This window comes from Cherax quadricarinatus, chromosome 75, assembly GCF_038502225.1.
Source record: "Cherax quadricarinatus isolate ZL_2023a chromosome 75, ASM3850222v1, whole genome shotgun sequence".
NCBI classification, from domain to species: domain Eukaryota; kingdom Metazoa; phylum Arthropoda; class Malacostraca; order Decapoda; family Parastacidae; genus Cherax; species Cherax quadricarinatus.
The window spans coordinates 472,373-591,750 of NC_091366.1; the positions used below are offsets into that span (position 1 = coordinate 472,373).

Genomic DNA, 119,378 nt, shown 5'->3' on the forward strand with positions numbered 1-119,378 from the left:
GTGCTGTGGTACTGTGGCAGTGCTGTGGTAGTGCTGTAGTGAGTACTGTGGCAGTGCTGTAGTGAGTGCTGTAGTGCTGTGAGTGCTGTGGTGGTGCTGTGGCCAGTGTAGTGAGTGCTGTAGTGAGTGCTGTAGCAGTGCTGTGGCAGTGCTGTGGTGAGTACTGTGTTAATTGCTGCTTCAGTGCTGTGGCAGTGCTGTGGCAGTGCTGTGGTAGTGCTGTGGGTGCTGTGGCAGTGCTGTATTGGTGCTGTGTGCTGTGCAGTACTGTAGTGAGGGTACTCCTTGTTAGTGCGCAGCAGTGCTGTCGTAATTGCTACCAGCAATTGCTGTGGCAGTGCTGTGGTAGTGCTGTGGCAGTGCTGTGGCAGTGCTGTGGCAGTGCTGTGTGGTACTGTAGTAGTACTGTGGTAGTGCTGTGGCTTGATTCTTGTAGTGGTGCTGTGGTAGTGCTGTGCGGTGCTGTGGTAGTGCTGTGGCAGTACTGGTAGTGCTGGCAGTGCTGTGAGTAATTACTGTAGTGGGCTGTGGCAGTGCTGTAGTGGTGCTGTCAGTGTGCTGTAGCAGTGCTGTGAGTAGTGCTGCAGCCAGTGCCTGTGGCAGTGCTGTGGCAGTGCTGTGGTGGTGCTGTGGTAGTGGTGTAGTGCTGTGGTGCTGTGGCAGTGCTGGCCAGTGCTGTGGCAGTGCTGTGGTAGTACTGTAGCGGTGCTGTGGTGCTGTGGCAGAGTGCTGTGGTGAGTGCTGTGGCGGTACTGTGTTGGTACTATGCTTGGTGCTGTGGTGATGCTGTAGCGGTGCTGTGGTGCTGTGGTGGTGCTGTGGCAGTGCTGTGGTGCTGTGGTGGTGCTGTGGCAGTGCTGTGTGGTGCTGTGGTGGTGCTGTGGCAGTGCTGTGCGGTGCTGTGGCGGTGCTGTGGCAGTGCTGTGGCAGTCACTGTGGCAGTGCTTGGCCGGTAGTGCTAATGACAGTGCTGTGAGAGTAGTGCTAATGGTGCTGTAATTGCTGTGGCAGTGCTGTGGTGGTACTGTGGTGCTGTGGTGGTGCTGTAGTGGTGCTGTAAGGTAATTGCTGTGGTACTGTGAGTAATTGCTGTGGCAGTGCTGTAGTGGTACTGTGGTGGTGCTGGCGGCGGTGCTGTGGCGGTGCTGTAGCGGTGCTGGTAGTGCTTTGGTGCTGTGGCGTGCTGTGGCAGTGCTGTGGTAGTGCTGTGGTGGTGCTGTGGCAGTGCTGTGAGTGGTGCCTGTGGTGCTACATTCAACGGTACTGTGGTGGTGCTGTAGTGGTACTGTGGTAATTGCTGTGGCAATTGCTGTGGTAGTGCTGTGGTGTGCTGTGGTGGTGCCTGTGGTGCTGTGGCAGTGCTGTGTGTGGTAGTGCTGTGGTACTGTGAGTAGTGCGCAGCAGTGCTTGTGGTGGTGCTGTGGTGGTGCTGTGGCGGTGCTGTGGCAGTGCTGTGGTGGTGCTGTGGCAGTGCTGTGGTGGTGCTGTGGCAGTGCTGTAGTAATTGCTGTTTGGTGCACCAATAGTAGTGCTGTGGCAACTGTAGTAGTGCTGTAGCAACAATAGTAGTACTGTAGCAATACTGTAGTAGTACTACTGTATATTTACCCTTAAATTCTATTCATAAGAGTTTTGAATTAGCATCAGCAATTCAGGTGGCTTCACACAGTATCTTGTGTACTGCACAGTGCACCTGCAGCCATGATGAAAGTAAGACTCTGTGACCTGTGCACATATAATGTTGAACACATTATGAAATTGAAATGAAGGTTTTTTACTCAGATATTATTTCAATCAAAACTAAGTGCTAAACCCACAAGGGTCATACAGTACCGCAGGGTAGGATGTGTTAGAAACATAATATGCAGGGTCAGAGACCAGCGAGGGTGAAAAGGACGCTGGAGGCAGAGTTAGTCAGGGCGGTGAGCAGCGCTAAGGGAAAGTGTAGTCAAAGTCGGATACCCAGACAGTAATGTGTGGGTTAATTGCTGCCACTAACACCATCCCTTAGAAATCTGGCAGTTTCAGTATATCCAAATTCTTGGAGATGGCTGCCACACAATACAGGTACTATCTGACTTATGACTGAGTTTGGTTATGGCATATGTCGAGCAAGTCGTAAGTTGGATAGTAGGTGTACCCACCTAGGAACATAGTACAGAGGAGCACTGCAGCCAGATTAAGGTTTTGTAAACCCCTGGGCTACAGGTACTGTGAAGCCCCTGGGCTACAGGTACTGTGAGGTCCCCGAGCTACAGGTACTGTGAGGCCCCTGGGCTTCAGGTACTGTGAGGCCCATGGGCTACAGGTACTGTGAGGCCCCTGGACTACAGGTACTGTGAGGCCCCTGGGCTACAGGTACTGTGAGGCCCCTGGACTACAGGTACTGTGAGGCCCCTGGGCTTCAGGTACTGTGAGGCCCATGGGCTACAGATACTGTGAGGCCCCTGGACTACAGGTACTGTGAGGCCCCTGGACTACAGGTACTGTGAGGCCCCTGGACTACAGGTACTGTGAGGCCCCTGGGATTCAGGTACTGTGAGGCCCCTGGACTACAGGTACTGTGAGGCCCCTGGACTACAGGTACTGTGAGGCCCCTGGGCTACAGATACTGTGAGGCCCCTGGGCTACAGGTACTGTGAGGCCCCTGGACTACAGGTACTGTGAGGCCCCTGGGCTACAGGTACTGTGAGGCCCCTGGGATTCAGGTACTGTGAGGCCCCTGGACTACAGGTACTGTGAGGCCCCTGGGCTACAGGTACTGAGAGGCTCCTGGGCTACAGGTACTGTGAGGCCCCTGGGCTACAGGTACTGTGAGGCTCCTGGGCTACAGGTACTGTGAGGCCCCTGGGCTACAGGTACTGTGAGGCTCCTGGACTACAGGTACTGTGAGGCCCCTGGACTACAGGTACTGTGAGGCTCCTGGACTACAGGTACTGTGAGGCCCCTGGACTACAGGTAGTGTGAGGCCCCTGGGCTACAGGTACTGTGAGGCCCCTGGGCTACAGGTACTGTGAGGCCCCTGGACTACAGGTACTGTGAGGCCCCTGGACTACAGGTACTGTGAGGCCCCTGGACTACAGGTACTGTGAGGCCCCTGGACTACAGGTACTGTGAGGCCCCTGGACTACAGGTACTGTGAGGCCCCTGGGCTACAGATACTGTGAGGCCCCTGGGCTACAGGTACTGTGAGGCCCCTGGACTACAGGTACTGTGAGGCCCCTGGGCTACAGGTACTGTGAGGCCCCTGGGATTCAGGTACTGTGAGGCCCCTGGACTACAGGTACTGTGAGGCCCCTGGGCTACAGGTACTGAGAGGCTCCTGGGCTACAGGTACTGTGAGGCCCCTGGGCTACAGGTACTGTGAGGCTCCTGGGCTACAGGTACTGTGAGGCCCCTGGGCTACAGGTACTGTGAGGCTCCTGGACTACAGGTACTGTGAGGCCCCTGGACTACAGGTACTGTGAGGCTCCTGGACTACAGGTACTGTGAGGCCCCTGGACTACAGGTAGTGTGAGGCCCCTGGGCTACAGGTACTGTGAGGCCCCTGGGCTACAGGTACTGTGAGGCCCCTGGACTACAGGTACTGTGAGGCCCCTGGACTACAGGTACTGTGAGGCTCCTGGGCTACAGGTACTGTGAGGCCCCTGGGCTACAGGTACTGTGAGGCTCCTGGGCTACAGGTACTGTGAGGCCCTCCTCTGATATTTAAAAAAAAAAAAAAAAAAAAATTAATCACAGCAGTCAACAGTTCATCATGTGAGTGATGTAATAACATCATATTTATGAAGGGATTCAGAGAAACTGGTTAGGTGGGCATAAGTGGTGGAGGTGGGTAGTATAGTGGCTGCACTCTAAAAGACGGGTGGGTATGTTGAACTCTTCTGGTAAGATAGTGAGTGACTGAGTGTTTTCTCTTCTGTTGAATCACCCAGCCTAGGTGGGAGACGGCTGGTGTGTTTCATAATAATGATACAATCCAAGGATGTATTATATAATAAAATAAGGCATTTAAACAAATTGTATATTGATACAATATACAGTACCAAGAAAAAAGTCATAGTGTCGTATAATTCAATCTCAATAATCATTTCTATATTTTAACAATGAAATCTTCAATGTTTAATAACTGTTATGTACAATAAGTGAAACAGAGTAATAGAATCTACAATAATTTATATTGCTAAAATATATTTTAGAAATATAATGAAACTTTTAAATATGAAAATTGAATGCATAATGAAATATAACATTCCTATCAATCATTTTGAATACTAATGCAAAACTATGGTAAATATATGGTTCTTTAAAGAAATGTTTTAATTGGTATTCCTATGTGATAACTATTAACAGTTGTATAAACTAAAGATTTCCTAAACTTATTTCTTTATATTCAAGCGCACACACAATCACAATACTACGAATTTCTACCAGACTGTACAACACTAGGGTCTTTCTGGCTACACAACACTAAGGTCTTTCTGGCTACACAACACTAAGGTCTTTCTGGCTACACAACACTAAGGTCTTTCTGGCTACACAACACTAAGGTCTTTCTGGCTACACAACACTAAGGTCTTTCTGGCTACACAACACTAAGGTCTTTCTGGCTACACAACACTAAGGTCTTTCTGGCTACACAACACTAAGGTCTTTCTGGCTACACAACACTAAGGTCTTTCTGGCTACACAACACTAAGGTCTTTCTGGCTACACAACACTAAGGTTAAATACCACTCCACAATGAAGTCACACACAATGTTTAAAGAAAATTCAAATGCTAAATGTAGCCACATATGTGTGTGTGTGTCAAAGTCTGTATACACACACATCAAATAATCACAACACATTTTTAATTATTAGCCTACATGAGCCTGTTTTCTTGAAAAACACTAGGAGAGGGAAAACCAGTTTCAGTCTAGCTAAAAGTTAAAGCCTTAATTTTAAATTTTAACCTCAAATATACTTATATTTTCCCTGATACTTTCCAGAACTCTCAGTAGTTAAAAGTGAGCAGCCAGAAAGATCTGCTAGCTAACTTAAGTAGAGTTAGCTCTGGTACTACTAAGAATTTTTCCATCAGTTATTTGGAGTTTAACATTATCCAGAGGTCTTGCTTAATCAGGCACCTTAACAGTTAATTAGCAATGTGCTAAAAAAAAAAAAAAAAATCCAAGGAGGTTGAAATCAGGCATTCCATTCCCTGAGGGTGCCGGAAAACTGACAATCTAATGTATTGCTTTTTATTCCTGTTAACTTGATGTTCTTAATTCTGAGTTATCTGAACGTATTGTAAAATTTATTACCCCCTACACTATTAAGATTTTCCATTTGATAATACATATTTTTTTTTCAACATGCTAGCCGTCTCCCACCGAAGCAAGGTGATCCAAAAAAGACGCACTTTCACCATCATTCACACACTATCTTTGCAGAGGTGCTCAGACATGACAGTTCAGATGTCACTCCAAATAGCCAATATCCCAAACCCCTCCTTTAAAGTGCAGGCATTGTACTTCCCACTTTCAGGATTCAAGTCCGGTTAACTGGTTTCCCTGAATTCCTTCACAAAATATTATCCTACTCACACTCCAACAGTTCGTCAGGTCCCAAAAACCATTTGTCTCCATTCACTCCTATCTAACATGTTCACACATACGTATATCAATTATTACAATCCTAACCAAGCACTAAACCCACTAGGGTCATAATATATGAATACTATGATGAAACAACTAGTAACCCCTTCTGTATAATTTTTTTTTTTTTAAGGTCACCCTCTGCCTCAGTGGGAGAAGACCTGTGATTTGAAAATATATGGTTCTTTAAAGAAATGTTTTAATTGGTATTCCTATGTAATAAGTATTTAACAGTTGTATAAACTAAAGATTTCCTATGATGAAATGACTGTATACAATCATTCCACTGTGTATATCACTTTTATAAAATACAGCATCGTATTATGTACCACTTACAGGAAAACTGCATTATCTTCTGATATAATTAGTAACTGGCAGCAGTTTTGCTCGCTAACAGTGGCATGTAACAACTTCTTCATCCAATATTATATATTCTTTATAAAAGGTACACTAAATTAGAGTGGCTATTATATAGAGTTGTGCCCACCTTACGAGTCGTGTTCCAGGCGTTCCCACCAACAATGAATGTTTAACAAAAAATAACTATTTTCCCATTTAAACCAAAAGTATATGAAGAGGAATATGTTTGACACATTTGTAAATGCTGACAGGTATTTGTAAAACTGAAATGGTACCTGAAAGTCCTATTTGTAAGTGTTAAGTTTGTAAGTCTGGTACTTCCAGTGCTTCACAAGGTCGCTGATAACACTGAATAAAGAAGTACAGGTGCTCCTCGACTTGTGATATTTTGAATATGATGGAAAAGCAATTACTTTGGAGATAAAACTTGAGATTACTCAACATAAAGGCAAGTAAGTACATAGCTTGTATACATTTATTTACCTTTCAATAATGGTATTTAGTTACAGTAGTTATTTAGTTAGTTATTTAGTGACAATTATTTATTTAGCATTATCACATTTGAAGCATATACATGCACACCCCTCTGGGGTTTCTTATATTTTCTTACTAGTTCTTGTTCTTGTTTATTTCTGCTTATTTCCATGGGGAAGAACAGAATTCTTCCTCCGTAAGCCATGTGTGTCGTAAGAGGTGACTACATTGCCAGGAGCAAGGGGCTAGCAACCCCTTCTGTATATATTACTAAATTTAATAGGGGTAACTTTGTTTTTTTTTTTTTGGGGGGGGGGGGCACCCCACCTCGGTGGTATATGGCCAGTGCGTTGAAAGAAGAATATCACATTTGACTTAGGATATTTTTGACTTACAGTGGGTTCATTGGAACGTAACCCATCGTAAGTCAAGGAGCACCTGTACTTATTCAAGACTGAAAGAGCTGCTGTGGTTGTCACACAACAGCTGTGACAGGCCAGCTAGCTTGCCACAATATATACAAATAAATAATGGCACTTCTAGAAAATGTACAAATGAGATAGTTAAAAATTTAAGAACAAGAAATGTGAAAAAAAAAAAAATTGTGCATTTATCAAAAATATTAGTATGCCAAATTTAAGATAAAATACAAGGAGGAAAAATAAAAATAATTCTAACATTAATAAGCATAGACACTGATGGAAATAAGTCAGTGGATATGCAGTTAGTACTGTGCTCTTGACTTTGGTGGTGGTGGTATTTTACTTGTCAGGTGTAGCATGAAAACCTCTCCTGATGCAGGTCCCCTGAGTCACATGATGATCCATTCACAGCTTTTGGTCATTTGGTGAAGCTTTATGTTAGCTTCAAAGCCCACTTCTTCAAACTTAAAATTTTTTTTATGAAATACACATACACAGCTAAAATAAGGGGACATGGTTCGTTGGAGATTAAACATACATTAACAAGTCATAGGGACATTAGGAAGTACTTTATTTCTTCTATGCAAAAGCAGTTAATAGGTGAACCATAGATTTGATGAGGGAAAAAAGGTGGATGGTGCACCGAGGTATCTGTGGATGGGTTTTAAACATTGCAGCAAGGAGGAGGTCAGAGGCAGAGATGTCATGTCTGAGGACAGTTTGGTGTGAACCTTATGCAGAGAATTTATAGTTTAGAAATTAGGAGGAGGTACAGGGCTACTAAACATATTACAGAGGGGGCTTTCGAGGGGTTCTTGAGGTGGTTTGGACATTCAGAGAGGATGAAATAAAATAGGATGGCTTGGAGGGTGTATAAATCTGTAGTGGAGGGAAGGAAGGGTAGGAGTCATCCTAGAAAAGGTGGAGGGAAGGATTTGTGTGCAAACAGCTTGGATATCCAACAGATATTAGATAGGAGTGAAGGCAAGTGGGATTTTTAATGATGTACTGTTGGAGCATGAGCAAGGAAAAATTTATGAAGGGATTCTGGGAAACTGGTTAGCCAGACTTGAGTCCTGGAAGTGAAAAAGGAAGTGCCTGCACCCTGAAGGAGGGGTGGGGATGTTGCAGTCAGAGGGGTAATTGGATTCCAATGTTGGCACACTTCTGGAAAGATGGCAATTGAGTGACTGTTAAATTGGGGGTGGTGGGGGGGTTCACCTTGCTTTGGAAGAGACATCTGAGGAGTTAAAAAGAAAAATACATGAAAGAATATGTCAGATCAGCCACAAAATATTTTTTTAACAAAAATAATAGATGAAAGTGACACCGATGAATAAATGCAATGAAGAGTAAAAATGAAGATGAACACTATCCTGAAGAAGTAATCTTAGCAGAGTTTAAAACTATTTTCAATAATACAGCAGAAAGCCAGTACAGAGAAATAATCTAAAACTTACAAAACCCAAATGTACATTCATAGGAACATTTTAACAAAAACCTAGTACAGGGTACATATAAATTTCCTGAGTGAAGGATCTACAAAAGTTTCATAAGCACTGGAAGGAGGGAGTAAAGGGGTTTTAAATGACAAAAACTTGAGCATCCAGCAGCCAAGTGTGAGTGTCTTAGTAGAGTTGCATTGTTTTAGGGCTTTGACATGCTGCTGGAGTGTGAGCAAGTTAACATTTATGAAAAAATTTGGGGAAACCAGTTAGCTAGAGTCTTGAAGTGAGAAATACTTTACATGCACTCTGAAGGATGGATGGGAATGTTGTAGTATGATGATTATCTGTAAAGTACATACTCTGGCAAGACAACTATTAGATGAGTGATGGCAAAAGTGTTTCCTTCTATAGGTCACCTTATCTTGGTGTGACAGTGAAGTAATTAAAAAAGTACAAATTAAAAAATAAAAGGTCAACTTTTAAAGAACAAAAAGGCACAATACTGTGACTGGAACAATACACTTTGGAAAAATTTAAATACTTTGCAAATTCATTTATACTGTAGCCTGTCTGTATCCACGAAGAATGGTCATGTCATGGATGCAAAAAAATGTAGTTGGTTCATGAGGCTGGTTTGTGTAAAGCAAAATATCATACGAGTTACAGATCCAGAACCCAGCCACAGAAAATAGGCCTAAAGGCATATTTTACACACAGCTTGTGGTTAAAGAATTCATGCATGATTACCAGAGACATGACAGGCAAAATCAACAATTATTGATAATCATAAATTTGGCTAAGGATCTACAATATTGAGAAAATTAAGTCTTACAGTATACAGTACTATCCCAAGTTTCAAACTTTCTTCGTTCCAGAAGGCTGTTCGAGTGCCGTTACCGAACAAATTTGTTCCCATAAGGAAAAATGTAAATTAGATTAGTCCATTTCAGACCCCCAAAAATACACTTACAAAACCACTTACAATAATACACTTACATATTTGGTCGAGTTGGGAGCAGTTCGAAACTCGGAGTACCACAGTATATTAAAATAATAATAACTAAATTGTCTGTTTTATGGGTGCTCCTTGACTTACGATGGTTCAACTTACGATATTTCAACTTTACGATGGTGCGAAAGCAATTACTTTGAGATAATTACCCAGCATGAAGTCGGAAAGTCCGTAACTTGTGTTCATTTATTTACGTTTCAATTTATATTTACTTTTCAAACATTGTTTATTTGCTTATTCAGTGAGAGCAGTTATTTATTTACTTATTTATTTAGCATATATTCACATTCCCTAGGTAGTAGGTTGATAGACAGCAACCGCCCAGGGACGTACTACCTTCCTGCCAAGTGAGTGTAAAACGGAAGACTGTAATTGTTTTACATGATGGTAGGATTCCTGGTGTCTTTTTTCCGTCTCATAAAAATGCAAGATTTCAGATACGTCTTGCCACATCTACTTACAAACCATACCACGGATGGGGTTTGAACCCACGGTCAGAGTCTCAAAACTCCAGGCAGTCGCAGTAGCCACTAGGCCAGCTAGCTTCAATAAGATTCATCCAGCTAGGTGTATTTCTACACCATAGGAGGGTTAGCATAGGCACCACTAGGTCACACTACACATGCATGTACAAGCATACATAGTATACACACCCTTCTGGGTTTTCTATTTTCTTACTAGTTCTTGTTTATTTCCACTTATCTCCATGGGGAAGTGGAACAGAATTCTTCCTCTGTAAGCCATGCGTGTCATAAGAGGCAACTAAAATGCCAGGAGCAAGAAGCTAGTAGCCCCTTCTCCTGTATATATACATATTACTAAATGTAAAAGGAGAAACTTTCATTTTTCCTTTTGGGCCACCCCGCCTCGGTGGGCCACCCCGCCTCGGTGGGCCACCCCGTCTTGGTGGGCCACCCTGCCTCGGTGGGATATGGCTGGTTTGTTAAAAGAAGAAGATATTCATATTAAACTTACAATATTTTTCACGTACAATAGGTTTGTTGGAACATGACTCCATTGTAAGTCGAGGAGCACCTGTATTGTACCGTGTAATCTGAACAGTAAACATTACTGGCTTGCAAATTCTTTTCTACTGATAAAACTAATTACTTACATTTGTCTTTACCAATAAATACCATACAAAAAAAAATGTTTTAAACAGGTCAAAATTATTTTCAGAAAAATTCTATGGGTAAATTATTGTACACTTGAAATATGAAATGACAATAAGGCAAAAGATAAATAGCTGAACCCCAAAATTCACAGCATTTAATTGTCCTTTTTTTTTTATTGATGGGAAGCTCATGAACACATTCAGTTATCAGGAAGTTGTTGCATGGAACCCATTCTTTTCTGATTTGGTGAATGAGCCTAAATTAAAAATGCTTTGAGATGTTTCTTAAAATACTCACTGGCTTTCTTATGTACAAATCTATTTTGTTAGTGGCCATTTAATTCTAGTGAATGTCACTATTAACCAGGTTACATCAATATTTTAAGATATGGCTTCTGAAACAAAAAATGGGTCTAAATATGAAACAATATATATTATTTGAACTTATTTTTTGGATCATGTGCAGATTCTGTATCCACAGAACCTTTAGGAATGGAACTCCTGCAAATCTGGGGGTTCAACTATATGTATAACAGGTGCAGTTGATCTCTTACAAAACCACGTAAAAGTAATTCTTACTTTTCATTATCTATACTCTTCATAAAACCTGTTAAAGTAACTGTTAAAACTAATCAACAACTCATGGGCTTTCCTTAAATATAAATCTCCCAAATACCTTAAGCTTACAATATTTCGAAGACAATATTAAGATTCTGTAAATGGACAGAAATAAAATCACAGATTGGAAGATGAGAGTTATGATGGAGATGGCTTTGGTTCACTATGCAGAGGAGAGATTACTAGCAATACTTGGATAACTTGTCTGGACTAAACTGCACTGTGTGTGTGTATACAGTACTAATATTCTGAAGCAGAGGAATGGAGCTGCAGTCATTGTATCTTCACTGTGTAACACAAACTTTTCTATGTCAAAACAATGACAAAATTACTGTTAAAAATATAATTTATTAACAACTTTCACTAAATTAGGTAATTATGATACTTGAGGATAATTGTGGCCTTTTTCTACACACAAAATAAATATTAAGGTTTCATTTTACTTTGTCAACTTTTTGTGTTTGTTACATAGCAAGAAACATTTTATCCATGTTATCTACATGCTGACAAATTTTGTTTTTTTTTTTTAGTATTTTATATGTAAACTTAAGTTGGAGATCATCATTTGTTTAGTTAAAAGTTTTCCACCTCTAGTATCTTAACTAGACTACTAGACTTAAATAGTGAAAGCTTTGGCAAAAGTTCTGACCACCCATAGTGGGTATCGGAGAAGCCTGAGTAAACTGCCATGCTACTGGGGTATTTACATGTCTGTTTTCCTCGTGCAAAAATGAGGAAGTTATTGACAAAATTTCTGCTTAACCTGTCTAGTAATAATCTAAGATATAACTTATACTTCCCCCACACAAAAAGTTATTCAAAGCTGATAGTGCAGTACATACTTATTAGTTATATTTTGCCACAAACTGTCATGTCACTATCTTTTGCAGTTGCCCTATATTGGTCACTCCATTCACTCACATACTTGACCAAAGTTTATGTTAATGCCCTATATTGTCTTGCACATTTAAATGTCTCTCTTACTTGTAATATTCAAAGTTGCTCATCATCTCATCTTCCCTGCACCTCCACTCACACCTTTCATTAACACACCAGCACTAACATCCTGGTCTACTCAACCTAGGTGTGTGCTTTACTTTATGTACCCACCATCAACAACTTACTCATATGTGCTTAAGCAAGTACTGATGGACGGAGACATATTTCGTCTAGGTAAGTAACGAATTTGTACAGCTGCTAAAGATGTTTCCCTCCAGTTGGCACACACTTTAGCAATGGACACTCAGTTTCAGCACACAAATGAGTGGTATGGTATATGCTCAATGGGCCATATTTAATATTAATAGCATTCAAAGGGTTGCATATAGAATTATCTTAGTGCCAAGCCTCAGCTATGAGCAACAGAATTGGACTGTTCAAATTATTAGATACCAACCAAACTAGGCCCAAACTGAATACCATACACCATCCATGTATCAAATTTATCAGAATAACAAACCTGATCAAGCACTTATTTAAAAAACTATGCATATTAAAACCAAAACACACATTAACAATATACAACAACTTGCATAAGACAAAAAATATACTGCTCGTAAGAACAATCTTGAAATACAACTGTAATAAAATATATAAAGTGTAGAGAGAATTAAAACTAATGGTATGTAACGTACCCTCGTGTGAAGTTCTTCGGAGTAGTGTACTCAAGACCTTCACAGTAACAATATCACAGTCAACCTGTTTATCTCTATTTAAGCAAAGTTTAGCAAAGAAGCACAGACTGTTTTCAGAAGATTCACATGAACAACTCCAGTGAAAAAGAACCATTAATATACCATAATCTTCAGCATCATAATTACTTATGGTATTCAGTATTACAATATGACTTTTGTGAGACTAGTGAGAATATATTGGCAGTGGATGAGCCTCACTATTGAATACCCATTTGTCAATACTGAATGTACTCTGGTCTTCCATAAATAACAGATAAAGATATTTAAGCGTTTCCCCAAGAAAAAATGACTCCATCTTGTCTTTGGGTTTAGTATCCACAGTGCTTCTGACGTTGCCTATAGATGTGTAACCATTCTCTACTCTGCAGTAAGTTTCTATACCCTGAAAAGAAAAACAAAACAAAATCAAGAAAGTGATTAAGTGAACTTTTAAGAACTATATTTTAATAATTGTCCATGGGGAATTGGAACAGAACTCTTCCCCCATAAGCCTTACATGTTATAAGAGGTACTAAAATGCTGGGAGAAAATTACTAAATTTAAAAAGAAAAACTTTCCTTTTCTTTTTAGGTCACCCTGCCTTGGTGGGATATGGCCAGTTAGTTAAAAAAAATAATATTTAAGATACAGGAGGCTCTCCACATTCGCAAGGGTTAGGGAATCAATAACCTCATGAATCTTGAAAATTCGGGAATGTTTGGTGCATAAATATGATGTAGGGAAATATAATAGTACGTACAAGAATGGTATACAATACCGACAAGATGAAATTGAGACACCTGTGCTACATCTGGGTATCTTTATTGTAGACGTTTCGCCATCCAGTGGCTTTATCAATACAAATTCCAGGGCATAACTTGAAGACAGGAGAACTATGTACAGAAGATGAGGTAATCAGTCCCTCAACCTAGCAGTAGGTGCGAAGAGCACCATAGTCGTGGAGATTCTGAAGCAGAAGCAAGGCGCCTGACGCTTATACAGTGGACCCCCGCATAACGATGGCATCACATAGCGATTTTTCCGCATACCGCTTACTTTTATCGCAAAGTTTTTGCCGCGCATACCGATTAAAAACCCGCTCACCGATTTTCGTCCGAGACGCGTCCAATGTGCCCTCACATGTGCCGCCCGTCCCATTGTTTACCAGCCAGCCTCCGCGGTAACATCCAAGCATACACTCGGAATATTTCGTATTATTACAGTGTTTTCGGTGCTGTTTCTGGAAAATAAGTGACCATGGGCCCCAAGAAAGCTTCTAGTGCCAACCCTGTGGTAAAAAGGGTGAGAATTAGTATGGAAATTAAGAAAGATTTTGAAGGGTTTGGGGCTAACCCTGAGAAGCCTATGCCAGTTGTGGAATCCATTGTGCCTACTTCAAAGATTAAGGAAATGTGTGCACAGTGGGTTGAACTGCAAACCTTTATAGATGAAAATCACCCTGACACAGCTGTTGCAAGCCGTGCTGGTGACTATTTCAATGACAATGTTGTGGCCCATTTTAGACAAATCGTAAAGGAACGGGAGGTACAGAGCTCTATGGACAGATTTGTTGTGCGACAGAGGTCCAGTGACTCTCAAGCTGGTCCTAGTGGCATTAAAAGAAGAAGGGAAGTAACCCCGGAAAAGGACTTGCTACCTCAAGTCGTAATGGAAGGGGATTCCCCTTCTAAACAGTAAGAAGATAATGCTCTCCCCTCCTCCCATCCCATCAATCATCACCAGATCTTCAATAAAAGTAAGTGTCATGTAATTGTGCATGCCTTTTTCAGTTTGTGTGTATTAAAATTAACATTTCATGTGGTAAAAAAAATTTTTTTTCATACTTTTGGGCGTCTTGCACGGATTAATTTTATTTCCATTATTTCTTATGGGGAAAATTCATTCGCATAACGATTATTTCGCATAACAATTATCCCTCTTGCACGGATTAAAATCGTTAACCGGGGGTCCACTGTATAGTAACGTCAGGTGGAAATGGGACGAGTAGCAGACGAGGGCATAGTCACTGGTAGGCCAGTGACTATGCCCTCGTCTGCTACCCGTCCCATTTCCACCTGACGTTACTATATAAGCGTCAGGCGCCTTGCTTCTGCTTCAGAATCTCCACGACTATGGTGCTCTTCGCACCTACTGCTAGGTTGAGGGACTGATTACCTCATCTTCTGTACATAGTTCTCCTGTCTTCAAGTTATGCCCTGGAATTTGTATTGATAAAGCCACTGGATGGCGAAACGTCTACAATAAAGATACCCAGATGTAGCACAGGTGTCTCAATTTCATAATAGTACGTACTGTACTGTAGCGTTCGCGAATGTTTTGATGCGCAAGGTTAGGCAGACAAACTCTGACGACTTGTGATGATGATGATGATGATAGTTAGCCATGCAGTTACTGATGACAGTTGAATGGAGGTGATTACATGGAGTGTAACTGCATGGCATGATGAGTCTAGTGTGTGGTTTCTAACTTTTACTGCCATTATCACTGCCAAAACTGCTAGAGTCAGAGTTAGCAACGGAGTCAGATTCTGCTACGGGTTGAGGTTCATGTGAGGCGGTAGGGGTAGCAGCAGGGGTATTGGCAGGCTTCCTTGTAAAGAACATTGTGATGGGCAACTGAGACCGTTCCCTCTTCATATCTATACAGGTTTTTGTAGGGAATTATGCTTCTATCAATGTCGCTCATCACCTTCAAAGCCGTCAACATCAATGGGTCTATGTTGTAATAAATTTGTTTGAGCTGTGCTGTCATTCTCATCGCTTGCCCTAGTTATTCAAGGGTGAGGGTTTGATGTCGATTGGCCTCAGCAACACTCTCCTCTTCTTCATCCTCACTCTCTGCCTGCAAAATCATACATTCCTTCCAGTGATGGTGGGTGACCTGGAGCATTATCAAGAAGCAGGAGGATTTTGTTTGGGAGGCCCTTCTCTTGTAGGTACGCCCGTACCTCCATCAGGAAGCAATGGTGAAACTGGTCCATACAGATGATGTTGGTGGTCCATGCTTTCAGATTGTGCATCCAGAATACCGGAAGGAGATTCTTGGGAGGGTAGTAGGGACACAGTGGGAAGTGTTTTCCCGTACATTTTTCCTGCATTTGTTTGGTAAATATGATTGGGCGGCTGGGTATTGCGAATGTTCGAAGCTTGCGAAAGTGGAACTCGCAACAGTGGAGGGCTAGCTGTATTTAGGACAGGAGTGACTGGCAATGAATAGTTTTTGGGACTTGACAAGTTGTTGGAGTGTGAGAAGGGTAACATTTTGCAAAGGGATTCAGGGAAACTGGATAGAAGAACACGAGTCCTGGAGGTGGGGAGTACAATGCTTCGACTTTAAATGAGGGGTTTGGGATATTGGCTGTTTGGAGAGACATCCGAACTGTCATATCTGGGTGCCTCTATAAAGACAGTGATTACATGTAAATGATGGAGAAAGTTTATTTGGGTCACCATGCTTCAGTGGCTATAAAATCACAAGATCTGCTGCAATTTGTAATTATCAGAACAAAAACTACGTAAATTAAAAAAAAAGTTACAGTGGCAACATTTCTGCAAGCAGCAGGACTCCATGTTGCTGTCACGTGAGCATCCACTGCCAACTTGGCCACCTTATATCTTAAGTGTCCTAACTTTTTTTTTTTTTTTTGTCTTATTACCTATAGAAAATTACCCTTTTCTTTTAAATTTTTTTTCCTTTCAAAATATTAGGAGTGCTAGTGGAGACGTGAAGATCAACGCCATGACAGTTACAGGATTAATATATTTTCAGCCTTATAAGGAATGGTGAATATAATTATTGTAGGAAGTCTGAATAAATGAAGAATGGGTATAACTGAGAAGCGCTACATTAGCGAAACGCTGTAAAGCGGGGCCCGCCTGTATTCATCTGAACTTTAATGTCAGCACACTTCCATAATACAGTTATTAAATGAGTGATGGTGAATGAGTTTTTGGGGTTACCCTATCTCTGTGGGAGACAGCTGGTGTGTTAATAAAAAAATAAATCTTATACTTTTGTCTAATAAATAATTTTTTGTTTAATTTATGTAAAGAGAGAGTCCATTAAATAAATCAATTTCATTGGCATTTCAAGCCTAAACTGGCACAAATCCTAGGTAAAAAGTGTGTCAATCCACACACAAAATATCTGAAACTTTGTATACTGTTTTTAAATCACAGTCTGTTTTCCACAAAGATAATGTGACAAAAGCAAGAAACCTTTCACCATAGCTCAACTACTGTCTTGCCAGAAGTTTATGGCCATCACATTTCAAATGAGAATGTATATCAGAAGGGAGGCATAACACTAGCCCCAGATTTGCAACTGGACCTTTCAAGTTCCTATGTAGCCGGCAAAATCTGTGATGACTGTAAACAAATCATATGTAAAACAGTATATATTACCTGAAACATCTGCCAGCCCCAATCCTGATAGGTTTTATTTCCTGTTAGATGGTACATATACCATAACGACTCAATTGTTTCTGGTCGCAGCAGATAATGAGCATCATTATTCTTCACAAAGAAGTCTTCATTGGTGCCTGTGGGCTGCAAAGGAAGAAGATATTTATATTTTAGGATTTATATACAAAAATGTTTATATACAATTACATTATCAGATTTACAAAAACTAGCTGAGCCTGTGTGGGGTTAAGTGAATGTTTTGGAAATTTGAAGAAGGCTAATGAGAATTTCTGCCACTCTCAGTAAAAATAATAACTAGAAAATGTAATTAAACGGTACCTGTGTATTAAAGTAAGTGATTTCTGGAGCAAGGTTGGTAGGTTGTCGGAGCCAGGTGAGGGTACATGTGTACATCAGTTGCTCTGCTAATGTCATGTGATGTTTAGGCATTCCATAATGAACGCCAAGTGCAAGAGTTCCCGGGAGATAACATGTCAGTTCATCCATCTTGTTAACAAAATTTTTGCTACCACCATGAAGCTCTCCAAAGAAGAGAAGATTGCTGGGTTCAGTTCTTGCTGCTAAAAGATGCTCCATTCCAGAAACACTTTCATTGAAGTCATCTCTAAGACTGGAAATAAACAATAATGACTCACAAAATCGTAATGACACGATTGCAAACAAACCATACCCCGGCCGGGATTGAACCCGCGGTCAGAGAGTCTCAAAACTCCAGCCCGTCGTGTTAGCCACTAGACCAGCTAGCCACAATAAGATTCGTCCAACTAGGTATATTTCTACACCACAGGAAGGTTAGCACAGGCACCACTGTGACCACAAATGCAAGTTTTCACAGACGTATCTCTAGTTCGTCACGGCCACGCTAGCTGGAGATTCGACTGTGAAAACTTGCATTTGTGGTCACAGTGGTGCCTGTGCTAACCTTCCTATGGTGTAGAAATATACCTAGTTGGACGAATCTTATTGTGGCTAGCTGGTCTAGTGGCTAACGCGACGGGCTGGAGTTTTGAGACTCTCTGACCGCGGGTTCAATCCCGGCCGGGGTATGGTTAATAAACAATAATAATTAGAGCAGGAGGAATTTCTCTGAAGAATGGGTGGAGATGTTGCAGTTTTGAGGGTAATTGGAATTTTGTCAATGCAAGCCTCTACCTCAGAAAACCTAACAATCATTCCTGAGACATCCCAACACTTTCATCTGCCCCAGGTTTATATGCCCACTTGCATCATTCCCTCTAAATGACCAAGCCCTCTCAGCAACTACATTTCTTCAACCTAAATTATACCTGTCATACCACCACATATTTTTTTATATTTCAGTTACTCCTCATTCTCAGCATAATATTCATGCTCTAGACTGCCTCCAGCCTCATCATAACATTCAAATACCACACCTCATACAGTCACAAGTATTGACAGACTTATACTCTTGACACATCTCCTTTTTATATTTACTGATAAGCTTTTTGTTCCACAGAATCTCAGTGCTCCACTTTGTTAGTATGGCTAATAGAACAAAAACTAACATCTGAGTACAGAAAAACAGGGAGACATGATAAACAAAAATACCTAAAGGAGTTGATAGGGTGGATAGAGAGAGGCTGACTGAGAGGCCAGAAAGACACACTTAGGGGCACAGCTTGAAGCTAGATACCATTTCTGGTCAGGAAGTGGAATGATCTTGATGAAGTGGAGGGAGGCCCCATACTTAGTTTGAAGAGCACTGAAGGTATGATATGGCCTACAAAGAAGCAATTCTGACAAGTGGCAAGATGAGAGGCAGGGCCAGGAGCTGACATATGACCTGCAACCACAAGTAGGTGAGTAAAGAGGTGAGTATGCTTTTGTATGTACTATAACACCAATAAAATTCACAACAGTATGTTTGTCTCTCTCCCTTTCAATATTTGCCTAAAAACTGAAGATGAATACATTTTGTTTATTCAGACTATTAGAGCCTGTTCCATCATATATCAACCAAATAATTTTCAGAATTCTGCAGATCATTTCTTTAACTGGCACATTGTTTAACCCTTTGAGGGTCGCCAGGCCCTCTCAGAGACTTGCTCTCAGGGTTGCCAAAATTTAAAAAAAAATTATTTTTTCTTATGAAAAGATATAGAATCTTTTCCCGATCATAATGACACCAAAAGTATGAAATTTGATGGAAAACTTACGGAATTATGCTCTCGCGAAGTTAGCGGTCTCAACAATGTTTATGCATCGGCAATTTTGCCCACTTTGAGCCCTATTTTCGGCCAATTCCAATGTACTAGTCGACAAAAATCATAGCTATTTCGCTGGAACTCCATTTTTTCTATCGAATGAGTACAAGAAACCACCCATTTACCGATTTCAACTATCCAATAAAGTGGTCAGAATTTAGCAATTTTGCCAATTTCACACAAATTTCAAATGATGCCAATTTCCAAATAGGGTCCAGAATAAACAAGAAAGACATTCCTGGCACTAAAATAACAAGTTCTCTGTTCGTTAATCATGTCCCCAGGCCCCTCTTATATTTCTTTGGCTTTCCACTTTGAATTTTTATTCTTACAAAAAATAGAAGATTTACTGTTATGTAGACTATTGCATTAGTGTAGAAATGGTATAAATAATATCAGCGCACTTGTGAAAGAATATTAGACTCACCAGTTGACGTGTATTGGACGCTTGGCATGATTTGTTTACTTTTGAACTTTGGTAAAAATCGAACATTTCTGCTACTTTGAGTTCAATTTCAAACTACTTTTCATTGTAAAACCAGTCAAAATCATCTCTATTTCTGTAAAATGTCTTCCATTCTATAAAATGAGACCAAGAAAACTAGAATACAACAATAAATACCATACAAAATACAGTGCAAAGTTGCTGTTTTAATCCAAAAACACGGTCAAAGTTTTTTTTTTCTCATTATGCACTGTGTGCTGCAGGATTTTTTTTATACTGCACACACTGACCACAGACACATTCTTTCATATGTAGGCCTACCAGCTTTCTCTCACTAGATTTGAGGGTGCTAGAATTTAGGCGTACTAGTACATCAAAAACCCTGGGGCGTAAGCTGTACTAGTACGGCCGAAACCCCCAAAGGGTTAAGTGATAAACTTAGTTTATATATCCTTATAACTCCACTACTAAACCCGTAGCCTTGTGAAAATAGAAGAATCAACACAAAACCAATTCCAAAAACCCTTTTTATTGTAGCTGGAGAAGATGGGGAGAGAGCCTTCTGCTATACTTTCCTGATCTTAAGTATCTGGAGAGAATGAGAGGTACTGTAGACAGTATGTAGTAACTCCTTTACAGAATATCACCCTGAAGTGAACCATGGGGTCTCCTGCCTTTCCTATTTATATTTAATGGTACTTATTCATTTACATTTCAATAAACAAAATCAAACTTTTAATTTTATATTACAATACTTGAAAATCAACTAGAAGTCCATTATTTCCAGCAATTTGGTAAACACTCACCTGCGAACCGTTTCTTTGTATACACAACCCAAACACAGGAGAAACTTAAGACGTTTCAGTCTGACTTGTGTGACCAGTCCTCTGTCCAAGTGGGACCCAAATATTGTCATAAGTTACTCTCTCGTATGTGCAGGTTATTTGTGTATTGTTCCAGTCACAGAACTGTGACTTTTTTGTTCTTCTGTTTCTTTTCATACAAAATTGTGTTTTAATTTTATTAGCATTCAGTTATCAATAGTATTATAATCCGGGGGAAAGCACTTAACACATAGGAGGTCACACAGTGTCTACAGAATGGGAGATAATGGCAAAAAATGACAATATAGATTTCATCACTTACTAATCTTTGGTGCGGCCAGTTTGGATCCACTGCTTGAGCAGGTATTCATAGTATGAATCACCACGTGCCCCTAGAGTGATAGTGGAATGGGATCTCCACTGTCCTGTCTGAGCATTGATGAAAATTGGAACCAGACCCTCAGTCTTGGGTAATTTGTGGATGTGTTCACTGACAAAATTAACTTTTTCCTGTAAAAATATATTTTTGTAATACACCACATTACTTATACACTATATGTATGTTAGTCTAAGGGAGCAAGGGACTAGTTAGTCTAAGGGAGCAAGGGGCTAGTTAGTCTAAGGGAGCAAGGGGCTAGTTAGTCTAAGGGAGCAAGGGGCTAGTTAGTCTAAGGGAGCAAGGGGCTAGTTAGTCTAAGGGAGCAAGGGGCTAGTTAGTCTAAGGGAGCAAGGGACTAGTCTAAGGGAGCAAGGGGCTAGTTAGTCTAAGGGAGCAAGGGGCTAGTTAGTCTAAGGGAGCAAGGGACTAGTTAGTCTAAGGGAGCAAGGGGCTAGTTAGTCTAAGGGAGCAAGGGGCTAGTTAGTCTAAGGGAGCAAGGGGCTAGTTAGTCTAAGGGAGCAAGGGGCTAGTTAGTCTAAGGGAGCAAGGGGCTAGTTAGTCTAAGGGAGCAAGGGGCTAGTTAGTCTAAGGGAGCAAGGGACTAGTTAGTCTAAGGGAGCAAGGGGCTAGTTAGTCTAAGGGAGCAAGGGGCTAGTTAGTCTAAGGGAGCAAGGGACTAGTTAGTCTAAGGGAGCAAGGGGCTAGTTAGTCTAAGGCTAGTTAGTCAAGGGAGGGGACTAGTTAGTCTAAGGGAGCAAGCAAGGGGCTAGTTAGTCTAAGGGAGCAAGGGACTAGTTAGTCTAAGGGAGCAAGGGGCTAGTTAGTCTAAGGGGCTAGTTAGCAAGGGGCTAGTTAGTCTAAGGGAGCAAGGGGCTAGTTAGTCTAAGGGAGCAAGGGGCTAGTTAGTCTAAGGGAGCAAGGGGCTAGTTAGTCTAAGGGAGCAAGGGGCTAGTTAGTCTAAGGGAGCAAGGGTCTAGTTAGTCTAAGGGAGCAAGGGGTTAGTTAGTCTAAGGGAGCAAGGGGCTAGTTAGTCTAAGGGAGCAAGGGTCTAGTTAGTCTAAGGGAGCAAGGGGCTAGTTAGTCTAAGGGAGCAAGGGGCTAGTTAGTCTAAGGGAGCAAGGGGCTAGTTAGTCTAAGGGAGCAAGGGGCTAGTTAGTCTAAGGGAGCAAGGGGCTAGTTAGTCTAAGGGAGCAAGGGCTAGTTAGTCTAAGGGAGCAAGGGTCTAGTTAGTCTAAGGGAGCAAGGGCCTAGTTAGTCTAAGGGAGCAAGGGGCTAGTTAGTCTAAGGGAGCAAGGGGCTAGTTAGTCTAAGGGAGCAAGGGGCTAGTTAGTCTAAGGGAGCAAGGGGCTAGTTAGTCTAAGGGAGCAAGGGGCTAGTTAGTCTAAGGGAGCAAGGGCCTAGTTAGTCTAAGGGAGCAAGGGGCTAGTTAGTCTAAGGGAGCAAGGGGCTAGTTAGTCTAAGGGAGCAAGGGGCTAGTTAGTCTAAGGGAGCAAGGGCCTAGTTAGTCTAAGGAGGCAAGGGGCTTGTTAGTCTAAGGGAGCAAGGGGCTAGTTAGTCTAAGGGAGCAAGGGCCTAGTTAGTCTAAGGAGGCAAGGGGCTTGTTAGTCTAAGGGAGCAAGGGCCTAGTTAGTCTAAGGGAGCAAGGGGCTAGTTAGTCTAAGGGAGCAAAGGGCTAGTTAGTCTAAGGGAGCAAGGGGCTAGTTAGTCTAAGGGAGCAAGGGGCTAGTTAGTCTAAGGGAGCAAGGGCCTAGTTAGTCTAAGGAGGCAAGGGGCTTGTTAGTCTAAGGGAGCAAGGGGCTAGTTAGTCTAAGGGAGCAAGGGGCTAGTTAGTCTAAGGGAGCAAGGGGCTTGTTAGTCTAAGGGAGCAAGGGGCTAGTTAGTCTAAGGGAGCAAGGGGCTAGTTAGTCTAAGGGAGCAAGGGGCTAGTTAGTCTAAGGGAGCAAGGGGCTAGTTAGTCTAAGGGAGCAAGGGGCTTGTTAGTCTAAGGGAGCAAGGGGCTAGTTAGTCTAAGGGAGCCAGGGGCTTGTTAGTCTAAGGGAGCAAGGGGCTAGTTAGTCTAAGGGAGCAAGGGGCTAGTTAGTCTAAGGGAGCAAGGGACTAGTTAGTCTAAGGGAGCAAGGGGCTAGTTAGTCTAAGGGAGCAAGGGGCTAGTTAGTCTAAGGGAGCCAGGGGCTTGTTAGTCTAAGGGAGCAAGGGGCTAGTTAGTCTAAGGGAGCAAGGGGCTAGTTAGTCTAAGGGAGCAAGGGGCTAGTTAGTCTAAGGGAGCAAGGGGCTAGTTAGTCTAAGGGAGCAAGGGGCTAGTTAGTCTAAGGGAGCAAGGGCCTAGTTAGTCTAAGGAGGCAAGGGGCTTGTTAGTCTAAGGGAGCAAGGGGCTAGTTAGTCTAAGGGAGCAAGGGGCTAGTTAGTCTAAGGGAGCAAGGGGCTAGTTAGTCTAAGGGAGCAAGGGGCTAGTTAGTCTAAGGGAGCAAGGGGCTAGTTAGTCTAAGGGAGCAAGGGGCTAATTAGTCTAAGGGAGCAAGGGCCTAGTTAGTCTAAGGAGGCAAGGGGCTTGTTAGTCTAAGGGAGCAAGGGGCTAGTTAGTCTAAGGGAGCAAGGGGCTAGTTAGTCTAAGGGAGCAAGGGGCTAGTTAGTCTAAGGGAGCAAGGGGCTAGTTAGTCTAAGGGAGCAACGGGCTAGTTAGTCTAAGGGAGCAAGGGCCTAGTTAGTCTAAGGAGGCAAGGGGCTTGTTAGTCTAAGGGAGCAAGGGCCTAGTTAGTCTAAGGGAGCAAGGGGCTAGTTAGTCTAAGGGAGCAAAGGGCTAGTTAGTCTAAGGGAGCAAGGGGCTAGTTAGTCTAAGGGAGCAAGGGCCTAGTTAGTCTAAGGGAGCAAGGGGCTAGTTAGTCTAAGGGAGCAAGGGGCTAGTTAGTCTAAGGGAGCAAGGGCCTAGTTAGTCTGAGGCAAGGGGCTTGTTAGTCTAAGGGAGCAAGGGGCTAGTTAGTCTAAGGGAGCAAGGGGCTAGTTAGTCTAAGGGAGCAAGGGGCTTGTTAGTCTAAGGGAGCAAGGGGCTAGTTAGTCTAAGGGAGCAAGGGGCTAGTTAGTCTAAGGGAGCAAGGGGCTAGTTAGTCTAAGGGAGCAAGGGGCTAGTTAGTCTAAGGGAGCAAGGGGCTTGTTAGTCTAAGGGAGCAAGGGGCTAGTTAGTCTAAGGGAGCCAGGGGCTTGTTAGTCTAAGGGAGCAAGGGGCTAGTTAGTCTAAGGGAGCAAGGGGCTAGTTAGTCTAAGGGAGCAAGGGACTAGTTAGTCTAAGGGAGCAAGGGGCTAGTTAGTCTAAGGGAGCAAGGGGCTAGTTAGTCTAAGGGAGCCAGGGGCTTGTTAGTCTAAGGGAGCAAGGGACTAGTTAGTCTAAGGGAGCAAGGGGCTAGTTAGTCTAAGGGAGCAAGGGGCTAGTTAGTCTAAGGGAGCAAGGGACTAGTAACTATATATTAGTCTAGGGGAGCAAGGAGCTAGTAACTATATATTAGTCTAAGGAAGCAAGGGGCTAGTTAGTCTAAGGAAGCAAGGGGCTAGTTAGTCTAAGGAAGCAAGGGACTAGTTAGTCTAAGGAAGCAAGGGGCTAGTTAGTCTAAGTGAGCAAGGGGCTAGTTAGTCTAAGGAAGCAAGGGGCTAGTTAGTCTAAGGAAGCAAGGGGCTAGTTAGTCTAAGGAAGCAAGGGGCTAGTAACTCTTTCTCTTCTATAAATTACTAAATGTATAAAGAAGAAAAACTTTATGAAAGCTTTTCTTCTGTTTTGGGGTCACCTGCCTCAGTGGGACACGACCAGTGTGTTATAAAAAATAGCCTAAATCCTATCTGTCATGTAACATAAATTTTTTTCCAGTATTTCAATAAAGTAGGTCATTCAATTGGAATTAAATGTAAACTTTTTACTACATATACTTTCTGACCATATCAGAAACATGGACACATAGTTGACAGAGTTGAGGGAAGAATGTATGGGGGAATTACAATGTGGTCTGAGTTACTTTTTCCTGGGAAAAGGGAAAAATGAATTCAGGAATGGAACCCCAGATAATTTTCCTCAGTACAAGTAATGTCAGAGTAAATGTTACTGAGCAGGATGCTGACCTATCGTCGTTTACAGTCATCAATTTTTTTTTTCAGCATACCGGCTGTCTTCCACCAAGGCAGGGTCACCCCCCTCCCCAAAAAAAAAGAAAACTACAACATTTTTTTTCCAACAAACCAGCAGTATCCCACCAAGGCAGAGTAACCTAAAAAGAAAAATGAAAGTTTTTCTTTTTAAATTTAGTAATTTATACAGGAGATGGGGTTACAGTAATAACACCAGGAGGTAGCTCTGATGAGAACTCACACACACACGAGCTTTTAAATCTCTGCACAAAATTCAATTTAAACCAGCAAATAATAGAGCCTACTAGACTGGAGAATACACTAGACCTCATCTTCACTAACAATGATGAGCTGATAAGAAATGTCACCATATCAAAAACAATATACTTAGATCACAACATAATTGAGGTTCAGACATGTATGCGCGGAGCCCCAGACCGACATAATGAGATTAGTCACGAGGGAGCATTCACCAAATTCAACTTCAATAACAAAAACAAAGTGGGACCAAGTAAACCAAGTCCTAACCGATATAAGCTGGGAAGATATACTAAGCAACACAGACCCCAACTTATGCCTAGAACAGATTAACTCGGTGGCACTCGATGTATGCACAAGGCTTATTCCTCTAAGAAAAAGGAGTAGATGTAAAATAGAAAGAGACAGGTGCTCCCTTTACAGGTGACGGAAAAGAATAACAGAGCGGCTAAAAGAGGTCAACATATCTGAAATGCGTAGGGAGACACTGGTCAGAGAAATAGCAAGCATCGAACTTAAGCTAAAGGAATCTTACAGGAGTCAGGAATCGCGGGAAAAACTAAAAGCTATAAATGAAATCGAAAGAAACCCAAAGTATTTCTTCTCCTATGCCAAATCAAAGTTGAGAACAACGTCCAGTATTGGGCCCCTACTTAAACAAGATGGGTCCTACACAGATGACAGTAAAGAAATGAGTGAGCTACTCAAGTCCCAATATGACTCAGTTTTTAGCAAGCCGCTAACCAGACTGAGAGTCAAAGATCAAAATGAATTTTTTATGAGAGAGCCACAGAATTTGGTTAACCCCTTGATTGTCGCAACCCCCAATCCTGAGGCCTCATGTCTCCTGGTGTCGCAAAATTTAAAAAAAAAAATTATTTTTTCTTATGAAATGATAAGAGAATCTTTTCCCAATTGTAATGACACCAAAAAAAACGAAATTTGATGGAAAACTGATGGAATTATGCTCTCGTGAAGTTAGCGACCTCGGCGATATTTACAAATCGGCGATTTCACCCACTTTGAGCCCTATTTTCGGCTAATTCCGTTGTTCCAGTCGACCAAACTCGTAGCTATTTCTTTAGAACTCCATTTTTTCTATCGATTGAGTACAAGAAACTGCCCATTTACTGATTTCAACTACCCAATAATGTAGTCAGAAATTTGCAATTTGGCCAATTTCACAAAAATTAAAAAATATGACAATTTCAAAATAAGGCCCAGAATGAATAATGCAGACATTCCTGGCTCTAAAATAACATTTTCTTTGTTCATCAGTCATGTCTCCAGGCCCCTCTGATATTACTCTTGCTTTCTATTTTGAATTTTTATTCAAACAAAAAATAGAAGACTTACTATTATGCAGACTACTGCAATACTGTAATAATTGTATAAATAACATCAACCCATTCATGACTGCATATTAGAATGGCTAGTTGGACATTTATTGGACAATGACAACATTTGTTTACTTTTGAACATCGGCAAAAATCAAACATTTCCACTTCTTTGAGCTCCATTTCCAGGTTCCTTTTATAGTAAAATCAATCAAAATCACCTATATTTCTATAATATGTTTTCCATTCTATCAAATGAGACCAAGAAAACGAGAATACAACCATAAATACTATATGAAAATAGACCACAAAGTCGGCATTTTAATTTAAAAAAAAAAAAAACGGTCGGAGTTTTTTTTCTCATTATGCACTGCGTGCTCCAGGACTTTTTTTATATGGTGCACACTGACCACACAGACCCATTCTCTCACATGTGGGCCTACCAGCTTTCTCCTGCTTGATTTGAAGCCGCTAGAATTTATGAGTATATATACGTCAAACACGGTACCTCGTAAGACTTATATACTATACGGCCGCGACAGTCAAAGGGTTAACACAAGCCTATCTGATGTTATCCTGATGCCAAATGACTTCGAACAGGCGATAAATGACATGCCCATGCACTCTGCCCCAGGGCCAGACTTATGGAACTCCGTGTTCATCAAGAACTGCAAGAAGCCCCTATCATGAACTTTTACCATCCTATGGAGAGGGAGCATGGACACGGGGGTCGTCCCACAGTTACTAAAAACAACAGACATAGCCCCACTCCACAAAGGGGGGCAGTAAAGCAATAGCAAAGAACTACAGACCGATAGCACTAACATCCCATATCATAAAAATCTTTGAAAGGGTCCTAAGAAGCAAGATCACCACCCATCTAGAAACCCATCAATTACACAACCCAGGGCAACATGGGTTTAGAACAGGTCGCTCCTGTCTGTCTCAACTATTGGATCACTACGACAAGGTCCTAGGTGCACTAGAAGACAAAAAGAATGCAGATGTAATATATACAGACTTTGCAAAAGCCTTCGACAAGTGTGACCATGGCGTAATAGCGCACAAAATGCGTGCTAAAGGAATAACAGGAAAAGTTGGTCGATGGATCTATAATCTCCTCACTAACAGAACACAGAGTAGTAGTAGTCAACAGAGTGAAGTCCGAGACAGCTACAGTGAAAAGCTCTGTTCCACAAGGCACAGTACTCGCTTCCATCTTGTTCCTCATCCTCATATCTGACATAGACAAGGATGTCAGCCACAGCACCGTGTCTTCCTTTGCAGATGACACCCGAATCTGCATGACAGTGTCTTCCATTGCAGACACTGCAAGGCTCCAGGTGGACATCAGCCAAATCTTTCAGTGGGCTGCAGAAAACAATATGAAGTTCAACGATGAGAAATTTAAATTACTCAGATATGGTAAACACAAGGAAATTAAATCTTCATCAGAGTACAAAACAAATTCTGGCCACAAAATAGAGCGAAACACCAACGTCAAAGACCTGGGACTGATCATGTCGGAGGATCTCATCTTCAAGGACTATAACTTTGTATCAATCGCATCTGCTAGAAAAATGACAGGATGAATAATGAGAACCTTCAAAACTAGGGATGCCAAGCCCATGATGACACTCTTCAGGTCACTTGTTCTATCTAGGCTGGAATATTGCTGCACACTAACAGCACCTTTCAAGGCAGGTGAAATTGCTGACCTAGAAAATGTACAGAGAACCTTCACGGCACGCATAACGGAGATAAAACACCTCAATTACTGGGAGCGCTTGAGGTTCCTGAACCTGTATTCCCTGGAAAGCAGGCGGGAGAGATTTTTTTTTTTTTTTTTTTTTTTCAACAAGTCGGCCGTCTCCCACCGAGGCAGGGTGACCCAAAAAAGAAAGAAAATCCCCAAAAAGAAAATACTTTCATCATCATTCAACACTTTCACCACACTCGCACATTATCACTGTTTTTGCAGAGGTGCTCAGAATACAACAGTCTAGAAGCATAAACATATAAAGATACACAACATATCCCTCCAAACTGCCAATATCCCAAACCCCTCCTTTAAAGTGCAGGCATTGTACTTCCCATTTCCAGGACTCAAGTCCGACTATATGAAAATAACCGGTTTCCCTGAATCCCTTCACTAAATATTACCCTGCTCACACTCCAACAGATCGTCAGGTCCCAAGTACCATTCGTCTCCATTCACTCCTATCTAACACGCTCACGCACGCTTGCTGGAAGTCCAAGCCCCTTACCCACAAAACCTCCTTTACCCCCTCTCTCCAACCCTTTCGAGGACGACCCCTACCCCGCCTTCCTTCCCCTATAGATTTATATGCTTTCCATGTCATTCTACTGTGATCCATTCTCTCTAAATGACCAAACCACCTCAACAACCCCTCTTCTGCCCTCTGACTAATACTTTTATTAACTCCACACCTTCTCCTAATTTCCACACTCCGAATTTTCTGCATAATATTTACACCACACATTGCCCTTAAACAGGACATCTCCGCTGCCTCCAACCGTCTCCTCGCTGCTGCATTTACCACCCAAGCTTCACACCCATATAAGAGTGTTGGTACTACTATACTTTCATACATTCCCTTCTTTGCCTCCATAGATAACGTTTTTTGACTCCACATATACCTCAACGCACCACTCACCTTTTTTCCCTCATCAATTCTATGATTAACCTCATCCTTCATAAATCCATCCGCCGACACGTCAACTCCCAAGTATCTGAAAACATTCACTTCTTCCATACTCCTCCTCCCCAATTTGATATCCAATTTTTCTTTATCTAAATCATTTGACACCCTCATCACCTTACTCTTTTCTATGTTCACTTTCAACTTTCTACCTTTACACACATTCCCAAACTCATCCACTAACCTTTGCAATTTTTCTTTAGAATCTCCCATAAGCACAGTATCATCAGCAAAAAGTAACTGTGTCAATTCCCATTTTGAATTTGATTCCCCATAATTTAATCCCACCCCTCTCCCAAACACCCTAGCATTTACTTCCTTTACAACCCCATCTATAAATATATTAAACAACCATGGTGACATTACACATCCCTGTCTAAGACCTACTTTTACCGGGAAGTAGTCTCCCTCTCTTCTACACACCCTAACCTGAGCCTCACTATCCTCATAAAAACTCTTTACAGCATTTAATAACTTACCACCTATTCCATATACTTGCAACATCTGCCACATTGCTCCTCTATCCACTCTATCATATGCCTTTTCTAAATCCATAAATGCAATAAAAACTTCCCTATCTTTATCTAAATACTGTTCACATATATGCTTCAATGTAAACACCTGATCTACACATCCCCTACCCACTCTAAAACCTCCTTGCTCATCCGCAATCCTACATTCTGTCTTACCTCTAATTCTTTCAATTATAACCCTACCGTACACTTTTCCTGGTATACTCAGTAAGCTTATTCCTCTATAATTTTTACAGTCTCTTTTGTCCCCTTTCCCTTTATATAAAGGGACTATACATGCTCTCTGCCAATCCCTAGGTACCTTCCCCTCTTTCATACATTTATTAAACAAAAGTACCAACCACTCCAACACTATATCCCCCCCTGCTTTTAACATTTCTGTCATGATCCCATCAGTTCCAGCTGCTTTACCCCCTTTCATTTTACGTAATGCCTCACGTACCTCCCCCACACTTACATTCTGCTCTTCTTCACTCCTAAAAGATGGTATACCTCCCTGACCAGTGCATGAAATTACTGCCTCTGTTTCTTCCTTAACATTTAAAAGTTCCTCAAAATATTCTCGCCATCTACCCAATACCTCCATCTCCCCATCTACTAACTCCCCTACTCTGTTTTTAACTGACAAATCCATATTTTCCCTAGGCTTTCTTAACTTGTTTAACTCACTCCAAAATTTTTTCTTATTTTCATTAAAATTTCTTGACAGTGCCTCTCCCACTCTATCATCTGCTCTCCTTTTGCACTCTCTCACCACTCTCTTTACCTTTCTTTTACTCTCCATATACTCTGCTCTTCTTATAACACTTCTGCTTTGTAAAAACCTCTCATAAGCTACCTTTTTCTCTTTTATCACACCCTTTACTTCATCATTCCACCAATCACTCCTCTTTCCTCCTGCCCCCACCCTCCTATAACCACAAACTTCTGCCCCACATTCTAATACTGCATTTTTAAAACTATTCCAACCCTCTTCAACCCCCCCACTACTCATCTTTGCACTAGCCCACCTTTCTGCCAATAGTCGCTTATATCTCACCCGAACTTCCTCCTCCCTTAGTTTATACACTTTCACCTCCCTCTTACTTGTTGTTGCCACCTTCCTCTTTTCCCATCTACCTCTTACTCTAACTGTAGCTACAACTAAATAATGATCCGATATATCAGTTGCCCCTCTATAAACATGTACATCCTGGAGCCTACCCATCAACCTTTTATCCACCAATACATAATCTAATAAACTACTTTCATTACGTGCTACATCATACCTTGTATATTTATTTATCCTCTTTTTCATAAAATATGTATTACTTATTACCAAATTTCTTTCTACACATAGCTCAATTAAAGGCTCCCCATTTACATTTACCCCTGGCACCCCAAATTTACCTACTACTCCCTCCATAACATTTTTACCCACTTTAGCATTAAAATCCCCAACCACCATTACTCTCACACTTGATTCAAAACTCCCCACGCATTCACTCAACATTTCCCAAAATCTCTCTCTCTCCTCTACACTTCTCTCTTCTCCAGGTGCATACACGCTTATTATAACCCACTTTTCACATCCAATCTTTATTTTACTCCACATAATCCTTGAATTAATACATTTATAGTCCCTCTTTTCCTGCCATAGCTTATCCTTCAACATTATTGCTACTCCTTCTTTAGCTCTAACTCTATTTGAAACCCCTGACCTAATCCCATTTATTCCTCTCCACTGAAACTCTCCCACCCCCTTCAGCTTTGTTTCACTTAAAGCCAGGACATCCAGCTTCTTCTCATTCATAACATCCACAATCATCTCTTTCTTATCATCTGCACAACATCCACGCACATTCAGACTTCCCACTTTGACAATTTTCTTCTTCTTATTCTTTTTAGTAATCTTTACAGGAAAAGGGGTTACTAGCCCATTGTTCCCGGCATTTTAGTTGACTTTTACAACACGCATGGCTTACGGAGGAAAGATTCTTATTCCACTTCCCCATGGATATAAAAGGAAAATTAATAAGACCAAGAACTATTAAGATAAAATCAAAGAAAACTCAGATGAGTGTGTATAAATAAATGTGTACATGTATGTGTAGTGTGACCTAAGTGTAAGTAGAAGTAGCAAGACATGCCTGTAATCTTGCATATTTATGAGACAGACAAAAGACATCAGCAATCCTACCATCATGTAAAACAATCACAGGCTTCGTTTTACACTCACTTGGCAGGACGGTAGTACCTCCCTGGGTGGTTGCTGTCTACCAACCTACTACATGATTATATACACCTGGAAAATCCTAGAGGGACTAGTACTGAACTTGCACACGAAAATCATTCACTACGAAAGCAAAAGACTTGGCAGACGATGCAACATCCCCCCAATGAAAAGCAGGGGTGTCACTAGCACGTTAAGAGACCATACAATAAGTGTCAGGGGCCCGAGACTGTTCAACTGCCTCCCAGCATACATAAGGGGGATTACCAACAGACCCATGGCAGTCTTCAAGCTGGCACTGGACAAGCACCTAAAGTCGGTACCTGACCAGCCGGGCTGTGGCTCGTACGTTGGTTTGTGTGCAGCCAGCAGTAACAGCCTGGTTGATCAGGCTCTGATCCACCAGGAGGCCTGGTCACAGACCGGGCCGCGGGGGCGTTGACCCCCAGAACTCTCTCCAGGTAAACTAGCTCCTTGCTCCTGGCATTTTAGTCACCTCTTATGACAAGCATGGTTTATGGAGGATGAATTCTTTTCTACTTCCCCAGTGATTAAATTCACTAACCCTAGGTAGAATTAAAAAAAAAAAAAAAAAAAAAAAAAAAAAAAAAAAAAAAAAAAAAAAAAAAAAAAAAAAAAAAAAAAAAAAAAAAAAAAAAAAAAAAAAAAACTGTCTCTGTCTCTCTCTCTCTCAGCATATGGGATAAAGGAGGCACTTAACAAGGGAAGCCTTAATGGATGGACCTCACTGATGTCGGAACTGCATTAAACCATAAAAACCCACATAACATACTGATAAATGACTGAAAATTACGAAACTTTATATAATTACCTGGTTTACACGATAATGTACATGCTGATAATATAATTACAACTTTTCTGTAGGAGTTATGATACACATGAGATGAGACACTAAATAAGTTAGTACAGTGGCACCTTGGCTTACAAGTTTAATCCGTTCCGTGACCTAGCTTGTATCCCGATCTGCTTGTATGCCGAGGATACGGCCGGTTTGTTGAAAGGAGAAGTAGTATTATTATAATTATTATAGTATTATTATTATATTATTGCTATACTTATTATATTATTATTTTTATAATGGGGAAGAGCTAAACTCATAGGATTATACAAAGTTTGTAGGGGGGGAGGGGATGGAAGGTATTCAGGCCTAATTTAGGGAACTGGAGCACAGATACAATTCCCTAGATCAAGAGCCCCTCACCAGCATCAAGGAACTTCCCTTGAGGGGGAAACTCACATCCTAATTTTTGCTCATATCCAGACACAAAAAATCAACCGAGCGACTGCTCGTATCCTGAAAAACTCGTATGGTGGGGCACTTATAAGCCAAGCTTCAACTGTATATGTATTCAAATGAAAGTAATAAACCTATAGGGGTCATACAGTCTGGAATATGGGATGAAATCAGGGGAATGGGAAGCAATCTGGGGAATGGGAAGTAATCAGGGAAATGGGAAGTAATCAGATTTGATCTGAGGAAGGGAGGGCAGTTCCAAGACACTTTCCTTGCCATCAAGTCACCCCAAATGAAGGCATCTAATCAGTTAAACACAAAATATTCTTACCTCATATATAGGGTTCCCAGTAATGCGTGATAAATCACGAAACTCCAGCTGAATAGTTGTAACCTCTGAGGTAGAGGAGTCTGGGCCCCACTTGGGTTTGGATGCTCTTCTTGAGTAAAGGTTTACATCAGCAAAAGGCACACCTGAACCACTGTTAAACCCAGCAATTAACCGGTCTCCTAAGTCCACCTGCAAGAGTGGTGTATGGTTATACTATCATTTATGATTAGACCTACAGTGTGAGCGTGTTAGATAGGAGTGAGTGAAGACAAATGGGTTTTGGGGCTTGAGCTGTTGGAGCATAAGAAGGGCAATATTTTGTGGAGAATTTCAGGAAAATTGCTTAGCTGGGCTTGAGTCTTGTAGGTGGGGAGTACAATGCCTGCACTTTAAAGGAGGGTTGGGAATATTTGCTGTTTAGAGAGACATCTCAACTGTCATATCTGTGCACCTCTGGGAAGACAGTGATAATAGGAATGATGGCGAAAGTGTTTCTTTTTCGAGTCACCCAGAAAAAAATAAAAAAACTTCTGCAGTACAATGTATGGAGGTAGACACAAGATTTTGTTATTTGAAAAGTTGTCAACATGTCTAAACGGTAATACATACAATGAGCAATCATGGTAACTCTTGTCAGACTTTCTGGACAACTGCCTGCTAGATTACTGATGCTTCACAGTACTTGTTCTCTCTCTGGCATGCTGATTCTTAAATATTCCACTCTTAAATCATCCACCTATCCCTACAATTAAGTTGAAATTGCATTTGAAATTTGGTCATATTATTACATACATTCAATGTTTTCACGGACTACTGCTTTGATGTGATATTATCAATGTATTTAAATTTGTTAAATAATATAGTAGTACAGCAAAAATTAAACTACATTCCAGTGTATTTAACACTGACAAGTTTATAATATTGTCAAGTACAACACTAAGGGAGTGGTGGGGATATTTGCTGTTTAGAGTGACAAGTGAGCTTGTACTTGTGCACCTCTGGCAAAACAGCGAGTGTGAATAATGATGAAACTGTTTCTTTTTTTGGGTCAACCTACCTTGGTGAGAGACAGCCAGTGTGTTACAAAAAATAATGTAAAAATAGCATAAGATAAGGATAATACATAAAGCAAATATTTAATCATTCACTTCTAGTCTGGTAACATTTGTATTGGTAAATAAAGCCTTTAAGTCTGCAAAAATATAAAACAAAATATTGATTTGTCTTACGGCTTTATCAAGGAAGACTTGTTCCTTAGTGAGGTGATAAGTGGAGAGAAGACCACCCAACACTCTGATGGTCGTCTCAAACAGATTAACATCTTGATTTAAGTTGAAGTGAAGCTGTGTCGACACCCACTCTCGAGCCTCACTGAACTCTGTTGGAATTATGGTGTTAACAAGTACAGAATAACAAAAACCACCTCTTTTTCAGAAAGTGAAGAAAAGAGCGAAAGGAGGGAGGGAGGGAGAAGAAAGTTTGTACACAGAGGTTATCATCTAACGTGACAAAGAAGTGTTGTCAGTACCAACAAGGTGAAGCAGTTCATGTTGTTTAAACCTTTCAGACAGAGAACAGCAAGATTCATCAAGGTACTAGAGAGAGCAAGAACAGAAGGAAATAAGAGCTGTCACCAGAAATATCAACAACAAGAGAAGTCTGAACCAGGTTATTTTTATGATAGTAATACTTAGTAGCAATATAACTGGTATTACTACTCTCACTGATACTTCCTATATCTACTCTATTTCCTGCTGCCTCTTAGCCCCCCCCAAGTGGGAAAACATGCTGAGACAACACATCATTACAATGCACTTAACGAGCTTACAGTTTCCAACTAATTAAGCAGCTGAGGTGTATTCCTGCTGCTAACAGACCATACCTTCCTCTTAAGTAATTTAACTTATTGACAATTACTTGCTGTATAAGTAAATTTAGGATAGGTTATATTAAATTAACGTAACGTAACCTTCAAAATCAAACAGTGAATTAATTTTGCGGGTTGGTTAGATCATACAACTATTGTTTTTTTTTTTTTTTAATGTACCAGCCGTCTCCCACCAAGGCAGGGTGACCTAAAAAGAAAAACAAAAGTTTTTCTTTTTACATTTAGTAATCTAAATGTTAAATGTAATTAATTAAAAGTAGTAACAAATAAACATCGATACATCAGTTTGTAATGGAAAAAGATTACACTGTATTTCAAATTAAGCATTCTTAAACAAAATCACCGATGATGCCCAATGTTAACTTTTCTTCTCACCTTCCTTGAGGTCCATAATCCATAGGGTATCAAGCGCATCTATAAGTGTAAGCCCGAGCCTTAACCAGTCATTTCGTGTTCTTGATATTGGCTTGAGATGATCGTGACCCCAGGCATATGTCTTGTAACCTTTCCAAGCATGTTTCATGGCTGCAACAATTGCTTCTTGTCTTGTTGTTCCTTGTAATATATTAAACATATATTGCAGTATGTATTTAGGCTTAAATTAATCATTCCTATATATATTATATTATTTTTAAGATAGTGACTTGTACATGTTTAATTTGTGATATAAATTACAGGCACCCTCATAATAAAAATAATAACTTTAATACTGTGGTTTTATTTTTTTTTAACAGGCTGGCCGTCTCCCACCGAGGCAGGGTGACCCAAAAAAGAGAAACACTTTCACTCTTCTTATTTCTAATCACCAAAAAATTTTGAACTGTTATATTGCTGCTTAATTTGATCCGTCTCGACTTCTGCTCGTCTTGTTTATATGTCAATACTGTAGCATACAGCACCAGACTTACTATGTACAACCAGGGTCGACTTTACCTATGACTGCAAGAACCTGCAAATATCTTCTTGGGCTCATAATTTTTCAGTAGCAAATTTTTGTCTAATTTTTTGTCAAGTAATTTTACTACAGGAATTGATGAAGATTTTCAGGTGAAATCTGAGGAAGCCAGAAGTATTAAGGTCGTAATCTCTAATGCTCAAGGATGACAAGAATGTTGTTACCACAAGAGCAAGACAATGATAAGATCTTGAATTAAACCTTCAAAACGAGATGCCAAATAAATGATGAAGTCACTTGTCCCCTCCAGACCTGAACATTGCTACACGCTAACACATCTTTCTAAGACAAGCAAAATTGCAGAAAATGCCAGGAACAAGGGGCTAGCAACCCTTTCTCCTATATAAATTACTAAATTAAAAAAAAAAAACTGTTCTTCTTTTAAGGTCATCCTGTCTCAGTGGGATATGGCAGGGGGGTGAAAAAAAAAAAATGCAGAACTGGAGAATGTAGAGAGAACATTCACTGCTCATGTAAACTAAGTCAAACACCTAAATTATAGGAAACACAGAAGTTGTTGAATTGTACTCCATGGAATGTATGCAAGAAAGATACATCATAATTTACACCTAGAAAATTCTAGAGGGATTGCTCCCAGATACATATACCAATATTATTCCTTATAAGAGCAAGAGGCTGTGCAGATAGATGGTATTAAATACCTCCAATGAAAAGCAGGAAAGGCACAAAAGTTGAGGGACCAAGACTTTTCAATATCCACCATTCACACAAAAGGGACACTACCAGTTGGTCCCAGCTGTCTTTAAGTGCTGTAGCACTTAAATTGGACCAATCAACCAGGCTGTAGGTGCTAGGCTGCACAAATTCCAACATATGTACTACAGCCCTGTCTTCAGATCAGGAACTGATCTGCCAGGCTGTAGTAGACTTGGTTGGACATTAGGGGGATTATTTTCCACTAAAAGTAAGCATAAGACAGGTATGTGTGATGTCATCGTAGTTGTTTAACATGTTTATAGATTAGGTGGTAAAAGAAGTGAATGCAAGTGTTTGGAGGAGTGTGGGATCAAGATAATGAATCTGATATGAAGTGGGATTTGTCACATTTGCTCTTTATTTATGATAACAGTTCTGTCAGGAGATTCTGAAGACAGGTTGCAAAGGTTGGTGGAGTTTGGGAAGGTGTGTAAAACAAGATTAAGAGAGCATAATCCTTTGTGAAACTCATTAAATTAAGCTTTTAAGCTTTGAAATTACTACTGACATTACACAAAAAACCCACATACGTAAAGGAGAAAATTTATAACGATGTTTCGGTTCAATTCGGACTGAAACCTTAAGTTTCTTTCCCCATGTGTGCAGGTTATTTATGTAATGTTCCAGTCAACAGTATTGTGCCTTTTTATTCTTCACTACCAACATATGATTCCCATATACAGTACTATGTAGTGCTGCTAAGTATCACCAGCAATAGCACATGGAACAAAGCTGAATATGCAACAAATACACCAAGAATTTAAATGAGATGCAATTGCTACTATATAATTTGACCCAACAAAGGTACATACTCTTTTGGGGAAGTCCCGGGGGAGGAACAATCTGATCTCGTCCCTCTCTCATTCCTTCATCTTTTTTGGCAAATACTTCATTTTCGACTGCTTCTTTTTCCCTGGAAGAAATTTGTTAATGTTGAGCAACACCAAGTATGTACAAATGTGATGTAATACCAAATTTCTTTCAGCTTGTGAGTCATTTTTCCCACTGAGACACTATACTGTCACCCAAGAAGAAAACTTTTATCATTACTCAATCAGTAGCTGCCATTCCCAAAGGACACAAACATAGAGTAAGTTGTATTATTTATAAAAAATGAAAGTCATTTAGTGCTGTATATAGAAAAAGATAGTAACATTATACTGTTGCTAACATCAAACTGCAGTAAATGGAACACTGTATGTACCAAGATCAACTGCAGTATTCAGAACTAAGGTGCTGCACTAACGATACACTGAACACAACCACAATATAAGAAAAGTTAAAGAAAATAACTGCAGTCAAAACTATATCCAGAATTCAGTCAAAACCAACGAATACATAATCACTGTAATCCAATGTTGATGTCATCCTCTGAAACTCACTTTCAAAAGTGAATGTATGCTGTACTGTGCTGTATTTACCAACCTCCAAAACTCAAGTTACTTTAGAGATATTACCTTGCTGGCAGTCAAGTGTTACTGTATGTGAAGTTTGGGAAAACATTCTCACACGCACACTTGTTTCAGTACGCACATATGTCTACTAAGTGTTTAAATCCATACCACTCGATATCCATTTCACACAATCCCTATTGCTAGTAATGATGGTAGAATTTCCGACAAAATGTTGGGTAAAGAGACAGATATAACTAATGTGACATTTTATTGTGGCAACATTTCACTCTCCAGGAGCTTGACAAAGCTCCTGGAAACTGAAACGTTGCCACAACGAAATATCACAGTTTCATGTGTCCTTGCCCTTTCAACTCTTCTTTGGATGTGTCCTTTTACTCCTTCCACCCACCCTACATTTATAAACCCTCTTTGCTATTTTGCTTCAGTCTTTCTACATGACCCATGCCATCACAATATTCCTTCTTTGCTCTTTGAATCTCTATACACTATCTTCTAATTTCCTCAATTTTTAATCTCGCAACGAATTTTTCCTGCTGTGTAAAGTGTTTTGCACTCATGTGAAGGAGTTCGTGCCTCTATATTATATATTTCCATCATCACTTTTTACATGTCATATACAGTAGGGCCCCACTTATACGGCGGGTTAGGTTCCAGGCTGTTGCCGGAAAGCAGACATCGCTGGAAGGCAGAACTCCATTTTTTTCCATTTATAAATGCATATAAATGCCAGACAACAAGCTTACACTAAATTATATTGTTAGTAATAGAAGTAGGCATTAAAAACACACAAAGTAAAATACAGTCACAGTAAATTCATTACTTATCTTAAAGTATTTGTAATCTTAATGTAGGGAGAGAGGTGAGTAGTACTTATTTGTAGGAAGTCAGGTGCAGGTAGCCCAGGTGTAGGTAGCACTGGCTCCCCGTCTCATACTTAATATACGATATTTAAAACATCTCAGAGAGGTAAAATGCACATACAGTACACTCATTATTTACCTTATAATATGTTTAGTCTTAATATAGGAAGAGAGGTGAGTAGTATTTATTTGTATAAAGTCAGTGAAGGTAGCCGGTAGGTGTAGCCCGCCTGGGCTACATCTACCGGCTACCTACACTGTGGCCCAGAGCCATATTATTAACATCGACATGCCTTGTTCACTGAATTTAATCATTTCTAACAACTACCTTTAGATGCCATTATAAACGAAGGTAGAAGTAATAAATAATTCATGCCGAAAATTGTAAACAAAAGCTGAGTGGGGGAGTGGCTGGGCCAACGCAGATTCATACACGTTTTCTCTGATGGCTAAACAGAGAAAACGTAATGTTGTCCCTCCACACGGCTACCACACAGCTCCACAAGTATTACTATCAGAGCATATAAAATATGCAATAAATGCCAGAGAACAAGTTTACACTAACTTATATTAAGTTAGCAATAGAAATAGGCATTAAAAACACAATAAAAGGTAAGATACACACAGAGTACACTTATTACTTACCTTAAAATATTAATATTAATGTGTGAGAGGTAAGTAGCAGGGTGTTTATTGAATAAAATCAGAATGGCACACCATCATCCTCTAACTTGGCACTTAAAGCAAGAGGCTTACGACTCCTCTTTTTATTACAGCTAACCTTAGACGCCATTGTTAACGAGAGCCAACTAGTTAACGAAAGAGTAAACGAGAGAGAGAACGAGATACAGAGTTGAGACAATGTAAGAACACAAACTGAACAGGTAGTGGACGATCACTTGGTCAGGTGAAATAAATGCGTATTAATGTGTATCTACTTTTAGTTCATTCACGTCCATTTGTAAGAGTTTGTAAAACATTTACCTCAATATTTTTTTATTTTAATAATAATTACCTCAAAATACAAATACTCTTACATTGTGTACAAGTTGTACAAGTTAGTTCAGAATAAACAAACAGCAACACATCAATTTTAGAGTGAATGAAGATAATAATATTAATAATAATAATAATAATAATATTATTATTATTACTATTAATATTAATAATAATAATAATAATTATTATTATTATTTATTATAAAAAACACTAAACCCACAAGGGTCATGAATTGCTATATATAGAGTAAAGGCATACGAAAAGAATATTTTTCTAGTTATCCCCCAGCGTTTGACTAGAGAAAACGTAATTCTTCCAACACTACCTACACAGCTGCTTTGTAAACAAATCTCATATTTACATCAATTTTTATTCTGAGTGTATATATCATGTTTATATGCTATGTAATGGGTTTCATATATAATTTTGAGGAAAATATCATAGATGGATTAATGAAAATGCCTATATTGATGTAAATAAGACATTTAGTGTGTCGAAGAGTGGTTATTATTACGTAGTATTGGCGTCATGAGTAGAGAGAGACTTAGCGATTTTAATGTGTACCTGCATACCATCACAGTGTGTAAGTATATTTAGGTACAGGTACATTTAAGTATAATTATCAGAGTACATATAAAATATGCAGTAACTTTAAAAAACTTGAAATTTTGGAAAGTTTCCTGACATAATAGATGAGGTCACGGAAAATGTAAACAAACCGGGTGGGGCGCGCCGTATTTAAAAGACCACTTGCCGTATAGCAAATTTTGGTCATAATTTGACATCGCCGTATTAGCGGACCGCCGTAAAGCGGGGCCTTACTGTACACTGTAAGAGAATCAGTATTCTTTGCAACACCATCACTGAGAATGATGCACCAACACTCCAAATACAGATGCAATGATTTTTCCTACCTTATTACCAAAGTTATTTCTAAGTTATAATTGGTTAATTTACAGAAATATAAACACTTACCTACAGTAGTGAAGCAGGTGTTAAGGAGATTAGCAGAAAGCACTACTATCAACATTACTACTACTACCACTACTAGTACTACCATTACTACTGCCACTACCACCACCACTACAACTATCACCACCACTACTACTACTACCACCACCACTACTACTACCACCCCTCTTCAATGGGGGCTCTTTGGCACGGTGAAGAGGCTCTTGGTCTGAGGAATTAGACCTTTAAGTCTCCTTCCTCAGTTTATTTGGCATTTTGTTTATAGAAAGTATGTTATAATACAACAAGAATACATAGCCCAGAACCTAACCTGCTGTATAAGTGGAGCCCTTCAGTAGCTCAGGACCTAACCTGCTGTATAAGTGGAGCCCTTCAGTAGCTCAGGACCTAACCTGCTGTATAAGTGGAGCCCTTCAGTAGCTCAGGACCTAACCTGCTGTATAAGTGGAGCCCTTCAGTAGCTCAGGACCTAATCTGCTGTATAAGTGGGGCCCTACAGTAGCCTGGTATCTAACCTGCTGTATAAGTGTGCCCCTGTGCGTATTATACAATGTGAGATTTACATGTTATAAAATACTGTTAAGCACAAAGAAAGCACAAAGAAAGACTGAGTATTTCAGCCTGACTAACACTAATATTTACACTCTACTTAATGGTGACTTTTAAGTTTGCTTATTTGACATTATCAAAGTAATTTTGAGTTTCTGACAATTCACTATGGAGATAACTGAACAGTAAATATAAATCCAGATTTCAGAAGCAAGATTAATCGATATATTTCTCAAGTCGAATGATTTGTCATAGATTTTCATTTCAGTTTCTTAAAAGGAAATGTACAGTAAAGTTGTTATCCTAGAGTTGAATCACTGCCCTATAATTATAGAAAATAAAGAGACTTTCAACTGATATGAGTCGCTGACAACATTAAATATTTTGTTAAGAGAACCAGTATTATTTGCAACACCATCACTGAGAACAATGCATGAACACACCAAATATAGACACAATGGTTTTCCTACCTTATTACCAAAGTTAAGTTATTATTGGTTAATTTACAGAAACATAAACACTTACATACTGTAGTGAAGAAAGTGGTGAGTAGAGTAGCAGAAACTACCACTATCAACATTACTACCATTACCACTATCAACATTACTACCACTACTACTACCACCATCACCACTACTATAACTACCACAGCAACTACTACCACCATTACTACTGCCATCACCACCACTACCACAACCACTACTACTACTACCACAACCACTACTACTACTACCACCACCACTACTACTACTACTACCACCCCTCTTCAAGTGGGGGCTCTTTGGTACAGTGATGAGGCTCTTGATCTGAGGTATTAGACATTTTAGTCTGCTTCCTCAGTTTATCTGGCATTTTGTTTAAAGAAAGTATATTATAATACAATAGAAATACAGGAGGGTCTCACTTTCTGATATTTTCCAGTACAGCGGTTTTCAATTATGGCTATTCTTCATTTATTCACACTTCTTACAATAAAAAATATTCACGACTCACTATAAGCTAAGGACAAAAAATATTTTAAAATAAATATTCTGTGTATTGTTGGTCAATTACTCACTTAATATATGACACTACATAGACTCTCACTACTAAACACTACATAGACTCTCACTACTAAAAACTACACACACTCTCACTACTAAACACTACATAGACTCTCACTACTAAACACTACACACACTCTCACTACTAAACACTACACACACTCTCACTACTAAACACTACATAGACTTTCACTACTAAACACTACATAGACTCATTACTAAACACTATGTTAAATTGAAATATAACTATATTAAAAAAGACAATAATCTATAAAGAAGTACTTTAGTAGAGGCAATTGAAGACTTGGTTAAACTTCCTGAAGGTGAAGAGTAATATTCTAATATAACTATATTAAAGAAGATAATAAGCTATACTGAAGTACTTTAATAGAGGCAACTGAAGACCGGTAAAACTTCGTGAGGTTGAAGAAGTCAACTTCGAGGGACAGTACCGCATCTTCACTTCTTTAAAATGGATGCTAAAAAGGTTACCTTTGTCTCCTTTGAGGAGCTGGCAGACCTAGTGATGATGAGCCCAGAGTGTACATTCCTTGGCAGCGGAGTCAGCGGATCAGTCTATCTCTTCACTGTACTCGGTGAAAAACTGTGCGTCAAAAAATCCCATGAAAAAAACTACATGAGGATATTTGGCCATGAAATGAATTTGCTTCATGAAGTTGATGGTGCTGGAGGTGCCCCTCTGGTGAGATACATGGCCTATGATTACCCAGCCATGGTTATGGAGTATCGTGGACACACAGATTTCAACGAATTTTTCTACAATTGTAAGTCTTCCTCAAAGCGCATCTTGGCTTTGATTAAGTTAGCTGAGAGCCTCCAGGAGGTTCATGATAAAGGATTTGTACACATGGACCTTAAAACTGACAATGTATTGGTTCAACATAATAGACTTCGGCCTGGCCCGGAAGGCAGGTGAGGATCATCGGGGCTTCAATTCTCAAAGTGAACACTATGCTCCAGAGACACATATTAAAGGCAAGGTATCTCCAACCATGGATGTGTATTCCTTTGGGGCTCTTATTAGTTTTGTTTCTGATTACTTAAAAAATAAGAATCAGTCTAAGAAGCTGAATGTCCTGGCACGAGAAATGATGGATCCTGAAGCAGGGAAGCGACCCAATTTGACCACTGTTCAGGAACGCTTGCATGAAATCATGAACATCACAACGAAATGTAAACGACTCAAAAAGAGAGTTGTCGAAGCAGTGGCAGCAGTGGCCGTTATGGTGCAAAAAATATTTGCTCATCGCCAATGCTGAGGTGACATCAACCAGTGATGTGAGAGATGGTCAGGAATACTTTTATAACCACAACTGTAAAAAAAAAAAAAAAAAAAAAAAAAAAAAAAAAAAAGGTGATAGTATGTGTAATGTGTAAAGGTGATAGTTTGTCTAGTGTGTAGTGGTGTTAGTTTACCTAGTGTGTAGCAGTGTTAGTTTACCTAGTGTGTAGTGGTGTTAGTTTACCTAGTGTGTAGTGGTGTTAGTTTACCTAGTGTGTAGTGGTGTTAGTTTACCTAGTGTGTAGTGGTGTTAGTTTACCTAGTGTGTAGTGGTGTTAGTTTACCTAGTGTGTAGTGGTGTTAATTTACCTAGTGTGTAGCAGTGTTAGTTTACCTAGTGTAGTGGTGTTAGTTTACCTAGTGTGTAGCGGTGTTAGTTTACCTAGTGTGTAGTGGTGTTAGTTTACCTAGTGTGTAGTGGTGTTAGTTTACCTAGTGTGTAGTGGTGTTAGTTTACCTAGTGTGTAGTGGTGTTAGTTTACCTAGTGTGTAGTGGTGTTAGTTTACCTAGTGTGTAGTGGTGTTAGTTTACCTAGTGTGTAGTGGTGTTAGTTTACCTAGTGTGTAGTGGTGTTAGTTTACCTAGTGTGTAGTGGTGTTAGTTTACCTAGTGTGTAGTGGTGTTAATTTACCTAGTGTGTAGCAGTGTTAGTTTACCTAGTGTAGTGGTGTTAGTTTACCTAGTGTGTAGCGGTGTTAGTTTACCTAGTGTGTAGTGGTGTTAGTTTACCTAGTGTGCAGCAGTGTTAGTTTACCTAGTGTGTAGTGGTGTTAGTTTACCTAGTGTGTAGCAGTGTTAGTTTACCTAGTGTAGTGGTGTTAGTTTACCTAGTGTGTAGTGGTGTTAGTTTACCTAGTGTGTAGTGGTGTTAGTTTACCTAGTGTGTAGCAGTGTTAGTTTACCTAGTGTAGTGGTGTTAGTTTACCTAGTGTGTAGCAGTGTTAGTTTACCTAGTGTGTAGTGGTGTTAGTTTACCTAGTGTGTAGTGGTGTTAGTTTACCTAGTGTGTAGTGGTGTTAGTTTACCTAGTGTGTAGTGGTGTTAGTTTACCTAGTGTAGTGGTGTTGGTTTGTTTACCAAGTAGTGGTGTTAAATAACAAAAAAGGCACAATACCGTGACTGGAACGATACACAAATAACCCGCACATGAAAGAGAGAAGCTTACGACGACGTTTCGGTCCGACTTGGACCATTGACAAAGTCACACTGTGTGACCTTGTCAATGGTCCAAGTCGGACCGAAACGTCGTCGTAAGCTTCTCTCTTTTATGTGCGGGTTATTTGTGTATAGTGGTGTTAGCTTGTTTACAGAGTAGTGATGTTAACTTGTTTACAGAGTAGTGATGTTAACTTGTTTACAGAGTAGTGGTGTTAACTTGTTTACAGAGTAGTGATGTTAACTTGTTTACAGAGTAGTGATGTTAACTTGTTTACAGAGTAGTGATGTTAACTTGTTTACAGAGTAGTGATGTTAACTTGTTTACAGAGTAGTGATGTTAACTTGTTTACAGAGTAGTGATGTTAACTTGTTTACAGAGTAGTGATGTTAACTTGTTTACCGAGTAGTGGTGTTAAGTAGTGGTGTTGGTTTGTCTAGTGTGTACCCCTCAAGGAAGGTTCCTTGATGTTGGTGAGGGGCTCTTGATTTAGGGAATTGGATCTGTGCTCCAGTTCCCCGAATTAAGCCTGAATGCCTTCCACATCCCCCCCCCCAGGTGCTGTATAATCCTCCGGGTTTAGCGCTTCCCCCTTGATTATAATAATAATAATAATTGTCTAGTGTGTAGTGGTGTTGGTTTGTCTAGTGTAGTGGTGTTGGTTTGTCTAGTGTAGTGGTGTTGGTTTGTCTAGTGTGTAGTGGTGTTGGTTTGTCTAGTGTAGTGGTGTTGGTTTGTCTAGTGTAGTGGTGTTGGTTTGTCTAGTGTAGTGGTGTTGGTTTGTCTAGTGTGTAGTGGTGTTGGTTTGTTTAGTGTGTAGTGGTGTTGGTTTGTCTAGTGTGTAGTGGTGTTGGTTTGTCTAGTGTGTAGTGGTGTTGGTTTGTCTAGTGTAGTGGTGTTGGTTTGTCTAGTGTGTAGTGGTGTTGGTTTGTTTAGTGTGTAGTGGTGTTGGTTTGTCTAGTGTGTAGTGGTGTTGGTTTGTCTAGTGTAGTGGTGTTGGTTTGTCTAGTGTAGTGGTGTTGGTTTGTCTAGTGTAGTGGTGTTGGTTTGTCTAGTGTAGTGGTGTTGGTTTGTCTAGTGTGTAGTGGTGTTGGTTTGTTTAGTGTGTAGTGGTGTTGGTTTGTCTAGTGTGTAGTGGTGTTGGTTTGTCTAGTGTAGTGGTGTTGGTTTGTCTAGTGTAGTGGTGTTGGTTTGTCTAGTGTAGTGGTGTTGGTTTGTCTAGTGTAGTGGTGTTGGTTTGTCTAGTGTAGTGGTGTTGGTTTGTCTAGTGTGTAGTGGTGTTGGTTTGTTTAGTGTGTAGTGGTGTTGGTTTGTCTAGTGTGGTGGTGTTGGTTTGTCTAGTGTGTAGTGGTGTTGGTTTGTCTAGTGTGGTGGTGTTGGTTTGTCTAGTGTGTAGTGGTGTTGGTTTGTCTAGTGTAGTGGTGCTGGTTTGTCTAGTGTAGTGGTGTTGGTTTGTCTAGTGTGTAGTGGTGTTGGTTTGTCTAGTGTGGTGGTGTTGGTTTGTCTAGTGTAGTGGTGTTGGTTTGTCTAGTGTAGTGGTGTTGGTTTGTCTAGTGTGTAGTGGTGTTGGTTTGTCTAGTGTGGTGGTGTTGGTTTGTCTAGTGTAGTGGTGTTGCCTTGTCTGGTGTATAGTGGTTGGTTTGGTTAGTGAGTGTAGTATTGTGTGAAGTGATGGTGAGTAGTATAGTGTCTAGTGATAGTGTATAGTGGTGGTGAGTTTAGTATAGTGTCAAATGATAGTGAGTAGTATAGTGCCCAGTGATGGTGAATGAAGAATAGTGTCAGGTGATAGTGAGTGTAATAGTCAGGTGATAGTGTGTGTAATAGTGTCAGGTGATAATGAGTGTAATATAGTGTCTAAGTGATGGTGAGTGTACAATAGTGTCTGATGATGGAGTGTGTAATATAGTGTGTACTGATGGTGAGTGCAGAATAGCGTCTGGCAATGGTGAGTATACTGGTGATTTCTTGATAAATGACATTTACAGGCATGGTCTTAGGAACAAAACTCTGTTGGTAAGTGAGGAGAGGATGTATGTATGTACAGTGGACCACTGCGATATATTTTGTATTATTCCATTGTTTTTAGTGCTTGTAACTGCTAAATAAGCCACCATGGGCCCAAAGAAATCTTCTAGTAGCAACCCTGTGGTAAAAAAAGTGAGAAATACTATCGAAACACTATAGTACCACGGTCAGCTGCTGCTGCACCACTGTCAGCTACTGCTGTACACGTTTTCTCTGATGGCTGAGCAGAGAAAGCGTAATGTTGTCCCTCCACCCGGCTACCACACAGCTCCACAAGTAAGATAAGATAAGATAAGATTTCGTTCGGATTTTTAACCCTGGAGGGTTAGCCACCCAGGATAACCCAAGAAAGTCAGTGCGTCATCGAGGACTGTCTAACTTATTTCCATTGGGGTCCTTAATCTTGTCCCCCAGGATGCGACCCACACCAGTCGACTAACACCCAGGTACCTATTTGCTGCTAGGTGAACAGGACAACAGGTGTAAGGAAACGTGTCGAAATGTTTCCACCCGCCGGGAATCGAACCCGGGCCCTCCGTGTGTGAAGCGGGAGCTTTTAGCCATCAGGCCACCGAGCATATAAAATATGCAATAAATGCCAGACAACAAGTTTACACTAACTTATATTAAGTTAGCAATAGAAATAGGCATTAAAAACACAATAAAAGGTAAGATACACACAGAGTACACTTATTACTTACCTTAAAATATTAATATTAATGTGTGAGAGGTAAGTAGCAGGGTGTTTATTGAATAAAATCAGAATGGCACACCATTATCCTCTAACTTGGCACTTAAAGCAAGAGGCTTACGACTTCGATTTTTATTACAGCTAACCTTAGACGCCATCGTCAATGAGCCAACTAGTTAACGAAAGAGTAAACGAGAGAGAGAACGAGATACAGAGTTGAGACAATGTAAGAACACAAACTGAACAGGTAGTGGACGATCACTTGGTCAGGTGAAATAAATGCGTATTAATGTGTATCTACTTTTAGTTCATTCACGTCCATTTGTAAGAGTTTGTAAAACATTTACCTCAATATTTTTTTATTATAATAATAATTACCTCACAATACAAATACTCTTACATTGTGTACAAGTTGTACAAGTTAGTTCAGAATAAACAAACAGCAACACATCATTTTTAGAGTGAATGAAGATAATAATAATAATAATAATATTATTATTATTATAAAAAGCACTAAACCCACAAGGGTCGTGAATTGCTATATATAGAGTAAAGGCATACGAAAAGAATATTTTTCTAGTTATCCCCCAGTGTTTGACTAGAGAAAACGTAATTCTTCCAACACTACCTACACAGCTGCTTTGTAAACAAATCTCATATTTACATCAATTTTTATTCTGAGTGTATATATCATGTTTATATGCTATGTAATGGGTTTCATATATAATTTTGAGGAAAATATCATAGATGGATTAATGAAAATGCCTATATTGATGTAAAATAAGACATTTAGTGTGCCAAAGAGTGGTTATTATTACGTAGTATTGGCGTCATGAGTAGAGAGAGACTTAGCGATTTTAATGTGTACCTGCACACCAGCACAGTGTGTAAGTATATTTAGGTACAGGTACATTTAAGTATAATTATCAGAGTACATATAAAATATGCAGTAACTTTAAAAAACTTGAAATTTTGGAAAGTTTCCTGACATAATAGATGAGGTCACGGAAAATGTAAACAAACCGGGTGGGGCGCGCCGTATTTAAAAGACCGCTTGCCGTATAGCAAATTTTGGTCATAATTTGACATCGCCGTATTAGCGGAACGCCGTAAGGTGAAACGCCGTAAAGCGGGGCCTTACTGTACTTAGGATGAGCTTGATAAAGAAATTCTACTTCACAGTTCTGTCTGTGGTCAAACTTTCCCTGCAACTGCCTGATCAGATGAGCTATTGCTGCTTGCAGCTTCCAGGCACACATTGCCATTACAATCTGGCTCATTAAGCATGTTCTGTAGGAGTTTGTCTAAGTTTCCCCACTTCAAATTTTTCAAACATTTCCTGACAGAAGGGTGAAGAATTGTGGACCCTGAAATGTTAATACAGCATTTTTAGTTTTGGTTATGGCATCCAGACCTTTTCTTTTTTCTCAACAAACTGGCCATATCTCATCAAGGCAGGGTGACCTAAAACGAAAAACGAAAGTTTCCCTTTCTAAATTTAGTCATGTATACAGAAAGGGTTATTAGCCCCTTGCTCCCGGCATTTTAGTCGCCTCTAATGACACACATGGCTTACGGAGGAAGAATTCTGTTCCATTTCCCATGGAGAACCCTGACTTTTCAGTGGGTTTATTCTACACTTCCTACCATGTCTCTCACTCCAGAAACTCAAGTCCTGTGAATTCTGAGGTCTGACTGTATGAGTGATTGTTGTCTGTCAGATAAGATAAGATAAGATTTCGTTCGGATTTTTAACCCCGGAGGGTTAGCCACCCAGGATAACCCAAGAAAGTCAGTGCGTCATCGAGGACTGTCTAACTTATTTCCATTGGGGTCCTTAATCTTGTCCCCCAGGATGCGACCCACACCAGTCGACTAACACCCAGGTACCTATTTGCTGCTAGGTGAACAGGACAACAGGTGTAAGGAAACGTGTCGAAATGTTTCCACCCGCCGGGAATCGAACCCGGGCCCTCCGTGTGTGAAGCGGGAGCTTTAGCCACCAGGCCACCGGGTCACACTAGTTTCTACCCTGAATGATGCTTTGGCATTGTTGGAAACATATTTCCACATACAAAAATATGAAGAATAAGACAATATTTTGGCAATTAACAATTAATCTATTGAACAATTAATCTACAACTTTTGACATCCGTGGTTCGATCCCTGGTACAGGTGGAAACATTAGGGTATGTTTCCTTAAGACAACTGCTGTCCCTGTTCACCTAGCAGTTAGTAGGTACCTGGGTGTTAGTTGACTGATGTGGGTTGCATCCTGGGGACAAAATTAACCTAAGTCACCTAATATGCTCTGCATAACAAGGGGCTTTCTATATAGTATGTCACTGATGTCAGCAAGGTCTGTATAAGTTGTATCATGTACTTGTAGATTATTATTATTATCCTGGATCAGTATCAAGTTACAACCTCGACCAAAATGTTGTCAAAAAATATTGTTATAATTTCATAATCAAGACATTTTCCTGACCAACGGTATATTAAAATCAAATGACATATTTGCAAAGCTCTAAGAGAATAAAACAACATTCACTCACTTCTCTGGTAGATTATCAGGTGGGTGAGGCAGTAACGGAGGCGGTGTTAAGTAACTGTCCTATAAATTTAATGAGAAATTTCTATTATTCTTCATAATAAATTAAGTGTGTGCTTAAGAATATATAAACAATGATACAAAGAAATACAATACACTTTAAACATGAATAGATCATTGAGTATTGTACTTACTGTAAAACAGTACAGTACAACACAGGAATTGTAAATAAAATGAAGTTGAAAGTAAAATGGTACTGTCATATACAGTAGAAGATAGTGTACTAATTCTACAGTACATAATTTACAGTAAGTTTACTTGTCTTTTGTGGTGGAAACATGAGGTCTAAGGTGCCTTGATTTATAGTGGTAACTCAGAATAATTTTTACTCTGAGTCAGAAAAGATGTAAGCTCCATTAGTGAGACTGTAGATGGCTGGGAACTAGTAGTAGGTCAGCATCTATAATAAGCTAAGTTTGTTCTTGCTTCTACTGAAATCAGACTGTTTCTTAACACTATATTCCTCACACACCCAGGCCACTGAGACACCACACTCAACCTTTCTTAATAGTTCAACTTTCTGTTTAACACAGACTCACATGTTGCTCCTTGGCTCCACCACTTGCTTTAAAAGCCATTGTTAATTACACTCTATTTAGTACGTTACTATAGCTACAGAAAATACTGTAAATCCTGATGCAGGTGGCCTAAGGTTCTGGGAAAATGAAGACAGATCCTGAATGAGGACACTATCCCTTACCGGACAAATGCTGGAATCACTGGGCTAGGGTCGCTGACTCAGAAGACATCAGGACATTATTGCTAAGAACCAAATTTAGAATCTACAGACATTTTATATTTTGTCCGGCGATTCCAACATTTTTCCAGCCTTTTTTTTTTTTTTGTCCATAGCTTCCAAAATCCTTTAAATGTGAGTACATTAATTGGAGGTTTTACTGTACTCTCAATGCTTCTGTATTGTCTATTCAAACTGTCTCATCTATTAGACTCCAATATGCATACATTACATCAGCATGGAAATTAATTTACCATTTGTAATTCCAACTTTTGTTCAGTTGACTTACTAAAAGCGAGCCTGACTGCAAGAGTAGTCTTTATCACTATTAGAGGGAGGAGGACTGAGCCTCCGCTATTCCTTCTGATGAATGACTTCACAGGTTTAGTGCTTTATATATGCTGTACATAATTTACTTTTCAAGTGTTGTGAAAATGCGTCTTACTTCAGTATATTACAATTAGAAAATTTTGATTTTATATAACATTATGGTTATTGACAATACTGTATTCATAAAGATCTACAAAACTGCTTCTAAAACTATTCAGAGAACCATGAACTGCTTTCTTAGGTAAAATGACACATGTACAACTTACGCTACATTTTATTGTGGCAAAGTTTCGCTTTCCAGGAGCAAAACAACAATAAAACATCGCATTAGTTGCACACAGTCCTTTTACCTAACGTATTGTCGGTATTCTACCACCATATTACACAGAATACTTTATATAATTTACTGTACTTCATAACTTTTTCATTTTTTAAAGCTTATGATAAAACAACTAAGTGTGAAATGACTTACAACATGATCAGCAGAGTGAGAGGCAGCAGGCGGTGCTGAGGGCTCCGCATGGTTGGTAATGACATAGGTGAGGGCCACAATGCCTGCCACTCCCAGCATCAGGAGTACTACTCGCTGCAGCCGAGGCAGCTGGTTCCACCTCTGAAACAACCATCACATTAATCAACTTGACAAAAAAAAAATTAAATTTAGATTTGACATTACTGGGGATAATATTACACAAATACCCTGCACACAGGAAAGAGCTTATGACGACATTTCGATCCGACTTGGATCATTTACAATTCACAATTGATGCTCTCTCCTGTGTGCGAACTATCTGTGTACTGTTCCAGTATTGTTCTTTTTGGGGATAATATTAACAATGCCTCCACTTGTTTCAAGAATAAATTGGCAAAAACTGCACTGACAGGTGAGCCCATTACCCCTATTATAACACTGCAAAGATTGTCCCTGCAGCTGAAGCAAATGAAATTCATGCACAGCTCAATTAGATAGCCAAAATATTTTGATGGGAGGGAGAGACCAAGGTTATCAAGAACCTTCTGGCTGCACGACATCTTTTAGACCAAGATTATCACAAACCTTCTGGCTGCATGATAGGTTTTAGACCAAGGTTATCAAGAACCTTCTGGCTGTATGATACGTTTTAGACCAAGGTTATCATGAACCTTCTGGCTGCATGATAGGTTTTAGACTAATGTTATCAAGAACCTTCTGGCTGCATGACAGCTTTTAGACCAAGGTTATCATGAACCTTTTGGCTGCATGACAGCTTTTGGTTCAATATGCACCTCTGTGAATAAGGATATCACATCCAACATCTTACTCCTAACACATACTAATGTCTCATTTTAAGATCTCCTGAGTGTTTAAAGAGAATGTTGCTATTGGTTCCTAGCAGAAAGAGACGGTTCTTGGCAAGGACACGTGCTCAAGAATGTGGGGATGTATTAACAATACCACGAGTGATAGGTGTAACTTGGACAGCTGCTTTCTTAGTTTTTGGAAGCCCATATTACTGCTGTACATTCAAGGGGAGTGAGATAAACTTGTAGGTTATACAGCATCTGTGTATATTTATCCAATGTATATTAGAGTAACATGATGTAAACACCTGCAGTGTGCAGCTACTTATTATACATGAAACACCTGCAGTGTACAGCTACCCTATTATACATAAAATTTACATGGAACACCTGAAGTGTAATGTGTTATATATGAAAGTTACATGGTGGGAACACCTGCAGTGTACAGCTAATCTATTATAATAGATACACTGTGGGGGAAAACCCACAGCCTGAAGCTACCACATTATATATGGTTGGAACAAAAATTAGACATGTTGGCTGGGTTGGAAACATGTGGTTACCTCGCCTGCCGGACCAACACGTCTCGCACACAGGTAAACCTTTAAATTTTGACGCTTCCTATTTTTTCCTCTGCCACCTTGTTGGCATTAATAGGCGTATATAATGAATTAATAGGCGTATATATTGTAGCAAATTATGTTATCCTATGTTAAAGAAAAAAAAAATGGAAAAAATATTTATCTTAGAAAACGATGTTCTGCTAAACGTCAAAAAATGTAAAATAAGGTGGAGCGTGGAGGGGAAGGTGGAGCGTGGAGGGGAAGGTGGAGCGTGGAGGAGGTGGAGCGTGGAGGGGAAGGTGGAACGTGGAAGGGAAGGTGGAGCGTGGAGGAGGTGGAGCGTGGAGGGGAAGGTGGAGCGTGGAAGGGAAGGTGGAGCGTGGAGGGGAAGGTGGAGCGTGGAAGGGAAGGTGGAGCGTGGAGGGGAAGGTGGAGCATGGAGGGGAAGGTGGAGTGTGGAGAGGAAGGTGGAGCGTGGAGGGGAAGGTGGAGCGTGGAGGGGAAGGTGGAGCGTGGAGGGGAAGGTGGAGCGTGGAGGGGACGGTGGAGCGTGGAGGGGACGGTGGAGCGTGGAGGGGAAGGTGGAGCGTGGAGGTGGAGCGTGGAGGAGGTGGAGCGTGGAGGGGAAGGTGGAGCGTGGAGGGGAAGGTGGAGAGTGGAGGGGAAGGTGGAGCTCCACGTGGAGGGGAAGGTGGAGCTCCACGTGGAGGGGAAGGTGGAGCTCCATGTGGAGGGGAAGGTGGAGCGTGGAAGGGAAGGTGGAGCGTGGAGGAGCATGGAGGGGAAGGTGGAGCGTGGAGGGGAAGGTGGAGCGTGGAGGGGAAGGTGGAGCGTGGAAGAGAAGGTGGAGCGTGGAGGGGAAGGTGGAGCGTGGAGGGGAAGGTGGAGCGTGGAGGGGAAGGTGGAGCGTGGAGGGGAAGGTGGAGCGTGGAGGGGAAGGTGGAGCTCCATGTGGAGGGGAAGGTGGAGCGTGGAAGGGAAGGTGGAGCGTGGAGGGGAAGGTGGAGCTCCACGTGGAGCGTGGAAGGGAAGGTGGAGCGTGGAGGAGGTGGAGCGTGGAGGGGAAGGTGGAGCGTGGAGGGGAAGGTGGAGCGTGAAGGGGAAGGTGGAGCTCCACATGGAGGGGAAGGTGGAGCGTGGAAGGGAAGGTGGAGCGTGGAGGTGGAGCGTGGAGGGGAAGGTGGAGCGTAGAGGGGAAGGTAGAGCGTGGAGGGGAAGGTGGAGCGTGGAGGGGAAGGTGGAGCGTGGAGGGGAAGGTGGAGCGTGGAGGGGAAGGTGGAGCGTGGAGGGAAAGGTGGAGCATGGAAGGGAAGGTGGAGCGTGGAGGGGAAGGTGGAGCGTGGAGGGGAAGGTGGAGCGTGGAGGGGAAGGTGGAGCTCCACGTGGAGGGGAAGGTGGAGCGTGGAAGGGAAGGTGGAGCGTGGAGGTGGAGCATGAAGGGGAAGGTGGAGCATGAAGGGGAAGGTGGAGCGTGGAGGGGAAGGTGGAGCGTGGAGGGGAAGGTGGAGCGTGGAAGGGAAGGTGGAGCGTGGAGGGGAAGGTGGAGCGTGGGGGGAAGGTGGAGCGTGGAGGGGAAGGTGGAGCGTGGAGGGGAAGGTGGAGCGTGGAGGGGAAGGTGGAGCGTGAAGGGAGAGGCAAGAGAGGAGCGTGAAGGGGGAGGCAGGGAAGAGCGTGGAAGGGTAGAGGCGGAACGTGATGGGGGAGGCAGGGGAGGAGCGTGATGGGAGAGGCAGGGGAGGAGCGTGATGGGGGAGGCAGGGAAGGGTAGAGGTAGAGCCTCCCACCAGCAATATGGGGCATTACGGAAAGACCCCTGGTTGTCTTCAAGAGAGAGCTGGACAGATACCTAAAGACGGTGCCGGATCAGCCAGGCTGTGGTTCGTACGTTGGATTGCGTGCGGCCAGCAGTAACAGCCTGGTTGATCAGGCCCTGATCCACCGGGAGGCCTGGTTGTGGACCGGGCCGCGAGGGCGTTGATCCCCGGAATGCCCTCCAGGTAGGGAAGAGCGTGGAAGGGTAGAGGGGGAGCGTGAAGGGGAAGCAGGGGAGGAGCGTGAAGGGGAAGCAGGGGAGGAGCGTGAAGGGGGAGGGAAGAGCGTGGAAGGGTAGAGGCGGTGCGTGAAGGGGGACAGGGAAGAGCGTGGAAGGGTAGAGGCGGAGCGTGAAGGGGGGAGCAGGGAGGAGCGTGGAAGGGTAGATATACAAGGGTGGTGAGTGACCAACAAGACGTGTACAGCAACCTTGTATATCGTGTACACCTTCCCTAGTGTAGTCAGTGAAGGTCAGAACTGATCAATGTAGCAGCAACCTTGTATATCGTGTACACCTTCACTAGTGTAGTCAGTGAAGGTCAGAACTGATCAATGTAGCAGCAACCTTGTATGTCGTTGACACCTTCCTTGTGTAGTCAGTGAAGGTCAGAACTGATCAATGTAGCAGCAACCTTGTATGTCGTTGACACCTTCCTTGTGTAGTCAGTGAAGGTCAGAACTGATCAATGTAGCAGCAACCTTGTATATCGTGTACACCTTCACTAGTGTAGTCAGTGAAGGTCAGAACTGATCAATGTAGCAGCAACCTTGTATGTCGTTGACACCTTCCCTAGTGTAGTCAGTGAAGGTCAGAACTGATCAATGTAGCAGCAACCTTGTATGTCGTTGACACCTTCCCTAGTGTAGTCAGTGAAGGTCAGAACTGATCAATGTAGCAGCAACCTTGTATATCGTGTACACCTTCCCTAGTGTAGTCAGTGAAGGTCAGAACTGATCAATGTAGCAGCAACCTTGTATATCGTGTACACCTTCCCTAGTGTAGTCAGTGAAGGTCAGAACTGATCAATGTAGCAGCAACCTTGTATGTCGTTGACACCTTCCCTAGTGTAGTCAGTGAAGGTCAGAACTGATCAATGTAGCAGCAACCTTGGCCTACCTCCACGTCCTCTATTTTCTTCTCCTCTCACACACAAGAGGGGTGCCACAAGGACCAGTATTTACTCCAATGTTATTTAAGCTGTGTACACGACTTTCCCGGAGTCATACAAAACTACGAGTTAACAGTTGCAGCAAAAATATTAGGTAAAATAAACAATAAAACTGACTGTAAATGTCTAATGGATGAATAAAATTAATAATAATAATAATGAAGTTTTTTTTTTTTTAAATTTAAAAGCAGTGGAGAATTTCTGCTTCGTACATACGAGGTTTAAATATTCAGAAAACTATTGTAATTTCCTCAACTAATACCACTCAACTATTTGCAAATTGTCGATTATTTTTTTTTATTCTTCGATGAATAATCTTGTAACTTGTATGTTAACTATTTCTAACTCCTGTCAATATCTTGTATTAGACCCAGTACAAAAAATATAGTCTTAATTATAGTCTAAGTTTGCCCGAAATACTGTGCATACTATGGGCTTCCAAACTATTGTGTATATTCGTACATAAATTTGAAATAGTCATTAAGTAACCATCAAGGAATGAGTGAGCGCACCAGGCGAGGAATGCTGCCTCTCCCATGTTCTACCAAAATGAACATTTTCTGAACAAAAACTTATTTCGGAACACCTTATTTGATAATCCATTGCTTATTTGTTTGAAGTAGGTTAATTGATCCAACTGATACAGCCACAAAAACTAAGGTTCATTATTCATACTTTAACTTTCCTACTATTTCCCAGTATTAAAAACATCAGGGTTTTCTTGCTCATCCCTCCAGAAAAGGTAACACCTAATGGGTATAATTAAAACTATTTTTTTTAAAGGGGTGGAGAGATAAGCCATTGGAAGGTCTCGGTCAGATGACCAAAAATTCCAGCTGTGGGTCATCATATAACTAAGACCTGCATCAGGAAACACTGAGTTTCCTGACAAACCTTACCTAAACTAACCTCTAGAAAACTGTCACTCCAAACACCTATGAATCTCAAACATGATAATACCAGGTTATGCATTATTTTATTTATGGGGAAATGATAAACCAATAGGGGTCATAATAAGAACGCCAGGTTATGCAATAATATAGCACAATAACTTTCAGCAATTTACATAGTGTAAGTGGCCCAGAAAGCCAGAAACTAGTAATTCCGGTCGAGTCTCAAGCTGTCAGGAGCCAAGAACTTGACCCCGACTAACAAAAATCTCGCCCACGTTTAACTTAACGTTGCAGAATATAATAAAAATATCAACATGACTTAAAATCGTATGTACCTATTTTTCGCCTAGTAAGAGAAGTCCTCACTAAGAACACAGTCGTTGCCAAACTTGAGGCCACACCATCATGTGTGTTAAGAACAACACTTCATGTGTTGCAAGTGAAAGGCAGATGTAAGAGCAGCGGGAGGCAGCAAGATGCACTCTCTATCACAAGACTAGACACACTGACCCACAAGGTAAGAGTCTAAGGCCACCACACAATTCTCCCTCTCCCTCCTTCCTAGGTGACAACCGGTTTGTCTTTCTTGTTAACTTGCTTGCTTGCTCCCTCTCTCTCTCTCTCTTAAAAATATGCACTCCCATTGTGGAGAAATTATCTCCAATTAGGAAAAGCACGGGGGGTCGTGACCCCTTCGAACAGTATAAGGGAAGGATGAGCAGCAAACCACTGTCATATAGGGAGTAATGAACGAACGTAATAATAATGGGGATAGGCGGAATAAGGAAGTAAAGGAGGAGTGGGAGGAGAGGAGTCATGTGACAGGACCGGAGGTAATGTGAGGTCACTGGTGACTACGCCATCGCCTCTCACTAACTCTACAGTACTCAACCTCTCAGTACTTGAAATTAATAAAATAAGAGTGATAATGGGGACAGTAAATATTGCTATTGCACTCACAGTATTAGTAAGTCCTTGTACAATAGTATATTTGAGAACAGAATAATATTATTGGGTTAGATAAATGGGGATTGTACATGCACAGTGAGACTAGGGTTACAATTAACTGCCAAGTGAATATAACTTACTAAGTGCAGTCTTCCTCTAGTATCACACTTCCCTGCCAAGGCAAAGGGTTTGACAATTTACACTGGTTGGTTAGGTCAACTTTTTGATCTCACAAGCACAGTGACCTACATAACACCATATACTACATATAGCCATGACGAGAGACCTTTCATTCTACCAATTAGGACTCGGGGAAACAACCCAGTCGAGTGTTTCTCCAGTGAAAACTCTTAAGACATTCTAAATAAGATATTAATAATCTGCGTCGAAACGTATAAATAACATTGACTGTATTGCCCTTCGTCGTACCTCATTTGTGGTGTTATAATATCATCACTAGTGAATCAAGCAGGTACAGTGCGCTGAAACGCGATTACATAACTTTGCCAAGAGAGGCGTTATCAGTAAATTTCCGTTGTGGTATATTATTAATTAACCGCGGACATGTCAACTGTTCACGACTGGATCTTCGTGAACAAGTAATGGTGAAGTTGAATGTATGTACTCACCTAATTGCAGTTGCAGGGGTCGAGACTCAGCTCCTGGCCCCGCCTCTTCGCTGAGTGCTACTAGGTCCTCTCTCTCCCTGCTCCATGATCTTTATCATACTTCATCTTAAAGCTATGTATGGTTCCTGCCTTCACTACCTTGTGTGTATGTGTATGTGTGTGTTTGCTTGTTTTATTCATCCGACTATGTGCCTGCTTGGTGGAACGGGTGAATTAACATGGCGCTTTTTTTTACCAGACTAGTCACTGGGATCTAGCTTCTATAAATTAATGTCATACAATTTATTCCTGTCAACTTACCTTGGGTCAGCCTACAATCAACTCGAGAGGGTACCACCACCTTGCCATAACATGGAAAGTTAATTATAGTGTGAGTGGCATGGAGAGGCTACAGCAAGCAGTGTTAACTGTGCTGGTGAACACATTCCAAGGTCAGGAGGGCAGTAACTCATGCCATATGGTGCCTCCTGCTACATGCTATGGTCTTTTCTGTTAAACAAAACCGAGTACATCAACAATGTGTTGATACCTTATTCTGTATGGTACACTGTGGGAGCAAATCCAACTACGCTTCCCTCAATCAATCAAGATCAAGCGAGTGTAGGTAAGTTTAGTACCCCGTGACCTGGTTGCAAAACCTCCCGCTTCACACGGTGAGGGTCCGGCTTCGATTCCCGGCGAAGGGGTGTTTCCTTGCACCGGTTGTCTATGTTCACCCATCAGTAAAATGGGTACCTGGGTGTTAGTCGACTGGTGTGGGTCGCATCCTGGGACAAAACTGACCAAATTTGCCTGAAATGCTCAGCATAACAAAGGGCTTTCTATACAGTAGTAGTGTCATTGATGTCAGTTAGGCCTGTATACCTTGTACATGTACTTGTAGTAAATAAAGATATTATTAAGTCCTCAAAGGGGTGAGCGGGGAAGACGTGACAGGCGAAGAATAGCGTTGGAGAGTGTCCTTAGTGGTAGAAAGAGAGCGAGGGTTTAACCCAGCAGCTAGGTGATCGTGGGACAGACTGAGAAACAGGAACAGCAGGCTCAGTTGCACTGGTCGTGTGGAAGTTGGATGTCAACAGACTTGACAAGTTGAAAGCAGGTTAGTCGCAGGACAGGGCAGGCAGTGAAGGACATCAGAGGGTAGCATATTGGTGGTGTTATCAGAAGCGATTAGGGTGTCAGGTTTGTAGGAGATCCATTCTCAAATCTCTTGAAGTTGCTTCTAGAGAGGTGGTAAAGTTTTGTCTTGTTTCCAAATGTGAATCGAGGAGGCTTGAGGAATTCCAGAACTTAAGTGTGTGAATTGGTGGGGTTGTTCGCAGGAACACTTTCCAGTTCCTGCACCGAGGCCTTTGTAGAGTTCAGTGTTGGTCATGGTGTCAGCGTTTGAAGGAGCAGTGTAGAATGTGAGGTTTTCCCATGTCAGTGTGCTAGAGTCGTTAATATCTTAATTTTCTGACTTCTTTTCAGTAGCCGAGTCTACCATAGTGCTAGCAGGTGACTGGGTCGACAGGTGCAGTGGCGATGTGTACTGGAGGTGTAACATCAGGTTGGGAAGCAGTGACCGAGGCAGCCTGAGTGGTGGTGTGGGAGGTTGTGGAAGGTGCAGGAACAGCTAAGTAAGTAAGTAAATTTATTCAGGTATACACAAATACAGTTACATAGAATTATCATACATAGCAGCATATGTGTAGAGAACCTAGGATAACCCAAAAAAGTCAGACAGAGTGACTTATTTCCAGTAGGCAGAAGGAGACAGGTCGGCAGTAGTGAAGTTATTGACGTTAAGAAGAATCCTGAGATGTCACTTGAAGGTGTGCAGTCAGGGAAAACGAAGGCAGACATGTTGTTAAGCTTGAACAGTTCACTGATGGTGGTGTTGAATGTGTCTGAGTTTGCTGCATTGGCGAGGTGTGCCTACATCATGCAATACAGCACCTTAGAGGGAGCAGCGTCAGGGAGTGCAGAGGGGGAGTTGCTGGCTAGAGATGACTGCTGAGTAGCCTAGAGAATTCTGGTGTCTGATTGTAGTTTTGAAATGGCGGCGTATGTCAGTGATTTGGGGCTGTTTTTCTTGACTTCTTTAATTTTCTTCGATATTACGTCTTTTCGTAGTGGGCATTTGGCTGCAAGGGTATGATGAGTACCCTCGTAGTTAAGACATGTTAGAGTGGCATTAGTGATGCAGGCTTTGGAGTCATGACCTTCTTTCTCACAGGTAGAACAGAATTTCTTGTCTTTAATGGGACAGTCCTTGGTAGTGTTTGTAAGAGCAACAGTTCCAACAGGGAGAGACAAAGGTGAAACGTTCAGGTTCAATGTGGCGTGGATGTATACGGTAGTACGAGACAGCTAGCCCAACAGAGCGCTTAGGTAGCCATATCTGTTTGAAAAGGTGAAGCACTTAAGCACAAACACCTATGATATGCACTAAAAAACTTACCAAAATTACCTACTCAAACTACCGCCCAAACATGATGACTTTACCCCCGTCACCACCCGACTCGACTGGTACTCAACACGCTTCTCATCTGCTCCTGTCCTGGCCACCGCCTGACTGACAGGAATAAAATGCGTTCGCTTTCAGGGAATAATACACGTCCACTTTCAGTATACTACACGGAATATGACATTATATATGGAGCGTTATTTTATATAAAGATTTTTTTACAGTACTCCGTAACAGTAAATATGTGATTATCTTATCCAGATGTTTGACAAAACCAAAACGTTTCGCCAGCATTTAAGGTGGAAGAGAGACGGTGAATTGTCGGTCACTGAGTCTTCAAGGCATTGTCATCCATCAGTTTAGAAGCTTCAACATCGTCAGTACAGACGACAATGAAGGAGTCTTTCAACGTGTGGATAGCCGTAAATTTAACCTGAAGGCAGGTCTTTACAGCGGCAGCAAGGGCAAGTTTGGTGGGGTCATTAATAACTCTACTGATTGGCTTGAGCCTGACACGATGGGCAAGCATCGTGAAAGAGTAGAGGCGATGGTACGTAGGTTATAGATTCCCCTCCCCGACGGGGATCGAAGGGATACTTCTTGAGGTGGAGCCACTGTGACTTGCCCGTAGCAAGGTCAGCAGTGAAATGACGCTTCCCTGCGATACCCTACACTTTATAGTACATTATGGTAACAAAATCCAACTACGCTTCCCTACGATACCCTACTCTTTATGGTACATTATGGTAACAAAATCCAACTACGCTTCCTTACGATACCCTACTCTTTATTGTACATTATGGTAACAAAATCCAGCTACGTTTCCCTATCATATAGGATGAATATCGCACACCAGGTAAGGAAATAAGTGTCAACTCAATGGTCAAAGATCCAAGGAACTGGGGGTACTCTTTCTCTCCTTCAGATCAAACCTAATTACCTCCCATTCCCCAGGGGCTGTATGGCCCCTTCACATTTAGCGCTTCCCCGTGAAGGATATAACACCATGGGTCTGAGCTGACTCCAGGAAGTCACCTGCACTAATATAATAAGATTGGCTGGCTACAAAGACCAGGGTTTAGAATGCACGGGGAAGCGCTAAACCCGTAAGGGGGTCGTACAGTGCCTGGGAACAGGAGATAAAGTTTGAGCCAAAGGAAGGAAGGAGGGAGGGGTTAACTGCAATTTCTTGGATCAAGAGCTCTCCACAAGCATAAATACACCAATCTCCTCACTTAGGGGAAGTGTAGCCTATTGATCGTCAGTAACCGAGACACTTATTTCTTGTGTATATGAATCCATAGTAACTGCCAAGTAACGTCCGACTGTACCGTAGTAACTACCAAGTGACAAACTGTACCGTAGTAACTGCCAAGTGACGTCAAACTGTACCATAGTAACTGCCAAGTGACGTCAAACTCTACCGTAGTAACTGCCAAGTGACGTTATACTGTACCGTAGTAAGTACCAAGTGACGTCATACTGTACCGTAGTAAGTACCAAGTGACGTCAAACTGTACCGTAGTACCAAGTGACGTCATATTGTACAGATCACGTCAAGGTGTACATATGGACGGCCTGGGGTACACTAATACTTTTAACATGCGTATTTCATTTTTTTTTACTCTGAGCCCGACCCTGAACCAGTCTTGTCTGGTGGTTCCTGGTCAACCAGGTTGTTGCTGCTGGCGGCCCGCTGGCCAAGCGTAGCTCGCAACAATAGCAAAACGTTTACAAGCTGCAAAAGCACAAAGATTATGGAAACTTTATTAACAAGTGAGGTTTTCCAAGGGCACCAAGCTTAATATTTTTTTTTATTATTTCGTGTGAGGGTATTTTATAACCGCATGTATCCAAGTTGAAGTTTACAACGTGTGACTTGTTAATGGTCAAGGTTGGAGGGGAACGTTGTCCTATATGTGGGTTATTTGTTTCGACCACGGTATTATGTATTTTTGTTCTCTATGCAGCTCTGAATCGTGCATATCCTGACCAAGCTCGTGAACTGCCCAGTATAAATGAAAAAAAAAAATAGCACACTCACATTTTGGAGAGGAAATTTAATGGATATTTTGGTTCGTGCTGAGCCATTATCTAATAATGGCCTTGATAATGGTCCAGGATGGACCGAAATATCACCTAAATTCGTATTAACAACGTTTAGTTAGTGCAAATTGTTCCAGCCATGGTATTGTGTCTTGAAGATTTAGAATTGTGTATTTATGACGTAACAACGTTCCAGATTTAGAATTGTGTATTTATGACGTAACAACGTTCCAGATTTAGAATTGTGTATTTATGACGTAACAACGTTCCAGATTTAGAATTGTGTATTTATGACGTAACAACGTTCCAGATTTAGAATTGTGTATTTATGATGTAAGAACGTTCCAGATTTAGAATTGTGTATTTATAATGTAAGAACGTTCCAGATTTAGAATTGTGTATTTATAATGTAAGAACGTTCCAGATTTAGAATTGTGTATTTATAATGTAAGAACGTTCCAGATTTAGAATTGTGTATTTATAATGTAACAACGTTCCAGATTTAGAATTGTGTATTTATAATGTAAGAACGTTCCAATGAGCACTTAATGATATATTTTCTGCAGCAGGTGTACCTCCAGGTGAACTCTCTAGGACGGTAACAGTTATACTTTGTATACTATTAAGAAGCTTAAGATACTAGGCATGTTCTACTAACGCCCAACCATTTCTTCTCATGTACACATCCAACCTATTTTTAAATCTAGATCAAGTGCTTCTTTTAATGACGTTAACTTGCAGTTTGTTCCACTCATTCAAAACTCGACTGCCAAAACAGTTTTCCTACAAAATTTGTAAATCTAGATTTATCCAACTTGAATCCGCCGCTGCGAGTCTTGTCTGGGCTAACATGTTTGAGGGTGCTGTCTGGGCTAACATGTTTTAAGGTCATGTCTGGGCTAACATGTTTGAAGGTGCTGTCTGGGCTAACATGTTTGAGGGTGCTGTCTGGGCTAACATGTTTGAAGGTGCTGTCTGGGCTAACATGTTTTAAGGTCATGTCTGGGCTAACATGTTTAAAGGTGCTGTCTGGGCTAACATGTTTGAAGGTGCTGTCTGGGCTAACATGTTTGAAGGTGCTGTCTGGGCTAACATGTTTGAGGGTGCTGTCTGGGCTAACATGTTTGAGGGTGCTGTCTGGGCTAACATGTTTTAAGGTCATGTCTGGGCTAACATGTTTAAAGGTGCTGTCTGGGCTAACATGTTTGAAGGTGCTGTCTGGGCTAACATGTTTGAGGGTGCTGTCTGGGCTAACATGTTTGAAGGTGCTGTCTGGGCTAACATGTTTGAAGGTGCTGTCTGGGCTAACATGTTTGAGGGTGCTGTCTGGGCTAACATGTTTGAAGGTGCTGTCTGGGCTAACATGTTTGAGGGTGCTGTCTAGGCTAACATGTTTTAAGGTCATGTCTGGGCTAACATGTTTGAAGGTGCTGTCTGGGCTAACATGTTTGAAGGTGCTGTCTGGGCTAACATGTTTGAAGGTGCTGTCTGGGCTAACATGTTTGAAGGTGCTGTCTGGGCTAACATGTTTGAAGGTGCTGTCTGGGCTAACATGTTTGAAGGTGCTGTCTGGGCTAACATGTTTGAAGGTGCTGTCTGGGCTAACATGTTTGAGGGTGCTGTCTGGGCTAACATGTTTTAAGGTCATGTCTGGGCTAACATGTTTAGAGGTGCTGTCTGGGCTAACATGTTTGAAGGTGCTGTCTGGGCTAACATGTTTTAAGGTCATGTCTGGGCTAACATGTTTGAAAGATGTCTTCACATCCCCTTTATTTATTCTTATTTTCCGTTTGCGCACTTCAGTCATATTCCCTCTAATTCTACGGTTCTGCGAAGTGTGAGTTCAGTGCCTTCAACCTATTCTTATAGGTTATACGATGTTTTTCAGAGTATTTATGTTTATTCTGTAATATAGAGATCAGAAATGAACTGCATAATCTAAATGAGGCTACATCAACGATATACAGTACAAGGCAGTTGTTGTATATAGTTATATGTAACGAAGCAATGGTATAGTTTCTTTAGAAAAAAGTCCTTCACCAGCATCAAGTAACCTCCCGTGAGGTGAAAGTTGTATAAACTTAAATTTTATAGCTCTTAGTGTTATTGCAAACTATTTTTCACATTAAGTTTAGGATTATTTCGTTTAAGTGCCGTGGTTCTTTTCTTTTACCCGGGACTAGAAACTTAGGCTTCACACTAAGCTTTCTGCAAGTTTTCTGACCACAGCATCAAGGATGCCTGACCATCCTGTAGCTCAATGGTGTCGCTATGTGGTTACTCATCATTATCTTTTAGACTATTCTTGGTCTTTTTTTTTTCTTATTTCAGATATACTAGATTAAATTTAGCTTTTTATTAACTTTTACATTCAGTACACATTTCTTTTTAATTGACTGTATTCCTTCTTAGCTCTTCTGCAATATTTTCTTATCAGTTTAGGAAGCCTAATGTGAGAGCTCGCAGCATGATCAATAATAACCCACTTGGAGACAGAGTAAATAGGCTGACTGATCTCTATATTTCGACCCGCTTCTGGGGTCCTCTTCAGTGGAAAAAGATCCCAAACGGGGGTCAAAATATACTGATCAACTGACCTCCTGAGTTTGCCTCCATGTGGGTTATTGATGAGCATTAGCAAGTGTTCATTACACTTGAATTATTCATTTCCACATATATAAGAGACATGTACACAACTCACCAACATGACAAGGTGAAGATGAGAACTCATGGTAAGGATCCACTGTACAACCAGAAGCAGGAGGCTGTGATGTGCAGTCTGAAGTAACTGCCACACTTATGTTTCCTCCTCCAGCAAATCTCCCTCTCTCACCCTGTGTTGGAGCCCCTCTCTCCCCACTTCCTCGTCATCCATTATCATATCCAGCAAATGACCTTTATATTAACATCCGCACCATTCCCGGCAATCTTCTAATGTACACTCACATTGTCCCCCAACTGGGCAATCTGCCTCAGCTTCCCGCATCCCCAACAAGATGATTACCAACATTTGGTAGAATGTACCATGCTCTACGATAACCCACGTCCCCTGTTATACGATAACCCACGTCCCCCATTATACGATAACCCACATCCCCCATTATACGATAACCCACGTTTCCTGTTATACGATAACCCACGTCCCGTTATATGATAACCCACGTCCCCCATTATACGATAACCCACGTTTCCTGTTATACGATAACCCACGTTTCCCATTATACGATAACCCACATCCCCCATTATACGATAACCCACGTTTCCTGTTATACAATAACCCACGTCCCCCGTTATACGATAACCCACATCCCCCATTATACGATAACCCACGTCCCCCGTTATACGATAACCCACGTTTCCTGTTATACGATAACCCACGCCCGTATTCTAATTTATCGCGTACTACAGTAACTTACCGTGCACTACAGTAACTTACCGTGCACTACTGTAACTTATCATGTACTACAGTAACTTACCGTGCACTACAGTAACTTATCATGTACTACAGAAACTTATGTACTACAGTAACTTATCATGTACTACAGTAACTCATCATGTACTACAGTAACTTATCATGTACTACAGTAACTTTTCTTGTACTACAGTAACTTATCATGTACTACAGTAACTTACCATGTACTACGGTAACTTACCATGTACTACAGTAACTTACCATGTACTACAGTAACTTACCATGTACTACAGTAACTTACCATGTACTACAGTAACTTACCACATACCACAATAACTTACACCATATACTACAGTAACTTACACCATGTACTACAGTAACTTACACCATGTATTACATTAATTTACCATATACTACAATAACTTACACCATGTACTACAGTAACTTACCATGTACTACAGTAACTTACACATGTACTACAGTAACTTACACCATGTACTACAGTAACTTACCATGTACTACATTAACTTACACATGTACTACAGTAACTTACACCATGTACTACAGTAACTTACCATGTACTACAGTAACTTACCATGTACTACAGTAACTTACCATGTACTACAGTAACTTACACCAGCTACTACAGTGACTTATCAGGTATTATAGTAACTTACACACATGTACTACAGTAATTTATACACCATTTACTACCATACAGTAACTAAAATGTACTACAATGCCTTACACAAAATGTACTACAGTAACTTACAATGTACTACAGTACTTTACCACATACACATCATGTACTCACACTATGTACTCACCACATACTCGGTGCACTCACACACCATGTACTCACCATGTACTCACACGATGTATTCACCATGTACTCACATGTACTCACCATGTATTCACACGATGTACTCACCATGTACTCACATGTACTCACCATGTACTCACCATGTACTCACACACCACGTACTCACACATCATGTCAAATAACAAAAGAAGGGTTGAAGACACTGTTTACCTACCGCATGCGATTTTGACTTATAAATCACTGAGAGTTTTGTCACAGAGAGGACAAATGTAAAGTCAATATTGCAATTATACACAAAAACCAGTCTCTGTATCACAGAATTAACATATTTCATTGACCTATTATGATTTTATCCATGGGAAGTATTAAACCCAAAACGATCACAGTGTCTGGAGAATGCGAGGTAATAAGGTCTGATCCAAGGAAAGGGAGGGAATTCCCATAAGGACTGAATACAGAACAAGTTTTTATTGAGACTATGCTTTACTCAGGGTTAAACTTTAATAGACATACAGTTGAAACTTTTTTTATATACTATGTATATGTTTCTTCTATGTATATGTTTCTTCTATGTATATGTTTCTTCTATGTATATGTTTCTTCTATGTATATGTTTCTTCTATGTATATGTTTCTTCTATGTATATGTTTCTTCTATGTATATGTTTCTTCTATGTATATGTTTCTTCTCTGTATATGTTTCTTCTATGTATATGTTTCTTCTATGTATATGTTTCTTCTATGTATATGTTTCTTCTTTCATCCAGAGCTATGGAATATGACAGGTAAACCCGGACAGAACGATGAAATATGACTGGGAAAACCGTCCAGAATGACAGAATATGACAGGGAAATCCGTTCACAACGATGGAATAGTGTAGTTTATCACAGCCTGCACATGGAAGGTCCTATACACCACCACTGATGTTATTTGGTTTATCACCTGACATACACGTAATTCCCCTTAATTCTAGTTTTGAGAAGTGTTAAGTTCAGTTCCTTCAACCTATTTTTATATTATTTTTACAGAAAAAGGTTTTTAATGCAGGGGAATTAACTTTGTCATCCCTCTCACTCCTGCCTCACTCTCCATGAGTATTCATAAGTACAGTATGCACAGACAGCATCCTCTGTACAACTTGATAAAGTTCAACCTTATACCTGGAGGGTGTTCTGGGGGTCAATGCCCCACAACCCAATCCATGATTAGGCCTTGCGGTGGATCAGGGCCTGATCAGCCAGGCTGTTACCACAGGTCGCGCACAAACTGACATACGAACCACAGCCTGGCTGGTCAGGTACTGACCTTAGGTGCCTGTCCAGCTCCCTCTTGAAGACAGCCAAGAGTCTATTGGTACTTCCCCTATGTATGCTGGGAGGCAGTTGAAAACAGTAGCAATAAAGCCTTGTGCATATTTTGTCTTGACAGCCATACCTATCAAGACTGCTGCCCTACAAGCATACCTATCAAGACTGCTGCCCTACAATCATACCTATCAAGACCGCTGCTCTACAACCATACCTATCAAGACCGCTGCTCTACAACCATACCTATCAAGACTGCTGCCCTACAGTCAATGCAAGAGAAGCTTCATTGAATCTGTACAGTACAACATTATTATTTTTATTGGAAGGGGCTAAACCCATGAAGGTCACATGGCATGTGAGGAATAGGGGCTAAAAGGATCCAAAGTAGGCAGTTTCATATCTCTGGATCAACAGCTCCTCACCAGCACTCTTGAAGGGTTGATATCTAATAATAATAAATTTAGGCTGAAATTCCTGTCGTATAAAATAATTTAATTAATCTAAAATTTTGCATAAAGTATTAATTATCTTCCTTTAGGCAGGGAGGTATGGACAAATTTTCAGGTAATCCTTAATTTCACTTACCGCATTATAATTTCTCAACTCCCCCTCCCCCCAAAAAATCCTTCACTCGTACTGCTAGATATGAAAATTAAAAAAAAATTCTGTGATAGATACAGTCCATGACCTGAGTTAAATAAAGGAATCAACCATTGTTATCAAAACTGCTCCTTGTCCCAGGATGAAGTGCACATTTTTTTATTTGGTGCATTTAAATTAAAAGTTATTCACTCCTACTACAGTATAGGCTATAAAATTGGCAAAGTACTTAAGTAATATGTTAACTGTTAAATAAGAATGCTAGAGAACGTGTATCTTTCCTCATTCATATACATATAAGACTTTCCTGGTTTTTCTCTCTCTCTGCCACTGCCATTATCTCATACTTTAGATATTTGCACTTCTTCCCTTTCACATTTGTATTCTCCTCCAAGTCCTCTGCTTTTATTTCTCCATTCTTTTTTCCTCCTACTCTTTTTCTTGTTAGACCCTTCCTCCTCCCACACCAAGTTGACCCCTTTTATCTCACTGTTTCCCTTCACACACAGGTCCTTACAGTCCTGCACTTTTCCTGTATTTTATAATTTCCCCCTCCCTCCAGGTATACTCCCTCACAATTCTTACATCTTTGCTGATCAGTGGATGGCAAGACTTGCTGACAAATATGGTAGAAAAGACAGTACTTGGAGGAGGTCAAACACATAGTTACACATTGTGATTCCCTCTCGGTAGACTCAGTGAAGCTCAACTTTTGTATACTGTATCCCATATCCTCAATATTTTTTACCTATTTTTTTTTTTTTTCAACAAGTCGGTCGTCTCCCACCGAGGCAGGGTGACCCAAAAAAAAGAAAGAAAATCCCCAAAAAGAAAATACTTTCATCATTATTCAACACTTTCACCACACTCACACATTATCACTGCTTTTGCAGAGGTGCTCAGAATACAACAGTTTAGAAGCATATACGTATAGAGATACACAACATATCCCTCCAAACTGCCAATATCCCAAACCCCTCCTTTAAAGTGCAGGCATTGTACTTCCCATTTCCAGGACTCAAATCCGACTATATGAAAATAACCGGTTTCCCTGAATCCCTTCACTAAATATTACCCTGCTCACACTCCAACAGATCGTCAGGTCCCAAGTATCATTCGTCTCCATTCACTCCTATCTAACACGCTCATGCACGCTTGCTGGAAGTCCAAGCCCCTCACCCACAAAACCTCCTTTACCCCCTCTTTCCAACCCTTTCGAGGACGACCCCTACCCCTCTTTCCTTCCCCTATAGATTTATATGCTTTCCATGTCATTCTACTTTGATCCATTCTCTCTAAATGACCAAACCACCTCAACAACCCCTCTTCTGCCCTCTGACTAATGCTTTTATTAACTCCACACCTTCTCCTAATTTCCACACTCCGAATTTTCTGCATAATATTTACACCACACATTGCCCGTAGACAGGACATCACTGCCTCCAACCGTCTCCTCGCTGCTGCATTCACCACCCAAGCTTCACATCCATATAAGAGTGTTGGTACTACTATACTTTCATACATTCCCTTCTTTGCCTCCATAGATAACGTTTTTTGACTCCACATATACCTCAACGCACCTGGAGTTTACCTGGAGAGAGTTCCGGGGGTCAACGCCCCCGCGGCCCGGTCTGAGACCAGGCCTCCTGGTGGATCAGCGCCTGATCAACCAGGCTGTTGCTGCTGGCTGCACGCAAACCAACATACGAGCCACAGCCCGGCTGATCCGGAACTGACTTTAGGTGCTTGTCCAGTGCCAGCTTGAAGACTGCCAGGGGTCTGTTGGTAATCCCCCTTATGTGTGCTGGGAGGCAGTTGAACAGTCTCGGGCCCCTGACACTTATTGTATGGTCTCTTAACGTGCTAGTGACACCCCTGCTTTTCATTGGGGGGATGGTGCATCGTCTGCCAAGTCTTTTGCTTTCGTAGTGAGTGATTTTCGTGTGCAAGTTCGGTACTAGTCCCTCTAGGATTTTCCAGGTGTATATAATCATGTATCTCTCCCTCCTGCGTTCCAGGGAATACAGGTTTAGGAACCTCAAGCGCTCCCAATAATTGAGGTGTTTTATCTCCGTTATGCGCGCCGTGAGAGTTCTCTGTACATTTTCTAGGTCGGCAATTTCACCTGCCTTGAAAGGTGTTGTTAGTGTGCAGCAATATTCCAGCCTAGATAGAACAAGTGACCTGAAGAGTGTCATCATGGGCTTGGCCTCCCTAGTTTTGAAGGTTCTCATTATCCATCCTGTCATTTTTCTAGCAGATGCGATTGATACAATGTTATGGTCCTTGAAGGTGAGATCCTCCGACATGATCACTCCCAGGTCTTTGACGTTGGTGTTTCGCTCTATTTTGTGGCCAGAATTTGTTTTGTACTCTGATGAAGATTTAATTTCCTCATGTTTACCATATCTGAGTAATTGAAATTTCTCATCGTTGAACTTCATATTGTTTTCTGCAGCCCACTGAAAGATTTGGTTGATGTCTGCCTGGAGCTTTGCAGTGTCTGCAATGGAAGACACTGTCATGCAGATTCGGGTGTCATCTGCAAAGGAAGACACGGTGCTGTGGCTGACATCCTTGTCTATGTCGGATATAAGGATGAGGAACAAGATGGGAGCGAGTACTGTGCCTTGTGGAACAGAGCTTTTCACCTTTTTTCCCTCATCAATTCTATGATTAACCTCATCCTTCATAAATTCATCCGCCGACACGTCAACTCCTAAGTACAGTGGACCCCCGGTTAACGATATTTTTTCATTCCAGAAGTATGTTCAGGTGCCAGTACTGACCGAATTTGTTCCCATAAGGAATATTGTGAAGTAGATTAGTCCATTTCAGACCCCCAAACATACATGTACAAACGCACTTACATAAATACACTTACATAATTGGTCGCATTCGGAGGTAATCGTTATGCGGGGGTCCACTGTATCTGAAAACATTCACTTCTTCCATACTCCTCCTCCCCAATTTGATATCCAATTTTTCTTTATCTAAATCATTTGATACCCTCATCACCTTACTCTTTTCTATGTTCACTTTCAACTTTCTACCTTTACACACGTTCTCAAACTCATCCACTAACCTTTGCAATTTTTCTTTAGAATCTCCCATAAGCACAGTATCATCAGCAAAAAGTAACTGTGTCAATTCCCATTTTGAATTTGATTCCCCATAATTTAATCCCACCCCTCTCCCGAACACCCTAGCATTTACTTCTTTTACAACCCCATCTATAAATATATTAAACAACCATGGTGACATTACACATCCCTGTCTAAGACCTACTTTTACCGGGAAGTATTCTCCCTCTCTTCTACACACCCTAACCTGAGCCTCACTATCCTCATAAAAGCTCTTTACAGCATTTAGTAACTTACCACCTATTCCATATACAGTGGACCCCCGCATAACGATGGCATCACATAGCGATTTTTCCGCATACCGATTACTTTTATCGCAAAATTTTTGCCGCGCATACCGATTAAAAACCCGCTTACCGATTTTCGTCCGAGACGCGTCCAATGTGCCCTCACATGTGCCGGCCGTCCCATTGTTTACCAGCCAGCCTCCGCGGTAACATCCAAGCATACACTCGGAATATTTCGTATTATTACAGTGTTTTCGGTGCTGTTTCTGGAAAATAAGTGACCATGGGCCCCAAGAAAGCTTCTAGTGCCAACCCTGTGGTAAAAAGGGTGAGAATTAGTATGGAAATTAAGAAAGATTTTGAAGGGTTTGTGGCTAACCCTGAGAAGCCTATGCCAGTTGTGGAATCCATTGTGCCTACTTCAAAGATTAAGGAAATGTGTGCACAGTGGGTTGAACTGCAAACCTTTATAGATGAAAATCACCCTGACACAGCTGTTGCAAGCCGTGCTGGTGACTATTTCAATGACAATGTTATGGCCCATTTTAGGAAAGTCTTGAAGGAACGGGAGGTACAGAGCTCTATGGACAGATTTGTTGTGCGACAGAGGTCCAGTGACTCTCAAGCTGGTCCTAGTGGCATTAAAAGAAGAAGGGAAGTAACCCCAGAAAAGGACTTGCTACCTCAAGTCCTAATGGAAGGGGATTCCCCTTCTAAACAGTAAGAAGATAATGCTCTCCCCTCCTCCCATCCCATCAATCATCACCAGATCTTCAATAAAAGTAAGTGTCATGTAATTGTGCATGCCTTTTTCAGTTTGTGTGTATTAAAATTAACATTTCATGTGGTAAAAAAATTTTTTTTTCATACTTTTGGGCGTCTTGCACGGATTAATTTTATTTCCATTATTTCTTATGGGGAAAATTCATTCGCATAACGATTATTTCGCATAACGATGAGCCCTCTTGCACGGATTAAAATCGTTAACCGGGGGTCCACTGTACTTGCAACATCTGCCACATTGCTCCTCTATCCACTCTATCATATGCCTTTTCTAAATCCATAAATGCAATAAAAACTTCCCTACCTTTATCTAAATACTGTTCACATATATGCTTCAATGTAAACACTTGATCTACACATCCCCTACCCACTCTGAAGCCTCCTTGCTCGTCCGCAATTCTACATTCTGTCTTACCTCTAATTCTTTCAATTATAACCCTACCGTATACTTTTCCTGGTATACTCAGTAAACTTATTCCTCTATATTTTTTACAATCTCTTTTGTCCCCTTTCCCTTTATATAAAGGGACTATACATGCTCTCCGCCAATCCCTAGGTACCTTCCCCTCTTTCATACATTTATTAAACAAAAGTACCAACCACTCCAACACTATATCCCCCCCTGCTTTTAACATTTCTGTCATGATCCCATCAGTTCCAGCTGCTTTACCCCCTTTCATTCTAAGTAATGCCTCACGTACCTCCACCACACTTACATTCTGCTCTTCTTCACTCCTAAAAGATGGTATACCTCCCTGGCCAGTGCATGAAATTACCGCCTCCCTTTCTTCCTTAACATTTAAAAGTTCCTCAAAATATTCTCGCCACTTACTCCCTCACTGGCCTAGCAATGATTTTCAATGGCAAAGTTCAATAATGTTGAGCTATCTCACACTACATTCTTCTAAAGTATTTCCAAAAATACCTCCCTTTTCCATTAACGTTTTTATAACGTTTCAGCAATGCAGAAATTTACATTAACTATGTTTTGCCTTATGTTGGTGTACTGTGAATGTTAAGACAAAGACAAGACCAGCAATCTTGCTAGTGCAAAATATTTTACAGTCTTTTATTTCACACTCTCATGATATGATGATCTTATGCTGATACATTTTATTATTATTTGGGAGATATTAGAAAATACAGTACGTACAATTTATGGTGGTTGTGCAGCAACTTCTGGGTTAAGGTAAAAGTAAATGACTGTAACTCAGATAATTTCTGCATTAACTATAGTCTGAACTGTACAATATTAAGTTGGTTTTACAGGTGAGATATTATTTTGCTGTGCAAATGAACAAAACATAACCAAACAATGAAACCCACCTAATCCAACCTGAATAACCCAACATAAGTTACCAGTCTAGTTTCCTCTTATTTCCATGGGGAAGTGGAACAGAATTCTCCTCCGTACGAGGCGGCTAAAATGCCGGAAGCAAGGGGCTAGTAACCCCTTTTCCTGTATAAATTACTAAATTTAAAAAGTGAAACTTTCACTTTTCTTTTTTGGGTCACCCTGACTTGGTGGGATATGGCTGGTTTATTGAAAGAAGAACAATTAAAAAATAATAAATAAGGGATATTCAGTAAATGACTGTAGTAATTCTTCAAACTACTGGCAGTGGTTAGTGGTCAGGCAAGCCAGTTATTAGTCGTGGTTGTAGGTATTGTATTTACACCAATACCATGTATCAACATGTAACAGTGCCTTATGCAGTGCAACAAGCCATCACTGAAGTAGGTAATGCTTCAGCTATTGTCTAATTCTCAGCAAACAATGGAACACTTGTCTGTTCATTGTACACACCTAGCAATCATTTTTGTTTTGGTGATACTGACCAACTGACCGAGTCTGCTGACACACACAGCAGCAACAGCAGTGGTGAGCCAGTGACAGCAACTGACTTCACCAATTAACTCAAAGCGTCTCAGGGAAGCATAGTGGTATTCCCTAACACTTCACCCAAAATTAAAGTGAATACATGCAAATGGTATACAGTGATTAAACGTGTTTATGAATTAAGGTACTGGTACTGGTAATCCAGTCATGATGTGATCCCTAATGATTTATAGTTTCTTGTCCATCTTTACTATTATTTTTTATTAAATTCTATATTTTCATATTACTAATACCCTAACAGAATGTTGAAGAAAAGGTATGGCTACACTAGCACAGGAGGGCCCTGCTTATGCAGGAGGTTAGGTTCCGGGTTACTGCTGTATAGAAGGGCCCTGCTTATACAGCAGGTTAGGTTCTGGGCTACTGCTGTATAGGAGAGACCTGCTTATACAGCAGGTTAGGTTCTGGGCTACTACTGTGTAGGAGGGCCCAGCTTATACAGCAGGTTAGGTTCTTGGCTACTGCTGTGTAGGAGGGCCCAGCTTATACAGCAGGTTAGGTTCTGGGCTACTGCTGTGTAGGAGGGCCCAGCTTATACAGCAGGTTAGGTTCTGGGCTACTGCTGTGTAGGAGAGCCCAGCTTATACAGCAGGTTAGGTTCTGGGCTACTGCTGTGTAGGAAAGCCCAGCTTATACAGCAGGTTAGGTTCTGGGCTACTGCTGTGTAGGAGAGCCCAGCTTATACAGCAGGTTAGGTTCTGGGCTACTGCTGTGTAGGAGAGCCCAGCTTATACAGCAGGTTAGGTTCTTGGCTACTGCTGTGTAGGAAAGCCCAGCTTATACAGCAGGTTAGATTCTGGGCTACTGCTGTAAAGTGAAACATAGCTGCCGCCTCTTTTTTTTCCACTTTCAAATACATATAAAAGCCTGATAACATGTTTACTCTATCATATATTAGGTGAGCAATAGAGTTAGGCTTGAAAAATGCATATACAGTACACACATTAATTACCTTAATATATTTTTGCTCTTAGAGTGAATGGTGAATATATTTATTGTAGGAAGTCTGAATAAATAAAGAATAGATATAACTGAAAAAATGCTGTATTAGTGGAATGCTATAAAGCGGGGCCTACCTGTATATGCACAGGAGCATGGTAACCAAGCAGCCGCTAGATGCTTTGGACCGTGCGCTCATTGGCTCAAGAAAATTGCCCTCAATTTTATTTTTCCTTCATATTTCATGCTAAATTTAGGATGTGTCCTATATACCACAAATTACAGTGATCTTACTTCACCATCAGCACTGCTGCATTTTTTTTTTTTTTAAATTTGGCCGACACGTGACAGAACTCGATACTAAACATTACATAATTGACTCTGACATGGTGCACAACCTTTCTGCTATTTTCACTAATATCAAAAATAAATTTTTTTTCACAAGAAATAATTATGTTATTATGCCTTGTTGTACACTGGTTGTAGGTATTGCAAAATGTAAACTAATGCTCCAGGTCTGCTTATATATATACAGTCTCTAAGTGGTTGCAACCTATGTAGATTACCCTGGATAACCCAAAAGTCAGACAAAGTGACTTATTTCCACTGGGGTCCTATTATTTGGGTTAGGTTAAGTGAGTTTCATTAGGTTACGCCTTTTACCGTCTCTTATTATTTTGGATAAGAGACGGCAGTCCCTTTCAGGGAACACAACAATTATTATAGTCTTAATAAGTGCTAAACCTGCAGGGGTGATGAGCAGTGCCCAAAAAATAAGCAATCAGGTTTGATTCTAGAAAGAGGAAGAATTATATATTCACGGGGGAGTGCTAAACCCGTAGGGGTCATATACTACCTGGGGGGAAATGGAAGGCATTCAGGTTTGATCCATGGAAGAGAAGAGGAAGTCCATTTCCATGGATCAAGACCACTGTGCCAGCATCAAGGATCCTCTGTTGAGGGGCATCAAGGTGATAAGGACTTAAGTGGCCTGGTGGCTAAAGCTCCCGCTTCACACACGGAGGGCCCGGGTTCGATTCCCGGCGGATGGAAACATCTCGACACGTTTCCTTACACCTGTTGTCCTGTTCACCTAGCAGCAAGTAGGTACCTGGGTGTTAGTCGACTGGTGTGGGTGGCATCCTGGGGGACAAGATTGAGGACCACAATGGAAATAAGTTAGACGGTCCTTGATGGCGCACTGTCTTTCTTGGGTTATCCTTGGTGGCTAACCCTCCGGGGTTAAAAATCCAAACGAAATCCTATCTTATAATCTTATCTTATCTTAAGTAACACATGCAACATCTGCAAATCTTTATTCAAATAAAGATACCCAGGTGTTTAATGTGTTTGTGATTTCTCCTGTTGTAGCTATTGTAAACCAGAATTGTAATTCCTCATGATGTGATTATTGTAAACCAGAACTGTAAATCCTCATGGTTTGGCTATTGTAAACCAATATTGTAAATCTTCATGATGTGATTATTGTAAACCAGAACTGTAAATCCTCATGATGTGATTATTGTAAACCAATATTGTAAATCCTCATGATGTGATTATTGTAAACCAATATTGTAAATCCTCATGATGTGATTATTGTAAACCAATATTGTAAATCCTCATAATGTGATTATTGTAAACCAATATTGTAAATCCTCATAATGTGATTATTGTAAACCAATATTGTAAATCCTCATAATGTGATTATTGTAAACCAATATTGTAAATCCTCATAATGTGATTATTGTAAACCAATATTGTAACTCCCCAAACTGTGGCTATTGTAAACTAGTATAAAAACATAAAAAGAAGAGCAGATAAAAAAGTATACCTCTGTAGGGAATTATATTTAATTATTTCCCAATCCCAGCATTTAGAAAATAAAGAAAGGTCTAAAAAGGCCCCACAATATTTCAGACAAGTGAAAAAATATATTATTACGTTATTCCTCAAGCTGCGGCTATTGTAAAATAATATTATAACATAGGAAGAAGAGATGTCAAAATTACTTGGTCGAAAATTTTAGATTTAGATAACCCAGTGCCACCATTTAGAAAATATATAAAGGCCATTAAAATGGCCCCAATGCATGACCATCACTTCAGACATGTGAAAAATATTGATAATTATGTAAAAAGTATTATTATTACTATAATCAAGGGGGAGCGCTAAACCCGTAGGGTTATGCAGCGCCGGTGAGGGGGGGGGGGAGATGTGGAAAGTATTCAGGCTTAATTCAGGGAACTGGAGCACAGATCCAATTCCCTGAATCAAGAGCCCGTCACCATATGTCAAAAGTAATGTTACTGACCCTGCGCCATGATCGTGATGGAGTGATGGAGGTGGTGATGGAGGAGGTGATGGAGGAGTGTTGGAGGGCTGGTAGAGAGAGTGTTACATAGTCTCTCTTCTCCTCTATCACTGCTCCAGCTAACATCATCTAGGTGTCAGCTATAACATATCTGAAGCTATAAGAAGCTGACACCAGCTGTGCAACACCAGGAGCTGACAGCGGCTCTACACAACACTATAAACTTTATAATATATTGTTTACAAAAATGTTGAATATTGGAGGACATGTGAGCATCGTGGAGGGTGTTGGATACAGGATCAACATGTTGATCCTACTGGTGTTGCAACACTACCAGTGTTGCAACACTACTAGTGTTGCAACACTAATACTACTGGTGAAGTAACACTACTAGTGTTGCAACACTGGAGGACATGTGAGCATCGTGGAGGGTGTTGGATACAGGATCAACATGTTGATCCTACTGGTGTTGCAACACTACCAGTGTTGCAACACTACTAGTGTTGCAACACTAATACTACTGGTGAAGTAACACTACTAGTGTTGCAACACTGGAGGACATGTGAGCATCGTGGAGGGTGTTGGATACAGGATCAACATGTTGATCCTACTGGTGTTGCAACACTACCAGTGTTGCAACACTACTAGTGTTGCAACACTAATACTACTGGTGCAACATCTAGTGTTGCAACACTAATACTACTGGTGAAGTAACACTACTAGTGTTGCAACACTACTAGTGTTGCAACACTAATACTACTAGTGTTGCAACACTACTAGTGTTGCAACACTAATACTACTGGTGAAGTAACACTACTAGTGTTGCAACACTACTAGTGTTGCAACACTACTAGTGTTGCAACACTAATACTACTGGTGAAGTAACACTACTAGTGTTGCAACACTGGAGGACGTGTGAGCATCGTGGAGGGTGTTGGATACAGGATCAACATGTTGATCCTACTGGTGTTGCAACACTATCAGAGTGGCAACACTACTAGTGTTACAACACTAATACTACTGGTGAAGTAACACTACTAGTGTTGCAACACTGGAGGACATGTGAGCATCGTGGAGGGTGTTGGATACAGGATCAGCATGTTGATCCTACTGGTGTTGCAACACTGGTAGTGTTGCAACACTACTAGTGTTGCAACACTAATACTACTGGTGAAGTAACACTACTAGTGTTGCAACACTGGAGGACATGTGAGCATCGTGGAGGGTGTTGGATACAGGATCAGCATGTTGATCCTACTGGTGTTGCAACACTGGTAGTGTTGCAACACTACTAGTGTTGCAACACTAATACTACTGGTGAAGTAACACTACTAGTGTTGCAACACTGGAGGACATGTGAGCATCGTGGAGGGTGTTGGATACAGGATCAACATGTTGATCCTACTGGTGTTGCAACACTGATACTACTGGTGAAGTAACACTACTAGTGTTGCAACACTGGAGGACATGTGAGCATCGTGGAGGGTGTTGGATACAGGATCAACATGTTGATCCTACTGGTGTTGCAACACTACCAGTGTTGCAACACTACTAGTGTTGCAACACTGATACTACTGGTGAAGTAACACTACTAGTGTTGCAACACTGGAGGACATGTGAGCATCGTGGAGGGTGTTGGATACAGGATCAACATGTTGATCCTACTGGTGTTGTAACACTACCAGTGTTGCAACACTACTAGTGTTGCAACACTAGTGTTGCAACACTGATACTACTGGTGAAGTAACACTACTAGTGTTGCAACACTGGAGGACATGTGAGCATCGTAGAGGGTGTTGGATACAGGATCAACATGTTGATCCTAATGGTGTTGTAACACTACCAGTGTTGCAACACTACTAGTGTTGCAACACTGATACTACTGGTGAAGTAACACTACTAGTGTTGCAACACTGGAGGACATGTGAGCATCGTGGAGGGTGTTGGATACAGGATCAGCATGTTGATCCTACTGGTGTTGCAACACTACCAGAGTTGCAACACTACTAGTGTTGCAACACTAATACTACTGGTGAAGTAACACTACTAGTGTTGCAACACTGGAGGACATGTGAGCATCGTAGAGGGTGTTGGATACAGGATCAACATTCTGATACTAGTGTTGCAACAATACCAGTGTTGCAACAGTACTAGTGTTGCAACACTAATACTACTGGTGAAGCAACACTACTAGTGTTGCAACACTGGAGGACATGTGAGCATCGTGGAGGGTGTTGGATACAGGATCAACATTCTGATACTAGTGTTGCAACAATACCAGTGTTGCAACAGTACTAGTGTTGCAACACTAATACTACTGGTGAAGCAACACTACTAGTGTTGCAACACTGGAGGACATGTGAGCATCGTGGAGGGTGTTGGATACAGGATCAACATTCTGATACTAGTGTTGCAACAATACCAGTGTTGCAACAGTACTAGTGTTGCAACACTAATACTACTGGTGAAGCAACACTACTAGTGTTGCAACACTGGAGGACATGTGACCATCGTAGAGGGTGTTGGATACAGGATCAACATGTTGATCCTACTGGTGTTGCAACACTATCAGTTGCAACACTACTAGTGTTGCAACACTAATACTACTGGTGAAGTAACATTACTAGTGTTGCAACACTGGAGGACATGTGAGCATCGTGGAGGGTGTTGGATACAGGATCAGCATGTTGATCCTACTGGTGTTGCAACACTAATACTACTGGTGAAGTAACACTACTAGTGTTGCAACACTGGAGGACATGTGAGCATCGTGGAGGGTGTTGGATACAGGATCAGCATGTTGATCCTACTGGTGTTGCAACACTGGTAGTGTTGCAACACTACTAGTGTTGCAACACTAATACTACTGGTGAAGTAACACTACTAGTGTTGCAACACTGGAGGACATGTGAGCATCGTGGAGGGTGTTGGATACAGGATCAACATGTTGATCCTACTGGTGTTGCAACACTACCAGTGTTGCAACACTACTAGTGTTGCAACACTGATACTACTGGTGAAGTAACACTACTAGTGTTGCAACACTGGAGGACATGTGAGCATCGTGGAGGGTGTTGGATACAGGATCAACATGTTGATCCTACTGGTGTTGCAACACTACCAGTGTTGCAACACTAGTAGTGTTGCAACACTGATACTACTGGTGAAGTAACACTACTAGTGTTGCAACACTGGAGGACATGTGAGCATCGTGGAGGGTGTTGGATACAGGATCAACATGTTGATCCTACTGGTGTTGTAACACTACAAGTGTTGCAACACTACTAGTGTTGCAACACTAGTGTTGCAACACTGATACTACTGGTGAAGTAACACTACTAGTGTTGCAACACTGGAGGACATGTGAGCATCGTAGAGGGTGTTGGATACAGGATCAACATGTTGATCCTACTGGTGTTGTAACACTACCAGTGTTGCAACACTACTAGTGTTGCAACACTGATACTACTGGTGAAGTAACACTACTAGTGTTGCAACACTGGAGGACATGTGAGCATCGTGGAGGGTGTTGGATACAGGATCAGCATGTTGATCCTACTGGTGTTGCAACACTACCAGAGTTGCAACACTACTAGTGTTGCAACACTAATACTACTGGTGAAGTAACACTACTAGTGTTGCAACACTGGAGGACATGTGAGCATCGTAGAGGGTGTTGGATACAGGATCAACATTCTGATACTAGTGTTGCAACAATACCAGTGTTGCAACAGTACTAGTGTTGCAACACTAATACTACTGGTGAAGCATCACTACTAGTGTTGCAACACTGGAGGACATGTGAGCATCGTGGAGGGTGTTGGATACAGGATCAACATTCTGATACTAGTGTTGCAACAATACCAGTGTTGCAACAGTACTAGTGTTGCAACACTAATACTACTGGTGAAGCAACACTACTAGTGTTGCAACACTGGAGGACATGTGAGCATCGTGGAGGGTGTTGGATACAGGATCAACATTCTGATACTAGTGTTGCAACAATACCAGTGTTGCAACAGTACTAGTGTTGCAACACTAATACTACTGGTGAAGCAACACTACTAGTGTTGCAACACTGGAGGACATGTGACCATCGTAGAGGGTGTTGGATACAGGATCAACATGTTGATCCTACTGGTGTTGCAACACTATCAGTTGCAACACTACTAGTTTTGCAACACTAATACTACTGGTGAAGTAACACTACTAGTGTTGCAACACTGGAGGACATGTGAGCATCGTAGAGGGTGTTGGATACAGGATCAACATGTTGATCCTACTGGTGTTGTAACACTACCAGTGTTGCAACACTACTAGTGTTGCAACACTGATACTACTGGTGAAGTAACACTACTAGTGTTGCAACACTGGAGGACATGTGAGCATCGTAGAGGGTGTTGGATACAGGATCAACATGTTGATCCTACTGGTGTTGTAACACTACCAGTGTTGCAACACTACTAGTGTTGCAACACTGATACTACTGGTGAAGTAACACTACTAGTGTTGCAACACTGGAGGACATTTGAGCATCGTGGAGGGTGTTGGATACAGGATCAACATGTTGATCCTACTGGTGTTGCAACACTATCAGAGTTGCAACACTAATACTACTGGTGAAGTAACACTACTAGTATTGCAACACTGGAGGACATGTGAGCATCGTAGAGGGTGTTGGATACAGGATCAACATGTTGATCCTACTGGTGTTGTAACACTACCAGTGTTGCAACACTACTAGTGTTGCAACACTGATACTACTGGTGAAGTAACACTACTAGTGTTGCAACACTGGAGGACATGTGAGCATCGTGGAGGGTGTTGGATACAGGATCAACATGTTGATCCTACTGGTGTTGCAACACTATCAGAGTTGCAACACTACTAGTGTTGCAACACTAATACTACTGGTGAAGTAACACTACTAGTGTTGCAACACTAATACTACTGGTGAAGTAACACTACTAGTGTTGCAACACTGGAGGACATGTGAGCATCGTGGAGGGTGTTGGATACAGGATCAACATGTTGATCCTACTGGTGTTGTAACACTACCAGTGTTGCAACACTACTAGTGTTACAACACTAATACTACTGGTGAAGTAACACTACTAGTGTTGCAACACTGGAGGACATGTGAGCATCGTGGAGGGTGTTGGATACAGGATCAACATGTTGATCCTACTAATGTTGCAACACTACCAGTGTTGCAACAGTACTAGTGTTGCAACACTAATACTACTGGTGAAGTAACACTACTAGTGTTGCAACACTGGAGGACATGTGAGCATCGTGGAGGGTGTTGGATATAGGATCAACATGCTGATACTAGTGTTGCAACAATACCAGTGTTGCAACACTAACACTACTGGTGAAGTAACACTACTAGTGTTGCAACACTGGAGGACATGTGAGTATCGTGGAGGGTGTTGGATATAGGATCAACATGCTGATACTAGTGTTGCAACACTACCAATGTTGCAACACTAACACTACTGGTGAAGTAACACTACTAGTGTTGCAACACTGGAGGACATGTGAGTGTCGTGGAGGGTGTTGGATATAGGATCAACATGCTGATACTAGTGTTGCAACACTACCAGTGTTGCAACACTAATACTACTCGTGAAGTAACACTACTAGTGTTGCAACACTGGAGGACATGTGAGCATCGTGGAGGGTGTTGGATACAGGATCAACATGTTGATCCTACTAATGTTGCAACACTACCAGTGTTGCAACAGTACTAGTGTTGCAACACTAATACTACTGGTGAAGTAACACTACTAGTGTTGCAACACTGGAGGACATGTGAGCATCGTGGAGGGTGTTGGATATAGGATCAACATGCTGATACTAGTGTTGCAACAATACCAGTGTTGCAACACTAACACTACTGGTGAAGTAACACTACTAGTGTTGCAACACTGGAGGACATGTGAGTATCGTGGAGGGTGTTGGATATAGGATCAACATGCTGATACTAGTGTTGCAACACTACCAATGTTGCAACACTAACACTACTGGTGAAGTAACACTACTAGTGTTGCAACACTGGAGGACATGTGAGCATCGTGGAGGGTGTTGGATACAGGATCAACATTCTGATACTACTGGTGTTGCAACACTAATACTACTGGTGTTGCAACACTAATACTACTGGTGTTGCAACACTAATACTACTGGTGTTGCAACACTAATACTACTTGTGTTGCAACACTAATACTACTGGTGTTGCAACACTAACACTACTGATGAAGCAACCTGGAGTTTACCTGGAGAGAGTTCCGGGGGTTAACGCCCCCGCGGCCCGGTCTGAGACCAGGCCTCCTGGTGGATCAGAGCCTGATCAACCAGGCTGTTGCTGCTGGCTGCACGCAAACCAACATACGAGCCACAGCCCGGCTGATCCGGAACTGACTTTAGGTGCTTGTCCAGTGCCAGCTTGAAGACTGCCAGGGGTCTGTTGGTAATCCCCCTTATGTGTGCTGGGAGGCAGTTGAACAGTCTCGGGCCCCTGACACTTACTGTATGGTCTCTTAACGTGCTAGTGACACCCCTGCTTTTCATTGGGGGGATGGTGCATCGTCTGCCAAGTCTTTTGCTTTCGTAGTGGGTGATTTTCGTGTGCAAGTTCGGTACTAGTCCCTCTAGGATTTTCCAGGTGTATATAATCATGTATCTCTCCCTCCTGCGTTCCAGGGAATACAGGTTTAGGAACCTCAAGCGCTCCCAATAATTGAGGTGTTTTATCTCCGTTATGCGCGCCGTGAAAGTTCTCTGTACATTTTCTAGGTCGGCAATTTCACCTGCCTTGAAAGGTGCTGTTAGTGTGCAGCAATATTCCAGCCTAGATAGAACAAGTGACCTGAAGAGTGTCATCATGGGCTTGGCCTCCCTAGTTTTGAAGGTTCTCATTATCCATCCTGTCATTTTTCTAGCAGATGCGATTGATACAGTGTTATGGTCCTTGAAGGTGAGATCCTCCGACATGATCACTCCCAGGTCTTTGACGTTGGTGTTTCGCTCTATTTTGTGGCCAGAATTTGTTTTGTACTCTGATGAAGATTTAATTTCCTCATGTTTACCATATCTGAGTAATTGAAATTTCTCATCGTTGAACTTCATATTGTTTTCTGCAGCCCACTGAAAGATTTGGTTGATGTCTGCCTGGAGCTTTGCAGTGTCTGCAATGGAAGACACTGTCATGCTGATTCGGGTGTCATCTGCAAAGGAAGACACGGTGCTGTGGCTGACATCCTTGTCTATGTCGGATATAAGGATGAGGAACAAGATGGGAGCGAGTACTGTGCCTTGTGGAACAGAGCTTTTCACCGTAGCTGCCTCGGACTTTACTCTGTTGACGACTACTCTCTGTGTTCTGTTAGTGAGGAAATTATAGATCCATCGACCGACTTTTCCTGTTATTCCTTTAGCACGCATTTTGTGCGCTATTACGCCATGGTCACACTTGTCGAAGGCTTTTGCAAAGTCTGTATATATTACATCTGCATTCGTTTTGTCTTCTAGTGCATTTAGGACCTTGTCGTAGTGGTCTAATAGTTGAGACAGACAGGAGCGACCTGTTCTAAACCCATGTTGCCCTGGGTTGTGTAACTGATGGGTTTCTAGATGCGTGGTGATCTTGCTTCTTAGGACCCTTTCAAAGATTTTTATGATATGGGATGTTAGTGCTATTGGTCTGTAGTTCTTTGCTGTTGCTTTACTGCCCCCTTTGTGGAGTGGGGCTATGTCTGTTGTTTTTAGTAACTGTGGGACGACCCCCGTGTCCATGCTCCCTCTCCATAGGATGGAAAAGGCTCGTGATAGGGGCTTCTTGCAGTTCTTGATGAACACAGAGTTCCATGAGTCTGGCCCTGGGGCAGAGTGCATGGGCATGTCATTTATCGCCTGTTCGAAGTCATTTGGCGTCAGGATAACATCGGATAGGCTTGTGTTAATCAAATTTTGTGGCTCTCTCATAAAAAATTCATTTTGATCTTCGACTCTCAGTCTGGTTAGCGGCTTGCTAAAAACTGAGTCATATTGGGACTTGAGTAGCTCACTCATTTCCTTGTTGTCATCTGTGTAGGACCCATCTTGTTTAAGTAGGGGCCCAATACTGGACGTTGTTCTCGATTTTGATTTGGCATAGGAGAAGAAATACTTTGGGTTTCTTTCGATTTCATTTATGGCTTTTAGTTCTTCCCGCGATTCCTGACTCCTAAAGGATTCTTTTAGCTTAAGTTCGATGCTTGCTATTTCTCTGACCAGTGTCTCCCTACGCATTTCAGATATATTGACCTCTTTTAGCCGCTCTGTTATTCTTTTCCGTCGCCTGTAAAGGGAGCGCCTGTCTCTTTCTGTTTTACATCTACTCCTCCTTTTTCTTAGAGGAATAAGCCTTGTGCATACATCGAGTGCTACCGAGTTAATCTGTTCTAGGCATAAGTTGGGGTCTGTGTTGCTTAGTATATCTTCCCAGCTTATATCGGTTAGGACTTGGTTTACTTGGTCCCACTTTATGTTTTTGTTATTGAAGTTGAATTTGGTGAATGCTCCCTCGTGACTAATCTCATTATGTCGGTCTGGGGCTCCGCGCATACATGACTGAACCTCAATTATGTTGTGATCTGAGTATATTGTTTTTGATATGGTGATATTTCTTATCAGATCATCATTGTTAGTGAAGATGAGGTCTTGTGTATTCTCCAGTCTAGTAGGCTCTATTATTTGCTGGTTTAAATTGAATTTTGTGCAGAGATTTAAAAGCTCGCGTGAGTGTGAGTTTTCATCAGAGCTGCCTCCTGGTGTTATTACTGCAACAATATTATTTGCTATATTCCTCCATTTTAGGTGCCTTAAGTTGAAATCCCCCAGGAGCAAGATGTTGGGTGCAGGAGCTGGAAGGTTTTCCAGACAGTGGTCAATTTTTAACAGCTGTTCCTGGAATTGCTGGGATGTTGCATCCGGAGGCTTGTAGACTATCACAATGACTAGGTTTTGGTTCTCGACCTTTACTGCTAAAACTTCCACTACATCATTTGAGGCATTTAGCAGTTCTGTGCAAACAATGTACAGGCCAACCCCCCCCTTTTGCCTGTTCTCTCTGTCACATCTGTATAGGTTGTAACCTGGGATCCATATTTCGTTGTCCAAGTGATCCTTTATGTGGGTCTCAGTGAAAGCAACACTGGTAGTGTTGCAACACTAATACTACTTGTGTTGCAACACTAATAATACTGGTGTTGCAACACTAACACTACTGATGAAGCAACACTGGTAATGTTGCAACACTGGTAATGTTGCAACACTGACATTACTCATGCTACAACACTGACACTACTCATGCTGCAACACTGACACTACTCATGCTGCAACACTGGCATTACTAATGCTGCAACACTGACACTACTCATGCTGCAACACTGGCATTACTAATGCTGCAACACTGACACTACTCATGCTACAACACTGACATTACTCATGCTACAACACTGGCACTACTCATACTACAACACTGACACTACTCATGCTACAACACTGACACTACTCATGCTACAACACTGACATTACTCATGCTACGACACTGACATTACTCATGCTACAACACTGACACTACTCATGCTACAACACTGACACTGCTCATGCTACAACACTGACACTACTCATGCTACAACACTGACATTACTCATGCTACAACACTGACATTACTCATGCTACAACACTGACACTACTCATGCTACAACACTGACACTACTCATGCTACAACACTGACATTACTCATGCTACAACACTGACATTACTCATGCTACAACACTGACACTACTCATGCTACAACACTGACACTACTCATGCTACAACACTGACATTACTCATGCTACAACACTGACATTACTCATGCTACAACACTGACACTACTCATGCTGCAACACTGACACTACTCATGCTACAACACTGACATTACTCATGTTGCAACAATGACACTACTCATGATACAACACTGACATTACTCATGCTGCAACACTGACACTACTCATGCTACAACACTGACACTACTCATGCTACAACACTGACACTACTCATGCTACAACACTGACACTACTCATGCTGCAACACTGACACTACTCATGCTGCAACACTGACACTACTCATGCTACAACACTGGCACTACTCATGCTGCAACACTGGCACTACTCATGCTACAACACTGGCACTACTCATGCTGCAACAATGACACTACTCATGCTACAACACTGACACTACTCATGCTACAACACTGACACTACTCATGCTACAACACTGGCACTACTCATGCTGCAACATTGACATTACTCATGCTGCAACACTGACAATACTCATGCTACAACACTGACACTACTCATGCTACAACACTGACACTACTCATGCTACAACACTGGCACTACTCATGCTGCAACACTGGCACTACTCATGCTGCAACACTGACAATACTCATGCTACAACACTGACATTACTCATGCTACAACATTGACACTACTCATGCTGCAACAATGACACTACTCATGCTGCAACACTGACACTACTCATGCTACAACACTGACACTACTCATGCTGCAACATTGGCATTACTCATGCTGCAACACTGGCACTACTCATGCTGCAACACTGGCACTACTCATGCTGCAACACTGACACTACTCATGCTACAACACTGACACTACTCATGCTGCAACATTGGCATTACTCATGCTGCAACACTGGCACTACTCATGCTGCAACACTGTCACTACTCATGCTGCAACACTGACAATACTCATGCTACAACACTGACATTACTCATGCTACAACATTGACACTACTCATGCTACAACACTGACACTACTCATGCTACAACACTGACATTACTCATGCTACAACATTGACACTACTCATGCTGCAACACTGACAATACTCATGCTACAACATTGACATTACTCATGCTACAACATTGACACTACTCATGCTACAACACTGACACTACTCATGCTACAACACTGACACTACTCATGCTACAACACTGACACTACTCATGCTACAACACTGACACTACTCATGCTACAACACTGACATTACTCATGCTACAACACTGACATTACTCATGCTACAACATTGACATTACTCATGCTGCAACACTGACACACCAGAGTATGACACTGTCACTGTCCACACACCAGAGTATGACACTGTCACTGTCCACACACCAGAGTATGACACTGTCACTGTCCACACCCCAGAGTATGACACTGTCACTGTCCACACACCAGAGTATGACACTGTCACTGTCCACACACCAGTGTATGACACTGTCACTGTCCACACACCAGTTTATGACACTGTCACTGTCCACACACCAGTGTATGACACTCACTGTTCACACCGGTGTATGACACTGTCACTGTCCACACACCAGTGTATGACACTGTCACTGTCCACACACCAGTGTATGACACTGTCACTGTCCACACACCAGTGTATGACACTGTCACTGTCCACACACCAGTGTATGACACTGTCACTATCCACACACCAGTGTATGACACTGTCACTGTCCACACACCGGTGTATGACACTGTCACTGTTCACACACCAGTGTATGACACTGTCACTGTCCACACACCGGTGTATGACACTGTCACTGTCCACACACCAGTGTATGACACTGTCACTGTCCACACACCGGTGTATGACACTGTCACTGTTCACACACCAGTGTATGACACTGTCACTGTCCACACACCGGTGTATGACACTGTCACTGTCCACACACCGGTGTATGACACTGTCACTGTTCACACACCAGTGTATGACACTGTCACTGTCCACACACCGGTGTATGACACTGTCACTGTCCACACACCGGTGTATGACACTGTCACTGTCCACACACCGGTGTATGACACTGTCACTGTCCACACACCGGTGTATGACACTGTCACTGTTCACACACCAGTGTATGACACTGTCACTGTCCACACACCAGTGTATGACACTGTCTCTGTCCACACACCAGTGTATGACATTGTCACTATCCACACACCAGTGTATGACACTGTCACTGTCCACACACCGGTGTATGACACTGTCACTGTTCACACACCAGTGTATGACACTGTCACTGTCCACACACCGGTGTATGACACTGTCACTGTCCACACACCAGTGTATGACACTGTCACTGTCCACACACCGGTGTATGACACTGTCACTGTTCACACACCAGTGTATGACACTGTCACTGTCCACACACCGGTGTATGACACTGTCACTGTCCACACACCGGTGTATGACACTGTCACTGTTCACACACCAGTGTATGACACTGTCACTGTCCACACACCGGTGTATGACACTGTCACTGTCCACACACCGGTGTATGACACTGTCACTGTCCACACACCGGTGTATGACACTGTCACTGTCCACACACCGGTGTATGACACTGTCACTGTTCACACACCAGTGTATGACACTGTCACTGTCCACACACCAGTGTATGACACTGTCTCTGTCCACACACCAGTGTATGACATTGTCACTATCCACACACCAGTGTATGACACTGTCACTGTCCACACACCAGTGTATGACACTGTCACTGTCCACACACCAGTGTATGACACTGTCACTGTCCACACACCAGTGTATGACACTGTCACTATCCACACACCAGTGTATGACACTGTCACTGTTCACACACCAGTGTATGACACTGTCACTGTCCACACACCAGTGTATGACACTGTCACTGTCCACACACCAGTGTATGACATTGTCACTATCCACACACCAGTGTATGACACTGTCACTGTCCACACACCAGTGTATGACACTGTCACTGTTCACACACCAGTGTATGACACTGTCACTGTCCACACACCAGTGTATGACACTGTCACTGTCCACACACCAGTGTATGACATAGTCACTATCCACACACCAGTGTATGACATAGTCACTATCCACACACCAGTGTATGACACTGTCACTGTCCACACACCAGTGTATGACATAGTCACTATCCACACACCAGTGTATGACATTGTCACTATCCACACACCAGTGTATGACATAGTCACTATCCACACACCAGTGTATGACACTGTCACTGTCCACACACCAGTGTATGACATAGTCACTATCCACACACCAGTGTATGACATAGTCACTATCCACACACCAGTGTATGACATTGTCACTATCCACACACCAGTGTATGACATTGTCACTATCCACACACCAGTGTATGACAGTCACTATCCACACACCAGTGTATGACATAGTCACTATCCACACACCAGTGTATGACATTGTCACTATCCACACACCAGTGTATGACATAGTCACTATCCACACACCTGCTTCTATCAACTTTTCTGTACTCGACTGAAGAAGCCTACTGTGTAGGCGAAACGTTTCAAAATAAAGATACCTAACTGTTGCATATGTGTCTTACCTAACAACCTGTCGGTATTTTATACCATTTTAATGTTCAACCGGTGTATGACACTGTCATTCACTGTTAGTTTTAGTTAGTTTAATATGTTTATTATGCACCCCATACCCATCCTGTGGGCGGTAGTCACCCCATACCCATCCTGTGGGTGGTAGTCACCCCATACCCATCCTGTGGGCGGTAGTCAAAAGATTACAGAGGTACATAATTGGTCCAGGGACTGGACTCCAAAGTTTTGATAGCTGAGCAAGTTACAAAGGTAATGAACTCACAATTTACAAAGGTAATGAACTCACAATTTACAAAGGTAATGAACTCACAATTTACAAAGGTAATGAACTCTAGGTAGGTCTGGTCACAATCATGACAAGTTACAAAGGTATTTACAGATTACAGAGGTACGTAATGGGTCCAGGGACTGGACTCCAAAGTTTTGATAGCTGAGCAAGTTACAAAGGTAATGAACTAGATCTGGTCATTCACTGGTGTGTATATTACTGACATCTCCATACAAACAGTCCTGCCAGAGATACTTGTAGCTTAACTTTTTTGGGTTCTCCTAGGTTCTCTACACATATGCTGCTATGTATGATAATTCTATGTAACTGTATTTGTGTATACCTGAATAAACTTACTTACTTACTTACTAACCTAAGTCGAACATTAACAAAATTTTGCAATGTTATTTAACAAGACACATTTCATTATAATGAATAATGGATCTGCTGGTTCCTATCTGTACTGTTTTTGTTCTTCAGTCTTGTTTGCTAGTTATTCTCTGTACTGTTCTTGTTCTTCAGTCTTGTTTGCTAGTTATTCTCTGTACTGTTCTTGTTCTTCAGTCTTGTTTGCTAGTTATTATCTGTACTGTTCTTGTTCTTCAGTCTTGTTTGCTAGTTATTCTCTGTACTGTTCTTGTTCTTCAGTCTTGTTTGCTAGTTATTCTCTGTACTGTTCTTGTTCTTCAGTCTTGTTTGCTAGTTATTCTCTGTACTGTTCTTGTTCTTCAGTCTTGTTTGCTAGTTATTCTCTGTACTGTTCTTGTTCTTCAGTCTTGTTTGCTAGTTATTCTCTGTACTGTTCTTGTTCTTCAGTCTTGTTTGCTAGTTATTCTCTGTACTGTTCTTGTTCTTCAGTCTTGTTTGCTAGTTATTCTCTGTACTGTTCTTGTTCTTCAGTCTTGTTTGCTAGTTATTCTCTGTACTGTTCTTGTTCTTCCGTCTTGTTTGCTAGTTATTCTCTGTACTGTTCTTGTTCTTCAGTCTTGTTTGCTAGTTATTCTCTGTACTGTTCTTGTTCTTCCGTCTTGTTTGCTAGTTCTTCTCTGTACTGTTCTTGTTCTTCAGTCTTGTTTGTTAGTTCTTCTCTCTACTGTTCTTGTTCTTCAGTCTTGTTTGCTAGTTATTCTCTGTACTGTTCTTGTTCTTCAGTCTTGTTTGTTAGTTCTTCTCTCTACTGTTCTTGTTCTTCAGTCTTGTTTGCTAGTTCTTCTCTGTACTGTTCTTGTTCTTCAGTCTTGTTTGTTAGTTCTTCTCTCTACTGTTCTTGTTCTTCAGTCTTGTTTGCTAGTTCTTCTCTGTACTGTTCTTGTTCTTCAGTCTTGTTTACTAGTTTCTATTTTTACTGTTCTTATTTTTCAGTCTTGTTTGCTAGTTATTCTCTGTACTGTTCTTGTTCTTCAGTCTTGTTTACTAGTTTCTATTTTTACTGTTCTTATTTTTCAGTCTTGTTTGCTAGTTATTCTCTGTACTGTTCTTGTTCTTCAGTCTTGTTTGCTAGTTATTCTCTGTACTGTTCTTGTTCTTCAGTCTTGTTTACTAGTTTCTATTTTTACTGTTCTTGTTCTTCAGTCTTGTTTGCTATTTCATTGCTGACAATGGAAATAAGTCACTGTCTGATTTTTAAGGTTATCCTGGTTAGTAATTTACATATATGACACTGTGTATGATTATATGTATAACTATATGTACCTAAATATACTTACTTGTGTTATCCCAGGTTCTCTACACATATGCTGCTATGTATGATAATTCTATGTAACTGTATTTGTGTATACCTGAATAAACTTACTTACTTTCTTACTTAGTTACTTGCTTACTGAGTTACTTCCATGTTTGCTTGCTTACTTATTTGCTTATTTATTTGCTTGCCTACTTATTTGCTTGCTTACTTATATGCTTACTTAGTTACTTACATACTTACTAATTTACTCACTCATTTACTCACTCATTTACTCACACATTTACTCATTTGCTCAATTATTTACTCATTCATTCACTCATTCATTTACTCATTCACTCACTTATTTACTCATTTACTCACTCATTCACTCACTCATTTACTCACTCATTCACTCATTTACTCACTCATTTAGTGAGTTAGATGACAATAAAGCACAAAGTTTAGTGGCCCTGAACAACCTTGTGCGTCTCATTGCCCTTATAAACCACAACAACAACATAAAAATATCTATTATTTTGGAATATATATATATTTTCTGGGCATCTAGTGGCCATATTTAGTTACTGTATAAATATATTTTAAGTGTATTAATGGCAGTGTTGCCTTGGCTTGTATAAGAGAGCTGTGCTGGCTTATTTTAGCCTTGGAAGATAAGATAAGCTTTGTTGAAGCTTCAAGGTTGTTGAAGAAGACTTACCGGATTATTAAATCTACCGGGTTAGTAAGCCAGGATAACCCAGTGACTGGCTCCAGATTATGTAATTATAATGGGTTAGTAAGCCAGGATAACCTGTTGAGACTGGATTATTAACTACAGGATTAGTAAGCCAGGATAACCTGGTGATGCTCTGGATTATTAACTACTGGGTTAGTAACCCAGGATAACCCAGTGAAGCCAGTCACTGTGGCTTGTTTCTGTTTGTATTATATTACTAGGACAACAGGTGTTAGTATGACTACCTCAGGTGTCTAGTTATTACTTGGTGCCCTGGGACAGCAAGTGTTAGAACCCCTCAAGTCAAGAGCTCTTGATCCAAGGAACTGGAATTATCCTCCCCTTACTTGGATCAAGCCTCACTGCCTCTCATTCACCAGGCGCTTCATGAGCCTTGTGGCGTCAGCACTTTCTCCGAATTAAAATAAATTTTGATTGTGGGCCTCCGAGCCTCTTCCCCAGGATGCAACCCACAAGAGCACATTGACATGCAGGTGACTCCTAATTGCTAGGTGACCCAGGGCAGCAGGTATTTACCTGGAGGTCGTTCTGGGGGTTAATTCCTCCATGGTTAGGTCCATAGCCAAGCCTCGTGGTGAATCAGGGCCTGATGAACCAGGCTGTTACTGCTGGCCGCATGTAATGCAGCGCATAAACCACAGCCCGGCTGATCAGATACTAACTTTGGGGTCAATATCTCTACCTGTGCCAGAATCAAACCCGTGTCCTGCAGGTGTGAGCCGAGAGTGCTACCACTCGAGCTACAAACGAATGGGAGTCAGTGAGTCACAGGTCCATCCATTGTTTCTCACCATTTTGTTTTCTTTTCTTTTAAAGAGCAATGTTGAGGTGTGCATTTGATGGAGCAATAGGTCGCTGCCTGAGCACAGCTGCTGCCCGACTCTCCCAGGTTCCTCAAGTGTGTATCGTCGGAAGTGGTCCAGCAGGCTTCTATACTGCACAGCAAATACTTAAAGTAACTTTATATTTGGGGAATTAATATATTTTGTTTTCCATAGACTGTGCATTACTGTCACCCTAATGTATTCATATATTTATTTTGTACATATAGTGGAACCTCAAAAATCGAACTTTCTTCAGTCCAGAAGTCTGTTCGAGTGCCTTTACCGAATGAATTTATTCCCATCAGGAATAATGTAAATTAGATTAGTCCATTTCAGACCCTTAAAAATACACTTATAAAAGCACTTACAAAAATACACTTACATAATTAGTTGTGTTGGGAGCAGTTCGATTTTTGAGGTTCCACTGTACATACATGCATGCATTATATACAGGTGGGCCTTGGCTTACAGTGCTTTACTTTACGGCATTTTGCTAATGCAGCAGTTTTCAGTTATACCCATTCTTCATTTATTCAGACTTCCTACAATAAATATATTCACCACTCACTATAAACTAAGGCCAAAAATATTTAATGGTAAGTAATACATGTACTGTATATCAATTTTTTAGGCCTAGCTCTATTTCTCACTTAATTTATGATAGTGTAAACATGTTATCAGGCTTTTATATGTGTTTCAAAGTAAGAAAAGCTGTTTCACTTTGCATTGATTTTCACTTTACAGCAGTAGCCTGGAACCTGCTGTATAAGCGAGACCCTCCCGTATAGCAGTAGCCTGGAACCTGCTGTATAAGCGAGACCCTCCCGTACAGCAGCAGCCTGGAACCTGCTGTATAAGCGAGACCCTCCCGTATAGCAGTAGTCTGGAACCTGCTGTATAAGCGAGACCCTCCCGTACAGCAGTAGCCTGGAACCTGCTGTATAAGCGAGACCCTCCCGTATAGCAGTAGCCTGGAACCTGCTGTATAAGCAAGACCCTCCCGTACAGCAGCAGCCTGGAACCTGCTGTATAAGCAAAACCCTCCCGTACAGCAGTAGCCCAGAACCTAACTTGCTGTGTAAGCAGGGTGCTCCTGTATATACTACAATAAAACCTCTCATTAACAGATTTTGGGAATTTTGGGCAAAAAAAATTAACTGGACAAATATTCTTAATTTTTTGTACATTTAAAAACTCCTACTGCTAAATGCCTCAAATGATGTAGTGGAAGTTTTAGCAGTAAAGGTCGAGAACCAAAACCTAGTCATTGTGATAGTCTACAAGCCTCCGGATGCAACCTCCCAGCAATTCCAGGAACAGCTGTTAAAAATTGACCACTGTCTGGAAAACCTTCCAGCTCCTGCACCCAACATCTTGCTCCTGGGGGATTTCAACTTAAGGCACCTAAAATGGAGGAATATAGCAAATAATATTGTTGCAGTAATAACACCAGGAGGCAGCTCTGATGAAAACTCACACTCACGCGAGCTTTTAAATCTCTGCACAAAATTCAATTTAAACCAGCAAATAATAGAGCCTACTAGACTGGAGAATACACTAGACCTCATCTTCACTAACAATGATGATCTGATAAGAAATATCACCATATCAAAAACAATATACTCAGATCACAACATAATTGAGGTTCAGTCATGTATGCGCGGAGCCCCAGACCGACATAATGAGATTAGTCACGAGGGAGCATTCACCAAATTCAACTTCAATAACAAAAACATAAAGTGGGACCAAGTAAACCAAGTCCTAACCGATATAAGCTGGGAAGATATACTAAGCAACACAGACCCCAACTTATGCCTAGAACAGATTAACTCGGTAGCACTCGATGTATGCACAAGGCTTATTCCTCTAAGAAAAAGGAGGAGTAGATGTAAAACAGAAAGAGACAGGCGCTCCCTTTACAGGCGACGGAAAAGAATAACAGAGCGGCTAAAAGAGGTCAATATATCTGAAATGCGTAGGGAGACACTGGTCAGAGAAATAGCAAGCATCGAACTTAAGCTAAAAGAATCCTTTAGGAGTCAGGAATCGCGGGAAGAACTAAAAGCCATAAATGAAATCGAAAGAAACCCAAAGTATTTCTTCTCCTATGCCAAATCAAAATCGAGAACAACGTCCAGTATTGGGCCCCTACTTAAACAAGATGGGTCCTACACAGATGACAACAAGGAAATGAGTGAGCTACTCAAGTCCCAATATGACTCAGTTTTTAGCAAGCCGCTAACCAGACTGAGAGTCGAAGATCAAAATGAATTTTTTATGAGAGAGCCACAAAATTTGATTAACACAAGCCTATCCGATGTTATCCTGACGCCAAATGACTTCGAACAGGCGATAAATGACATGCCCATGCACTCTGCCCCAGGGCCAGACTCATGGAACTCTGTGTTCATCAAGAACTGCAAGAAGCCTCTATCACGAGCCTTTTCCATCCTATGGAGAGGGAGCATGGACACGGGGGTCGTCCCACAGTTACTAAAAACAACAGACATAGCCCCACTCCACAAAGGGGGCAGTAAAGCAACAGCAAAGAACTACAGACCAATAGCACTAACATCCCATATCATAAAAATCTTTGAAAGGGTCCTAAGAAGCAAGATCACCACGCATCTAGAAACCCATCAGTTACACAACCCAGGGCAACATGGGTTTAGAACAGGTCGCTCCTGTCTGTCTCAACTATTGGACCACTACGACAAGGTCCTAAATGCACTAGAAGACAAAAAGAATGCAGATGTAATATATACAGACTTTGCAAAAGCCTTCGACAAGTGTGACCATGGCGTAATAGCGCACAAAATGCGTGCTAAAGGAATAACAGGAAAAGTCGGTCGATGGATCTATAATTTCCTCACTAACAGAACACAGAGAGTAGTCGTCAACAGAGTAAAGTCCGAGGCAGCTACGGTGAAAAGCTCTGTTCCACAAGGCACAGTACTCGCTCCCATCTTGTTCCTCATCCTTATATCCGACATAGACAAGGATGTCAGCCACAGCACCGTGTCTTCCTTTGCAGATGACACCCGAATCTGCATGACAGTGTCTTCCATTGCAGACACTGCAAAGCTCCAGGCAGACATCAACCAAATCTTTCAGTGGGCTGCAGAAAACAATATGAAGTTCAACGATGAGAAATTTCAATTACTCAGATATGGTAAACATGAGGAAATTAAATCTTCATCAGAGTACAAAACAAATTCTGGCCACAAAATAGAGCGAAACACCAACGTCAAAGACCTGGGAGTGATCATGTCGGAGGATCTCACCTTCAAGGACCATAACATTGTATCAATCGCATCTGCTAGAAAAATGACAGGATGGATAATGAGAACCTTCAAAACTAGGGAGGCCAAGCCCATGATGACACTCTTCAGGTCACTTGTTCTATCTAGGCTGGAATATTGCTGCACACTAACAGCACCTTTCAAGGCAGGTGAAATTGCCGACCTAGAAAATGTACAGAGAACTTTCACGGCGCGCATAACGGAGATAAAACACCTCAATTATTGGGAGCGCTTGAGGTTCCTAAACCTGTATTCCCTGGAACGCAGGAGGGAGAGATACATGATTATATACACCTGGAAAATCCTAGAGGGACTAGTACCGAACTTGCACACGAAAATCACCCACTACGAAAGCAAAAGACTTGGCAGACGATGCACCATCCCCCCAATGAAAAGCAGGGGTGTCACTAGCACGTTAAGAGACCATACAATAAGTGTCAGGGGCCCGAGACTGTTCAACTGCCTCCCAGCACACATAAGGGGGATTACCAACAGACCCCTGGCAGTCTTCAAGCTGGCACTGGACAAGCACCTAAAGTCAGTTCCGGATCAGCCGGGCTGTGGCTCGTATGTTGGTTTGCGTGCAGCCAGCAGCAACAGCCTGGTTGATCAGGCTCTGATCCACCAGGAGGCCTGGTCTCAGACCGGGCCGCGGGGGCGTTGACCCCCGGAACTCTCTCCAGGTAAACTCCAGGTAATAACCCATGTGTAGTTCTTAAGTAGTTTTAAGCATTAGTATTTTAGTCTGCCTGAAATGTACTGCATGCTACTGGCTTTCTTTTGTGATAACAATGTTTTATTACATGTAAACTATATTACCTGTATACTGCAGAAAAGAAATATATTTATTATTATTATTGGATAAAATAGACAAAAGTTTGTAATTCTGCATTTTATCCTTAGCAATAGTGTCCAGTTGTCTTCTGAGGCATCAGGCCAAGTCTCCGATGTTTGTTTGATATGGGCAGAGCCAGATTAAGATTTTGTAGGTCCCTGAGCTACAGGTACTGTGAGGCCCCAGGGCTACAGATACTGAGGCCCCTGGGCTACAGATACTGTGAGGCCCCTGGGCTACAGATACTGTGAGGCCCCTGGACTTCAGGTACTGTGAGGCCCCTGGGCTACAGGTACTGTGAGGCCCCTGGACTTCAGGTACTGTGAGGCCCCTGGGCTACAGGTACTGTGAGGCCCTTGGACTTCAGGTACTGTGAGGCCCCTGGGCTACAGGTACTGTGAGGCCCCTGGACTTCAGGTACTGTGAGGCCCCTGGGCTACAGGTACTGTGAGGCCCCTGGAGTTCAGGTACTGTGAGGTCCCTGGGCTACAGGTACTGTGAGGCCCCTGGACTTCAGGTACTGTGAGGCTCCTGGGCTACAGGTACTGTGAGGCCCCTGGACTTCAGGTACTGTGAGGTCCCTGGGCTACAGGTACTGTGAGGCCCCTGGACTTCAGGTACTGAGAGGCTCCTGGGCTACAGGTACTGTGAGGCCCCTGGACTTCAGGTACTGTGAGGCTCCTGGGCTACAGGTACTGTGAGGCCCCTGGACTTCAGGTACTGTGAGGCTCCTGGGCTACAGGTACTGTGAGGCCCCTGGACTTCAGGTACTGTGAGGCCCCTGGGCTACAGGTACTGTGAGGCCCCTGGGCTACAGGTACTGTGAGGCCCCTGGACTTCAGGTACTGTGAGGTCCCTGGGCTACAGGTACTGTGAGGCCCCTGGACTTCAGGTACTGTGAGGTCCCTGGGCTACAGGTACTGTGAGGCCCCTGGACTTCAGGTACTGTGAGGCTCCTGGGCTACAGGTACTGTGAGGCCCCTGGACTTCAGGTACTGTGAGGCTCCTGGGCTACAGGTACTGTGAGGCCCCTGGACTTCAGGTACTGTGAGGCCCCTAGGCTACAGGTACTGTGAGGCCCCTGGGCTACAGGTACTGTGAGGCCCTTGGACTTCAGGTACTGTGAGGTCCCTGGGCTACAGGTACTGTGAGGCCCCTGGACTTCAGGTACTGTGAGGTCCTTGGGCTACAGGTACTGTGAGGCCCCTGGACTTCAGGTACTGTGAGGCTCCTGGGCTACAGGTACTGTGAGGCCCCTGGACTTCAGGTACTGTGAGGCCCCTGGGCTACAGGTACTGTGAGGCCCCTGGGCTACAGGTACTGTGAGGCCCCTGGGCTACAGGTACTGTGAGGCCCCTGGGCTACAGGTACTGTGAGGCCCCTGGGCTACAGGTACTGTGAGGCCCCTGGGCTACAGGTACTGTGAGGCCCCTGGACTACAGGTACTGTGAGGCCCCTGGGCTACAGGTACTGTGAGGCCCATGGACTACAGGTACTGTGAGGCCCCTGTGCTACAGGTACTGTGAGGCCCCTGGGCTACAGGTACTGTGAAGCCCCTGGGCTACAGGTACTGTGAGGCCCCTGGACTACAGGTACTGTGAGGCCCCTGGGCTACAGGTACTGTGAGGCCCCTGGGCTACAGGTACTGTGAAGCCCCTGGGCTACAGGTACTGTGAGGCCCCTGGGCTACAGGTACTGTGAAGCCCCTGGGCTACAGGTACTGTGAGGCCCCTGGACTTCAGGTACTGTGAGGCCCCTGGGCTACAGGTACTGTGAAGCCCCTGGGCTACAGGTACTGTGAGGCCCCTGGACTTCAGGTGCTGTGAGGCCCCTGGGCTACAGGTACTGTGAGGCCCCTGGGCTACAGGTACTGTGAGGCCCCTGGGCTACAGGTACTGTGAGGCCCCTGGACTACAGGTACTGTGAGGCCCCTGGGCTACAGGTACTGTGAGGCCCCTGGACTTCAGGCACTGTGAGGCCCCTGGACTACAGGTACTGTGAGGCCCCTGGGCTACAGGTACTGTGAGGCCCCTGGACTACAGGTACTGTGAGGCCCCTGGGCTACAGGTACTGTGAGGCCCCTGGGCTACAGGTACTGTGAGGCCCCTGGGCTACAGGTACTGTGAGGCCCCTGGACTACAGGTACTGTGAGGCCCCTGGGCTACAGGTACTGTGAGGCCCCTGGACTTCAGGTACTGTGAGGCCCCTGGGCTACAGGTACTGTGAGGCCCCTGGGCTACAGGTACTGTGAGGCCCCTGGGCTACAGGTACTGTGAGGCCCCTGGGCTACAGGTACTGTGAGGCCCCTGGGCTACAGGTACTGTGAGGCCCCTGGGCTGCAGCACCTGGAGGTCCTTCAGCTGGCAGAGACCCCTGGGCTGCAGCCCCTGAAGCCCATGCCTTAATGTGGCTCTGAGTATGGGCCAAAGTGGCCACATCCAGGATCTTTCCATTTTCATTGTTCACTGAGCCATAGGCCACGTTTGCCAATTTCTTGTTTATGTTTACTCTTGCATTCACTCATCATTTACTCTCTAATTTTTTTTGAGTTTATAATGATTTGTGTGACTTTATTAATGTAGTGTATTAAGTAAAGTGTAATTAGCAATGGCTACTGAAGCAAGTGACTGTGCCAAGAAGAAATGTGTGGGTTCTCAGAAATCTATGTCTTCTCAAAAATCTATGCCTTCTTGGAAATCTATGTCGTTTCAGCCATCTATATCTCTTTAACCATCTAAATCTAATTTTTTTGTCTATTTTCAGAGTCATGCAACAGCAAGAGTTGATATGTATGAAAAGTTACCGGTTCCGTTTGGTTTGGTCCGTTACGGAGTGGCCCCGGACCATCCCGAGGTGAAGAACTGTATCAACACCTTCACACAAACTGCTGCCAAAGACAGATTCACGTTTTTGGGCAATGTGACCATAAGTGAGGATGTTACATTACACCAGCTGAAAGAAGCTTACCATGCAGTTATTCTGGTACATAATAAAATAAAGCTTCTTGTTTTATTACTGATGGTTAACTATGTATATGTCAATAGGAGATTAATTTAAGTTACATTAGGCTAATCCAGGACAGAAAGAACTCTGTATATGAGTACAGCAAGAACTCTGTATTGGAGAACAAAGAACTGTATTTAAAGGACAGAAAAAAATTATATTTGGAGAAGAGTATGCTTCAAGATATTACTCCATTCATATTAAATGTTCTCATTTGTTTTCATTTATGTACTGTTCCATTTTTACCATTAATACTTTGTAGTTTCAGTAAAATATATGTCTCACATTTTAGGCCTACGGCGCATCGCAAGACACAGCACTGAATGTACCAGGAGAATCATTACGTAATGTGTTATCCGCCCGGCAGTTTGTAGGTTGGTACAATGGTTTACCCGATGATGCTAGTCTAGAGGTCGACCTGGATGTTGATTCTGTGGTTATTATTGGTCAGGGAAATGTTGCTGTGGATGTTGCCAGAATTCTACTCACACCTATTGCTTTATTGAAGGTAAGTGTCTGTGGTAATTTCAGTATACATATTTTATTTATAGAGTACAGGCACGATTCACTAACATGGTGATAATCTTTTTCCAATGGTAATGATACCAAAAGAACAAAATTTGATGGAAAACTTACGGAATTAAGCTCTCGTGAAGTTAGCGACCTAAGCGATATTTACGAATCGGCGATTTCCCCCAATTTGAACCCTACTTTTGGCTAATCCCATTGTCCAGTTGACCAAACTCATAGCTATTTCTTTAGAACTCCATTTGTTTTATCGATTGAGTACAAGAAACTGCCCATTTACCGATTTCAACTACCCAATAATGTGGTCAGAAATTTGCAATTTGGCCAATTTCACGCAAATTAAAAAATATGCCAATTTCAAAATAGGGTCCAGAATGAACAATGCAAACATTCCTGGCTCTAAAATAGTATTTTCTTTGTTCATCAGTCACGTCTTGAGGCCCCTCTGATATTACTCTTGCTTTTCTGTTTTGAATTTTTATTCAAACAAAAAATAGCAAATTTACTGTTATGTAGACTACTGCAATATTGTAATAATTGTATAAATAATGTCAACCCATTCATGACTGCATATTACAATGGCTACTTGGACATTTATTGGAAAATGACATCATTTATTTACTTTTGAACATCGGCAAAAATCAAACATTTCCCCTACTTTGAGCTCCATTTCAAGGTTCTTTTCCTAGTAAAACCAATCAAAATCACCTCTATTTCTGTAATATGTTTTCCATTCTATCAAATGAGACCAAGAAACCCAGAATACAACCATAAATACTACATGAAAATGCACCACAAAGTTGACGTTTTAATCCAAAAACATGGTCGGAGTTTATTTTTTCTCATCATGCTCTGCGTGCCGCAGGATTTTTTTTATATGGTGCACACTGACCACACAGACCCATTCTCTCACAAGTGGGCCTACCAGCTTTCTCCTGCTTGATTTGAAGCCGCTAGAATTTTTGAGTATACATGTACATGTATATACAGTGGACCCTCAACCAGCGATATTAATCCGTTCCTGAGAGCTCATCGTTAATCAAAATAATCATTAGTCAAGTTAATTTTCCCCATAAGAAATAATGGAAATCAAATTAATCCGTGCCAGACACCCCAAAGTATTGAAAAAAAAAATTTTTACCACATGAAATATTAATTTTAATATACACAAACTGAAGAAGACATGCACAGTTACATGACACTTACCTTTATTGAAGATCTGGTGATGATTGATGGGATGGGAGGAGGGGAGACTGTTGATCTTGTTAGTGTTTAGAAGGGGAATCCCCTTCCATTAGCACTTGAGGTAGCAAGTCTTTTTCTGGGGTTACTTCCCTTGTTCTTTTAATGCCACTAGGACCAGCTTCAGAGTCACTGGACTTCTGTCGCACAACATAGCTGTCCATAGAGGCCTGTACCTCTCGTTCCTTTATCCTAAAGTGTTTCACAACATTGTCAGTGTAATAGTCACCAGCACGGCTTGCAATAGCTGTGTGAGGGTGATTTTCATCAAAAAAGGTTTGCACTTTAAGCCACATTGCACACATTTCCTTAATCTTTGAAGTAGGCAACTTCTTCAATTTCTCTCTCCCCTCCTCCGAAGCAGTTTCCTCAGGTGTGGCCTCTTACTGTTGAAGATGATCTAGCAGCTCATCAGTGGTTTGTTCTTCATTGTCCTCCTCCACCAACTCTTCCACATCCTCCCCACTAACCTCACCAATATGAGCACTAGTTCCAGGCATTTTTTCCTGTTCACCTGGGTGTTAGTCAACTGTTGTGGGTCGCATCCTGGGGGACAAGATTAAGGACACCCAATGGAAATAAGTTAGACAGTCCATACCCCCGGCCGGGATTGAACCCGCGGTCATAGAGTCTCAAAACTTCAGCCCGTCGCGTTAGCCACGATTTCTTGAGTCAAGTTAGACAGTCCTTGATGATGCACTGACTTTCTTGGGTTATCCTGGGTGGCTAACCCTCTGGGGTTAATCGTTTCTTGGTAATTGTTTCACGTTAAGCCACACCAACAACACTCTCTCCACATCTTCGAGTAATACAGCTGATGGTGGTGTAGCAACAACAACAGCTGACTATGGTGCAGCAGCAGCTGCACCTTTGGCAAGAACAGCTTCCTTGATTGCCGTTTTCTTACCCACAATAGTAGCGATGTTTGATTGGGGTTTATTATACAACCTGACCAGCTCAGAGACATGCACTCCACTTTCATACTTAGCAATGATCTTTTTCTTCATCTCCATAGTAATTCTCACCCTTTTTACTGTAGGGTTGGCACTAGAAGCTTTCTTGGGGCCCATGGTGACTTATTTTGCAGGTGCAATCACTACAAAGGCTGTGATAATATGAAATGCTCCAGTTGTTGTATGTTTGGAAGCGACCGCGGTGGGTGGCTGGCTTGTAAACACTGACACCCAAGGGACAAGTGAGGCGCGCTCAGGCCAAAGTGGACGCGTATAGTACAGAACGAATAGCGCTGGTCGGGTTTTTAAGTGCTAGTTGAGGCAAAATTTTTGCGTTTAAATGTATCGCTAGTCAGATTTATCGTTAATCGATGCCATCGCTGGTTAAGGGTCCACTGTACATCAAACACGGTGGCTCGTAAGACGTATATATACGACCAAAGCAGTCAGAGGGTCAATTAAACCTAATTTCCTCCCATTTCCTTGGTATTGTAATACCCCTGTGGGTTTACTGCTCTCATAAATATAATAATAAGAATAATATTATTATGATAAAAAATAACAACAATAATAAAATAATAGTAATAATAATAATAATAATAATAATAATAATAATAATAAATCATATAACAAAGATAGGTTAAGAAATAAACTTAAACTAGGAGTAAAATATATTATAAAATTACACATTTAAGTACTGCATATAAATTTCAGACATTTAATATGATTAACTTTATATACATAACATATATTAAACATATACAAATAAATTGCATGTTAATGGTAACATAAAACTTTATGCCATCTAATGTACAGAAAACTGACATCCCAGAGAATGTACTTGATGCCTTAAGCCACAGCAAGGTGAAACGTGTGACCCTGGTTGGTCGTCGAGGGCCACAACACGTTGCATTGACCATTAAGGAGCTGCGAGAGATGATTCACTTGCCAGAGTGTAGGCCTCAGCTCAGACCCCAAGATTATTCCCACTTGAGAGACCTAATACCAAGTTAGTCGCAGTATAATCCAGGTATCGCCTACTTTTGTGACAGTTGTGATGAACTATGCTATGTCACTCCTTTATTTAAACTCTTTAAGGAACAAAAGGTCACAATGCCGTGACTGGAACAATACACATAAAACTCCCACATAGAAGAAAGAGCTAAAAGGCATAATGTCATGACTGGAGCAATACACAAATAACCTGGACATAGGAGAGAGGAACTTACTGCAATGTTTTGGTTCAACTTGGAGCTTTCACAAAGTCACACTAACACAAAAGAGTGAAGAGAATAGAAAGAAAGAAGTAAGGAACTCATGATGACGTTTCAGTCCTACTAGTCAGCGGTCCAAGTTGGACCAAAACATCGTCATAAGTTTCCGTCCCCTATGTGACGGTTATTTGTATTTTATACTATTGGCATTAGAAGGACTGATAAGTACATTTAGCATCATTATTGTAATTTTTCTCCTTTTTATCAATTATCTCTCCTCTTTTCTTCCTTTTGATCCTTTTCCTTTTTTTTTTGTTCTTTCTTTTTGTCATTCTTTTCCTCTGCCTTTTATTTTAATCCCTTTCCTCCTCATTTTCCTCCCTTTTTCCTTATTTTTCACTGGCATGACTCTATGTAGCTGGTATAAGTGACTCCATCATGCAGCTGGTATGAGTGTCTTCTCCATCATGCAGCTGGTATGAGTGTCTTCTCCATCATGCAGCTGGTATGAGTGTCTTCTCCATCATGCAGCTGGTATGAGTGACTTCTCCATCGTGCATCTGGTATGAGTGTCTTCTCCATCATGCAGCTGGTATGAGTGACTTCTCCATCGTGCATCTGGTATGAGTGTCTTCTCCATCATGCAGCTGGTATGAGTGTCTTCTCCATCATGCAGCTGGTATGAGTGACTTCTCCATCATGCAGCTGGTATGAGTGACTTCTCCATCATGCAGCTGATATGAGTGACTTCTCCATCATGCAGCTGGTATGAGTGACTTCTCCATCATGCAGCTGGTATGAGTGACTTCTCCATCATGCAGCTGGTATGAGTGTCTTCTCCATCATGCAGCTGGTATGAGTGACTTCTCCATCATGCAGCTGGTATGAGTGTCTTCTCCATCATGCAGCTGGTATGAGTGACTTCTCCATCATGCAGCTGGTATGAGTGACTTCTCCATCATGCAGCTGGTATGAGTGTCTTCTCCATCATGCAGCTGGTATGAGTGACTTCTCCATCATGCAGCTGGTATGAGTGACTTCTCCATCATGCAGCTGGTATGAGTGACTTCTCCATCATGCAGCTGGTATGAGTGTCTTCTCCATCATGCAGCTGGTATGAGTGTCTTCTCCATCATGCAGCTGGTATGAGTGATTTCTCCATCATGCAGCTGGTATGAGTGTCTTCTCCATCATGCAGCTGGTATGAGTGTCTTCTCCATCATGCAGCTGGTATGAGTGTCTTCTCCATCATGCAGCTGGTATGAGTGTCTTCTCCATCATGCAGCTGGTATGAGTGACTTCTCCATCATGCAGCTGGTATGAGTGATTTCTCCATCATGCAGCTGGTATGAGTGTCTTCTCCATCATGCAGCTGGTATGAGTGACTTCTCCATCGTGCATCTGGTATGAGTGACTTCTCCATCATGCAGCTGGTATGAGTGACTTCTCCATCATGCAGCTGGTATGAGTGTTTTCTCCATTGTGCAGCTGGTATGAGTGACACTCCATCATGCAGCTGGTATGAGTGACTCCATCATGCAACTGTTGTAAATAACTACAAACAAAGGTTGTAGTCTGACTACTTCCCTAATTACAATATACAATAAAATTACCAAATGTGGATATGTTTGAAAAAACGAGTTTGTATCAGATGCATAACAAATGTATTTCATCAATTTCAGGCAATATTTTCAGAAAACTCCATGGGGAAACGGACAAGAATCCTTCCTCCATAAGCCATGCATGTCATAAGAGGCGACTAAAATGCCAGGCGCAAGGGACTAGTAACCCTTCTCCTGTTTGCATTACTAAATGTAAAAAGAAGAAAAGCTTTATAAAGCAAAAACAAACAAACAAACATTTTATTTTCTTGTGAATTATACAGAAATGTAGTTTACATGTAGTTTACATGTACGTAATAAAATATTGTTCAACTCAAGAGAAAGCCACTAGCATGCATGTGTATTTTGGGCAGACTAATATTAATGCTTACACGCTACTTTTCTTCTTTTTTGAGTCACCTTACCTTGGTGGGAGACGACTGGTATATTGTAAAAATAAAAATAAAATTCTTTCGCCATTGCCAGGTTTGCCACGACAGCGTAAGAGACTTCTGGAGCTTTTGGCTAAAACTGCTCTCGACTCACCGGAGCCCAAACTAGCATCGTCGTGGTCTTCTGCAGAAAGGGAATGGAGTCTTCGCTTCTTGCTGAGTCCTGTGGAGATCCTGGCAGCACCTGGTGGCCATGCTGTGTGTGCCGTGAAACTGGCCAAAAATAGGTACATTGAGCTTACAGTTTTATGTTGTAGTTTAGCCACTCCTTGAGAGACAGTCTGGATGCCTATGAGGGGCTCTTTATTCAAGGGATTGGACCTGTCCTCCTCTTTTTTGGATCAAACCTGATTGCTTCCCCTTCCCCTGGTGTTGTGTGACGTTTTGGGGTTGAATGCTTCCTTGTGATAATAATAATAATAATAATAGTTTTTTTAGTTATTTTAATTAAGACTTTTTATATTTTAATAGACTTGAGTTGTGGAAATTGGAAGTACAGTGCTCACTCTTGGTGGTGGGGGGATATTGTATTTTTAAGGGTTAGTTGAATTATGATGTTAATGCATATCTGGCAAGGCAGTCATTGAATGAATGATAGTGAATATATTTCCTATATTAAGTCATCCTATTTTTATTTTTATGTACAGGTCGAATGAACTGAGTGCAATCAATAGGCCTTAAAAGCAACATCAGTATTACTGTGCTTATGGAGTGCTAAGAAGTGAAAGTGATAGGTTGTGGGAGAGGTGCAGGTGTTAAGGGAGAGACATCAGTTGCATAAATGGTGGTCAAAGTTGATGAAACAAATCAATGATGATTTGATGAAACAAATCAATGATGATTTGATGAAACAAATGTGCTGCCTCAAAGCACATCAAAACCTTACACTTTCTTCAGTACCGTCATAGATTTATGGTTATTCTTCTTGGTGCCTCCAACATCACTTGTATTCTCTGAGGCACCATACTTAATATCCAGAGATGAAGTGACTGCATGAAAATAATCAAAATTGTTTAATAATAATAATAATAATAATAATAATAATAATAATAATAATAATAATAATAATAATGGACTTCCAGCAGGCATGCGTGAGCGTGTTTGATAGGAGTGAATGGAGACAAATGGTTTTTAATACTTGACGTGCTGTTGGAGTGTGAGCAAAGTAACATTTATGAAGGGGTTCAGGGAAACCGGCAGGCCGGACTTGAGTCCTGGAGATGGGAAGTACAGTGCCTGCACTCTGAAGGAGGGGTGGTAATGTTGCAGTTTAAAAACTGTAGTGTAAAGCACCCTTCTGGCAAGACAGTGATGGAGAGAATGATGGTGAAAGTTTTTCTTTTTCGGGCCACCCTGCCTTGGTGAGAATCGGCCAGTGTGTTAATAAAATAAAATAAAAATAATAATAATATTAATAATAATAATAGCTTTATTTCTACAAGTACATGTACAAGGTATACAGACCATAGCTGACATCAATGACATATTACTATATAGAAAATCACTTGTTATGCAGAGCATTTCTGGTAAATTAGGTCAGTTTTGTCCCAGGATGTGACCCACACCAGTCGACTAACCCACAGGTTCCCATTTTACTGCTGTGGAACATAGACAACCAGTGCAAAGAAACATGCCTAATGTTTCTACCCTCACTAGGAATCAAACCCAGACCCTCACCGTGTGAAGCGAGAGCTTTAGCCACGAGGCCACAGGGCACTGCACACATTGTGTGTGATGTAGGTGATGCTTGCAGAGAGTAACAAGAACCGCAATGAAAATAAGTCACATGGTCTGACTTCTTTTGGGTTATTCTGGGTAATTTGCACATATGTTACTGTGTACGACAATTCGTGTAACTATTTATGTGTAACTGTACCTAAACAAATTTACTAGCTATAGGTGGGGTGATGAGAGTGGGAGGAGGGGAGGGAGGGGGGATGAGTTGTGCCTTCCCCAAACTCAATAGTTTTGCTTAACTTGGGTTGTAAAGTAAATGGACACAAGTGCAACTAATGTGACATTTTATTGTGGCAACGTTTCGCTCTCCAGGAGCTTTGTCAAGCCATTACAAACAGTACATGGACACAGAGGGTAAATATAGGCTTAGAGTGAGGTGTAGTACTAGTGGTAGTAGTAGTAGTAGTAGTAATATAAGTTGTAGTAGTAATACATAACTTGGGTTGGAGGGAAAAAATTCCATTGTGAAATACCCAGATTTTTCACATAACTTGATGCAGTGGAAACCTGTAATATATGTAGTACCAAAATTTAGCATGTTAGCTAATTTGTTAAGGCTTTATGGCATGTAATGTCAAAATTCTCATGCACTCTTAAAATTTTTGGTCACAATATTTGAATCACATTGCAACAACATCATGCAGTGTAAAGTTGTGTTGTAAGAAGATTTACTATATACTGTTGCATTTCGACTGTTCCTTTTTATTTTTAAGCAATGCTCATTTCTCAGCTAAATTATCAACTGCTTAATATAGCATTTTTATATTGTTGAAGACTTGAGGGTGAGGGACTAAACCAGAGAGCTGTACAGACGACTGAAATGGAAACCCTGCAGTGTGGCTTAATTTTACGAAGCATCGGCTACAGAGGAATCAACATTGACTCTTTGCTGCCTTACGACGAACGCTCAGGGACAATAGCCAATGATGGAGGAAGAGTGACAGGTCACAATGGTAATTTTTCTTAATCACGTTATGCTTAGCGTAAAAAAAAATACATTTTGAGAGAATGAAAGGAGATTCAAATTCAAGTTTATTTCCACATGATACCTTATTTCTACAGGAATCGGTGACACTTGAATGCATGCAGAAAACTCATGATTATGCAGAACATTTTAGGCAATGCAATGTGAGAGGAGAGAATAATTCAACATGATTCACATGTGTTTATGCTGTGGCTCAGTGGTTGCAAAACGTTTGTAAGTGTGTATGTGTATATGTAACTTCAGGCATTTGTAAATTCAGTACTTCGTGTATTAGGGTATTAATAAATGCTTAAATTGTTAATATGTGCAAGTTTTGACTGAAAAGTATAAAAATATAATATTTCATTTGTAAATCTTGCATAAAATGTATGATCCCAGTACACAATCGTGGTATACCTGGGGTATACCTGGAGAGGGTTTTGGGGGTCAGTGCCCCCATGGCCTGGTCTGTGACCAGGCCTCATGATGGATCAGGGCCTGATCAACCAGGCTGTTACTATTGGCCACACATAACCGATGTATGAACCACAACCTGGCTGGTCAGGTACTTTAGGTACCTGTATGTTTTGTTTGTAATTGTGTCATGATTTTGTGAGTCGGAAGAATGAAACTTGTAATGATGTTTGGCCCGACTTGGACCATTAACTAGTCACACCTGTGACTAGTTAATGGACCAGGTTGGACTGAAATGTCGTCATAGGTTTCATTCTCCTCTGTGCGAGTTATTGGTGTATTGTTCCAGTCACGGTATTGTGACTTTGTATTCTTTATATGACCCCAGAGTAGTCACACTTTTATTTCTTGTTTATATTCTAAATTGGGTTTTCTGAGTGATAAGGACTGATACTGTATTGGTAAAAAATGCAGTTTTTATTATTGTCCCATAATTATCATGCTGCTTGTGTCATTATGAGAACAAATTTAAATTATATTTTCATGGTCTCATTGCTACCTATCTTGTTGAATGATCCATACAGGTTTATCACTGTATAGTATTATGATTGAACAGTAATAATAGTTCTCCCTGTCCTAATTGACAAATGAGACTTACAGCTTGCTAGTTACAGCAGGTTTTAAAATGACTTAGATTGAGACTACTGCTACTTCTACAGGTGTGTATGTTAGTGGATGGATAGGCACTGGTCCAGTTGGTGTTATATTGTCTACCATGACAAGTGGTTTTACTACTGGCAAGCTTGTTGTGGCAGACATAGAGTCTGGCTTGGTGGATGTTTCCACACCTCGAGCTGGAAAGATGCTCATTCAGAATGTCTTGAGAGAAAGAGGTTAGTGCATTCCATTTTTTGAGAATCTTGGGTTGCCTTGTGCATCCCACCTATTACAGTAATAATGAGGGTCTGAATAAGTTACTGTCTGCTTGCTGCAAATGTACCTCTATAAAATCAATAATTTTAATACCTATGGACTTTGGCCACAGACACAAAAGAATGCTTAGAAATTCTAACTCTCGAAAAAAATATTGTATGAAAAAGTATTTGCTTGTGAGTCTTTGTTAATAAAGACAGAACAACTGCTTATGTCTTTCCCTGACCAGCAACAAATCACCAACTGAGATACTGTCCTAGCAGTCTGCCTAGAGTTAAGTCACACCCACTGCTCATTGTACAGGCAGTGTAAGACTAGATACTACCTCCACTGTCTCACTTGGTGTCACATTTACACAATAAACGTGTCATACAATACATATTATAAAAAGGGTAACTACAGTATTGGGAAAATAATGAGTTATCAGAGGGCCTGGACATTATCTCAGCTGTCAGACATTGATAGGTATCTTTTGTTACAATAATAATCCTAATCTTAAATATTAATAACTAAATAATGGTTGTAGCATTACTGGACATTGGTTTTAATTTGCTAGGATTTACTTTCAACATTCAAATTTATTTTGCACCTAAAAATTTGTTCTAAGCATTAATGTCCAAACTTTTAAATTAATATAATGTCTATATTTATCTCCATGGGGAAGTGGAACAGAATTCTTCCTCCGTAAGCCATGCGTGTCGTAAGAGGCGACTAAAATGCCAGGAGCAAGGGGCTAGTAACCTCTTCTCCTGTATATATTACTAAATGTAAAAGGAGAAACTTTTGTTTTTCCTTTTGGGCCACCCCGCCTCGGTGGGATATGGCCGGTGTGTTGAAAGAAAGAAGAAGTCTATATTTAGGCTAAACATTATCAAAAGTGTTTACAAGATCCACTAATGTTATTTTCTCCAGGCATACAACCTGTCTCATTTGGTCAGTGGACTCGCTTGGACGAGCATGAAACAGAGGCTGGAACTTTACTTGGCAAACCTCGGGAGAAAGTCACAAACCTTAAGCAGATGATGGATATAATTCACCAGTGATTGTTTGTAGTGTCAGGGTAGCAGTAGCTTCAAGAGCTGCTGGTACCTCAAACAGTCTTCTCCTTTATCGTTGCCCAAAACATTTAGATAACACATGACAGTCCTGAATGTAGATAGAAGCGGATAGAATTGGTGTAGACTTCATTAAGGTCTCTATCTTTCTTTCCCTTGTACATGTATGTTTCATTGCTGTGGCTCTGCCTAGCATGGACCAGTAGGCTGACTGCAGAAATCTCTTCTTATGTTCTTACAGGTTTCATTAGATTTTTCATTATTTAATTTGTGTGAAGTACTAAACCCACGTGGGTAATTCATTTCAAGAAGTCATGAAGTCTCGATCCTCTGTCTGCTAAGAGCATCCTGCATCACGTTGTTGGTGCTTCAAGTTTTATTAGAGCGATTTCAAATATACAGTGGACCCCCGCTTAACGAACACCTCCAAATGCGACCAATTATGTAAGTGTATTTATGTAAGTGCGTTTGTACGTGTATGTTTGGGGGTCTGAAATGGACTAATCTACTTCACAATATTCCTTATGGGAAAAAATTCGGTCAGTACTGGCACCTGAACATACTACTGGAATGAAAAAAGTTCGTTAACCGGGGGTCCACTGTATTAAATAACAGTTTTCAGTCAGTTTTCCCCCCACACACATTTCTGTTTTTCCTCTCTTTTTTTTCCACTTCTTTCTTCTTTGACTTTCTGTTTCTTGTCTTGTTCTCTCTCATATTGTACTTATGGCTTTAGCCTTACTCTTTCTCTTTCTGACTTGTAATGATGAAAAGACAGACACAGAGACTTCTTTTATTGTGTATGATCTTTATTTCTGTGCAGCACTGCATACTCATATTACCTGGAGTTTACCTGGAGAGAGTTCCGGGGGTCAACGCCCCCGCGGACCGGTCTGTGACCAGGCCTCCTGGTGGATCGGAGCCTGATCAACCAGGCTGTTACTGCTGGCTGCACGCAAACCAACGTACGAGCCACAGCCCGGCTGGTCAGGTACCGACTTTAGGTGCTTGTCCAGTGCCAGCTTGAAGACTGCCAGGGGTCTGTTGGTAATCCCCCTTATGAGGTTTACCTCTTGCTTTTAAATAGTGTAATATAATAATAATAATAATAATAACAATTATAATAGAAGGAGGGTGGTGATATTTGCATTTTGGAGCGGCATTTAAACTGTAGTATCATCACTCTTCTGGCAAGACAATGATGGAGCAAGTGATGGTGAAAATGTTTCTTCTCTTTTTCAGGTCACCGTATCTTAGTGGGAGACAGCCAATATGTTAAAAAGATGACAAAATTAATAATAGTAATAATAACAACAGTAAATTGGCATCACAGTCTTTTCTTCCACCAGGAAAGGGTGACCTGAAAATGGAAACACATTTATTATCATTCAATCACTGACTAAACAAAAATGGCCAATATACAAAAATTGTAAGTACTATACAAAAACCATTAAAATTATATTTTATTGTATTATTAAATTACTTTATTTTATTAAAAGGTGTTACTTAAGAACATAAGAATTGATGACCACTGGTAAAGGCCTACCATTCAGTGCTAAGACTATATCTACTCTCATCCAACCATTCCTTTCAAATATTTGTGTAATGCTTTTTCAAATCTATCCAAAATATTAGCTTCAGTGGTGCTACTTGTACTTTGTTACAATGATTTATACAAATAAACATCTATTTCTGTATTGTTTTATTTTTCATCACAGTACAGTGGACCCCCGGTTTACGATATTATTTCATTCCAGAAGTATGTTCAGGTGCCAGTACTGAATGAATTTGTTCCCATAAGGAATATTGTGAAGTAGATTAGTCCATTTCAGACCCCCAAACATACACGTACAAACACACTTACATAAATACACTTACATAATTGGTCGCACTGGGAGGTGATCGTAAAGCGGGGGTCCACTGTATGAGTAAGTTTATTTACATACAGGCATGCATAGGTACAAGTATCATACATAGTGAAGAATTAGACATGTGTGCAACATCTGGGTATCTTTATTTCTAGACGTTTTGACATCCAGTGGTTTTATCAATACACTACAAGGGCATAATGTGAAGACTAGACCTGTATACAAAAGACAAGGTGATCAGTCCTCTCAGGCCTGAGGGACTGATTATCTTGTCTTCACATTATGTCCTTGTATTGATAAAGCCACCAAATGGTGAAATATCTACAATAAAGATGCTCAGATCTTACACATGTCTAATTCTTCATCGTACATAACTCACAAAATCATAATAACACAATTGCAAACAAACCATGATAAGGGTGGGGTTAGAACCCATGGCAAGTGAGTCTTAAAACTCCAGGCCAGTGCATAAACCACTGAGCCAGCTGGTTATAATAAGATTCATCCAGTGGTTTAAGCAGTAGCCTGAAGTTTTACAACTCTCATGCCATGGGTTCTAACCCCACCCATACTGTGGTTCACCATACATAGTGTGTATATTACCTAGGATTATAATCCATAAAAGTCAGAGAAAGTGACTTATTGCCAGTTTGGCAGTGTCCCAGAGAACAGTGTTATTCACTGCCTGTCTCTACATGAGTATACACATCATAATCTAATAGCTCACCAAACCACAACATCCTTATCAGGATTCTGAAGTGAAATTTCTATACCGACACCTCCAAAACTCAAAACAGGCTGACTGGTTTTCCCTTAATCACCTCATAGATATTACAATACCTTGCCCACACTCCAACAGAACATCAACTCTTAAAATCTACTTGCTTCTACTCACTCTTATCTCATGATATCTGACCCCTATGGGTTTATTGCTTTCATCTAATTAAAAAAAATTTTAGACAATGAGCTTCACACACTTCAAGCCTTGATGCCTGGTGAAGGGCTCTTAATCCAGGGAATGTGAGCTATCCTCCCTTTCCTTGTATTAATTTGACAGTGTCCTATTCAGTAGGTGTTGTATGATCCATACAGGTTTACCATTTCTTTGAGGAAGTTCCTTTTCTTGTCATAGACCAGTTGAAGACTTGTATTACCATGTCATGGTTTCTTTATTAAATATATTTAGTGGTTTAGCACTTAGTTCTTATTGTAATAATAATAATAATAATAATAATAATATTATTATTATTATTATTATTATTATTATTATTATTATTATTATTATTATTAAATAAGCCTGAAGCTTGAAATACAACCTATGGCTTTCCACTAATTCTGTGAAGCATATCACCTAATTTTATATCTAATGTGTACTGTATTTTGTGGAAATGAGCCGCGGGCCACCAGGCCCGTGGCCGGGTGGTAAAGCTCTGGCTTCACACAGTGAGGGTCCGGGTTCAATTCCCAGTGAGGGTAGCAACATTGGGTGTGTTTCGTTACACGGGTTGTCTATGTTCACTATCATTAAATAGGTATCTGGGTGTTAGATGACTGGTGTGGGTCGCATCCTGGGATATTATTATTATTGTAATTTGCATGAAATGCTGAGCATAACAAGTGGCTTTCTATATAGTAGTGTGTCACTGATGTCAGCTATGGTCTGTATACCTTGTATATGTACTTTATTTATTTATTTATTTTATGTCTTTGCAAACAGTACATTGAGATTTTTTATTTACAATAGTGGGTTGCAATGCAAGGAGAGCCTCTATTATTATTATTATTATTATTATTATTATTAGTAGTAGTAGTAGTAGTAGTAATTATTATTATTATTATTATTATTATTATTATTATTATTATTATTATTGCTGTATAGCCCTTGTGGCTTAGCGCTTCTTTTTTATTATAATAATAATTATTATTATTATTATTATTATTATTATTTGTTGGTCGGGCAGGAGGTTGAATACGGCGCACCATGTGAGTGGCCCTATATTGCCCGGGCACCAGGAGAGGAACGGTGAACCCCAGTCAAAATAGGCCACTGACCTCTTTTAGGTTATCTGAGTAATCTAAATACATGTACAGAGGTAAGAAAATTGTAATTCATCTATAAATTGTGTAATTGTACCTAAATTTCCCTGGCAGGAGGTTGGGTACGGCGCACCTTGTTAGTTGCCCTATAATGCCTTGACACTATTGAAAACTGGACACTAATGAAAATAAGTCACTCTGACTTTTTGGGTGTTATAAGTAATTTACACATACATTACTATGTAAGATATTGTAATTTATCCATAAGTTGTGTAATTGTGCCTTAATTCTGGTAATAGATACGGCGCACTGTGTCAGTGGTCCTATATTACCTGGACACCAGGTAGGGAATGGTAGACCTTCTTGAAACTAAATCACTCTGACTTTTTTGGTTATCCTGGGTAATTTACACGTATGTTACCATGTAAGATATCTATAAGTGATCCATAATATTATTATTATAATCAAGGGGAAGCGCTAAACCCGGAGGATTGTACAGCGCCTAGGGGGGGGACGTGGAAGGCATTCAGGCTTAATACGGGGAACTGGAGCACAGATCCAATTCCCTAAATCAAGAGCCCCTCACCAACATCAAGGAACCTTCCTTGAGGGGAATTGATCCATAAAAGTCTCATTTAGACTCCATGACGAGGCCTCAGTAAGGAAGTTCACAGCTGACCTAGAGACTGTTGATTGGCCTACAGAATTCTCCAAGGCCAATGGTATTGATGACTGGACAGACATCTTTCTTAACAAATTACTTAGACTATACAACAAACATTGTCCTATAAAAACAAAACAGATCACAAACAAACGGCTTGGTTGCCCATGGCTAACCAGCACCATTCTGAAATCCATAGACAAGAAACACCAATATGAAAAGCAATATAGACAGGGCTTAATACACAAAGATACTCT

At 41.4% G+C, this 119,378-nt stretch overlaps 2 protein-coding genes across 8 annotated transcripts; one reads left to right on the forward strand and one right to left on the reverse strand.

Annotated features, from left to right (window-relative positions):
• Nucleotides 1–6,385: 6,385 nt before the first annotated feature.
• alpha-Man-Ib (alpha-Mannosidase class I b) lies at nt 6,386–79,553 on the reverse strand. 2 transcript variants are annotated; one of them, XM_070100863.1, is made up of 11 exons: nt 79,324–79,553; nt 52,561–52,701; nt 50,967–51,025; nt 38,207–38,307; nt 36,098–36,277; nt 35,064–35,212; nt 33,835–34,023; nt 21,022–21,209; nt 17,524–17,815; nt 17,185–17,328; nt 6,386–13,163 (listed from the first exon to the last, which is right to left on the reverse strand). In XM_070100863.1, the coding sequence occupies exons 1-11, from the start codon at nt 79,450–79,452 to the stop codon at nt 12,945–12,947; spliced, it is 1,791 nt and encodes a 596-aa protein (XP_069956964.1). In that variant the 5' UTR covers nt 79,453–79,553; the 3' UTR covers nt 6,386–12,944. The 2 variants fall into 2 exon arrangements, with proteins under 2 accessions (XP_069956964.1, XP_069956965.1); XM_070100864.1 differs by lacking the exon at nt 79,324–79,553 and adding an exon at nt 58,142–58,311.
• dare (NADPH:adrenodoxin oxidoreductase, mitochondrial) lies at nt 60,880–116,252 on the forward strand. 6 transcript variants are annotated; one of them, XM_070100865.1, is made up of 9 exons: nt 60,880–61,002; nt 96,315–96,453; nt 103,223–103,441; nt 103,755–103,970; nt 107,002–107,194; nt 109,487–109,679; nt 111,964–112,142; nt 113,287–113,460; nt 114,413–116,252. In XM_070100865.1, exons 2-9 carry the CDS (start codon nt 96,319–96,321, stop codon nt 114,541–114,543), a joined length of 1,440 nt encoding a protein of 479 aa, XP_069956966.1. In that variant the 5' UTR covers nt 60,880–61,002; nt 96,315–96,318; the 3' UTR covers nt 114,544–116,252. The 6 variants fall into 6 exon arrangements, with proteins under 6 accessions (XP_069956966.1, XP_053636789.2, XP_053636786.2 ...); XM_053780814.2 differs by having other exon boundaries at nt 60,890–61,006; XM_053780811.2 differs by lacking the exon at nt 60,880–61,002 and adding an exon at nt 95,232–95,479.
• Nucleotides 116,253–119,378: the final 3,126 nt, after the last annotated feature.

Bases quoted from the DNA above. Each gene is read 5' to 3' on its own strand.
- alpha-Man-Ib (XM_070100863.1), bottom strand. From the start codon at position 79,452: ATGATGTTAGCTGGAGCAGTGATAGAGGAGAAGAGAGACTATGTAACA. The intron at 34,024-35,063 runs GTAAGACAAATC...CCACTCTTGCAG, and splicing joins AAGTCTTCCTTGATAAAGCC to GTGGACTTAGGAGACCGGTT. The intron at 21,210-33,834 runs GTAAGAATATTT...ATATTTTTACAG, and splicing joins CTGGGAACCCTATATATGAG to GAAAAAGTTAATTTTGTCAG.
- dare (XM_070100865.1), top strand. From the start codon at position 96,319: ATGTTGAGGTGTGCATTTGATGGAGCAATAGGTCGCTGCCTGAGCACA. The intron at 103,442-103,754 runs GTACATAATAAA...CTCACATTTTAG, and splicing joins CTTACCATGCAGTTATTCTG to GCCTACGGCGCATCGCAAGA. The intron at 109,680-111,963 runs GTACATTGAGCT...ATATTGTTGAAG, and splicing joins GTGAAACTGGCCAAAAATAG to ACTTGAGGGTGAGGGACTAA.